Source organism: Pipistrellus hanaki (assembly GCF_964339955.1).
Source record: "Pipistrellus hanaki genome assembly, chromosome: 2".
Taxonomy (NCBI): Eukaryota; Metazoa; Chordata; class Mammalia; order Chiroptera; family Vespertilionidae; genus Pipistrellus; species Pipistrellus hanaki.
In genome coordinates, this window is record NC_140504.1 from 184,505,140 (window position 1) to 184,644,882 (window position 139,743).

A 139,743-nucleotide genomic window follows, 5' to 3' on the forward strand; every position below is an offset into this window, starting at 1 on the left:
TGTGGGGTGCTCGGGTGAAGGTAGAGGTGACTGTGGTGAGGGGCCCAGGGGATGGACAGGGTGACAGACAGGGTGACGGACAGGGTGGAGGGCTGGACCGGCCGTGAGCAGGCCATAAGTGCTCCAGGGCAGGTCTTCATGACGCTGAGGCTGGCTAAGAGGCTGGGCGACCTCACTTATGTCAGCTCAGCAGCACCTTCACCGCACAGGAAGGCTGAGTCTGGCAAGATTTCAAAACCTGAGTTATTTATTCAAGAATCTGGAAAGCCAGCAGCATGGTGTGTATGGGGGGAGTGAGGGGCGGGGGAGAACTTCCCCGAAGCAGCTGGAGAGAGGGAGCCAGGAAGAACTTGGAAGCAGAAAACCTGGCAGCTCAGTCCCAGGACAGGCCCCTCTCCACCGCCCATCTCGGCATCCTGGCAGGGGGCATGGAGAAGCAGCCCCGTCCTCCCCATGGCTGTCTGTCCCTCGTCCCAGATTTCTCCAGAGGGGACGGATATGGCCGGTCCTGGGGGAGAGGAGCGGCCTGCACCTCTTCTAGCTTTGATCCAGGCCCCACTGAATCGGGGAGGAGGGAGGAATCCGGTTAGGGCTTTGGGTCCCAGAGACACCCAGATCCCAGGCCCCCCTGACTTCTCCCAAAACACAGCACCACTGCAGTTGCCAGTTCGCGTGGGGAAGGAGGGAGGAGGTGGGGGGCCAGGGAGAGGGCTGGGCCAGGAAAGAACGCACTCAGATGGATACCGTGAGTTTAGGGTGCTTAGCAGACAGAGGTGGTCAGGAGGGTAGGCTGGACTCGAGCCCCAGAGCCTCCATTTCCCAGCTGAGTGACCTGGGATGACTGGTTATACTCTTTGTGTCTGTCTTCTCGTCAGTAGATAGGGATGCTGTTCGTATCTACTCATAGGATTGCTGGGAACAGCCTGGCACGTTGTCAGCGCTGGCTGTGTGTGTGGGTACCAACAGCATATCTGGCAGGACATCCAGGAGGCACAGGTATGCAGATAGTGACTGAGGTCCAGGGGTAGATGACACCACCTAGGGGAGGAAGCAGAGAATGAGGAGCCTCGGGGAACCCCACCATGAAGGGCACAGACTGTGGGTGAACATATTCCTGTTTCTGGGCCTTTGCACTGGCTGTCCCGTCTGCCTGGAACCCTTCACTTCATTAAGGTCTCTGCATCCAAGGCACTTCTTCCGAAGCAGACTCCGCTGACCGGCATCCTAGATTAGTACTCTCCTCCAGTGTCTGGCAAGTAGTAGATGGTCAACAACTATTTTGTTGACTGGATAATTAAACTAAAAAGCAACATCTAGAAAAAGAGAAGGAAAACAGAGAGCAGTAATACCCACGGTGCCAGGGAAGGTGGGGGTGTCAAAGAGAAAAATCTAGGGGCATCAGCACCCCAGGACTCAGGTTCCCACTTCCTCCCCGATCCGAGCTGGGTCCCAACAGCTGTCCAGCTGGTCTCGGAGAACGGTGAAAGCTGCTGGGAGGCTGGCCAGAAAGGTGTGTGTTGGAGACTGTCTTCTGCTATTCCGAGTGGCAGAGACTTGTTTATTCATAAGTTATTAATTATCTCATGAAAAATCTGCACAATGACCACAGATTAAGTCATTGCAGAGTCTTTACTCCTTTTTACGCCAATATCGGCCTTTCCTGTAGCCCGGCCTCCTTCACTCTGTTCTTGCATTTCCACTCGCTGTTTTCTTGGGGTATTTTGCTTCTGTAGGTCATGTCTTGCAAGCTTGTGCTTGGGTCCATTTTTCTTTACATTCAAAGAATCACAAATAATGTCAAAGCCAGTTGTTTTACCACCACCAAAGTGGCTTCTGACTCCAACCGTAAGCTGGAATCTGGGCCGAAGCCGGTTTGGCTCAGTGGATAGAGCATCGGCCTGGGGACTGAAGGGTCCCGGGTTCAATTCCGGTCAAGGGCATGTACCTTGGTTGCGGGCACATCCCCAGTGGGGGATGTGAAGGAGGCAGATGATTGATGTTTCTAACTATCTCTCTCCCTTCCTCTCTGTAAAAAATCAATAAAATATATTTAAAAAAAAAAAAAAGATGGTATCTGGCTAGTTTGTCCCAACTTTCTGTCTTAGCTACCACTGCCTTCCCACGGGGGAGGACATCAATGGCTAGGCGGTTGATGAGCCAGTACTTCCTGGTCCGGGGAGTTCCTGGGTCATTCATGGTGGAGGCGGGCCCTCAGACAGGCAGGGCAGGAAAGAGTGCAGTGACATTTCTAACCCTGAGATCCCAGAGACCCCAGTGAGCCTATGGATTTTCACAGGCACACTTCCACCGCCAACGCTGCCACCATGCTGACAGGCTAATGGAGGCCATCAATGCCAGCCAGGCCTCTCTTCTCCAAAGATCTGCCCTCCAGAGCAGTGTTTCCCAAAGTGTGGTACGCGCACCCCCAGGGGTACGGGAAGAGTTCGGTGGGGGTACGCGTTGCACCGGAGTTGGGTGGGGATATGCACTGCACCGTGCTTAGCTGCGCCTAATTCCACGTTCTCATGAGCACGAGGGGTACTCAGCGTTACGAAAGGGTACACATATGTCAAAAGTTTGGGAAACACTGCTCTAGAGGAAGAGGCAGCCCTTCCTTCTCTCTTCTCCTCTGCTCCAGCTCCTCGCTTCTCCCCACCATCAATGCCTTCTCCAATCCTTTCCACCTACCAGTGCTTACCACAACTCTGCATCCCAACTTCATAGATGAAGCCTGTAGGAGCAGAAAGTCTTGCCCCTAATCACACAGCAAATGACAGAGCTGGATCTGAAGCCAGGGCTGTCTGTAACCAAGTCCGGTGTGCCTTCCCATGCTAGCCTACGCCACCAGCTCCCCAGAAGTGACATTTGGCCTGGAATGACAACACCTGAAGTTCCCCAGGTGACCAGCAGGTGGCTGTGAGCATTCAGTTCCAGCTAAGACTTCCCTGTGGGTGGAGGCTCTCGAAGGAGGTTTGTGTGAGTGAGACAGACCCAGGTAAGGTCCACATAAAGGCCTTGGCCAAACAGAGAATCTGGGCTTCACCAGTGCAAGCATTCTTAGCACAGACCCATTCATTCCCTGGGCTTGGGCTGGAGTGGGTGCGAGGTGGAGAGATCATTTGGTCACATCCTGCACTTTCCACGTTCTGTATTTATTGAGCATCTGCCATTTGCCAGGCATTGTTCTAGGCACAGAGGACACAGCAATCAACAAAAATCCCCCAAATTCCTGCCTTCTTCTTGGAGCTTCCAGCCTAATGGGGGGAGACGGACAATCGCAAACAGGTGCTCAATATGGTATTGAGTAGGGACCCCTTGAGGGTCTCCCAGAGCAGTGGGACAGACAAACATGCACACAAACAGACACAATATGGTACAGTGTGGTTATTGCATAAACAACTACTTAGCCCTATGTGTGCTGGGAATTAATACGGAAGAACATAGACTCTTTTTTTTTTAATCCTCACCCAAGGATTTTTTTCCCCATTGATTTTTAAGGTGAGAGGGAGAGTGGAAGAGAGAGGGAAAGTCAGAGAGAAACACCAGTGTGAGAGAAACACATCGCCTCCTGCACATGCCTCCTGCAAAAGCCCCAACCAGGGCCAGGGCTGGGGAGGAGCCTGCATCCAAGGTAGGTGCCTTCGATCAGAACCGAGCCCGAGACCCCTTGGTCCGCAGGCCAGCGCTCTGCCCACTGAGCCGAACTGGCTAGGGCAGAAGACAGACAGTTTTCCTGCCTTCCTGGGACTCACAGCCTAGGAAACAAATGAGTTTTTTAGGTTCTGAAGGGAAAGAAGGTGTCATCATGTGGCATAACTCGGAAGGGAGACCACGGAGGGAGTCCTTTGAAGAGAGAGCAGAAGAGTTTCGAGGAGTGAGCACAGCAAGTGCAAAGTCTCTGAGGAGGAAACGCGTTGAGGGAGGGAGAGGAGGCGAAGGAGCTGAGGGTAGGAATTGAGCGCAGGGAGGTGGGTGGGATAAGGGGTTGAGGGTAGGGAGGGGAAGAAGATCATGTTAAATCATGGAAGCCATTGGTGGGCTGATGCAGAGAGTGATGTGATTTGACTTCCATTTTCAAAGGATTGCTCTGACTGCTAGATGGGGAACAGACCTGAGTGGGGGGCAGAAGGAGGAGCCCCGCTAGGAGGCCTGCAGTCACCCAGGCAGGAGATGGTGAGGAGGGGAGTGTAGGGTGCAGGAAGCAGATGATTCGGATCTACCAGCGAGCCCAGTGCTGCAACAGCTCCAACCAGCTCTGAGGCAGCGGCAGAGGGCTTCCTGCAGGAGGTGACCCGTTAGTGATGTCATGAAAGATGAGCTTGCCGAGCAGATGGAGTCGGGAGAGAAAGAGGGCTCTCCGGGACAGAACAGCTAGAGGATAAAGGCAGGAGGTGTAAGGTGCAAGGTGTGTTGGGGGAGGGGCTGTTCTATTTTCTTGGGGGACAGGAAGGTGTTGGGGTCAGCCCCAGACATGCTGGGGAGACTTACAGAGCCAGGAACTAAAGGGCTGTGGAGGCCAAGCCATGGTTCACTGGGAGAGACATGGCCGCATTCATGGTTTCAGTAGAGCCCTGCACGGTGAGGGCCAACTTGGGGAAGGACCAGAGGCTGAGACAGTGAGGCCAGCAAAGAGAAGATGAGGGGCTAGGATCAGGGAGATATGAGGAGGCAGGGGGTGAGGATGAGACCATGGTTCTCAATCGGGTGACAGGGGGCAAAGGGACCCTCCTGGGTGGGGAAGAGGGACCAGATGGTTTCAGGGGCCTGAGGCACTCAGGTGCCCAGGAAACAGATGGACCCAGAGGGGAGAGCAGCCTCTGGCCATTGGATCCTGGGCTACATCCTCACACACATACACACACACACACACACACACACACACACTGTAACCATGTGCCCCTGGGCAGGTGATGTCACTTCTGAGACCTGCAATTGGGTGATAACAAAACCCATACCAAGAGGGTAGTGGGAATGAGATGAGAAGCTGCAAGGAAAAGCTCTTGTTAGGATGTACATTCAGCTGGGGAGGGCGCAGCAGGCTGAAGATGGAGAGATACTTGTTTGCTTTCAAATGGGAATTGATGGCAGAGGAATGGCTGAGCTGACCCTAGGAGAGGCAGAATGGGGTTCAGGACTGAACTGGGCCACTAGTGATGAAGGAGGAAAAGAAGCGGGGGGGGGGGAGGGAAGAAAAGGAGGGGAGAGGACAGGAGGGGGGACAGGAAGAGGAGGCCCTAGCTGGGGTGGCTCAGTTGGTTGGCATTGTCCTGTGCACTGAAAGGTTGTCAGTTAGACTCCTGTCAAGAGCACATGCCCGGGTTTCAGGCTTGATCTCCAGTAGGAAACGTGCAGGAGGCAGCAAATTGATGTTTCCTTCTGAAAATTAATAATAAGGTTTTTTTTAATATATATCTTATTGATTTTTTACAGAGAGGAAGGGAGAGAGATAGAGAGCTAGAAACGTCGATGAGAGAGAAACATTGACCCCCTACTGGGGATATGCCCGCAACCAATGTACATGCCCCTGACTGGAATCGAACCTGGGACCTTTCAGTCCGCAGACCGATGCTCTACCACTGAACCAAACTGGCTTCAGCTAATAATAAGTTTTTTAAAAAGAGGCAGAGGAGGCATTCTCTAAGGAACCTGAGAAGTGGCAGTAGTGGGAGAGGGACCAGAAGAGGTGGGTGCCAGGGCAGGAGTCAAGGCAGAAGGGAAAGTGTGAAGAGGCTCACTTGCCCGGAACCATGAGACCGGTGACTTGGTCAGAGGATGCGGTGGGCTGGAGGCAGACATGGTGCGCTGAGGGGCAAAGAAAGGAGGCTGCAAAGGTCAAAGCCAGGCTGAAACCGGTTTGGCTCAGTGGATAGAGCATAGGCCTGCAAACTGAAAGGTCCCAGGTTGGATTCGTACCTTGGTTGCCGGCACATTCTCAGTGGGGGGTGTGCAAGAGGCAGCTGATGGATGATTCTCTCTCGTCCATGTTTTTAACTCTCTATCCCTCTCTCTTCCTCTCTGTAAAAAATCAATATGATATATATATTAAAAAAAAAAAAAAAAAAGTCGAAGCTAGGTGGCAGCCAGAGCCTGGGCCAGCGGAAGCGGGTCCGCAGAGGGGCCTGGTTGGAGGGTGCACTTCACAGGGTCCCGCCGGCAACCAGCCGGGGCGGCAGGAAAGTGGCCTTGTCTCAAACACAGATTTTACCACTAACCCTAACTACACACTCACCTTTTCTGCGCCTCCGCCTCCTCACCTGTGAAGCGGGCACACCTCCTACTCCGCAGTTTCCGCGAAGCTGCCCTGGCCGCATCCAGGACCCGGTGGCCAGGAGTCCTGGACCCGCCCTCTTTTGTCTGAGCCCCGCCCCCTGACCGCGCCCCACTGCCCACACCCTATATGGCCCCGCCCCGGCCCACGCCCCGCCCCTGGCTGCGCCGCTGGCCCCGCCCACCGCCACCGCCCCCGCCGCCCGGTCTGGTCCGCACACCCCGGCGGAGCCAGCCCAGAGGGGACGCGCCGCACCAGCTCTCCGCTGACCCCAGCCCCGCCCCGCGCCCATGGCCGTGCCGGGACCCCGAGCTTTACGGGCTGCGCTCTGCGGCGGCTGCTGCTGCCTCCTCCTGTGTGCCCAGCTCGCAGTGGCTGGTAACGCGGGCCAGGGTCTGGTTAGGAGCGGGCGGGTGGTGCGCCCTTCATCCAGCCGCCCATCCAGGGGCATCAGGGCTGGGAGGGGTGGAGAGGGGTGCAGGGCCCCAGGGTGGGTAAAGGCCCTCTAGCTGTGTGTGGTGCCCGGTGTAAGTACATAGTAGGGAGCTTCAGGTGCGTCTGAGGGAGGCAACTTCCAGTGTATCTGGAGCCGCAGGTACAGGCAAAGGAAGGGGACGCCGGGTGGATGTCAGGAGGTTCTAGGTGTGTGCTGTGTGTTTGTGGAAGCTCCAGGTGTGCCGTGGGGATTCAGGGAGCCAGGTGAGTGTGTGTGTGCAGACAGGGAGCGGCACGGTGGTGAGGAAGGGGGGCTGCAGCTGGGATCCAAGGAGTGGCTTCCACCCCGCTCCCAGGCAAAGGAGCTCGAGGCTTTGGGCGGGGAGCCCTGCTCCGAATGAACATCTGGCCAGCGGTGCGGGGGACCTGCAAGCAGCTGAAGCTCTGTGAGCACTGCGTGGAGGAGGACAGGGCGCACAACCTCTCGGGCTGCGTGTGGGAGCAATGTCAGCCCGAGGAGCCAGGTATGGCGTCCGGCCCTCCCCGAGGTGAGCGCCCCAGTTCTGAACCCCAGGGCCTCGGCCCCCCTCCCCACGCCTCCCCCCTCACTTCCTCCCACAGGACACTGTGTGGACCAAGCCGAGGTGGCCCAGGAAGGCTGCTCCGTCTACAACCACTCTGAGTCGTGTCCAGGTAGAGGGGCTCCCCCTGGCCTAAGCACAACTGGGGGGCGGGGGGAGCAGAGATGTCCCCAGACAGAGCCTGCCCTCCAGGAGAAGCTCCTCTCTCGGGGAGCGGACCGTGCCTGTGGGCGCCTGAGTCTGGCTTCAGTCCTGCCTTCAGCTCACAGACAGCCCCTTCCCTCTCGGCCTGTTTCCTCGTCTGTAAACGGGCTCAACGGAGGATACAGGACAGGTGTGCGGAGCCCGCGGCGGGGCAGTTAGCTCTTCTCAGTTAAAGCACAGTGAGGACTTCGGGAGCAAACAGGGAGGGCTCTCTGGGGGAGGCAGCAGGAGATGGAGAGAGGGCACATTGGTGGAAGGAGCTGCATGAACTCAGGCCTGAGAGGGTGCTGGGTGGATCTGGGCCTGGGACAGAGGACCGAGGGCCTGATCTGGTTCAGAAGCCCAGCTGTTGGCTAGGCCTGGGGTCTTGACGGGAGGTGGGGGTTGGGAGGGCTGGGTTTTTATGGATTCCCCATCTCTTTAGCTGCCCACCACCACCCCACCCATGAGCCGAAGACAATCACAACAGGTAGGTACCGCCTAGGGGAACTGGGCAGGGGCAGGACCAGAGGTGCAGGGAGAGGCAGGGCTGGGCTCAGGCACTGGCAGGCTTTGTGACCTCAGACCTGTGACTTCTCCCTCCAGCCTGTTTCCATGTCTGAAATATTGTCTGGGCACCACCTTCCACTGCTGCTGTGGGGGCTTATGACAGGGTGTGTAGCCCCCACTTCCCTGTCTGATGGCAGGAAGGCGATAAGCAATGGTGGTTCCCATCCCTTCTCCCCAACACGGCTTCTGAGAGTCAGGGTGACCTCTGAGCGTATGGCTCAGTTTGCCAATGAGATGCCCACTGTGACCACCCACTGGTCCAGAGAGGGTCACAAAGCAGGTCCCCAGCAGCAAAGAGGCAAGAGCCCCACCCTGGGGCCCCCCCTGCCCCTTGGGACCCGGAGTCCAGCAGGCTTGGCGGCGATGGCCGAAGAGGTTCTTGGTTAATTAAAGCCAGAAACGTGATCTCGGAGGCTGAATTATTGATGGTCATCTCCCTCCAGCTCAGGCCCCAGATCAGTCTGGTATGGCTCATGTCTGCCCTCCTCTCTCCTCCCCCCCAGAGAGGGCTCCCTCAGCTGCCGCGGGGACCCCCTTTGCCCTTCGCATTCTCAGACCTCCTAACACAAGCTACACCCTCTGGGGAGTGGGCCGGCTCCCAGCGGGGCCCTGTCCACTCCCCCAGGCTGATCTCCTACCACCAGCTCTGCCCTGCCCTGCCCTGCCCTGGCACCGGGCCCAGGCCTGAAATCAAATCCCTATTGAGAGTCGATGGCTAAGGCTCAGGCTGACAACCACGGTCCCTGCGGTGGGGCTGGGAGGGGTTAGGGGACACCGTGTACGTCTGGACCACGTCCTAACTGTGAGGAGACTCTGGACAGGGCTGGCCCTCAGGACCTGGCTTCTCCCTCCGACGTGCATCGTCTGGCCTCCATCTGTCCACTCCGCATGGTAGACAGGGTGTGGGTTCTAAGGCAGGGTTCTGCCCGGGGGTAGCTCCAGGGTCTCAGAAGTCCCGGGAGGAGACCATGTCATCTGTACCTGGACTTTGAGCCTCGAGATCCAAGGTCAAAAGGGACCTGGATGTCTGAGTCCTGGGTCCATCCTCAGCCTCTGGGGCCAGGGTGGCGGGGAGTCTGGAAGGGAGCTCGGTTGCCATCTGGTCCGTGTGGCCGGGAGGCAGAGAGGGTGTGAAGCGCATCCAGACACAGAGCAATTCCGGAGCAGAGCCAGGGCTGCAGTCTGCCCCCCCTCTCACCCCCAAACTGCCCACAGGACCCTGCTAAGGCCCGCTGCTCCGGCCCCCTGAGTGAGAACTGGGGCCCCCCGAGTGAGGACCGGGGCCCCCCGAGTGAGGACCAGGGCCCCCCGAGTGAGGACCGGGGCCCCCCGAGTGAGGACTGGGGCCCCAGGTGTGGGTGACTGGGTAGGCCTGGGGTCCCGGTCCTCAGTGGCCCGCTATGACTCCCACCCTGCAGGGGGTCCTCCTGTCCCCGAGGCCCACAGCCCCGGCTTTGACGGGGCCAGCTTCATCGGAGGCATGGTGCTGGTGCTGAGCCTGCAGGCCGTGGCCTTCTTTGTTGTGCGCTTCTTCAAGGCCAAGGACAGCACCTACCAGACGCTGTGAGTGCCCGACCCGCCAGCCAGCCAGCCAGCCAGCGAGGCCGGCTCACCCCCGCCCGCTCCTGCCCCTGGGGTCCCTCTGAGTGACAGCGTGCTGTCTTCCCTAAGGGCAGTGACTCCCTCCCAGTGTCCCCCGTGAGTCACACCCCTCCCCCCTCCAGTTGTGGGGTTCTCTCTGCCAGGAACTGGCTCAGCCCGGGCCTGGCTCTGAGCGCCCTGCTGAGCCCGCTTGTCTCTGTTCCCTCACGCTGCCGGCAGGGAGGAGAACCAGTAGGTGACAGCCCGGGCGCGACTCTGGCCTTGGCAGGACCCGGGCTGTGTGTGCTGTTTGGTTTTCCTCTGCGCAGGGGAGCTGCTCGGGCCCGTGTGCCGTGTGTGCTGTGGGGCGGGGGGTGCAGCCTCCGGCAGATGTTTGCTCTCCCGCTGCTGCCTGCTCTCTGGGGTGGGCCTCGGCCGGCGGAGGCAGGGCCCCCTCCGAGCGCCCTCCATGTCTGGCCTCTGCAGAATCTGACCCCCTTCAGGCCTGGATCCCACCCTGAGGGAAAGGAGGACGAAGCAGTGGCTCTCTCCGCCTCCTCGGGGGCCCCGGGAATGGGAAAAACTTTGGCCGCCAATGTCTGGCCCCTGAAGGCCCCGAGCGGTCTCGGTGTCAGCACCTGGGCCTGGTACCTGCAGCTGAGAGCATCGTCAGCCGCCTCCTGTCTCATCCGTCATCCCCGTGGGCCCCCTCCGGTACCTGCTTGGCACTGGGGCTGTGCCCGCCTCTTCCCGCCGGCCTGGCCCGGCACTGCCCCCGAATAAAGGAACTCTCCCGGCTGTGCTGTGTGTCCGGGTCTGGGCTGCGCGAGCATCGGATGGGGGGGCCGCTGCCCCTTCCGCGGGGAGAATTCAGCCCGGGCGGCTGCTGTCACCTGTGAAAACATGTCCATCTCCCCCGCCCCCTTACAGATAAGAGCCCAGGGACTCAGGAAGATAAGCATGCTTGCTCCAGATCACACGTGGGACGGGGCAGGGCTGGGCTGGAATCCAGGTTTTTCTAGCTCCAGGTGAGCCGCACTTCAGAACTCCCAGGCATCCTCCTGGCTCTGTCCTCCGAGATGGAGGCACCCCATAACTCCAGCAGCCACTTCCTCACTCAGGCCTCCTGGGAGGCCCCTCCATGCTCTCCCTCCCCTCATTCCCCCACATCCCTCCATCCCCTGGGGCCAGAAGTCTTCCTGACTAATAGCATCTCCCTCTGGAGGGCGCATGCCGGAAGCCAGGCGTGTGGCCAGGAGTCTGATCCATGATCCCAGGAAGCGGAGAGCTCAGCCTGTGGAACCTATCAATAGCTGCTCTGTGCGGACAGGAGCAAGTTATTGAATAGCTCTGGCCTCAGTTTCCTCATCTGTCAAGAGGGGGAACAGCAGGATCCATCTCAGTGGGACTGGGGAAGGTTCAGAGCAGGTGCACATGCCCCATCAGCTTCATGCCAGGTACCCACCCACCCTGCCCGCTGCGCAGCCTGCAGCCAAGCCTCTGTACCTCTTCTCCAGGTCTCCGCTGCCGCTGGGCCTCCACGGGAGTTCTGGCTGCTCCTGGCCTCACAGGGCTCACCCGCCTGCACATCACTCCATCACCCACACAAAGCAGACCATGCACACTTCCCCCAGGCCCCCCCCCCCTCAGACAGCCCCCCGTGGACCTCCAGCCACTTGGACCCGCCTCCCGTTACATGCCTGTCTTTCTGCTCCAAGCCTTTGCACACGCAGTTTGTCCCTGCCTGGATCCCCTCCCCGGTTCCTCCCTTCTCCAACCAGCACTTAGGAGCTGGCAGGGCCCTGACCAGTTTGGCTTGGTGCATAGAGCCTGCTGACTCAAGGGTCCCAGGTTCGATTCCAGTCAAGGGCATGTACCTTGGTTGTGGGCACATCACCAGTAGGGAGTGTGCAGGAGGCAGCTGATGGATGTTTCTCTCTCTTCAATGATTCTAAATCTCTATCCCTCTCCCTTCCTCTCTTTAAAAGATCAATAAAATATATTAAAAAAAAAAAAAAAGAGAGAGAGAGAGCTGGCAGGGATAATGCCCGTTCTCTCTGGGACCAAGGGAGGAAATGGCCCGGCTCCTGCTGGCTCTCCGAGCAGTTAAGAACATTTACTCACTGAGTGTTTTCTTTCCCTAACGTAGTGAATGCCAGCAAGGAACAAAGGCCTATTCAGAAGTTTAAATAAAGAGTGAGCATTGCCCTGGCCAGTGTTGCTTAGTGGTTAGAGTATCGGCCCATGCAACAAAGGGGCGTGGGTTTGATTCCCAGTCAAGGGCAGGTACCGGGGTTCCAGGCTGGATCATTGGCCGGTCTCCCTCAGATTGATGTCTCCCCCACTTCTTGCCCCCTCTCTTTCCCCAGTCTCTCTAAAATCAATGGAAGCCCTGGCTGGTTAGCTCAGTGGTAAGAGCATAGGCCGTGCACCAAAGTGTCTCAGTTTCGATTCCCTGTCAAGGGCAAGTACCTGTGATGCAGAGTTGAGCCCTGAACCTCCTCCCAAAAGAGGCATGTGTGGGAGGCAACCAATGATGTATCTCTCTCAGATCGATGTTTCTCTCCCTTTTTCCTCCTCCCTTCCTTCTACTCTTTCTAAAAAATCAATGGAAAAAAATATCATCAGGTGAGGCTTAACAACAACAACAAAAAGAGTGAGCCTGCCCTGACCAGTTTGGCTCAGTGGATAGAGCGTTGGCCTGCGGACTCAAGGGTCCCAGGTTTGATTCTGGTGGGGGGCATGTGCCTTGGTTGCAGGCACATCCCCAGTAGGGGTGTCCAGGAGGCAGCTGACTGATGTTTCTTGCTCATTGATGTTTCTAACTCTCTATCTCTCTCCTTTCCTCTCTGTAAAAGATCAACAAAATATGTTTTTTAAAAAAAGAAAAAGAGTGAGCCTTAGCCGATTTGGCTTAGAGAATAGAGCATTGGCCTGCAGACTGAAGGGTCCCGGGTTCGATTCTGGTCAAGGGCATGTACCCTGGTTACAGGGTCCTCTCTCACCTGGGCCCTGGTCGGGGCTCATGCAGGAGGCAGCCAATCGCTATGTTTCTCTCACATCGATGTTTCTCTCTGTCTTTCCCTCTCTCTCCCACACTTTCTAAAAAATCAGTGGAAAAACATTCTTGGATGAGGATTAAAAAAGAAAGGAAGACTGAAAGTCCTGTCCCCCTGGTCTCACTCCCTAGATGTGACCATGGTTCTTGTGTACTTCAGCCTTTTCCTGTGAATTCTCAGCAGTTAGCTTCTGTAAATACACAGAGGGGCTGTGCTGTACATATTGTTCTGCAAAATTGCCCCTTCCATCACCCCTCAGATTTGCCCCGTGACTTGTCCACATGGTGATGACATATTGGCCTGCATCCTGTCCATGTCCAGTCGGGTCATTTCCACATTGGATAGCACTGGTATAAACAGCATCTGACAAACAGGCTCGCCCGCAGATCTTGGCACACCCACGGGAGAGTCTGGGGAGGACAGCTTTCCAGAAGTGGAACGTAGGGTCCTCCGAGCACCCACGTCACTGGTCCATCCTGCCTGGGAATCTGGCCTCCCCTTTCCTGAAGCCCCAGTGTCCTTCAGCCCTGCCCACCTCCACAAGCTCTGTGACTAGCATAGAGGAAGCCCTCAGGAGGGTTTGATGAATGAATGAATGAATGAACAAATGAAATTCCCCTCACATCCCCTACCACTTGTGGTCCCTCTCCAGCTCAGACCTCACTGCTCACCTCTGGATCATGGCTGTTGCCTCTTTCCTGCCTGGGATGTGAGGGTGGGCATGACATCACTTTGCAAAGGGTCCCTCTCTCTGGGGGAAGGCATGGGGCTTGTGCAAAATCGCACATGAGTGCCAGAGTGAGCGCCAGTCATGTCCTGTCTCTGGGCCTCGGTGTCTCCTTGCTTATTCCTTCATTTAACCAGTATTTGTTGAACACCTGCTTTGTACCAGGCCTAAAACCCAGGGCCATAAGAATGACCATGAGCAGGGCCGTGTGAGGATCGGAGGCGACATACAAACTGCGGGGGGGAGGGTGTGTGTGCATGTGGATGCAGCAGCTCCAGTAAGTGGAAGCAGTGTCTCGGGCACGGCTGACAGGGTCGGGGAGGGATTCCTAGTGAAGGTGACCTTGGGGCTGGAACTTCATGCACATGTGGCTTCACAGTGAGGCGAAGAGAAGGGCGTTCCAGAGGGAGGGCTCAGAACGAGCTGAGGCCCAAAGGCGGAGAGTCCCCTGTGAACGCAAAGGTCTGGCGAGAAGACCGGGAGGCCTGGCGATCGGGCCGGAAGTTGGACTCCATCCCAGGTGAACAGGGCAGGGACGGGCTCATTCTCTTCGGGGCCGAGGGAGGAAGTGCCCCACCACCTGGGGGCTCCAACCTGGGCGGGTGTGTCTGGGGAAGGACAATGGACGGAAGTCCTTCTCCACGTTCCCCCACCAGCCTGGCCCCTTATAAACTGGCATCCTCTCTCCAGGGCACGCCAGTGGAAGAGCGAGATGGGCCTCCTTCGGACTCCACTGTCCCTGTTGCTCCTCTTGCTCAGGGAGCCTGCCTGCCTGAGGACGGCGGACCCCCCCGGCTGTCCAGGTAGGTCCCGGGCTTCAGGGCCGCGGGGAGCAGGTGGGGGTTCGACAGCCTGGGCTCTGCAAACAGGTGCAGAGAGTGCAGAGCTCTGAAAGCTCTTGGAGGCAAGTGTCCCGACAGCTGGAATCTGGGAGACGGAAAGGGGCCCGCAGAGAGGTCTGGGAGAGAGACATGCCCACGCCCCCCCCCCCCACGACCACTCTGTGCCCACCCGGCCCCGCATCTCCCTGCAGGACCCAGGGAACTGGAAGCCAGCAAAATTGTCCTCCTGCCCAGCTGCCCTGGAGCCCCAGGGAGTCCTGGGGAGAAGGGGGCTCCGGGCCCTCGAGGTGAGTGCTGCCAGGGAGCGGCGGGGACCTGGGGGGTCTGGGGGGCCTGGGGGACCTGGGAGGCTGGCGGCAGTGCAGCAATCACTGTGCGAAGAGGCCAGGACCGAAGGGCCAGGAACCTACCGGACGCTGGCCTCCAGGTGGGGCACCCGGTGTCCAAAGGTCAACTCTGTGAGGTGAGTGGAGAGTCTCCCCCATTTACTGAGGGCAAAGTGAGACCCCAGGAGCAGAAGGCCTCTGTCCACCGTTACAGCCAGTGAAGGGTGCGGCTGGGACTGGACTTCTGGCTGCAAATCCCTGTGGTTTCGGCCCCGGGTTTGGGCGGGACTCTGCATCTCTGTCTCTGGATTTCAGGGGAGCCGGGACCACCAGGCAAGATGGGCCCCAAGGGTGAGCCAGGTGAGTGTGTGGGACCAGGGCCTCTTGTTCCTCTGCTCTGTCGCTCAGCTGCGGGGAGAGTGCACGGCGGGGCTGCTGCTCAGCCATTGGCTGTGACCGCCCGCCCGCAGGGGGTGGAAGGCTGAGAGGAGTGGCAAGATTAGAAGGGCCTGGGCACCCTCCCCCCTCCCTCCCATGGCTTGCGGGCATCCCCTTGGGGGTACTCAGACCTTAGAGCCAACACTCGGTCTTTCCGTGGCAGGAGATCCGGCGAACCTGCTCCGGTGCCAGGAGGGTGAGGCAGCCTTCCGGGACCCGGGACTTGGAACCAGGTGGTGCTGGGCTGTGGGTCGGCCGCCTGGCATGGGCCAGCCCAGAGCCCCTGTCAGCGGGCTCCTGAGGTCCCACAGAGCCTCTTCCGTTGCCCACGGGGTAGAGGAGGGCCATAACTGGGGGGGGCGGGCCCTCAGTCCATCTCCCCTTCCCCAGGTCCCAGGAGCTGCCAGGAGCTGCTGAGCCGGGGTGCCACCTTGAGCGGCTGGTACCACCTGTGCCTACCTGGAGGCAGAGCCCTTCCCGTTTTCTGTGACATGGACACCCTGGGAGGTGGTTGGCTGGTGAGTGTCACAGAAGAGACTCCCATGCCAGGCCCAGCGGGCAATTCTGCCCCTTGTCCCCTAGGGGGAGTCAGAGCCCACTGGAGCCAAGGCATTTCTTTGACAAAAGGTGACTGCTCCCAGGGGATCTGCAGTCAGAGAAGGCTCCACAGACACGGTGACATTTGGCAGGGCCTTGAAAGCAATTCTCAGAACAGAGGAGCTGCAGAAGGGTGTGCCAGGTAGAAGGACAGTTTAGTGCAGGAGGGTTTGGGGACCGGTGTGTGAGCTGAGAGCAGGTCTGAGTGCTTGGCTGAGGTCTTCTGGTGCGGGTCAAAGGCCAGTTCGCGGAGGGCCCTGACGGACTGACAGGACCACGGGGGTAACTGAGGCCACGGGAGACTTTTCAGCAGGGAGTCGCCAGGCCAGGCTATGCTTTAGGAAGATGGCGGCGTGGAAGATGCCCTGCAGTGGAGGACAAGAGTGGACACCGGGACACAGGTTAAGAGGACGTCAGAGGCCCGGGCAGGAGAAGACAGGGGGTGGTGGCAACAACGGAAGTAGAGGCACCTGGACTGAAAGATGGAGGAGGGAAACGCTTCAGAGCCTGGGGACTGCTTGGCTGGAAGGGGAGTCTCTGGGTGAGGTCAGGAGTCCAGCTTGGGCCTCTGGGGGTGACCTCTCTGGTAGAATATCTTGGCTCTTATCATAGTAAATGAAAGCACATTATTTTAAATCTGGCTCCCAGCAGGACTGGCCATCTCAGGAAACCAGGAGTGATGATTCTATCCAGTTCAGTCTCCCCCAGGGCTGGCCCGGCTTTGGGGTGAGGCTGAGTGTCACTAACCATATTACTAGCACCAACAGTTAAGAGTTCGTCGATCTACGCACAGGCCAGGCTCACTTGGACTCACACTGTAGCCACAAGCCCCCAGTCCAGAGAGTCCGGGCGTGTTTGCCTGCTCCTCCTCCTCCTCCGTCCAGCCCGGAGTGATGGCTGGCCTGCTCTGCCTCCAGGTGTTCCAGCGGCGACAGGACGGCTCTGTGGACTTCTTCCGCTCCTGGGCCTCCTACAAAGCGGGCTTTGGGAGCCAGGAGTCCGAATTCTGGCTGGGCAATGAGAACCTGCACCAGCTGACTCTCCAGGGTACGTTCCCAGCAGGGCCAGGGAGCCTGAGGGGCATTCCTCTGGCATCGGGGTCTGAGGATTCCCCCCGTGCCCACCCCTAGGTACCTGGCAGCTGCGCGTGGAGCTGGAGGACTTTGACGGCAACCGCACCTTCGCCCACTACGAGTCCTTCCGCCTCCTCGGAGAGGCGGATCACTACCAGCTGGTGCTGGGCAAGTTCTCAGGGGGCACGGCAGGTGAGCGGCCCTCAGGCGGGGCCCTGGGGGAGGGGCACGGGGGAGGGAGGCTGGGTACTTGCCCAGCACGGCCTCTGCCTCCATGGTGACCCAGGATAATTCCTTCTCCTCCGTGGGCCTCAGTGTCCTCCTCTGAGGAAGGGCAATCAGGAGGCAGGTGGTACCGGAGTAAAGCATTTGGGCTCTGGGGCAAACAGACCTGAGCTGCAATCCGCCGCTGTGATTTACTAACTTTGTGAGCCTGGGCGGTCCCTTCCAGGCCAGAGCCTCGATAGCTGCACGTAAGGTGGACCAGGAGGCGGGGGGAGTGGACCAGGAGGCGAGGGGCGGGGGGGGGGGGGGGAGTGGACCAGGAGGCGGGGGGGGGGGGGGGGGGGGGGAGTGGACCAGGAGGCGAGGGGCGGGGGGGGGGGGAGTGGACCAGGAGGCGGGGGGGGGGGGGAGTGGACCAGGAGGCGGGGGGGGGGGGGGGGGAGTGGACCAGGAGGCGGGGGGGGGGGGGGGGGGTGGACCAGGAGGCGGGGGAGACTGAGGGACGCTAAGGCCCTGTCGCTGTTAGCGTTATCTGCTTTGGAAGAGGAACCAGGGAAGGCTTTTTTTTTTTTTTTTTTTTTTTTTCCTTTCTTCAGAGCAACTGTTGAGGAGAGACTTGAAAGAGGGAAGTGATTTTGAGGTGCTGCCTCAGGGGAGCCCCCTTTCCTGCGGGGCATCTGAGAAGTCCCTCCCAGCTCTCCCTGCCCGAGCTGCGGGGAGCTGGGAAGAGACAGGAGCCGGGGGAGGCTGGGGATTTGGAGGGGGCAGGGCAGCGGGAGGAGCTGAGCTCAGGCCCAGTGCCCCTGCGGCCACCACCGGCTCCTGGGTGCTGCTTCCCCGCGGGGCCTGCAGACACCCACTCTCCTGTGAGGTCACCCTCCCAGGGGGCCAGGCAGGGTGCCGCCTCCCACGAGCCTCCCTTCCCTCCCTGCCAGGGGACTCCCTGAGCTTCCACAACGGGAAGCCCTTTACCACCTACGACGCTGACCACGACACAGCCGGGGGCAACTGTGCAGTGACCGTCCACGGCGCCTGGTGGTACGAAGCCTGCTATCACTCCAATCTCAACGGCCCCTACGCGGCCTCCCCTGCCGCGGCCCACCGGTACGGCATCGACTGGTCCTCGGGCCTGGGCGTGGGCCGCCCGTACCGCAGGGTGCGGATCCTGCTTCGTTAGGGCCCCCTGGCAACCAGCCGCTTATCTCTCCCCAGCAGCTTCCGGAGGCTCCGCCACTTCTCCCCACCGCTAACTGCCTCTGCTCTCCTGTCCACATTGTAAAAATAAAGCCGTTTAACCCCTTCCGGGCTTCCCGTTACTGGGGAGACACTCAGGAGGGCAGAGGAGGGACGTGGGGCTCAGCTGCATTCAGGGAAGGCGTTTCTCTCCGCCAGGAAGAGGGGAGGGCCAGCTCATGCAGGAGGAAGGCTTTCGTCTCCTGAGGTGTGCAAGCCAGGGCCAGGGAGACCCCGAGGGAAGGATCAAGCACGCACGGACAGCGCCCTGGGCCCTGTGGGTCTCACAGATGGGCGGTTTTGTGGCAGAAACTGCACAGCTTTCTCACTCTCTCTGTTGCCCGTGCCTGTCCTTTCTGGGTTGTCTGTTTCCCCCCAGCCCCGGCAGTAAACCCAGTTCTCATCCTTGGCTTCTTCTCAGGGGGGTCCACAGGGGCAGGCTTAAACTCGGGGTCATACCAAGGGCCACAGGTAATGAAAACGCCGTTGCTGAGCTAGCGTTCATCAAGCAGTTAATTCACCAGAGCCACGTTCTAGAAAGTGGCAGAGCAGCCGGAACCGGTTTGGCTCATTGGATAGAGCATGGGCCTGCAGACTGAAAGGTCCCAGGTTCGATTCCGGTCCAGGGCATGTACATTGGTTGCGGGCACATCCCCGGTGGGGGGTGTGCAAGAGGCAACTGGTCAATGTTTCTCTCTCATCGACGTTTCTAGCTCTCTCTCTCTCTCCCTTCCTCTCTGTAAAAAATCAATAATATATATATATATAATTGATTTTTTTACAGAGAAGAAGAGAGAGGGATAGAGAGCCAGAAACATCGATGAGAGAGAATCATCAACCAGCTGCCTCCTGCACACCCTCCACCGGGGATGTGCCCGCAACCAAGGTACATGCCCTGGACCGGAATCGAACCTGGGACCTTTCAGTCAGCAGGCCGACGCTCTACCATGAGCCAAACCGGTTTCGGCAATAAAATATTTTTTTAAAAAAAGAAAGAAAGAAAGAAAAAGTGGCAGAGCAATAAGTGGTTAAGCGTCTGATATCTGCAGTCTGATAGGGAGTCCCGGGATTGCATCCTGCTGGGTCACGTGACCGAGCGATCTTGGACAAATTACTCAACCTCTCCAAGTGCCCAGTTCCTGATTTCAGAGTCCACTGAGGTTTGGACCAGGTCGCTGCCTCGCCAATCCGCACGGAAAGGGCAGGGCTTCTTGGGAATTTGGAGATGGGGAGCTGCCATTCCCCACGGGCTGGCGTTCTGGGGTTCTTCTCCAGGCGGGTAGAGAAATGCTGTGTGGGGCCTCTTCTCAGGCCCCGAGGTCACATGAAGTGGAGGTAAAACCCAGCAGGTTGGTTTTTGGGGGAAGCAGCCTCCTGGCCAGAGGGCTAAGGGGAGGGCTCAGGTGCCAAGTCCAGCACTAGGGCTGATGGCCTCCTGGCAGGTGGGTGCTTGCCTGGAGCACACCCTGAAGTCTCCATTCATTGCACAGACCCCTGCCGGGCGGGCCTGCAGTCCACACCTCGCCCTGCCCTGGCCGGCGCGCACACAGTGTCTGAGCTCCTGCGGCGAGCCGTCCCGGAGGTTGGCATAGACAGTGGCACAGGCTGTTCCGGAAGTGGCGGGACTCAGAAGTTCTGGCTGCAGAGGAGGGAGGGGAGGGCGAGTCCGGGCTGCAGGGAGCGGAGCTGCCCCAGGCCGAGGGTGGAGCTTTCCCGGCCGCGGGAAGGGCCGGGCCGGCCTACCAGCGAGGGCAGGCGAGAGCGACGGCGGGCGCTTCCCGCGGAGTCAGCGGCGGACGGGGTCCGACGGGACCGCCCACGTGACTCGGAGCGGCGGGCCGCCGGATGCCCCAGATTCCCAGACCCAGTTCCCGACTTCGGATCCTCAGGACCTTCCAAGTCGGAGCCTGGATTTCGCCCTGGACTCCAGAGTCCGAGGAACGGGACCTCCGGCGGGACTTCAGATCTCCAGATCCCGTAGGAGAGTCAGGATCTCCGGATCCCTGGGCCCGTCACCCCCGGCTCCTGCCCTGAGCCGGGTGCCCAGGACGCGCCCGCCGCCCGAGCGCCCCCGCATGGCGGGACCGTGCCCGCCGCCCGGGGCGCAGGAGTGCGCGGGCAGCTGCTGGCAGGACCCTCTGGCCGAGGCGCTGAGCCGGGGCCCGCCCGTCGCGCCGCCCTCCGGCCGGGGCTGCGCCCGGAGCCGGCCGCTCAGCGTGCTCTACGTGCTGACCCGGGAGCCGCGGCCCGCGGAGGAGCGCGACGGGGCAGCCGAGGCCGAGCCGCCGCCCCTCCGCTGCCTGCGCGAGGCCTGCGCGCAGCTCGCGGGACCGCGGCCCCGGCCGCAGCTGCGCACCCTGCCCTTCGGGACGCTGGCGCTGGGAGACACCGGGGCGCTGGACTCCTTCTACAACGCGGGTGAGCGCTGGTCGAAGGGGGCGGGGCTCGGGCCGAGGGGAGGAGCTAAGGCCGAAGGGGGCGGGGATAAGGTAGAAGGAGGCGGAGCTCAGGCCGGAGGGGGCGGGGTTCATGTCGAAGAGGGAGGGGCTCTGGCCGAAGGGGCGCGGGGCTCGGCGGGGCGGGGCGGGGCCGCGATGGAGGCGAGGTCGGGGGCTGCACAGTGAGCTAAAGCTGAAGGACTCGGGCGGGACCTGAGAAAAGGGAAATGTGGGGAGTCAGGAGCCGGCCAGGCTCGGGCTAGGACTTAGCGGATCAGGCCCGGCCCCGGGCTCGGGGTTGGGACGTAGGCAGTCTGGATCGGCACCGCCGGGGCAGCGGGGCGAGGGTCGGGCGGGGCTGGGAGCCCGCATGGTGCGGTGTTTTAGGAACTGGGGTGGAGACTCCTCCTCGGGACGGTCCTGCGCGGAGTCTGTGAGGGCGGGTCCTGGGAGGTGGGGCTTGGACTAGCTTCGGGCTCCACGAGGCGGTGCAGTTCGGGGGTCCTAGCACGCTGCTTCGGGGGACCGGGCTAAGAAGCAGAAAGGAAAGCGAGGGACCCAACTGACTGGGTTCTGGGCAAGGGAGGTTAGGTCAAGAGGACCCAAAACCCCGAGGCTGGAGGCGGGGCAGACCGCTCGTGGGCGGGGCCAGAGGCGGCCTGGCCCCTCCACCGCCCCTCACGCCCCGCCTCTGGATACTTATTTGTTTATCCAAGAGCCCCGCGCCTGCGCTTACCCTGTGCCCCTAAAATCGCAGCCTAAAAAATGAAGGCCCACCGCCCTCGAGGGCACAAAGACCCGCACAGAGTCATAGACAGACTTACAAGTCACATAGGTGTCAATACACGTCCTCACAGACCCGGTCACACACAGATCCAGGCACAGTTAGCCTCACTCACACTCACACACACACACACACACACACACACACACACAAACATGCACACCCGGTCACACACCAGATCCAGGCACAGTTAGCCTCACACACACACACACACACGCACACCCGGTCACACACACAGATCCAGGCACAGTTAGCCACACCCTCACACACACACACACACACACACACACGCACGATACACATACAGCACAGTGTTATCTACACACAATGCTGGTACCTTTCGAGACCGGATTGTGGGCCCAGGGAAGTGGACGTACGTGTTAGCCCCTCTTGCTTCTCAGATGGCCCAGAACAGGCTCTGGGCTGGTGCGCAGCCTGCTCTCCTCTGTGTAAGAACCAAAAGGGCCCTAAAAGGGGGAAGCAGAGGCTGGAATCACACGGGAAGGCGGGCTGAGCCAGGATGGAGCCCCAGCCCCCTCCTCCCCGCTGGGCTCGGCTCAGGGCCTCCACTGTGTGCTCGCAGACGTGGTGGTGCTGGAGGTGAGCAGCTCCCTGGCTCAGCCTTCCCTGTTCTACCACCTCGGGGTGCGTGAGAGCTTCAGCATGACCAACAACGTGCTCCTCTGCTCCCAGGAAGACATCCCGGACCTGCAGGCCCTGCGGGTAGGTGGCCGGTGGCTGAGGGGGGCGGGCACAGGGCGGGGGTAGGGCCGACCCAGAACACCAGTATTTGTCTGTTCCCTGCAGGAGGACATTTTTCAGAAGAACTCAGTGAGCAGAATCCACCCCCCACCCCAATGTGCCCTTTGACTCCCATTATGACCTCTGACCCCCCACTACCTTCCCTGGCCTCCTCAGTCAGCTAATCTCCCTAACACCCCTCCATATCTGTGTGACTCTCTGCTCCCTATTGCCTTCCTTCCTGCAGCGTGTCCCTTTCCTGCTATTCCAGTTCCCACTGGTGCTGACCTCTGTCCCCCTCACTGCCCCTCTCTAACCTGGTGCTGACCTCTGCTCTCCACTGATTCCTGCCTCCCTCCCACTAGGATTGTGTTGGCAGCTACACGCTGATCCCCTATGTGGTGACAGCCACTGGCCGAGTGCTGTGTGGTGATGTAGGCCTCCTGAGGGGCCTGGCGGACGGGCTGGTCCAGCCCGGGGTGGGCACGGAGGCCCTGCTCACACCGCTGGTGGGCCGGTTTGCCCGCCTGCTGGAGGCCATGCCCACGGACTCTTGGTAAGGGGGACCCAGAGAAGGTGCAGCAGGAGGAGGCTGGAGAGGGTGCAGTGACCCGGACAGGCCCCACCATTCCCTCTCCCTCCCTCCCTCTCTCCCTCCCTCCCTCTCTCCCTCCCTCCCTCACCTGCTTTGGCACCAGCGGCTATTTCCGGGAGACCATTCGGCAGGACATCCGGCAGGCCCGGGAGCGGTTCAGCGGGCAGCAGCTGCGGGAGGAGCTGGCCCGCCTGCAGCGGAGGCTGGACAGCGTGGAGCTGCTGAGCCCTGACATCATCATGAACCTGCTGCTCTCCTACCGAGACGTGCAGGTGGGCAGAGAGGCCGGCGGGGCCGAGCTCATCCTGGCTGGGCCGCTCATGTGACCTGATGTCTCTGAGCCTCAGTTTGTAACGCAGACGGCCCTGCCACTGTCTCCCGGTGGTAGTTGTGAGGTTGGGGCACACGGTGGGTTCTCCATGTAGGGGGTACTGTCTGCACTACCTGCCAGGCCTGAGGGAGCTGTGCAGGGGCTGGTGGGTGGGAAGGTGGGGTGTCAGGGGTGGGAGGAGACCCCCAGCTTAAGGTTTTCCTCAGGGTCTGAGGCCGAAGGGACCCACCAGAGGCCATTTAGTCCGTGTGTGCTGCTCCCTCCTCAGGACTACTCCGCCATCATTGAGCTGGTGGAGACGCTGCAGGCCCTGCCCACCTGTGACGTGGCTGAGCAGCACAACGTCTGCTTCCACTATACGTTTGCCCTCAACCGGTGAGTGGCCAGAGCCACATGGGAACAGGGGTCCCTGCTCTCTGAGGCCATTGCTGTCTTAGGTCAGCGCTGTCCGAGGAACATGCTGACCGGGGTCACGCGGGTGTCAGATGGTCCTGTTGTCCCATTGCTGCTGCCCAGGGGGCGGGGAGGTGACCCTTGCAGAGGTCACAGCTGTCCAAGGCCACCCCTCTTCAGAGTCACTGCAGCTAGAAACCACTTCCATGTGGGCTCACCTCTTCTAGAAAAGTCAGTGCTGACCACAGTCACTGCCATTCTGTATTCATTGCTGTCAGCTCCCTGGAAGGGTCCCTGCTGGTCAGCCTCTGGGGGCCCCCAGATGGAGTGGGATGTGGCCATCCGGCAGGTCGCCAGCCCATCTGCCTCCCCCTTCCCCCCCAGGAGGAACAGGCCCGGGGACCGCGAGAAGGCACTGGCTGTGCTGCTGCCCCTGGTGCAGAGGGAGGGCCCGGTGCCGCCCGACCTGTACTGCATGTGTGGCCGCGTCTACAAGGACATGTTCTTCAGCTCCGGCTTCCAGGATGCCGGGCACCGGGAGCAGGCCTACCACTGGTAAGGGGGCACAAGCCAGTGGACAGTGGGCTGCGGGCGGAGCTGTGGGCATCCGTCCAGCCTCGCATCCCGCTGCCCACCTCCCAGGTATCGGAAGGCTTTTGACGTGGAGCCCAGCCTTCACTCGGGCATCAATGCTGCTGTGCTCCTCATCGCTGCTGGGCAGCGCTTCGAGGACTCCGAGGAGCTCCGGCTCATTGGTGAGCCCCCATTCTGCACCCCTGTCCTCCCCACAGGGGCTCAGGGCAGGGAGAGAGAACGCTGGGCTGGAGCCAGGACTGAGTTCATCCCCGTTTGGATCTCGTCCGCCTGAATCTACACCTGGGTCCCCACACCTGTCCGGGGCCCTCAGGAGCCCTTAAGCCCGTGACTCTTGGCTCCTAAGCTCACATCTGTGTTCCTTCCACATGCACGTGTTCCCAAACCCTCACCCGTGTCTGAGCCCCTACTCCCACCTGAGGTCATGCCAACCTACATGTTCCCTCATACCTGTGCTCCTGCCCACGGGAAGGTGGTGGCCCACACTTGGGCTCCGCCCACTACGGCCACCACCCTCACTAGAGCCCCTGCTCTCACTCCCAGGCATGAAGCTGGGCTGCCTGCTGGCCCGGAAAGGCTGTGTAGAGAAGATGCAGTATTACTGGGATGTAGGCTTCTACTTGGGAGCCCAGATCCTTGCCAATGACCCCATCCAGGTGGCACTGGCTGCAGAGCAGCTGTACAAGCTCAATGCCCCCATATGGTGAGTGGCCTCCTCTTCTGTCTTGTGTTCTCGGCTCCTGCATCTGTGTCCACTGGCCTGAGCCCCGAGCCAATGGCCTGGTCCCTTCCAAACCAGTGCCCAAGACACCTCATGCCCCCACTCAGCCCGCTCTCCCTGGCCGTGCTAGCCGGTGCCGGGTGGAGCTGAAGACACCGCTGTGCCGCAGGTACCTGGTGTCCATGATGGAGACCTTCCTGCTGTACCAGCACTTCAGGCCCACGCCGGAGCCCCTGGGGGGACCCCCACGCCGAGCCCACTTCTGGCTCCACTTCCTGCTACAGTCCTGCCAGCTGCTCAGAGCAGACAGCCCCCCAGGGGACCAGTGCTTGGTGAGGCCTGCGGCGGCGGGGTTAGGGGACCTGCGGGAGGGGTCGGGCCCTTCTGACCTACGCCCCCACCCACACACCCCCTTGCCACCTGCAGGTTCTTGTCCTGGAGATGAACCAAGTGCTGCTGCCTGCGAAGCTGGAGGTTCAGGGCGTGAACCCCGTGAGCGCGGTGACCCTGAGCCTGCTGGAGCCTGAGACCCAGGTGAAGCCACCCCTGAGGCCCCCTGCTCAGCACTCAACATGTCTCCTGAGCCTTTCTTCCATCCCTGGCGCCCTTCTCTGACTCCCCTTCTTCTCCCAGGACGGCCCCTCCTGCTGGACCTTCTCCAGCTCCTCCATCAGCGGGGTCAGGTGAGGGCAAGGCCCGGGGCAGGCGGGTGGGGGCGCTGCTCGCTGGCCTGGCGCTCACTGGTGTTCTCCATCCCTTCCCAGCGCCTCCAAGCGGGACGAGCGCTGCTGCTTCCTCTACGCGCTGCCCCCGGCCCAGGACGTGCAGCTGTGCTTCCCCAGCGCCGGCCTCTGCCAGTGGTGGGTGCGCGGCCCCGGGGGAAGGGGGGTGGCGGGCGCTGTGAGGGCTGATGTCCGGGGGCGGGAGGGAAGGAAGGGATGTGTCCATAGGCGCGCTCGGCACAGGAGGGGACACTTGGCGCCCAAGGAACCCCTCCGGCCAGTCTGACCCCCGCCCTCAGGTTCTGCGGCCTGATCCAGGCCTTGGTGACGCACCCGGACCCCAGGGCGCCCGAGGAGGAAGCAGAGGGCGTGTGGGAGGTGCTGGAGGTGAGGAAGGGGGCCTGGGAGCTGGGGAGGGAGAGGGGCGGAGAGCCCCGCTGAGCCCCGACTCCCCGCCTCGCAGTTTGACTACGAGTACACGGAGGCCGGGGAGCGGCTGGTGCTCGGCAAGGGCACCTACGGGGTCGTGTACGCGGGCCGCGACCGGCACACGCGGGTGCGCATCGCCATCAAGGAGATCCCGGAGCGGGACAGCAGGTGCGCGCGGGGCGTGAGCCCGGGCGGGACCCGGAACTGGGGGGGTCGTGTGGGCGGGGCAGGAAGGGGGCGCTGGGGCCCTATTGGGCGGGCCCAAGTGGGCGGGCCCTTGGACCAAAGAGTTGGAGCCCCAGGGGCCCAGGCCCGCAGTCCGAAAGGCGGGGACCGGCCGAAACCGGTTTGGCTCGGTGGATAGAGCGTCGGCCTGCAGACTGAAAGGTCCCAGGTTCCATTCCGGTCAAGGGCATGTACATTGGTTGCGGGCACATCCCCAGTGTGGGGTGTGCAGGAGGCGGCTGATCAATGATTCTCTCTCATGGACGTTTCTGACTCTCTATCCCTCTCCCTTCCTCTCTGTAAAAAAAATCAATAAAATATATATATTTTTTAAATTTCCTCAAAAAAAAGAAAAAAAGAAAAGAAAAGAAAGGCAGGGATCAGGAGGGTGTGATCTGGCTGGAGGGGCCTGCAGGCTGGGGGGTGAGGTGGGGAAAGTCAGGGAGGGGGTTGTGGACGGAGCAGATCCTGGGGGCGTGGCCTGGCTGGTGCTGGATGGAATTATTAGGCTTCTCCGCCCCAATCCGGCCAGTTCCTCTCTCCGCCTGCTCCAGGTTCTCGCAGCCCCTGCATGAAGAGATCGCGCTGCACAAGCGCCTGCGCCACAAGAACATCGTGCGCTACCTGGGCTCCGCCAGCCAGGGCGGCTACCTCAAGATCTTCATGGAGGAGGTGCCCGGAGGTACCTGTCCTGGGATGGGAATGGGACTGGAGGCGTGGGGCGTGGGGCTGGAGACAGACAGGGGTGGAGCGCCCTTAGGGGAAATGAACCATAGCGTGTGTGGGGGCGGTGACGCCCAGAATTAGCTGATGCTATGCAGTTGGGTGATGGAGTCTGGGCCCTGGTATGGGTGTGTCCGGGCAGAGAGCTGTGGGCTGGAGAGAGAGGGTGGCAATGATGACCTTGGCCTGCACCTGCCCAGGCAGCCTGTCCTCCTTGCTGCGCTCCGTGTGGGGACCCCTGCAGGACAACGAGAGCACCATTAGCTTCTACACCCGCCAGATCCTGCAGGGACTCAGCTACCTGCATGACAACCGCATTGTGCATCGGGACATCAAGGCAAGCCCTGGAGCCGGCCCACCCGCCGTGCTGGTGGAGAGGGGGAGGAAGGGATATGGCCCCGGACAGAGGCTGGTGGTTTAGGCTTAGCTGGCAGATCCTCTGCGGAGGGGGGGAATTCATCAAGAAGGTGCCCTAGAGAAGGAGACCAGATCTGAAGCCAAACCAGGTGCCAGCTCCCAGAGGGGCCGAGTGGGATGGGCCGGGGAGGAGGTTGAGAGAGGCAGGGTCAGACTGTCATTCCCGGGAGATGGGATCCTGGGGGAGGGTCCAGTTCTGGGTCAGCACCCTGGCTTAATGTCCACTGAGCAACGTGACCACTCTCCTCAGGGGGACAACGTGTTGATCAACACGTTCAGTGGGCTACTCAAGATTTCTGACTTCGGCACCTCCAAGCGGCTGGCAGGCATCACCCCCTGCACGGAGACCTTCACAGGTAGCGGGTGCGGGGTGGTGAGTGGGAACGCTGACCTGGGCCAGAACTCCTGGGGCCTCCCCAGCAAGGTGCTTCTCCTGGGCATGGAGTAGACTTAACGGGGGTAGCACCCAGGGCGGGCGCCTGAGCTGGGGGTGAGGTGATGGAATCCAGAACTGGAGCTTGGGGAGCTGGGGACACGGAGGTTAGCGCCTGAAATGGAGCCCGGAAGTGCTGATGCGGACCAGCGCTGGTGGTAAGTTCAGAGAGGATGGTGGAGCCCAGGTTACACGATGGAACCCACTGCCAGCGATGGGATCCATGGGTGGGCTGGACCCCGAGATGAGTGAGGAAACTCAGACAGACAGACGTTGGAAACAGGATAGGTGATGGGAGCTGTTTGGATGACAAGGCCTCGGTGAGCATCGTTGCTCCCGCTCCTGCCTAGGGACCCTGCAGTACATGGCCCCAGAGATCATTGACCAGGGCCCGCGGGGGTACGGCAAGGCGGCTGACATCTGGTCGCTGGGCTGCACCGTGATCGAGATGGCCACAGGCCGCCCGCCCTTCCACGAGCTGGGAAGCCCGCAGGCTGCCATGTTCCAGGTGAGGTCCCTCAGGCCCGGGCCCAGGAGGCGGGCTGGGGACAGACTGTGCCTCGCACGCCTCTAAACTGCGCTCCTGTTCACCCTCCCGGCCCTCCCAGGTGGGCATGTACAAGGTGCACCCGCCAATGCCCAGTTCTCTGTCCGCCGAGGCGCAAGCCTTCCTCCTACGCACGTTTGAGCCAGACCCCCGTCTGCGTGCCAGCGCTCAGGCCCTGCTGGGGGACCCCTTCCTGCAGCCCGGGAGGAGGAGCCGGAGCCCGGGCTCCCCTCAGCACGCCCCGAGGCCCCCAGGTACCGCGTGGGTGCACGCCGGGGTGCGGGCAGAGGGCTGGGGTGCTGAGGGCTGGCGAGGGGCCCAGGCTGACTGCCTTGTCCCTTCCTCAGATGCCCCTTCCGCCAGCCCTCTTCCCTCAGTGGACTCCGCCACCCTGTCCCAGACATTCCCACGCCCTCAGGCACCCTCTCAGCACCCGCCCAGCCCCCCGAAGCGCTGCCTCAGCTACGGGGACACCAGCCAGCTCCGGTGAGAGCCCAGGGACCTGGGGCGGGCTCACTCCATCTGGCTTTGTCCTTGTCCTCCCTCCACCATAAGCCCTCTCTCTAAGGACCTGGGCACCGTGACCACTCGCAAGGATGGTATTTGGTGCCTACCTCCCAATTGCTCTTCCTTGTGTTTAGTGAGGGTGCCTCCTGGGTGCCAGGTTCCTCTTGTATGCCCGTGAGATAGGCCTGGGAGTCAAAGCCAGAGCCAGGATCCGAACCCTGGGGCGGAGGCAGCTGGACGGTACTGCCTCCCGCCCTCCATTGGCCGCTCCCCGTTGCACCCAGGGTGCCCGAGGAGCCCGGAGGAGAAGCCGAGGATCCCGCGTCCCCCGAGGAGAGCTCTGGGCTGAGCCTGCTGCATCAGGAGAGCCAGCGGCGGGCCATGCTGGCCGAGGTGCTGAAGCAGGAGCTGCCCCAGCTGGCGGAGGATCTGTGGCTGGAGCAGGAGCAGGTGGGCGGCCCGCCCCAGCGCCCCCTGGTGGCGGAGCGCAGCAGGACGCCTGCTAATGGCCTTCCCCAACCCCAGCCCCTCACCAGCATCCCTCTTGGCTCCAGTGGGAATGCCTTCCTTCTCAGGACCCCCTGAGCCGGAATCTTGTGGAGCAGCTGCTGCACTGCCTCGGGGCGCACATCCACACGCCCAACCGCCGGCAGCTGGCCCAGGAGCTGCGGGCCCTGCAAGGGCAGCTGCGGGCCCAGGGCCTGGAGCCCGCCCTGCTGCACGGACCCCTCTTTGCCTTCCCCGATGCGGTAAGTGAGTTTTGTCAGTTAGGGCTGCCCAAGAACAGCTGATGAACGATGTTGGAAGACTCCATGTCTTCTCCGCGAAGATGGAGCCATTTGGGAAGGGACATTTGCGCAGTCCTAGCTCTCCAGCCCCTCCCTTGACATCAAGCCCGTCCACCCCACTTGCTCCAGGCAGACTTTCTGGGGTTCCCAGCTCCCGCCCACCTCTCTTGGAGGCTTAGCAGTCTCAGTGGTGCCATCCTCCCCCTCAGGTGAAGCAGATCCTCCACAGGCGCCAGATCCGCCCACACTGGATGTTCATGCTGGACTCGCTGCTCAGCCGCGCTGTGCGGGCAGCCCTGGCGGTGCTGAGCCCAGGTGGGCCAGGGGCAGAGGGCCTGCCTGGGGGGGAGGGTGTGGCCCTTGGAGGCCGGGAGTGTGATCACCTGGCCTGGCCCAGGCCTGAAGGAGTGGGTGGGGGAGGGACCAGACGGACACCTCCCAGACTGACACCACCTGGCAGTGCACAGAGCTCCCCACGCCCTCTGCACCCTCTGCGCCCTCTGCCCGTGTCTGAGGCCCCAAACGCCCGGCCTAAGCTCGCCTCCCTGTGGCCGGCAGGAGTGGAGAAGGATGCGGTCCCGCAGAGCTCAGAGGAGTCCAGTAAAGAGGAGCCCCCGCCCAAGCGGCAGGACACCCCAGTCCAGCCCAGCCTGCTCCCAGGGGACCCCGAGCAGAGCCCCCCTCCCCTGATGGTGCAGCTGGGACTCTTGCGGGCAGAGACGGATAGGTAAGCCCCCTGGGACCCACCCATAGCCTCTGCGTGAGCATCACCCCCCTCTGCCCTCCCTTCTACTGGCCCTCTGCCACCACCAGGCTCCGCGATGTCCTGGCTGAGAAGGAGAGGGAGTGCCAGGCTCTGATGCAACAAGCTCTGCAGCGGCTGAATGAGGCGGCCGGGACCTGCTCCCTGGACTCAGCGCCCCGAGGTGAGCGGAGGACACTGGTGGGGGAGAGAGGACACTGGTGGGGGAGAGAGGACACTGGTGGGGGAGAGAGGACACTGGTGGGGGAGAGAGGACACTGGTGGGGGAGAGAGGACACTGGTGGGGGAGAGAGGACACCGATGGTGGAGGGAGGGGACCAATGGCGGAGGGAGAGAGAGCACCGATGGTGGAGGGAGGGCACTGAGGGTGAAGGGAGGGCACCGATGGCGGAGGGAGAGAGGGCACCGATGGTGGGGGAGAGAGGGCACCGATGGTGGGGGAGAGAGGGCACCGATGGTGGGGGAGAGAGGGCACCGATGGTGGGGGAGAGAGGACACTGATGGCGGAGGGAGGGCACTGATGGCGGAGGGAGGGCACTGAGGGTGGAGGGAGGCAGCTTCTGGTGAGAGCACCCCTGATTCACCTGATTTCTCCTCCTCAGCTGCTCGAACAGTGGACCAGGGCCTGGTGCAGTGGCTACAGGACCTGAACGTGGATTCAGGCACCATCCAGACAGTGAGGGAGATGGTGCTGGCTACCCATGACCTCTACCAACCCAAACTCCACCTCTGCCCCTCTCTCAGCTCTTCTCACTTTCCCCTCTGACGCAGAGGATCTCAGCATGAGAGGAACCATTAGGAGTCCCTCCCATTGTGAAGATGAAAAAGCTGGGGCCCAGAAAGGGGTGGGACCTGCCCGAGCACGCTGACAGTAAAACGGAACGAGGCCCTTGCTTCTCTGGACACATCTCTCTCTGATTTTAATCTCTCCCTGTTTCTGTGCGGGCATCTCTGTCCACAACCAGCTGCTGAACCACAGCTTCACCCTCCACGCCCTGCTGACCTGTGCCACGAAAGACGACCTCACCTACACACGCATCAGGTACGTCCTGCGCCCCTGGGTGACCCGTGTATATGATCCCTCCCCCCCTCCCCGCAACAGGCCTGCCTGATTCCCTCTCTGGAAACCACGGGGACACCAGGCTCCCTTGGGGACCGAGGGGGCAGTAGGCAGACAGTGGGTGCCAGAGAGAGCCCAGGTCTTCCGGCTGAGCCACGCTGATTTGCTACCCCCAGGGGAGGGACGGTATGCCGCATCTGGAGAGCCATCCTGGCGCAGCGAGCAGGATCCGCGGCCGTGACCTCTGGCCCCCAGGAGGCGGAATGAGGGCATCGGGAGCAAGAGGCCTGACCCACGAAGGGTGAGTGGAGAAGACGCCAGCAAGTTCTGACACACCCACCCCAGGGCCCAGGGGCAAGTGGCAGGGGCCAGGTGCTGGCAGGGGCAGCCCAACCACAGAGATGCCCAAGCTCACTGACAGAGACTATTAAATGGAGCACTTTTGTACCTTGGGCTTCGGCCACTTCTGAGGTGTGCGGGTTCCCGGGTCAGCTGGCTCAGGTCTTTACGTCTGAATCCAAAGTGCCTTCCCCTGGCCCCTACGCTTCCCTCACTCGTCCCTGTCTCACCCCACCCCCTGACCCCGAGCAGACATCAGCCCACGTTGCCCTTGGAATAGACTTTATTGACTTTCCCCAAGGGCAGCCCTGAGAGGGTCCAGAGCGAGGTCTGCCCGGGTGTGTCCGGCCCCTACGTCCTGGGCACCAGGTTGGTCCGGAGGGGCAGGAGCCCATCCACCCACTCGCACGGCCGCTCCAGGAGCGTCTGCCACAGCTGCTTCTCCTCGGGCGTGGAGTCCATCCAGGGCACCTGGAGCCCATAGCTGCTGCCTGGGCGAGGGTGGAGGTCACGGTCATGTCAGACACCCAGGTCCAAGGAATGCCGCCTGGTCCCAGGTTACGCACGGACACCACCGTTCGCCAAAGGAAAAGCGCCCGAGGCCGCTCAGGAAGCCCTCTGCCTCCCCACACTGGTTGCCCCAGCATTGGTTGCCCACTCACCGGTGCCCAGGCTGAGGCGTGTGGCCCCCAGCTGGCGGCTGGCCAGGGCCCCGTGGTCCCAGAGGGAGAGCTCGGCGCAGGCCTGGCGCAGGTCGGCGGGCCCGAAGCCATCGTACACCATGGTGTGGTTGAACACCGGGCTGAGGCTCCGTCGCACCACGCGTGTCCGCTGGCGGCTGGCCCGGCTGTCATCGGGCAGCACCGAGCTGCGGGGGAGGCGGCTGGCATCAGGTGGCCACTCCCTTATGCTCCCAGAACCAACCTGTGCTCCCAGCAATGTCCCTGTCCCCCGGCTCCCGCCTGAGAACTGGCCTCCCGCCCTCCATGCCCTCGGACGTGCCCCAGCCTCCTCCCGGGTCTCCTCTGAGGAATGGCTCTGCTGCCCCCAGCTCAGACCTCAGGACTCCCTGCGGTCTCCCTGAGTAACTTCCAAACTTGGTAAAGCCCTGGGGCCCTTTCTGGGAGATAAAATACTGCTCAGGCCGAAACCGGTTCGGCTCAGTGGTAGAGTGTAGGTCTGCGGACTGAAAGGTCCCAGGTTCGATTCCGGTCGAGGGCATGTACATTGGTTGCGGGCACATCCCCGGTAAAAGGTGTGCAAGAAGCAGCTGGTTGATGTTTCTCTCTCATCGACGTTTCTAGCTCTCTATCTCTCTCCCTTCCTCTGTGTAAAAAAATCAATAAAAATATATTTAAAAAAACACAAGGATCAGGACATCTCTATGACAAATTTCTCTCAGATCTCAGGCTCAAGCAAAAAGTTTTTCACAGCTAAACTTCACATAGCTATATATATATATAAAAAAAATACTGCTCAGAAGTATGGAGCCTAAGAGGAAAACTGTGCCTGGTTGAGTCAGGGCTGGGATCTCAGAACCTGTTCGACCTACCTCCATTTCACTCTGAGGGTGGGGCAGAGCCTGGGGCCACCAGAGGTTCCCCGGAGCTTACTTTGAAAACCACAGCCTGGCCTGGCAGGATCTCCATGGAAGGGCCCCTGTGACCCCCTGCACCCCCAGGTCTCAGCCTCAGCTTTCCGAGTCCTATCGGTACCAGCCACTGAATGCAGTCCTTACATAAGGTGTCCTCAGCTCTCTGGACCCGAGCTGGCCCTTCACCCCTGCTCAGAGGTCAGAGCCCAGACTAGGAGATCAAGGCTGGGAGGTTAGAAGGGGTGGGGAGCTCCACTCAGGCAAAGGAAAGTGGGGAGCTCCCAGGGCCCTCACCATTGTATGTAAGAATCCAGGGATCCCGCACGCAGGGGCACCAGGTCCTGAGCTTCCTTCACCCAGAAGTGCAGCTCCCCGCTCAGGGGCAGCCCCGCGCCTGCGGGAGGGAAGGAGGCTCAGGCTTCGCTCCTCGGACAGAGCCCTCCCCCGCTTGGGGGACAGGAGTCCCCGCCTCCCAGGGGGCCCCCAGCTTGGTCTCTGTGGGCGCCACTCACCCTCGGAGCCCGCGGGGACGTATTTGAGGGACAGAGAGAGCCGCCCGCGGCTGGGAAGGTCGTCAGGAGAGGGCGAAGCCTGCGGGAGGGGCGGTCAGGAGGAGGGGACCCGAGGCGGAGGCCCAAGGGGTGGAGCCTCCGGGGGCGATGGGGTGAGCAGGGAGGGCGGGCAGGGAGGAACCGGGACGCGGAGTTTGGGGGGCGGGAGGGGGAAGAGCTCGGAGGGGAGACCCGTGCCCCGGTCCCCCGCTCGGGCGGCGGCCTCACCCGGGGCTGCAGCGGGAGCCACATGGCTTCGGAGTCCCAGTCCCACGTGTCCAGGGCCACGTCCACTTCGCCCAGGAAGACGTTGCGGCCCAGGCTCTCGCGGTGCCACACGGACAGGCTGAGCACGCGGCCCGCCAGCTCGGCCTGCGGGACCGAGTACTGGGGAGGCGGCGCCCTCAGTGCGTGCCCGCCGGGCCCGGGAGCCCGCCGCGTCCCCGCAGGACGGAAAGGGGACCCGAGGGCACTCACGGGGCTGCACCGACGCCGCGCCCCCAGCCCTGGCCCCTGCAGACCCGCCAGGACGCAGGCTGAGGACAGCAGGGGGGACACACGGCCGCCCTGGCCCCGAGCCCGACGGGGCGTCTGACTGTGAACGGGGGCGGGGTGGGGGGACAGCCCTACCCGGAGCGTCTCGTTGAAGACGGGGTTCAGGTTGCGCTTCCTCACGGCCGTCTTGCGCTTGCTCTGCTTGTCCGGGAGCAGGTAGCTCTTGACGTAGCTGGGGGGGGGGGGGGGGGGTGAGGACCAGGGATAACGGGGTCCCTCCCAGCGCCTCCTCCCCGACCTGGGGGCTCCCCCCCCACTCATACACACCCTTACACACACACACACTTGCACACTCACACACACACTCACACTTGCACACACACACACACACACACTCACACACACACACATGCACCCTCACATACATGCACACTCTCACATTCAGCTTTACAGGAGTCCTCTCACTCACACCCAGGTCTCGAAAGAAGGTGACCCCCACTGTGAAGACCAGGAGACAGGCCAGAGGGCGGGGGACCGGGCGGGGGGAGGGGGGAGGAGGAGGAGCACTCAGGGGCAGGGGGGAGGAGGAGCACTCAGGGGCGGGGGGCGGGGAGGAGGAGGAGGAGCACTCAGGGGCAGGGGGGAGGAGGAGCACTCAGGGGTGGGGGGGAGCACTCAGGGGCGGGGGGCGGGGAGGAGGAGGAGGAGCACTCAGGGGCGGGCACTCACGGGTCGGAGCGGCGGCGCCGCGCGGCGGCCAGGCCCTGGCAGCGCAGCACCTGCACGCGCAGCTCGGCGGCGTCCGGCTCGTAGCTGAGCGCGAAGTGCAGGGCGCCCCGCACCTGCACCGCGTCCTCCCCGGCCAGGCTCTGCTGGCTGCCGCCCAGCTGCGGGGGAGGGCGGTCAGGTCCCTCTCGTGGAGGCCGGGGAGCAGGGAGGTTCGGAGGGGAGGTTCGGAGGGGAGGTTCGGAGGGGAGGTTCGGAGGGGAGGTTCGGAGGGGAGGTATGGGGGGGGGAGGTTCGGAGGGGAGGTTCGGAGGGGAGGTTCGGAGGGGAGGTATGGGGGGGGGAGGTTCGGAGGGGAGGTTGGGATGGGAGGTTGGGATGGAAGGTTCGGAGGGGAGGTATGGGGGGGGTTCGGAGGAGAGGTTCGGAGGGGAGGTATGCGGGGGAGGGGAAGCAGGCGACCAGCAGGGTGCTGGGAGGCCTCGGGCCGCGGGCTGCAGCGTAGGGTGGGGAAGGGAGGATGGGAGGGGCTGGGTGTCGGGGTGCGGGGAGGGCTGGGTGCGGGGTGCGGGGAGGGCTGGGTGTCGGGGTGCGGGGAGGGCTGGGTGTCGGGGTGCGGGGAGGGCTGGGTGCGGGGTGCGGGGAGGGCCCTCACCGTGGAGGAGCTGAGGCTGGACACGGAGGAGCTGCTGCTGAGCGCGCGGTCCAGCGAGGGGACAGGCGCGGGGGCCTCCTCCCCGGGGACCTCCTCCCCGTTCTCCACGACCTGGGACACCTCCTGGGTCCGGGGAGGGAGAGTGTGGGGCGCCCCGTTACCCCAGCGCCGCCCCGACGGCTGGCTCCCGCTCTCACTCCGCCCCGGGTCTTGCGGGCGCCGCGGCCGCTCCGCCTACCTGTGCCGGGCGGGGCGGCCCCTCCTCCTCCCCGGCCGGCGGCTCCGGCTCCGGGCCCGCCTCCTCCTCCTCCTCCACCTCCTCGGAGACCTGTGCGCCCCCGGGGCGGGGGGCTGGGTGGGGCACGAGCTGCTGAACCAGCCCCTCCGAGCCCGTCCCGAGCGCTTTGGAGAGACTGGTTTGCAAGCCCAAGACCAGGGGATGGGCCCTCGTGCTGCCCTGGGCTGTCCGGAGGGACCACCTGCCACCCACCCACCCCCAAGCCGGCAGAGGAAGGTCAACCGGAGGGTTGGAGCCCCTTCGAGCTGCCTCTGACCCCCAGGACGGCTCTGTGCTCCCAGTACACGTCCTCCCATTTACCTGCCTGGGCCTGGGGCTCCTCCTCAGGATCTGATGCTTTTGGGGGGACATATGGTGAGGGGACATCAGGTCCCTGAAAGAAGCAAGGGGCAGAGGTCACAGTGGGAACTGGCAATGAAGGGTTAAAGGTTAGGATGGGGTCACAGGTCAGAGGCTCCAGCTGGCTGCCCTGCTTTAGCTTTAGCTCAGCCGCCAGGGCAGGGCTGGCACCAGCTGCAGGACCCGTTGGACCTGTACCTCACACCCCGTCACACCTCAGCGCCGGCCCTGCCTGACTCCCAGGGTCCCACTGGGGGGGACGGTGGTGTCTGAGCCCTGGACCTCGACCTGCTCAGTCCCCACGCCACAGGAACAGCCAGATTCAGAGATGTTCTGAGAGGTCCATGCTCCCATTTGACAGGAGAGGATGGCAGACGCAGACCCGATTCTCAGGCTGGGTCTCTTTCCCATCGCCACCTCTGCGGTCCGTTCCTTTATTAGTCCGTTCAGCCACTCGTTACTCACCTCCGCCTCACTGAGCCGCTCCTGGGGGGCCTCGTCTAGGAGGACGCTGGGAGTAGGGGGGAGGGGTTGTCAGGGAGGGGACCCCATGACTGGTAGGCATGCCCCTCTCTTCCCCCTCCCGCCACAACTACTCACCTGGGCTCCAGCTCCTCTTCAGTCTCTTCAGTCTCGGTCCCAGCAGCCTCGGTTCCCCTGTGGCCGCCCAGAGCTTGTTCTGCGTGCAGGTGAGAAGCGCTGTGACCCCCTCCCCAGAGGGGTGGTACTCGGGGGTGGTACCCCACCAAAAGCACACAGTACCAGGGGCAGCCGGCCTGGGACCCAGGGCCGTCTCCCTGTCCACACACTGGGTGCCCGGCTGCACGAGGCCGGCCCTGCCCTGAGGACTCACCCTTGGAGCTCCTCTTCCTGCGGATGGAGGCTCGGACAAGGTCAGAGCCGAGGTGGGCATGGTGGTGCCGCTGGGCGCGTGCTTCCTGGAACCAGTCCCCCGTCAGGACTTTCAGCTGCCCAGGGTCTGCCAGGGAAGCCCGGAGCTTGCTGGAGGATTGGGGGGGAGGGGGGGTATGGGGGATGGCTGTTACCATTCACCCAGCCAACATTCCTGCCGCCAACTCTGTGCCAGGCCCTCTACCTGGGGCCAGGGACACAAGGCTGGTGGAGACACTGAGTCCGGAATAGACAGTACGTTATAGTGCGGCAGGTGCCAAGATGGGTATAAGAAGGGCCAGTTTTGCCTGTGGGAATTCAGGAGGACTTCCCAGAGGAGGCAGCCTCTTAAAGGACTAATTGGATTTCTTCAGGTAGCGAAGGAGAATTTATTCATTAAAGTGACTACTGTGCAGAAAATCCCTCCTAATTTTATAAGGTGGGATTCCTTAGCCCCACTTTACAGATGAGAAGTCAGGTGAATTGCCAAGGTTGCATAGCCAGGAGGTGTCTGTCCCCAGCACTACTTCTAAGTCCTGTGCTCCTCTGCCCTGGGGCCCTTCCAGGAGGAGGGACCTGGAGGTGGGTGTGTCCGGGACGGAGGAGCCTGAATGGCTCTAGTGAACGCTGTGTGCCGGGGGAGGCGGCGGAGGAGATGGGGGAGGCGGGGGGGGGGGGGGGGGGGGGAGGCGGGGGAGGAGGTGGGGGAGGCGGGGGAGGAGATGGGGGAGGAGATGGGGGAGGAGGTGGGGGAGGAGATGGGGGAGGAGATGGGGGAGGAGGTGGGGGAGGAGGTGGGGGAGGAGATGGGGGAGGAGATGGGGGAGGAGGTGGGGGAGGAGATGGGGGAGGAGGTGGGGGAGGAGATGGGGGAGGAGGTGGGGGAGGAGGTGGGGGAGGAGGTGGGGGAGGAGATGGGGGAGGAGATGGGGGAGGAGGTGGGGGAGGAGATGGGGGAGGAGGTGGGGGAGGAGATGGGGGAGGAGGTGGGGGAGGAGATGGGGGAGGAGATGGGGGAGGAGATGGGGGAGGAGATGGGGGAGGAGGTGGGGGAGGAGATGGGGGAGGAGGTGGGGGAGGAGGTGGGGGAGGAGGTGGGGGAGGAGGTGGGGGAGGAGATGGGGGAGGAGATGGGGGAGGAGGTGGGGGAGGAGATGGGGGAGGAGGTGGGGGAGGAGATGGGGGAGGCGGGGGGGGGGAGGCGGGGGAGGAGGTGGGGGAGGAGATGGGGGAGGAGATGGGGGAGGAGATGGGGGAGGTGGGGGAGGAGGTGGGGGAGGAGGTGGGGGAGGAGATGGGGGAGGCGGGGGGGGGGGGAGGCGGGGGAGGAGGTGGGGGAGGAGATGGGGGAGGCGGGGGGGGGGGAGGCGGGGGAGGAGGTGGGGGAGGAGATGGGGGAGGCGGGGGGGGGGGGGAGGCGGGGGAGGAGATGGGGGAGGCGGGGGAGGAGATGGGGAGGCCAGAGGGACCAGTCAGGAAGGCCTGTGGACCGCGCTTAGAGCTTGCCCCTGTCACATGATGCTGAGGAGCCAGGGGAGGGTTCAGCCAGGCATAGTGAGGACAGCTCTGAGGGCCGCCCCCCCCCCCCCCGCCCCGCCCCGCCTCACCTGACGCGCCCCTCCTCCAGCCGCCGCAGGTGGGCATCGCGCTTCAGGACGTCGGCAATGGCCTCCTGCTCCTCCTCTGTCAGGAAGCTGAGGTCCAGCAGCCCGTCGGCCTCGGGCTCTGGCTCATGCGCCATGCGGAGGTGAGCTGGGGCCCCGAGCCCCTCTTGGGGTGGGTGGCCCCTCCGAGGCATCAGCTGGGGCAGGGCCCCCACGGGGCACACATGGCTCCCTGGGGACAGACTTGGGGTCAGGCCAAGCCCTGCCCAAATATAGGGCACATCCTGGAGTGGACTGCCTCTTTCTGCCCCAAATATATTCTAGGTGGTGGGCAGGGTACAGCCCAGGACGGCTGAGGTCCAGGCGGCAGGGGATACACCCATGGACACACTTGAAGATATATACAGGGACGCATGTATACACACTGACACATGTAAATACTGTCCACACTGAGATGTACACCAGCCACACATACACACCGGTGCCTGTATAAGGACAGGCACGCACGCACCTGTTACTCCATGAAGGGCCTGTGTAGTCATGCCCAAACCAAGAGAGGGATCTAGCATAGCTTTAAACCCGCACACGGGCCCACGCCCACGAAGGGAGGCAGGACGCACAGGGCGGCTCACCTGTGCAAGAACAAGTCCTGGGACAGACGTGTCCTTAGATATCCACAGACACACAGACTGTGTCCGCACACACAGCGCTCCCCCGGCTAGACTGTGAGCTCCTTGGAGGTAGGGACAGGCCTTCACCCCCAAAGCCAGTGCTTTGCACACAACAGATGGTTGGGAAGCGTTTGATTAATTGAGGGCAGAACTACACTTGCACACACCTGGGGAATGAACACACACAACACACACACAGGCACACGCTCTGCTCAGCCCCTCTCCTGGAACCTCCTAACGTGGGTCCCCTCCCGCCACCCTTCACCTCCACCCTCCACCCTGCCCCGGCCCATTTGGTCTTCCTGTCTGAGGCAACTCCTCCCCAGCCCGCACCCCCAACTTCCTCCCCCTTCTCCCTCCCCCCCCCGCCCCCGCACCGAGGTAATGCCACACCCACCCACTCCCACAGACCTGGAGGGCCCCAGCTGCCAGCCCTGCCCTCTTCCCCAGACCCCCTGAGCCCCTGGCTCTGGCCACGTGGGTCCCTACCCTCCCTGACCCAGGACTTGGCTGGGGTCCCAGTGGTGGTGGCCAAGTGCTGGCAAAGCAGCTCCAGCTGCTCGGGTGGAATGGTGACCCCGGAAGCTAAACATTTGCTCAGCCCCGAGGGGCGTGTGTGGGTGCGTGGACGTGGCAAGGGGCCCGTGGCTGGGCCATGAGAAGAGCATGGCCCTGGTCTGAGCCCACCGGGTGGTGTCTCCCATCCGCCTGTCCCTGCCATGCCAGGTCACTGGGCTGGGCTGCTCGGGAAGGCAGGTCCTGGCTTGTGCCTGCTGCCTGCGCCCTGTGCCCTCCCGGCTGAGTCAGTGTCCAAGCCCAAGCGAGCCCTCTCCTCTCTGCCCCACCCTCACGGGGAGCCTGGGGTCCCTGCGTGTCCCCATCAGGCATCTGTATGGCCCGTGTGGATGCCTGTATGCTCCACGTTAACACCAGCTCCTGCACATCTACTGGAGTGGGTGTTGCAAACGCATGGTTTGGGGCTCTCTGTGGCCGCTGGGTGAGCCCACGGTGACGTCTCTGCTGAGCCGTGCTGTTCTGACAGTCGGTCCAGAGGCATGTCTGGGTACTGAGGATCTAGAAGACTGTATATTGTGCTGGTGTGAATATCATATCAGGGCCTGTGTGTCATGTCACGGTGGGATGGTGACTGGTGACTGTTGTCTGTGTGGTGTGCTCAGTGACTCTCTGGGTGATAGTGTTGTGTGGCGTGTGCACTGTGTATTTCCTAGTGCTGTATGTGTAACTGAGGTGTGTGTTGTAGTGTGTACTCTGGTACCCCCAGGGCTACCAGGTGTGTGTGTGTGTACACGTGTGCGCATGCCTATGGAGGTGAGAGGACATTCTGTAAAACTGACCCTGCTCTTGTCCCGCAGGTCTGCCTGGGGCTGGGCAGTGTGCACCTGAGCCCAGAGTCCCAGCAGCACAGGCCCTCCTGCTGTCCCCTCTCCTTCCAGAGGCAGAAGCAAGAGTCTGGTCCTTCCTGCTCTGTTTCAACACTATGGGACAGATCCATCGGTCCGTGCAAGGGTGTCTCCATCTGTCTGGTTGCTCCAGTCTCCCACACACTCCTGCACCAGCGCACCCCCACCCCCACCCGCGAGGTCCCAGAGGGTGCTCAGGATACCAGGAGGCAGTGCCTGCCCTTTGGGACCCTGGCAGGGGACCCCGTCCTGAGCAGGTTACCTGTAGGGATCCAGTATGGAGGGGACACCTTCGTAAGTGGCCCCAGCGCCCCTGGCAGCCGAGTTTCAGGGACCAGGAGAAGAGCAGTGAGGGACTAAGGCTGACTCAACCGCAGCTCAGCTAGTAGCTGCCCCATCGGAGGAGGAAACACCTTCTCAGGAGGGCCTGACGCAAAACCGGGCCTGGATTCCGGTTCCCCAGGGGTGTGCCCCAGTCTCTGCTTTCAGAAAACCCAGAGCCGGTTTGCTGGGCAGGAGAAGGCTGGATCTTGGCCCCAGCTCCACTGCCAACCTACCTGTCACTCCTGCCGCCCTTGGGCCTTGGCTGCCCCACCTGTAGAATAAGGAGCAGCCCCCTCCTACCCGCTGAGGAGCTGCTAGGAACTTGCTTTGAAAGCAAAGTTAGAAGCCTTTCTAAGAACCAGGGCAACGGAAGGATTGCCCACTGCAGTCAGACAGCCCTGAGCAGCTTCTGCTCTGCCACTCTGTGACTCTGAGCAGGTCTCGCAGCCATACTGAGCTGCAAATTTCTTCAATGCAAGCTGGGCAGCAGAGTGCAAAGAGCCTATTATAAGGGAAATGAAAGGGCCTGGCACAAGCTGGCATAGAGGGGGTACCAGGTGCTCCCTTCTCACAGCCCCCGCCCCTCTGTGTCCACATAGCCTCCTGGGAAGTGCTGGCCACGGCAGGGAGGCTCCCACACCCTCCCTCCCTGGGGACGCCCTCTGGGCACCCGATTCTGCTCGGAGTCTGCCCCACCCTGAGAATGGCACTGGGCCCTAGATTATGTTTACTGTAAGACCATGGACCAAGGCCACACGAAAGCTTTGAGACCCCACAAGTCTGCTTCACCCCACTCTGCCTGTCCCCTTCTGGGTATGGACTAAAGGACCAGACCTCAAGAGAGGAGGTGGGGCAGGGAGAGGACTAAATGACACCCACTCCTTTCCTCCCTCATCAGTCATGTGATCACCACTCTGAGCACCTGAGGGCCACTCATCTGCCCCAGCCCAAGGTCCATCCTTCCCCACCTTCTTGCAAGTCAGTCTTATTTTCTGAGTCTCTTTTTACCTCTCTGTTAAATGGGGTAATCCCTTTATGGTTTTTACTACAATGCAATGAGATCCCTTCATAAATAAACATGCATGTTCCATTGTCCCCAGAGCTTTACTCCAACTACTCCGTCCCTTCAGCACCCTGGCCACCTGTGCTCCCTCACCCCCCACGCAGGACGCTGCCCCCTGCTGTCCCCTGCTGTGGGTACAGCTCAATGCCTACCGCTGGGGTCAGTTGGTTAGCGGCCCAATCCTTCGGAGAAACAGCCCCTCCCCACGTCCCTCCTTGGGCTCCAGGGTGGCTCCAGGGGGCGCTGCAGAGCCATGCTGCTGGGTTTGAACATGGTGCTACTTGTCCTACCTCAGTTTACCTCTCTGCTTACTTCTTCATTGGTAAAATGGGGACGATACCCTGACCTCAAGGGCTTTATGACAAAGCTTGGCCCATAGCCAGTACTCAGTAACTGTTGGGCGATTTTTAAAAATATATATTTTTATTAAATTATCTGTGTACATATTTTAACATTGCCCCCCCTCCCATACATGCCCTCCCTCCCCAGAGTTTTGTGTCCATTGGTTGTACTTATATGCATGTATACAAGTCCTTCGGTTGATCTATCTCCCCCAGATCTCCCTACCCTCCCGGCTGTAATTTGACAGTCTGCTTTTTGCTTTATTGTCTTTATATCTGACTTTTGGTTAATCAGTTTATAATGTTCTTTAATATCCATAAATGAAAGAGGTCATGTGGTATTTCTCTTTCATTGACTGGCTTATTTCACTCAGCATGATGTTCTCTAGTTCTATCCAGGTTGCTGCAAATGATAACTCCTTATTTTTTATGGCAGCATAGTATTCCATTGTGTAGATGTACCATAGTTTTTTGATCCAATCATCTGCTGACGGACACCTAGGCTGTTTCCAGATTCTAGCTATTGTAGATTGTGCTGCTATGAACATAGGGGTGCATATATCCTTTCTGATTGGTGTTTCTAGTTTCTTGGGATATATTCCTAGGAGTGGGATTACTGGGTCAAATGGGAGTTCCATTTTCAGTTTTTTGAGGAACGATTTTCTTTTTAAAAAAAATATATTTTATTTTATTTTACAGAGAGGAAGAGAGAGGGTTAGAAACATCGATGAGAGAGAATCATCGATCAGCTGCCTCTTGCACACCCCCTACTGGAGATGTCCCCTCAACCAAGGTACATGCCCTTGACCAGAATCGAACCTGGGACCTTTCAGTTCGTAGGCCAATGCTCTATCCACGAGCCAAACCGGTTTCGGCTGTTGGGCGATTTTCATTGCACTTGTTTTTATGTCCTTTCTCTGCGAGGCTCACGGGAAATTCTGCTGGCAGAAGCAGGCTTTGAAACATTTCCCTGTTTTGCTGTGGTTTTTCTCTGTACCAGAACTCACCCTCTCATCCCTCCCCCCACCAACCAACTCTCAGATGGACCCCAATATGCAAGGAAGATTTCTGAAAATGGCATTTTTCTGAAGTGGGGAAAACTTGGTCGAGAAACTTCAGGCTTGGAAGCCCCAGCACTGGGACCGGGGGGGAGCGGATGTAGCCGGTCCAGGGCTGAGGGCCAATCGCCAGAGCTGTCCCCGAAGCCACTCTCAGGATGAACTCAAAGGGCTCGAGCTCCAGAGACCAAACCCTTTACTAGTTCAACGAAGTGACACAGGGCAGAGGGCAAGGTCAGGAGACCCCTCCAAGGAAGGGAGTTCTAAGCAGGGCTCGGGAAGAAAAGCACAGGACTGCGTGGCGGAGGCTGGAGAGCAGGGCGTGTGGAGAGGAGAAAGCAGGGCCCTGAAGGCCAGAGTGCAGGCAGCGGAGCAGGACAGCACAAGGGACTGGCCATGGGACTGATGAGCATGGCAGGAGCCAGGCGCTGGGCTCTCTCGGCTTACCCCAAACAGGAGACCCCTGGGCTGTGGCCTGCTCATCCGGACTCCCAATCCCATTGCCAGGTTCCTCCCTACAGGGAGGACGGGAAGGATTTCAGTGCTCATGGCCTTGAAGAGAAAGCTTTGCGATGGTGGGAGAGGAACTCCCAGGGCCTGGGCCCAGGGCAGATACCGGGGGATGCTCCGTCCAGTAAGCCAGGCACTGGGTGAAGACTTACCCAGACCCCTTGCCAGGGGCAGAGGCACCCAAGGAGATACGAGCTGAAGAAGTGAAGGGACCGTCGAAGGGAAAAAACAAGGACACGGTACTTCCTGGAGTTTAAATTCTTTATTGTCCCGTCCAGGGATAGGGGGCAGAAAGGAGGGGGCAGCACAGGCCCTTCCCACAGGGCAGAGGGAGCCCTGGTGAGGAGGAACTGGCTCCCTCAGCCCCATGATGGCACTGGCTGCTGGCACATCCTGGACCCAAGGGCGGCCATTCCCAGAGTGAGGCCCACCCTCGGGCCGGGGCCAGGCCGTTTCCACTGCTCTGGTCTCAGGGTGTCCCTGGACACATCAGGTCCCGACTTGCTGAGGGGGTGGGCTCAGGTGGGAGATGGGCCCTGGGAGAGGGGAGAAGGGAGAGGGGGGAAGGGGCTGCATGGTCTGCAGGACCCCAGGAGATGGGGTACAAACTACTCCCAGTGCAGCTTCTGGCCACAGGGGGCCCACCCAGTCCTGCTGGACCATTCTAGAGGCCAGTGGAGAGGGCAGGGTGGCTTAGCTAGTGGAGACTTCCTAGTGTACAACGCCCACCCCGGATGGAGCCCTGGCAGGAGGACAGGCTCCAGATCCAGCTCTGGCCCCTCTGGAGGCTCCAAATGCCCTCCCCTCGCTTCCCCTCCCCCACCAGACACTGAGCTGAGGCAGCACAGGAGCAGCTACGGGGAGAAGTTTAAGTCTTTCCCACAGATGAACAGAGAGGGTGCCTCAAGCACAGGGAACTTCTGAGTGACCAGTGAGACACAATATGCAACTACCCCCCGCCCCCCGGCCCTGCTCACCCTCAGCCTATTCCATCCCACCTGGCCCAGACTCTTGGGTCAAAACCAGCAGCAGGCCCATCCCTGCCTTTTGGGGAGAGAAAAAAGAATCTGGAACCAAAGGAGTGGCAGGTCCAGGGCCACGAGGCAGCTATCACCGAAGGTTAAAGACCAGGCTGGCAGCTAAGATGACGCCCAGGAGGAGGACGAAGGGTAGCCAGGTCTTCACGAAGGCCCCGACGCTGAGAGAGGAGGGGAGTATTGGTGGGAAGGGCCGGGTGAGTGAGCCCCATCCCTCCAAACCCGGGAGGGACTGCTGTCCCTGAGGAAGCTCTCCCCCCTCTAATTTGGCCAACCGAGGGACTGGGCTGGGCCTGGCACCCGCGATGGGGGAGTGCCAACTGCAGTCCCTGGCAGGAGATGCTCCAGGCTCCTGGTGGAGACGGGACACCTCCCTGGGTGGGTGACAGATGTACCCACCTTTTCTAGAACTTATTGGTTCCATCCACAACCACCCCAGCCTCTGGGGAGAGGTCTCCAGTCAGAGGACTAGGCCCTTGTCTGGGCATGAAAGCCAGGAGCAGCGTCTGCACACAGCTTTCCTGATGGGGCTCCCCCGAGAGGGGAGGAGTCAGCAAGAGTGAACAGAGTTGAGGCTGGAGTCAGGGCTCTGGGTACACCCTGGCTCTGCCTCCGTGTGTGTGAGGCCACAGTTACAGACTTCTCAGGGGACCTCTAAAAGCCTCTGGGCTGTAGAAAGACTCCCAAGAGCCTCCTTCTCAGACGCTCTTAAGGATGAGGGCAGCGAGGAAGGCTGCAGAGGCAGCCTGGCTGCCGGGTGCGTGCTGGCCGTCCAACCTCTCCGAGCTGCCTTTCCCTGTGGATTGGGACTGGCACCTTTGACCTCACAGGTCGTGAAGCTGTGGCTTCCAAGGTCCTCCTGACCCACCAGTGGGCCACCTGCTCAGAACCCTGGCACAGATGCCGGGAGCCGGGAAGGGACCCTGTGGGGCGGTCACCCACTCTCCGGGAGGGTCTACCTGTTCACCTGACCTGAGCACAGGGCTCTGTGCGCCCCCAGTCTCTCCCAGGAGCCAGAATCACTCCCCCCGTTTTACCGAGAACAGCTGCGGCTGAGAGCCAAGGCGGCCACCTGAGATCTCACAGTGAGCAAGTGACAGAGCGGGGCTTGGGACCCTTCAGCACAGCCACCTCCTTCTCCACCGGGAACTCAGCTAGTTATTCTAGAACCTTCAACATCTCCAGCCAGCATCTGCTTTGTGGGCTGAAGGACCGCAGAAACGGCCCTGCTGGGATCCTTGGGAGAGCAGCCCGGGGGGGGGGGGGGTGGTGGTGGGGGCGCTCACCTGACATACTTCCCGTAGAGCAGGAGGAAGAAGCAGACGGTCACCATGTTCCAGCTGGTGCTGTTGTTGTAGCGCATCAGGTTCAGGGCCAGCGCCACGTGTGAGTGGCAGTTGTCACAGCAGAGATTGTGCTGGAGACGCAGAGAGGAGGTCAGCGGGCTGTGGGGGAGCTCCCACCTGGTTCCCACCCCGGGGCGGCTCACGGACCATGTGGTGCTTGTACTCCTCAGAGGCGTCGTGCACAGCCGTGTCCCACGCACTGGGCCCGCTGGCGTACACCCGGGCAGGGTCCAACTTCCAGTACCTGAGGGGAGAGGGGCTCTGGGCACTGGCTCAGCTCCGCCCATGTCCCCGGTGCCCGCTCTGTGCAGGGCCCTGCGCTGGGTACTGAAACTGCAGGGGTGAGCCAGGCCCAGGCCGGGTGACAGTGTGGTACGCCCAGTGCCATGTGGATCCTGGGGAGGAAGGAGCTGACTCAGCTGGGGTGACGCCGAGTCCAGCCCGAAGAGCAGCTGCCGGGCCCAGAACAGCGAGTGGGCACTCTAGGCAGAGGGAACAGCCTGAGCACAGGAAGAGGCACAAACTGCGCAGCACGTAGCAGAGATGGAGGAGGGACAGGGAGATGGGATGCTGGGAGGTGAGGCTGGAGACACAGGTAGAGCCATGTTGTGGAGGACTTGCTATCACCCTGGGGAGTTCATCCATCAGAAAGCACCCTCCCCCGTCTCCCCACAGGAGATCAGGGTGAGCGGGAGCAGCCAGGGAAGCTAGAGCTCATAAACCTCAAGCTGGGTGAGACCCCTGAGGGAGTGCCGGAGGTCAGAGCGCCCTCTGGCTGCTCTGAGTGGAATGGCTTGGTACAGAAGTCTAGAGCAGCAGATTTTCAAGGTGTGTGTGTTGGGGGCGGGGGGAGGGAGGTGCCCCCAAGAATTTTTAAAGCATGCAATGCCTCACTATTTAGTCAGGGCACTGGCTTCTTTTCCCTTAGACTGTCAAATTTAAAAAATGACAAGAGCTAACACAATAGTTGTCTGGTGTCAATGAATCACAATTATACTTTTTTTTTCCCTTTGTCAGATCAGCCAAAAAAATTTTTTGGGTGTGCCACAGAATTTTAATAATTAGTTTTTCTGTGCCAGGATATGAAAAAGGTTGAAAATTGCTGGCCCGGAGACAGGGGGGCCAGTGAGAAACCATCACTGCCTGGGTGGGGGCTGCTTAGGAGTTCTGCCCAGAAACGGGTGCCAGGAGCTTCCCATAGCAGCCTGGCAGCAGACACCAGCTGAGAGCCCTGGGCCCACAGGTTCACCTGCCCGAGGGAGCCGCAGGCCGCCTCTGCTGGGGAGACACCCCCGCTCCCTGGGCCTGGCCCTCCTGGGTGCAGGCTGTCTGAGCAGACAGATGACAGGGGCATCGTCACCAAAGCACAGGGGAGGGGGCCCCGAGAGAGGAATTACAGCCAGCCAGCAACAGCTGCAGAGGACTCCACCTGCTTCTATTCTCTCCATCCAGAACCTTCCAGGGGAGCTCCAAACAATGCCTCCTACACCTGAAAGGGGGTGTCCGCTCCTTGAGGGGCAGGAGAAAGAGTCTAGGTTTTGGAGTGAGACAGACCTGGGTGTGAGTCCCCACTCTGCCACTTCCTGTGTGATCTTGACCCAGCCTCTTCCCTTCCCTCGCCCTCCCAATGGAGCTGAGAACACGGCTGTGAAGAGCCGAGGCAGGGCTAGCTGCCTGCGGGAAGGACCCGGCCGGGAGCCTGGCCCAGGGCCGTCACACGGGCGCTCAGCACTTACTTGGCAGGCTTCCCGAAGGCCATGTTGTCTTCCTGTTGAGGGAAAGAGCTGAGGTCAGTGGGAACCCCCTCCAGCGGGAGGGCAGACCTGGGTTGGCGTGGAAGTGCAGTGACTTAGGAGGCACGGCGGTGGGCAGCTCTGGGCCGGTCGGTTTGTGAAGTGCCAGCAGCAGCATGTTGGTGGAAAGAAGGCGGCATGGCACAGAGCACTGCACACTGCGATCAAAGACTCGGCGTGCCAGCCACAGCTGCCCCTTGGTGTGGCTCCCAGTGAATTAATTCTCTCTCTCTGGGCCTCCTTTTCTTCAAGTTCTCTGGTCAATTTCCGATCGCCGATGACAGGGAGGCAGTTCCTTCCTCATGTGAATGAGGACACCCTGCCCTCGCGACCCAACAGCGGTGCCCAGAGAGCCCGTCTCTGCCTCTGCCAGTCCGACTGCGTTCAGAGCAAGGGAGAGGGGGGCGGCACTCGAGAGGCCTTCCGTGAGGGAGGCATTTAGCCAGGCCCTAGACCTGCCACATAAGATGTGTAGGGGCAGATTCTGGCTTCTGAATCTGCTGTCAGCTGGTCAAAGATGAATTATCATAAAGGTACATGAGAGTGAAAGCAATGGCTGTGAAAGACCTTTTGGTTAAGGTGATCATAACAACCATCAATACAAACAGGCTGATGCCACCATATACCCCTTTACTTCAGCTTCTGATGAAGCTACAACCTCGAAATAGGCAGGAACAAGCCCACTACACCCATTTTGGGCGCATGCCCCACAAAGACCTGAGAACACAGCTGACTCAGTGTAGAAGGCCCACCCTCTTCTCCGCGGCCACACCCAGGGAACCACGGCAGCCTCCCCTGGGTCCCCGCCTTGTGACTCCCACCTTCTGAAGGTCCAGAGATGTGGTTCCCGGATGGTCTGACTCCACTCTTGCCTCTAACCCCTACCCATGTCTCAGTACCCAGGGGTGGGCAAAGGGCTGGGTCAGTTACTTAAGAGTCCTTCTGGCCACACTGCCCTCCTGGCCTGTCCTGGAGGCAAGAGAAGGGGTACAGGCGTCAAACACCGGTGAGGGGCAGAGGGCCAGGCCCGGGCCGCGTGCTCTCTGCATTCTCTCGGGTCTCAGGGAGCTAGGGAGCTGCCCGCAGGCGAGACGGGCCAACCTTCCGCTTAAGCCTTGGAACTCTCCAGAGGGGGAAGAAAGGGGGCTCACCGAGACAAAGTAGGGGCCAGCAAAGTCCCGAATGATTCCTGTGGATGTGCAGATGCCCATGTGGCCAATGATGGGGAAAAACCACCTGCGAGAAGAAAGGACAGAGAAGGAGCTGAGCTTGGGGGATCTTGCAGCCGGTTAGACAGAGGCCAGGGACACCCCCTCCAGTGTGGGAGCATGTGATGAAACTTTGTGTGATCGGTGTGTGGCTGGGCTAAAAGACTTTAAAAGAAAGACTGGACATTTTATCATTCTTTACAGGATACATGTCTTCCAGGTCTGCAGTCTGAGCACCTGAGAGGATGGGGCCTGAGTGGTTTTTTTTGAGAACATAATTCAGATTCCATCATTCCTTTGCTTAGCACCCATTAATGGCTTCCCATGGAGGAGCTGGGGAAGCACAGAAGAGGGGCAAGTGCAGATGAACAGTAAATGGAGACCACCCACAGAAGGGCCAGAACTAAAAGGACGGTAACGTTGAGTGGGTGAGGATGAGGAGCAATCGAGCTCATGCACAATGGGGCCTGCTCTCCGGCCAGGCCTAGGGGCCCTGTGTGTGCACGAATTTCATGCCCCGGGCCTCTAGTATCTCAGTAAGTAAGTAAACTGGGGTGCAGACATATAATAAAATAGGAGGCAACAATGGAAAACAATAAATTTCTGCTACACACCACAGGTTCTCACAGATATAAGGCAGAGTGAAAAAAGCCTTACACAAAGGAACATACATGCTATTCTGTTTATATGAAGTTCAAGAAAAGGCAGAAGTAAACCGGAAGTGCTGAAAGGCAAAAGAGGGGTGATCTCTGATAAAACTGACCGGTGTAAGGAAGCCCTTTGGGTATTGCAAATGTTCTCTATCTTGATCTGGGTTACATAAGTATATGTATGTAGAAACTCATTGAGCCTTATATATACTTACAGATTTAAACATTTTATAGTATATGTTATAGCTCAATGAAAAGTTATTTTTTTAAGGATGGAGGAGGCATTTAAACCAATCTGTGTGTGTGTGTGTGTGTGTGGTTCAGGGAAGGCTTCTCTGAGGAAATGATGAAGAAACAGTATGGGCAAGAGTAATTAGGACAACAGCATGGTGAATTCCAAGAACTAGAAGTTCAAATTCTTAAAAGTCATGGGCATTTAAAAAACCCAAATCTTACATGGATGCCAATATGCAAAACATACAGAAATTCCAGATCAGTCTGTAGTCTGAAAAGCATGGCTGTAAGGGCTGGAGAGACTGGTCCATTTTAAGGGCTGGCAGGCCCACTGGCCAAGTCTGGTGTCAAGGCTGCACCCAGCTGGGGAGGAGGAACAAAACCGAGAGAGCTACAGCTCGAGGAAGTGATTATGTGGGGCTGGGCAGTCAGGAAAGACTTCACAGATGAGGCAACTTTTAACTCTACCTGTGAAAGAACAGGGTGTCAAAGGGCAGAAAGCAAAACTCTGAAGCTGCCAAGTGCTGCGTGTGTCTGGAGAGTAGGAGGGGGACAGCAGTGGAGGGAAGGGCAGTGGTGATTCAGAGGTTATTCTGAAATACTGGCAAAAGATGATGGGGACCCTGACCCCAGAATTGGTGGTGGTGAGAAGCCAATGGATTACAATATCTTTGTTTTTTAATTATTTAAAAAACACTTTTTTATTGATTTTTAGAGAGAAAGGGAGAGGGAGAGAGATAGAAACATCATCAATTGGCTGCTTCCTACACACCCCCTACTGGGGACTGAGCTCACAACCTGTGCAAAAGCCCTCAGTGAGGATTAAACCAGTGACCTCTTGGTTCCTGGGTTGACACTCAACCACTGAGCCACACTGGCTGGGCTGAAAGACTTTAAAAGAAAGACCGGACATTTTGTCATTCTCCACAGGATCCAGGTCTTCCAGGTCTGCAGTCTGAGCACCGGAGAGGATGGGGCCCAAGTGATTTTAAAAAAAATATATTTTATTGATTTTTTACAGAGAGAAAGGGAGAGAGTGAGCTAGAAACGTCGATGAGAGAGAAACATCGACCAGCTGCCTCCTGCACACCCCCTAAGGGGATGTGCCCGCAACCAATGTACATGCCCTTGACCGGAATTGAACCTGGGACCTTTCAGTCCGCAGACCGACGCTCCACCACTGAGCCAAACCAGCTTCGGCCCGAGTGTTTTTTTTGAGAACATAATTCAGATTCCATCATTCCTTTGCTTAGCACCCATTAATGGCTCCCCATCACACTTTAAACTCCTTTCAATAGTTTGGCCCTATTTATCCCCTGAAGTCACCTCATTCCTCTCTCTGGCTACACTGCCTGCCTCCAGCTCCAGGGCACCAAACCCTCCCGCTTCAGTGCTTATTTTGAATTTGTTTCTGCCCAGAACACTCTTCCTTGTAGCTTTGGAGTATTAAATGCTTATTGCAGCTTGTCTGTAACTTCGGAGGTTTTTCTTCCCTGACCCTGCCTTCTAGAAGAACCACACACAACCCCAGGTACCCTAGATCCCATTACCCGGTTTTAATTTTTTTATGGTGCCTACTGCTTTCTAAAATGATGGCTGCTTACATGCTTACTGTCTATCTCCTCCCACGAGTGTGTGAGCTGCAAGGGAGCAGGATTTTCTCTTGTCAGAGTAGCCCCCAAGGCAATGCCTAGCATGCAGCTGGAGCTAAGTATTCATTGACTAAATTATGAATGAATGAATGAATGAATGCCCCGCATTTAAGAGTAGAATCGGGCTCTGAAATCAGACCTAGGTTGAGTCCTGACTTCGGTTTTATGTTGATTGATTGATTGATTGATTTTAGAGGAAGGGAGAGGGATAGAAACATCAATGGGAGAAACAACAATCAACCAGCTGCCTCCCGCACATCTCCCACCGGGGATCCAGCCTGCAACCCTGAGCAGGAATCAAACCTGTGACCTTCTGGTTCCTAGGTTGATGCCCAACCATTGAGCCACACCAGCTGGATGGTTTTGTGCGAATTACTCATTCTCATCGGTGACAGGTGGATAGTAATAATAGTTACCTCAATGAGGGGCTACTGCCAGGATTTAATAGGACTTTGTAAAGTGCTTAGCACACTTCCTTGCACTTAGTAGTTGCTCAATGTTGTTATCATGACGTTTTCAATAAATACTTGCTATCTGATCAGCTAGACTGGCATAGAGTAAGCTGCTGAAGACCCATAGTGACCACAGGATGCAGACTCAGAATTGTGGGAAAGTAGTTTCGCTGGTTTCTGACCCTAGTCCTCCTGCCTGCCCTTCCCCTCAATTCCTTCCATCCAGTTGGGGAGGAGGTCTGGGAGCAGTACTCCACACACACAGCTGTGCTGACATCTGCTGATGGAAATGAAGAATAAAGGCCAGAGACACCACCAGAGCTCTGTGCCCAGGGAAGTCCCCAAACAGAAACTCTCAGAGTATTTGTCAGTCTGGAAGCTTCATGAAGGCAGGCTCCACAGCTGCTTCTATGCAGATCTGGTATATAATAGGTCCTCAATAACTACTGAATGAATGAGCGAATGTGGAGCTTCTATCTGGGAAGGTAGAATATCTCAATGAAAAAAGCCCCAACAGACCAACTAGCAGAGCTCAGTAGTTGAGAGTCAACCTATGAACCAGGAGATGGAGGCTCAATTCCTGGTCAGGGCACATGCCTGGGTGGCGGGCTCAGTCTCCAGTAGAGGGCATGCAGGAGGCAGCTAATCAGTGATCCTCTCTCACCATTGATGTTTCTCTCTCCCTCTCCCTTCCCCTCTGAAATCAATAAAAATATTTAAAAAGAAAAAAAAGAAAAAAGAAAAAGAAAAAAAGCCCCATGCTGGCTTCTAAGCCCTTATTTCCTTATCTAGGAAATGGGATGACAGTATCTATTTTCATTTGGTTGATGTAAGGACTGAATGAGATTGTGAATATAAAATGTTTGGCCCAGAACAGAGTAAGTACCCAACCTTAGCTGTTTTTATTAGTAGTAGCTATTATCTGTCTTTTCATGAAGAATTATCAACTTCTCTGAGATCTTTGGATTCAGCTGCTTCTCCTCTGATCCCCCATCCAGAGGGAGATGACAGTTCCTGTGCCACATCTATTCCTAGTTCTGTGCTCTAGGTCAGCAGACAGTGTATGAAGATGGTGGTCACCTGTCTCTCTCCCTACTGTTGGAGAGTGAGTCTTTTTATGTGCACATGAGCTCTTTGGCTCAGTGGATAGAGCGCTGGCCTGGGGACCGAAGGGTCCTGGGTTCAATTCTAGTCAAGGGCACAAACCTCAGTTGCAGGCTCCTCCCTGGCCGAGGAAACCAATCGATGTGTTTCTCTCACATCGATATTTCTCTGTCTTTCCCTCTCTCTCCCACTCTCTAAAAATCAATGGAAAAATATTCTCGGGTGAGAAATTAAAAATAAACAAATAAAAAGGACATTTAATGACACAAGAAGCTCAGCTTCACCATCTGAGAAGGTATTGTCCTACCTTAGGAACGTGGTTGTGAAATTCAGAGAAAAATGTCTGAGAGAGCGAGCTTGGGCAACTGCCCAGCACTGTGAGCAGCGGCTATTATCAGCTGTCAAAGGCTGATTGATGCAGGAGGGCAAACCCGTTCTCCCCAGCCAGAAGCCAAAAAAAGGCGGCAACCCTGCCTGCCGCCTGCTTTCTCTCTGATGAAAGCGAATGCCCCAGAAAGAGCCTCTGTCTGGGAGAAAAACACCCTGGGACCCAAACACGCTTTGCAACTGAGATGGTGCGTAATCTCCGGTGCCATCCTAAGACAAAGCGTGGACTCCAGATCTCGGGGGCCCTAACACTGCTGACATCCCAGGGGCGGGTATGGTCCTAACAAACTCCTCCGGGCTTGGCAGGATATCTTGTGCAGAGAAAAAAAGAAGAAGAAGAAGAAGAAATCGTGAATGTGAAGATGTGTCCTCAGGCCGAGTCAGGGCCCCTCCTGCGTACGAGCTTCCCAGCCACAGAGCCCTTCGCTGGTCTACAGTCGTCTCTCTCCCTCACTAGGAGGTGCAATGAGGGCGGGGAGCATGTCCCACCGTCAGCAGGAGCTGGCACCGCTCGGTTCGGTGGGCCGGGCCCGAGGGGGAGGCTTGCTGGGCAGCGGGCCGGCGGCTGGCCCCGGGCGGCCCGAGCACCCCGCGCGGACCCCGGCTCCTCTCCACGTCCCCAGGCGGACCCCGGGGAACACTCACGAGAGCACCGGGATGGGCGTCCACACCACGCAGTAGGGAAAGCGGCTCCGCTCCACGTCCATGGCGCCGCTGCCGCTGAACTGCTTCTGGTCCGTCTCGGCCGCCGTCGGCGCCTCCACTTCCGCCATCCCGGGCGGGGTTGGCTGCCGCGGCAACAGAAGCAGCGAAGTCCCTTCCGCTTCCGCCATGCTGTGCGTCCCCGCTCCGGCCCGCCCCTGCCGGTCGCTGACTTCCTATGGCGTCACTTCCGGGAGGTGGGTCCTCCCAGCTTGGCCTTCCCACCGGGAATCGGAGTCGCGTCCCTCAGGGCCTGGGCTGCCTGGGCCCCCACCCTCGGCGCCCTCCAGCCTTGCTCGGTTGCGCCTTCACCCCATGGCGGCGGGAGGGGATGCCCTCAGGCTGCGTGGAGGCCAACCCAGAACTCTACTTCAGTATGAAATATGGTAGCAACCATACTTTGGTAAAAACTGCTGTTTGAATTTTAACCCTGCTGTTCTGGCTCCTGCACCTGATTAAACACAGGATGGTTACCTCAGCTTCCAGGCGGAGACCTGGAGGCTAAGGCAATTTTCCCTAGCCTGGGACCAGGACCACAGGAGATTGATTCCCACTGACTCAGTAGCTTCAGGGGTAGAAACTGTAGATAACTTTTAGAGACTAACTGCTGAGTTCTGCTTCTGTACTATCTGCTTTCGAAAGATAGGGCCACATTCCAAGGTCCAGCAGGATGTGACTGGGAACCAACCCTGCGGGCTGTCCCCAGCCTTTAGAATTTAGAATTCAGAATTCAGAATTCAGAACAAAGGAAAATTCTTGTGGTTTAGACCTTTTTTTTATTTTAATTTTATTGATTTTTTACAGAGAGGAAGGGAGAGGGATAGTTAAGAAACGTTGATGAGAGAGAATCATCAACCAGCTGCCTCCTGCACACCCCACACCGGGGATGTGCCTGCAACCAATGTACATGCCCTTGACCGGAATCGAACCTGGGACCCTTCAGTCCTCAGACCGACGCTCTATCCACTGAGCCGAACCAGTTTCAGTGGTTTAGATCTTTGAAAGGACTGCCTGCACCTGCAACGGTGCGGTCGTGAGTGTGGCCACCTGCGTGTGGTGCTCTGGCGGCCGTCCTGGCCAATTTTTAAGTAAATCCTTGCCTGCTTTTTTTAAATCAATCATCAGCCTCCGGTGGTCTTATTCTGAACCCAGGGTTCGACCCCACAACAAGTACGCTGAGGGCTTGCCCCTAAAAGGTGTGATGCAGTCCCTATTAATTGAGCATGCCTTAGGTGGCAAGCACTTGACATATATTGCTTTTAATCTCCATGAATTGGTTAGACCTGCGAATTTAGGTATTTCTCCCAGGTTACCAGTGAGCAGTTGAGGCTCAAGGATAAGGAACACGACTCAAACCCAAGCCTGTCTCCCTTGTCCTTTTCATCCCATCATCTCTTACGAGGCCGTGTGGCATGAAGGAAGGATAGACTAAACTATTGTGTGTCGAAGTAGAGGAGACTTGCCTGAGATATTTGAGCCGGATCTTGGTGTTTGCCAGGTGGCACAGGGGTGAGAAGGGGGTGGAGGGATCCGTGCAACTGTGCAAAGAATGGCCTTGCAGAGCACAACGTGCGGGAGGGAGAATATCACGTTGGCTGGAGTAAATCCTGAGCTTTAGGTGCGATCCGATCCCTTCGTTGTACAGATGGGAAGACTGAGGCTTAGGGAAAATATATAATTGTCTGAGATATCACACAGCCATATAGAGAAACCATGCTCAGATCTTGGATTTGTTGAGCGTTTTAAAGGATGCCAAGATAGACCAAAGAATGCAGCGGTGGAAAAGGGAAACAGGGAAACAAGAAGGAAGACAGCACTAAAAAGCAGGCCAGAGGGAGATATGGACAAGTCTACCAAGGAAGGTGAGAGTTACGCCTTTTTGGGAAGGTCTTCTTCCCTTGAATTACCCTCCCTCAATGCTGATCTACAGAAAGGCTGCTGTCTTGTTTTTTTTTAATACCTAGTATTTTTAAAAAATATATTTTTATTCATATCAGAGGGGAAAGAAGAGGGAGTGAGAGATAGAAACATCAATGATGAGAATCATTGATCAGCTGCCTCATGCATGTCCCCCGCTGGGGATTGAGTCCATAACTGAGCATGTGCCCCGACCAGGAATCCTACTATCACCTCCAGTTTCATTGGTCAGTGCTCAACCATTGAGCCACACCAGCTGAACACCTAATATTTTAATGCATTCTGAGGGATATGTCTATCTGTTATGGAACTCTAAGGTCCTTGGTTTCAGTAGCTAGCATAGTTCCTTATGCAGAACAGATACTAAATATGTGTATTGATTTATTGAATGATTGGATGTTTTTAAAGACCCTCATAGATATCACAGGTGAAAATGACTTTTAACCCACTTAAAACTCTTTGAGTATGTTTGTGCTTCTCCTGTGACCCATGTGTGGTGTGTGATCCTTGAAGGACATCTAGCACAGGGTTTGGAATAGATCAGGCGTGCAGTATGTATTTGTTAAATGAATAAATCATATTACACCTTAATTCAATCACTATAGCTATCTAATCTTCTAAATCACAGGCTGAGGAAGGTCTATGCCTTAGACATTCCTCTACTATCATTGTCAACTCATAATTCTAGTCCTTTATTGTGTGGATAGATGAATAAACAACCTAAGAGTCTTTCTCAGGGTCTGCCACAAATTGGATAGTAGTAACACAAGCACTAATCTGACAACCTTGTCTTCCCATTGCACTTCAAATAAACAAAAATACCTTACCATGGTTACAAGGCCCTGCATTTGCACATGCCCTTTTCTTGTTTGTCCACTACACTATGGTCATCTTGGCCTTTGTTCATTCCTCTCATGTGCCATGCTCTCTCATGCCCAGGACCTTGGCACACACCGTTCTCTGAAATCCCCCCTGCCCCCAAACACTTAAACTGGCCAGCTTCCATTCATCTGAGATTAAATGTCTCTTTCTCAGAGAGACCTTCCATGTCCACCCAATCTAAATCAGACAACTCCTCACCGAAACCAGCTTGGCTCAGTGGGTAGAGCGTTGGCCCGCAAACTGAAAGGTCCCGGGTTCGATTCCGGTCAAGGGCATGATGATGCGGGCACATCCCTGGTAGGGGGTGTATAGGAGGCGGCTGATCGATGTTTCTAACTCTCTATCCCTCTCCCTTTCTGTGTCAAAAAAATCAATAAAATATATTTAAAAAAATAATAAATCAGACAGCCCCTGCACTCTCCCTTGAGACACCCTATTTTCTTCACAGCACCTTTGTAGCTGTGTACTATGGGACTCCCCCACTGAGCTGGAAACTCCTTGAGGTCAGAAACTCCCTGTTCACTTCTGTAAACCCAATGCCTAGTATTGTCTAGCACATAGCATTTGCTTAATACATACTTGCTAAATTGAGTGAGTGGCAAATATTTCATTGGTGTCTACAGACAGTCTAAGGACAGGAACCTAGCTTATCACCTGCTACCTCTCGGTGTCCCAGGCTTTTTAAGGGAGCCATGGAGGTTGATGGGTACAGTGCCCTGGAGTAGGATCTGACCAGAGAGCCCTAGCTCCCTTCCCTGTGACCTGCACCATCCTACCCTGGGCCTAGATAGCTGCATGTGTTAGGCAGGCACACAAGGAGGGCCAGGTACCTGGAGGTCTAGCTCCTCTGACTCCTCTGGGGTGCCTACCCCAGGCTTGTTCCCCACCAAAGCCCACCACAAGGGCCCCCGCCCCCCCTCACACATACACATTGCCTTGTTTCTCTCACCCACCGTAAAAACCTTCCTGGCTCGTGCCCATTTCTCCTCTGTGGCTGCCCCCCCTATCACCCACAGACAGATGGGAAATCTCCATCAAAGACTGACACTTCCTCCCAGGCCCAGGATCCCAGTGGGGTCCTGGAAGCAGCTCCTGTAGCAGAGCTCAGGAAAGGATTGATAGGGCTCACAGCTCCCCCTCCCCCAACACATACAACCTAAAATAGGAATGACCATCTGGATCCACTTATAGGGCAGGCTGGGGGAGGGAACGAGGGCAGAGCTGGAACTGCCAAGCCGGGAAAGCTTGGAGGGTAAGCTGTTGCTTGTCTGAAGGGTGAACTCAGGGCACGTTCTCTCTTGGCCCCACGTACAAGTCCCTGGGCTCACCTAACACCTCCCTCGGGCCATCTCTTCACTCTGATAGTCAAGGCCCCCCTGAACTGGCCCCTTCTTTTCCACCCTCATCTCTGTCTCCCTCGGGACTTGCTTGGCATCAGTGCACTGGGATGTCTGCCAGTCAGAGGCACTGCATACCTCTCGTCTTTGCTCACACCGTTCCTTCGGCACAATGCCCTTCCCCTCCTCTCCCACACCGCTTTCAAGGTTTCTAGCAAACGCTTCCTCTTTGCTCCCAGAGCACGGAGGCTGTTTCCACCTATTGAATATTCATGTGTACCTGCATTAGCTGTTTACATGCCGGTCTCCCCCAAGAGACTGCGAACTTCTTGAGGAGGGAACTGACTGGATCTATTGGTTCCTGTATTCAGCACAGCATCCGGCAGATAGGAAGTGCTCAGGGAGTGTCGCTGGAGCTGTTTGTTGGCCATAGATGGCCCCCTTTAAGGCTCTGGGGAAGAACCGCCTCCATCAATAGCCCAGGCAAGCAGGGCTAAATCGGGGCCCATCATGGAGGAGGCTGGAGGAGCTGCTGGGCGTTCTGCAGTGTGTGTGGTGTGTGGGAGCCCGGGTGTCCTCTCTCCTGCAGCCTTTCTGCTTCTGTTCCATTCATTACCTTCTCTGGTTCTCCCATGAAACCCTCGACTGTCTCCCAGGATCGCTCCAAACCCTTCCATGGTGAGGAGGGGGTCCTTTGAGAACAGACCTTCTGATGCGTTAGATATCAGAGTTTATGACTTCCTTTTCCATCCCATTTTATAGATGGACGAACATACGCACGATTGTAGAAAGCGCAGCTAGGATCAGAATCTCAGTCCCCTCTTCCCAGGTGGTAAGGCACTGTGGTTAAACATACAGACAGCAAGCCCAGTGTTTGAGCCTCTGTCAGTGGTTGTCATGCTCTAGGAAAGTAACAACCTGTCAGGGCATCTAAAATGGGAAATAAGTCACACCTTACAGGGTTCCTGTAAGGTTTGATAGGCTACACCTGAACAGTTCCTGGCCCCAAATAAACATCGGTGTTAGTTATTACAGCAGTTGAGCCCGGCGGATATGGCTTAGTGGATTGAGTGTTGTCCCATGCACCAAAGGTTTGATTCCGGCCAGCGCACATGCCTGGGGGTTCCAGGCTCAGTCCTTGATGGAGGGCATGCAGGAGGCAGCCGATCAATGTGATGCTTCTCTCTCATCGATGTTCCTATCGCTCCCTTTCCCTTCCTCTAAAAATCAATAAAAATACATATATTTTTTAAAATACCACATATTATCATTGTAGGACTCTGAACCACTTAAAAAGCACTTTGATGTGCATAACCTCAGTATGAGTTGGAGCTTCCTTACAATGCGGTAACTACAGCAGTATCATAACACCCATCTGACCGATGAAGATGAGTTGGGGGAGGCTCAGGAACTTTCCTGAGGTCTAAGTATGTATTAGGATTGGGCTCTGAGTCTCCAACCTGGGCTGCCTCTGCTGGTGACCTCTTTTAGGGCCATTAATTGGTGGATGAGACTAGCCTCAGATTCTGTAAATTACTATAACATAGGTGCAAACTATGGCCTCGTTAGGATCAGATCTATTTTCTTTTTTTTTTTAAATGTATTTTTATTGATTTTTTTTATAAAGAGGAAGACAGAGGGATAGAGAGTTAGAAACATCGATAAGAGAGAAACATGGTTCAGCTGCCTCTTGCACACCCCCTACTGGGGATATGCCTGCAACCAGGGTACATGCCCTTGACTGGAATCGAACCCGGGACCTTTCAGTCCGCAGGCCGACGCTCTATCCACGAGCCAAACCGGTTTCAGCTATTTTCTTTTTTTAATATATATTTTTTATTGATTTCAGAGAGGAAGAGAGAGGGATAGAAACATCAATGGAGAGAATCACCGATCAGCTGCCTCCTGCACACCCCCTGGGGATTGAGCCCGCAACCTGGGCATGTGCCCTGACCAGGAATGGAACTTTGACCTCCTGGGTCCTATAGGTCGATGCTCAACACCTGAGCCACACGAGTTGGGCCAGAACCTACTTTGGTCCAAACAATAGAGTGCCTCATGTCTGCCATCGCGTCCATCAGTATGCCTTCCTTCCCTGCCAGACAGAGCCTGGCACTCAGCAGGGCACTTGATGGCAGATGTGTGGGGAGGATTCAGTTCCCAGTGAAATCCATGCAGGGATTTTGCACAACCTCCGTATTTGCTATCCCACGTCTTCCAGACACTGTGACGGCTCTGGGAGGACAGGGGGAGTTTGTTGTGTGCATTTTCAGTAAGCCAGTGCCAGGCACATAAGAGGAGCTAAAAGGACATGACATTACCTAAGAAAGTGACTTCTAAAGCATTGGGCCAGGAATCAGAGATAGGGATCCAGTCCTGAATTTGCTTCTAACTCTCCGGGGTCCTTCGGCAGCCCATCCTTTCCCTGCCCCTCTGGAATTCATTGTCCCTGTGTGTACAATGTGGGGAAGGGTCAGGTCAGTGGTTCTTAGCTCTGTTGGTAAATTAGAACGAATCTCAGACTTAAAATAATGGGTGAGTGCCGGAGACCCACCTCCGACCAATTAAAATGGAATCCCTGGGTGGGGCATCGGTCGTTTTTAAAAGTATCTTGGGTGCCTCTAATGTATAGGCAGAACTAAGAACCTCTGAGCTAGATGATCTCTTTTAAGCTCTGCAATCACATTCCAGCATGCTCCTAAGCACAAAGACAGGCAGGGCCCTCTGGGGCTACACCTGCCCACCAGACACGGGTCCCGCTTCTGTCTGCTTTGCTATACCCTCGCTGTGGAGGCTTATCTTTGCCCCAGGCTATCAGCATCAGCAGGGTGAGTGAAAGCTTTGGATGTCACACATGCGGAAGCACATAAAAAATGGACCACCATGGTCTTTTTACTGTCTCTAGTTTTGCCTTTTCCAGAATGTCATATAGTTGGAATCATAGTGTGGCTTTCAGACTGGCCTTTTTCACTGAGCAACATGCATTTCAAGTTCCTCCATGTCTCTGGCTAGAGCTCATTTCCTTTTGTCACTGAATAATATTCCATTGTATGGCCGTACCACAGTTTATCCATTTCCATTTTGAAGGACTTATTGGTTGCTTCCAGAATTTGGCAATTATGACTGAAGCTGCTATAAACAATCATGGAGGTTTTTGCATGGACCCAAGTTTTCAATTCATTTAGGTGCATACTAAGGAGAGCAATTGCTGGATCCTAGGGCAAGGCTACATTCCTTTGTAACTGCCAAACTGTCTTTCAAAGTGGCTGTACCATTCTGCTTTCACGCCAGCAAGGAGTGAGAGTTCCTGTTGCTCCATATCCTTTGGTCTTGTCGCTTTTTTATTCTAGCCATCCTCAAGGTGTATAGTAGTATTTCATTGATTTAATTTATAATTCCCGAATGACCTAACGTTGAGCATCTTTTCATTTTTATTAAGTCAACTGTATGTCCTCTTTGGTAAGATTTTTATTCAGATCTTCTGCCCAGTTTTTTAAATTGGGTTGTTTTCATATTGTTAAGAGTCTTTTTTTGTTTTTGTTTTTGTATATTATGGATGTAAGTCCTTTATCTGATGCATTTTGCAAATTATTTTCTCCTAAGTACTTCCTTTTTATTGAAGGGCAGCTGATGAGGGCTGACAAGGTGGAGCACGGTGAATGATTCTGTATGCCAGTGTAATGGTGGATACACGATATCATGCATTTGTCAAGACTGACAGAACTGTACAATACAAAGGGTGAACTCTAAAGACTGTGGTTAATAATAATGTATCAATTTTGGTTCATTAATTGTAACAAATATGCCATACTAGGGCAAGATGTTAACAATAGGGGAAACTTAATCAGGGAGAAAGGAGGTATCTGGGACTCTACTATCTGCTCAATTTTCTGTAGGCCTAAAACTATATATATTTTTAAAAAGTAGTAACTCCAGAATCCGAGCTGCAGAGAGTTTAGGAACGCCGGTCAATGGACCTATATCTGTGCTACAAGAATACAACATATGTCGACATTACCAGACCAAGAAGTTTTCACACTATCCCCAAATCAAACGGTCAGAAAATTTATAAAAATCAACTGGAATATCTATAAATAAATAAATAAATAAATAAATAAATAAATAAAGTAGTAACTCCAAAAGAAAGGGAACTCCTAGTGACATATTCCATTGGCTCCTCCTTGCTCACAGGATGAAGCCCACAGTCTCTCACCAAGCCCGGGGAGCCTCCACAGTGTGACCGCTCCTTCATCCACGGGCCACCCGCCCTCTGCAGGGCAGCTGAACTGAGCTCCTCAGGCTCCGGCAGGGATTCTGGGACTTTGCACTTCACCCTCTTGGCCTGGAACATTGTCTTTCCCTTGCCTGGTCAGCAAATGCTTTGAAAAAGCTGCTGCAGACGTCATTGGGGAACACAGAGGAGTGACCCCAGCCCACAGCACTTGCTTCCAGCAGGGCAGCTTCTCTGCCAGTCTCCTGTTCGAAGCTGAGCATACCCCGCTGGCCCCAGCCTGGTTTTCAAATGAGCAAACAGGAAAAATAATAAAACTTCAGTAGTGAAACTATCGCTCCTACAGTACTGAGGCACAGTTCCCAAGCTGTGCATCAAGGCACCTCAGGGTGCCACATTGAATTCACAGGGGGCACAGGAGAAGGTTTAAAATTTGAGATAGTCAACATCTGTTGGCGATGGAGAGAACTACTACCCTGTTTCCCCGAAAATAAGACAGTGTCTTATATTAATTTTTTCTCCCAAAGTTGCGCTAGGTCTTATTTTCAGGGGATGTCTTATCTTTCCATGCGCTAGGTCTTATTTTCGGGGAAACACGGTAGTTCAAGGTAGTTCCGTTTCATCAGTAGGCTGTGCTACATTCTTTTAATGTCCTCTTTGAGAGCCTGCGTTTCCAGTGGCTGCTGTCATAAAAAGCAAATAAAAGTCAGTGTGCAACCGGAAAGGAGGGTGGTGTTTCCAATCTGACTGGAGTTGGACATGTTTCTCAGTGCCGAACAAGCACACGGATTCCACCGATTATCGTAGTTATTTAAGAAATAAATAAAAATGTTGTTTCATTTATATATAGTATTTTTAAAATGACAACTGGCTTGGTAAGACATAAATTCTTATTGATTCAACTACTTAATAAGTCAAATTGTAAGGTATTTATTTTGGGTTAGGGGCTCTATGAAAAAAATGACTGAGACTCTAATGGTGGGGGTAAGGGAAAGTGGAGAAGGTTTGGGAACCCCTGGTCTAAGGAATCCTCCGAACCCTGAAGGCTGTGAAATAAATTCAGTGGGTTATCACCAGTATTTTTTCTCATTAATAAAATAGAATGGTAAATATTGTAGAACACATTGCATGTAGCAAGGGTATTTTTGTATAAAACGTATGTTCATTGTATATATACACAAATAAGAATAGGTATCTTACGTTGCAATGTAAAACGTCTATTTCTTGTTTAGGTTCTAATTGAAAAGTCTGAAAAACCACTAAGATCCTAACCTCCTTATTTTACGGATGAGAAAACAGCCCGGAGAGTGAGAGCTGATTACTGCAAATCAGAGCCAGCCACCAGTGAGCGCCAGGCTCTGGACTGAGCCCTGCTAGGCTGGGCGGCCATCTCACAGGCACCCTCCCAGCAGGCCTCATCTGCCTGCTAGAGGTGTGGTTACTCAAGGTCACAGAGCTACAGAGGTGAGGGGGTAGGTACCCTCACTTTGGTCCCAATACCCGTTTGCACCACACAAATGCAACCAGCCATACCTAGAACAAAACGGTTTTAATCAATCGCGTCACCCTCACTCTCCTGGGAGCGGAGCAACAAAAAGGCTCGGCTCCTGCCCCCAGAGAACAGTAAGGCTTATGTGTCTCTCCACACTGCAGGGCCAGGGCCAGACAGGCAGGGCGCAGTGGGGAGGAGGGAGGGAAGGTGGGTGGAAAGCAGGGAGAGAGGAAATGGTGGGCAGCTGGAACACAGGAAAGCAAAGGGGCCCCTGCTGGTCTGTGGGCCCAGGGCCCAGCCCCAATACTCCCGGCTCTCCCCTCCTTGGCTGGAGAAAGGTCATGAAGAAGAGACAGGGGAGCAAGTCCCAGCAGCAGGAGGAGCAGCAGCTGTTTCCTTCGCCAATAAATAGACTTCATTACCAAGGAGAGGAGAGGGTGGAAAGAGGGCTGGGTGGGAGGGGGAGAGAAGCTGCCACCTGTGTTGCTGGGATTAAAGCAATGACGAGATAGTGCCAGACCCCCCACCACTATCCTCACCCCCCCTGTCTTCTCAAAACTGTGAGAAAGCTTTTAACATGGCCCTCCTGTCTCCAGGGCTGCTCTGAAGCCTGACTGAGAGGAGGCACCTGGCAGAGGCAGGGGGGAGGGAGGGAGAAAAGGAAGGGGGCTGCTTCTCCCCAGAGGCTGCAGCTGGAGGGCTGGAGCCAAGTAAGCACTGAGGGGAGGGAGGAGGGAGAGGGGAGGAAGGATGAACCAACTACTGGGAGCAGCTCCTGAGCTGAGAGCCAAGGAGGCAGGGGAGGGGGGCTTGGTGAGTGGTGGGGTGACCGCTGCATCCAGTGTAAAGCTTGGGCTGCTGAGGAGGGAGGGGACTGAGTTAAGGACTTTCCCATCTGAGTGGCTCAGGAGACTCCCCCTCCTCCCCCAGAGCAGCAGGGGACAGAGAAAAGCCATCACTTCTTTGGTCTTTGTGGCGGCTCTGCATGTGGGGTGAGAGGAAGGGGAGAGAGGGCAAGAAGGGCCCTTAGCAGGGAGCCCCGCCTCAGCAAGAGTAGGCCTGGCTGGGAGCTCTGGCAGAAAGGTCACAGTGAGGCCAGGAGCGCCTGAGAAAGGAGTGGGCGTAGTGTGGAAGGGCTGGCACGGGTGGGCAGGGTATAGTGTGGTGCCCCCTTTCCCCCACCCAGGTCCTCAGGAAAGGCGGAGTACCCAGAGGGGGCCAGTGAGAGCAGGCACAGTGGCCTGGCCTTGCCCACACCAGGTCCAGGGCTCCCATCCTTCCTTCTGCTTCCAGCCTGACACAGTGGCTCTGCAGGGAGGGTGGAGCCCGTCCTTGTTCAGAGCCTTCCCTGAAGACCACGGAGGAGGGAGCTAGCCTTGCCAGCCAGGGAGCAAGAGTGGCAACAGGTCAAGGCTAGCCCTTATGGACCGGACTCCAGTCCCCTTCCTGCTGCCACCAGAAGGCAGGGCAGCCCTGAAGACAGCTTCAGCCCGGCCTCCAGCCGGAGGCAGCCGGAGCCTCCAGGGACCTGGGAGGGGAGGTGGGGGCAAAGGGAGGGGCTTCCCCTCCTGCTCTTTTGCTCAGGGCTGGGGTCAGTCAAGGGCAATCTGCCCCAAAGTCTGAAAGCCAGCAAACTGCAGCAATCCCCACCCCCAATGCCAAACTAACAAACAAAACAGGGGAAACAAAAAAATGGGGTGGGGGGAAGACAAACCAAAACAGACCCCCTGCCCTCCTGCCCAGGGTGGAGGTCCAGCCGGTGGCAGGGGCTGCGGACCGGGCCGAGGGTCTAGCTGGGCCGGCACTGCACCTGGCCCTCAGAGCTGTCCTCGTCGTCAGAGGCCCCGGCTCCCCCGCTGCTCAGGCCGGTGATCCGGTAGCCCATGTTGAGCAGCATCACTTCCAACGGGTCTGCGTTCATGCGCCGCTGGTTGGCCTGGGACGCGCCCTCCATGTCCTCCACCACTCTGCCCGTGAGGTCTTCGCTCTGGGGAGGGACACCGGGATGTACAGGAGAGGCACACACACGTGCAGGGGGCATGCACGCAGACTGAGCTATACATATGGAAGAGGATGTGCACACCAGATGCCTGTGGGTTTATATCGGTTTGTCCATATGTGTACATGGAGAGAAGGAACATACACACTGGAATATGCATGGGACACCCACCACGACATATGTGAGGGATACCCACACGGGAAGGGACACAACACCCTGAGATATATGTAAGGGATCCACATGCTGGGATAGACACTGGGGGGAATACACACATCAGTGTACACATGGGCTGGCCTGCACCAGAACATGACTGGTACATACCACAGCAGGGCATGTACACAGGGGACCATGCATGGGCATATGTGAGGGAGGACACATACTGGGTACACCTAGGGAGGGGGTACAGACACAGCTCCCCATTCTTTGCTATTGCCACTCTCAACAGCCCTTCCTTTATCTTTCTTTTCCTTTCCCTGAAGGCTCTCTTTAAAATTCGAAGAGAACTGACTTTGGAATTAGACACCACCTGCTTCTGTTTTGCCAGCTGGGAAGAGGGAGGTGGTGGGACAGAGGCCCTGGAAGCCTCAGGCTGGCCCAGCTGGCGACCCGCCCTGGGAGTGGAAGGGGCCACACTGTCCTCTTACGCAGCCTTTGAGGTGGTGCTGTCACTCCCATTCCCGCGTGGCAATGACAAAAACCTGGGTCAGAGATGGTTAAGTCCCCTCGGCAGGAAGTGAAGGGACCAGGATTCACACCTAGGTGTGCCAGACTCCAAAGCCTGAACACTTCCATGTGACTGAGGGAGAGGCCTCCGCACAGCTTCTGGGAACACACCACAGCGTTACGAGGACGGGTACCTGGGAGTCCGGGTCCCCTTCTCATGACCGGTACGGAGCTGGCCTGGCTCCCTCCCTGCCCTCTTACTGTGCCCGGGAGACATCTTCTCAGCCTGCTCACACCATGGCCTCAAAGGCAGCTCTTGGCCCGGAACTGGGAGAACTCACTGGCCCCACCTTCATAACCTTGAGCCCTCGAGTGAGAACTCACTCACTTCCGTGGGACCCATTTCCTCCCAACCCTCCCAGGCTCAGCCCGAGGCCCTGCACAGGGCCATCCCTGCCCTCCACACTGCCTGGCTTCGCCCCCTCGCTGCCCCCTCACCTCTGGCCGGGGATTCCACAGCCGCACGACGGGGTCGATGCCGCTGGTGGCCAGGAGGCAGTAGCTGGGGTGCGGCTGCAGGCAGTTGACAATGGACTCGTCCCCCTGGAGCACGCGGACTAGGTTGGTGGTCTCCTTTTCCCAGATGAAGAAGGAGCCATCGTCAGAGCCACTGACGATGTACTGAGCGTTGCTGGCGGGGGGTGGCAAAGGGCAGGGAGGTCAGGTGGGGTACTGCCCTACAGCCTCAAGGAGAGGCTGTGTGGCTTAGGGCAAGGGAGCTCGGGAATTCTGTATCTGCTCAGCCCCCAAACTCCAGGGTCTTCACTTGACTCCGCACATGGTAGTCCTCCCAAACTGCAGGGCTCCGGTCTCTGTTTAAGTGTTCTCTTAACTCAGAGCCAGGGAATGCCTGGGTCCCTCCAAGTGACTCTCCCCAAACTATATCCTAAGCTCCCTGGATGCCAGGATCGGGTCGTGTGTCTCTGGGAACACCGTCTAAGCCAGGGGTCCTCAAACTTTTTAAAGTGGGGGCCAGATCACGGTCCCTCAGAGAGCTGGAGGGCCGGACTATATGAACTACTAATTCCTACTGTAACACCTTGGCTGCACTCACTGCCCAAAAAACCTGGTGGGCAGGATCAGACTCCCCTGGGGGCTGCATGTGGCCCACGGGCCGTAGTTTGAAGACCCCTGGTCTAAGCCTTCCTTCAGTGGCCCTGCCTTCCCGGACTGAGACCCCACCTTTTACACACTGTGGACAGTTAGGGGGATCTTGGTGGAGAGATTCTAGACCCACGTTCATGTGTTTTACCTACCAAAGTGTAACATCTACAAAGGAGGGTGGGGGTGATGGTGTGTGGGACACGAGCTGTCCTTCAGTACCGGAGGCACTGTTCTGACCATGATAGATGTGCCAAGTCTGCCAGCCTCTGAGGGCCCCTGCCTCATACCTCCAGCAGGAGGAGGCTCCCAGCACCCAGATAAGGAAACCAAGCTCCACACATGGAGGGAGGAGGGGTGGGAGATGGAGGAACAGAGCAGGCACTGCGCTGGATGCGCTTGTGAATTACCTCATTAGTGCTCCTCCCTGTGGCTCCATGGGTGGGGGTTGGGTTTTATTTTACATGTAAAGAAACTGAGGCCCACAGAGGTGGAGCCATTTGCCCCAGGGTACAGAGGCAGGACTGGGACTTGAGACTTTTCTAGAAAAAGTATGCCCTCACGCCCCCCAACCTCCTCCTGCCCAGTCGGGTGCCCTGCTGCCCTTCAAGGCCTCAGACCTGCCGAAGAAGTTGGCCTCCTTGATGTCCGTGGTGGTGTTGCAGTGGCCGCAGTAGCGGAACTGGTAGTCGTAGCTCCGTTCCCGCAGCACCATCTCATCCTCCGAGATGGAGTCCTTGCGGCTCGTGCTGCGGAGGCGGACGGGGCCCCCGCCCCCGCCAGCTCCCTTCTTCTCCTCTGGGGGGAGAGCAAGGAAGGGTGAGGGGCCAGGCCCTCTCCCCTCTCCCCCGTTTTCAGTCCGAGCACTGGCAGTGTAGGCTACCGCCCTCTACCCGCCCTAGAAAACTGGGAACGATCGGGAGAGAAGCTTCTTTGGACCCAGTCCTTGAGGGCATTAAAGACGAGACCTCTGATGCCAGGAGAGCCTTGGCTCAGGTCCCTGAATAATGTCGGGAAGCCCCAAGGATGCACAGGCACAAGGCCTGTTTCTGTGGAGGGGAGAGGCAGGGAGGGTGGGTGAAGCACTACCAAGAAAGTTCGAAGGGTTGATTTTTCTAAACAGAGCCGAGCCCTTCCTTTCTAGAAGACAAGTCATCATGGATCCCAACTGAGGCACTGATGGGTTAAGGGCCTTCGGTAAAATCACACCAGTTTTCTCAGTGCCTTGTTCCTGCCTGCTTCAGGGCCTTTGCAGGTGCCAGTCCCTCTGCCAGGAACTATTCACCTCCCATAACTGCACTTTGTATCTAGTTAACTCTTCCTTCTCACCTTGAGATCTCAGCTTAAATGTTTGTAGAACCCCAGGCTGCCGTCAAGCCCTCCCCCATCTACCTACACCACATCAGGTCCCCATGGCACTCATCCCACTCTTAGTTTCTCCTTCATCCCTTGGTTCCATCACTAGGCTGCAAACTCCGTGGATGCAGAAATCCCATCTGACTTGTTCACAGCTGTATTCCCCGGACAGCACAGGGCCTGGCACATGGTAAATGCTTGATAACTTGCAGTAAACGGATCACTGGCATGGTTAATACATTCAAAGGGGAGAGGCAGGAGTCCATTTCTGCCTCCAGTGAGCTCACCTTCGTTTATAGTCCACACTACAATCACCCAGCCTGCTCTCCACAGCCAATGGGGTGAGCTGAGCAGACCTTCCAATGCTCTCTGTGCACGAGAGGCAGCAGGCTCAGAGGCTGTGCTCTGCCCAAGGTCACATGGTCACCACATGTGGCAGAGCGGAGATGGAACCCGAGGCTCCACACCCTGCATCCAAGGCATTTCCACTGCCCTCTGCTGTCGTCTCTGCTGCAAGTGTGCCAACAGGAACAAGCACAACCCCGGCAGCTGCCCCTCACTCAGATGCCCAAGGCCCTGTCTGTGAGGGGTGAGAATGCCCTGCAACCCACACATCCTGACTGGGCTTGGCCTACTCTTATCCCGAGTCCCAGGCACTACGCCAGGTAGGCTATTGCTATTTCCTCACTTTCAGATGAGGAAACTGAGTCTCAGAGAAACCAAGTGAGTGTCTCAAGGTCACATGGCTTCTGAATCAGCATCTGAACCAGGCCTCTCTAACCCCAGAACCAGGTCCTCCCCAGAATGAGATGTAGCACCGCAAGCAGGAAGAGTGACGGCAGCGCCTCCTCAGTGCCCACTCACCACTGTCGTTTTTGGAGAAGAGGGCGGCCGTGATGTCACGGCCCAACGCATCACAAGCGCTGCTGTGGGCCTGCTCCGGGAACTTCCCTTTGAAGTCATCCAGGCACTCCAGGGCCTCAGCCACGTACTTGAGCTCAAAGAGGCAGCGGGCCAGGCGGAAGTGTGCCTTCAGGTGGCATGGGTTTAGGGAGATGGCCTTGAGGCAGTCTCTCAGGGCGTCGTAGTGGTCACCATCCCTGGATAAGAGAGTGTGGCTTGGAGGTGGGGCCACATGGCAAGCAAAGAATCATCCTCACCCAGTCCCCGCTTTCAGTCCATCTCTGACAGATCTCAGAGCACGGGTACTTGGGGATGAAGAGAGTCTTGGCTCAGCCCAGGAGACCAAGTATTTTTAAGGAGGCAAGCCAGGAACCCTGAGGTCTTGGGGGTGGGGTGGAGATGAGTGTATGGCAAAACCCAGTGTCAGGCTGCCCTCTGCTGGACACAACATGCTCCTGCGTGCCCGTTCGCCCCAGGCACCCGCAGCTCTGCAGCAGAAGGCCTGGCATCTTGCCCATCTCAGGCTCCCCAAGCCCTCCTCTCTCTTCCTCCACGCACTCCTCAAATCTCCTGTCTGGCCTTCAAAGCCATGTCCAAGGCAGGGAGCCCTCAAGGACACTTCTGTGGTCTGGGGAAGCCAGAAGTGCCAGGCGGGAGACTTAGGGTCTGACCAGCAGGCAGTAAGCTCTCGGCCAGACCCCCCTCTGTCCTGGCTGACTGATCCACAGCAGCTGTGGCCTCTACCTCCTAGGGCTGTAGGATGGGGCCTGACAGACTGGCAGAGTCAGCTTTCTGGAAGCTGGTGGTGGTGGTGGTGGTGGTGGTGGTGGCGACAAGCACACCAGGAGCTACAAATCGTCACTGAAGTATGGGTGAAGGGAAATGGAAATGTCTCTTTGTGGAGGAGGAAGAGGGGCGGGGTCAAAGAAGCCCCTCCTCCCACCCACCCTGTGCCAGAATGTAAGACACACACTCCCCTGCACCCTCAGACGGTTCCCACCTCTCATCTGGAGAGCCAGCCGATCACAGGAGCCACTTCTCCTGTGGGAGCTATATCATTCCCTTCTGGGCATAAGACCCAACTCTGCCAACCAGGGCTCCCAGACCAGAGCTGGTGGCTCCTCCACCGAGCACAGCTCACAAGCCCCGTGCACACGTCCTCCTGACCCTTCTCTCCTACAGCACTCAGGGGAGATCCGTCCCTGCAGCAGCCATGCTCAGACCAAGAACAAGCAGCTGAGCAGTGTGGGGCAGGAAGCAGGCGGGTGCTTCCATGGTTTGGCCAGTGTCAGAACCGGTGGCTGTGATGAGGGAGCCGGCGCTTTTAGAAGCCAATTACCACCTGCAAGGTGCCCCCCACCCCGAGCTCCTGAGGAGAGCCAGCCAGAGACCAGCCAGGAGCCAGGGGCGACAGCTCCCACTGCACCCAGGAGCAGATGGCAGCCCTGGGGAGCCGGGCTGGGACAGGACGTGACATTCTAGGGGTCACTGGCAGGCATGTGAGAGACAATGAGGAGAGCGCAGCCTGGCCCCAGGGCTCACCCATCCAGACGAGCTGCCAGATCAATCTCCCTGAAAGGACAGCCCTCAGCACGTCCCTCTTCTGCTCAAAACTCCTCAGTAGCTGCCCATCATCCACTGAATCGAGGCCAAAACACAGCCACGGCCCTGCATTCCAAGTCCTTCCTAGGCCAGCCCCAGGCTACCTCGCAGACTCATCTCCTGCCAGTCCCTTCCCAACCCTCTGCTCCAGCCAAATGGATTTGTTGTGCTGCAAATAAGCTCTCCAGACAGTCCCCCACCCCCCAGCCTTTGTTCATACCATTTCATCTCCCTGGGAATGTCCTTCCCCCACAGTCCCCTCCTCCTTTTCATCTCCTTGTCTCAGCCTGCCCACACTCAAAGCCCATTCAGCACCACATCTTCCTGATGCTTTCCTGATTGATGCCCAACTGAAGTGACCCAACCTTTTTTTTTGAATGGTCAAACCATTCCAAAGGACCTACTGCTTCCTGCCTCTTTTTTTTTTTTTTTTTTTTTTTTTTAAATATATTTTATTGATTTTGTACAGAGAGGAAGGGAGAGAGATAGAGAGTTAGAAACATCGATGAGAGAGAGTCATCGATCAGCTGCCTCTTGCACACCCCCTACCGGGGATGCGCCCGCAACCAAGGTACATGCCCCTGACCAGAATCGAACCCGGGTCCCTTCAGTCCCCAAGCCGACGCTCTATCCATTGAGCCAAACCGGTCCTGGCTGCTTCCTGCCTCTTTGATGACGGACCATGTCCCTGTCTTTGTCCCCTGTCCAGAGGCTGGGCGCTCCGGGGCACAATAACTTGAGTGGCAACTTTGTGTCCCTGGTACCCAGTGCATAGAAGGAGCTCAGAGAACATGTCGATGGCACCCACGGGTCGGGAATTTATCAGCCTCTCTTAGCAGGACCTACCCTACTGCTGGGACAGGGAGGTGAAACACCTCAGGCTGGCCCTCCAACAGCCATCTCCTGGATTTGGCTGCCATCTGAGCCCTGGCAAGCTCCTGATGCCTCGGCTAAGGCCTGTGGGGTAGCACCTTCCCAAACCCCCACCCACCATCCTGCTGACTTGGGTGGGTTTCTTAAGCTTCTCTCTCTGGCCTGCCTAGTTGCAGCCAGACGATGGCACACCAGCTGGCCTGTCTGTCTGGGCAGAGCCGACGGATGCCAGACGGAGCAGAAATGGCTGTGGGCCCAGCTCTATCCATCTCTAGTCCTGGCCCTGGCTGGGGGATGGGGTCTGCCTGTCTGCTTGCCTGCTGGTGCTGCAGGCAGAAAGGGCTGGGGGCCCTGAGGATTCCCAAAGATAAAGGTTCTTTAAGATATGGACCTACTTCTTTACCACTGGCCACTACAACCCAGCACGACCCACAGCCAGCTTCGGACACCTGGGATCCTGTTTGTGTTCTGTCCAAAGGGTTTAAGAGCCAGGAAAGCACTCCCCAAGGTCAAGGAGCGGCAGAATCATTTCAGACAAATATTAACTGAATTTACCAAACACCTCATTTCCATCTAGCAAGATTTAACTGCTCCTGCAAAGTCCAACTCTAGGCCCAATTCTCCAACAGTTGGGATTAACCATTCTCTCAATTCCTACTTCCCCAGTGACCACAGCACTTAGTAACAAAGCACCACATTGAAGCTGCTTGTGTGCATATCCTACTCAACTGTGAGCTTCCCTGGTGCTTGAGACATCCTGACTAACGGGCCGGTGTCTGCCCACCCCCAGCCTAGAGGAGGGGAGGAGAGGCCTGGGCCCAAGAAGCCTTAGGAGGCTGCAGGATGTTACTACCACCACCCAGGGCTCTATCAGGCCCATTGCCTTTATCCCTCGCCCTGGCCCAGGCCCACTCACCACTTGCGCTTCATGTAGGCAGCAGCTCGGTTCCCGTAGAGCATGGCGTTGTGAGGGGCCCTCTGCACAGCCTTGCTGTAAAGCTGAATGGCCTGGGTCCACTGCTGGCAGGCAAAAGCCTCGTTGGCTTGCTGTTTCACACGCTCCAGGTATGGGGGCAGCTCTACCTGGGGGCTGTGGGGGATGCAGAGCCACGTCAGGCCATCCAGAGAAGATCGGAGCAGACCCTCAGGAAGCCTGTCGCCGTATCTGAGGGTCACCAGGCTTTCTCGGCCTTTGGGATCTGCACTGTCATCTAGAAGGGGGGCCCACTCCTGTCCTTGGCCTGAGTTACTGTGACAGGTGATGGGTACAATTCCAGATACTCTGAGCCAGTAAACAAACAATTGAAGCATAAATGAAGCTGTTCTAGACAGGTTTAAGGCAATTTTTAACCAAACTCTTGGGCATGATAGTAGCTGACCCCACCTGCCTCTATACTGAGCCGAACCTTGTAACCACCCAAGTCCCTCCCATGGATCTCTAGAAAGAATTCTGTTTCTCTCAAGGGCTAGAGGACTTGAAAACCTCTGTATCCAAAGCCCAGCACAGGACCTGACAGAGAACAGAGGTCAGAAGACGCTCTGGGATGGAGGAAAATATAATAGGAGAGGCCCACCTGTGTGGGGCCCTTTGGGAAGGAGCTCATGAGAAGAGGCACTTAGCTTCTGGGTCCTGACTACAGCTTCTGGTTCAAGAGGCCGGAGCTTCAGTCTGAGCATGACTGGAGTTCAACCAGGTAGGAGTGGCACTGGGACCACTAATCACCCTCCAGAAAATTATGTGCCCCAGGCCTGGCTCTGGGTTGTGTACTGGGTAGGGGTCAGGAGGAAGGGTTGTAAGACATACTCCTCCCTCTAGTTTATAGATGTAATTGAAGATGTAATTGAGAGGATTGGACACGTGAGCTGGCCTCACCTCACATATCCCCTGCTCTCTGGCAGCCGGAAGCCATTGCTGTGAAGGTGCAGGCCGTTGGACACGCCGTTGGACACACCATTGGTGGACATCTTGCCATTCTGAACTTCTGGCAGGGGAGGGGGAGAAACGAATAGCAACAACTCAGGAAGAGGTCCTCATATCTCTTTGGCAGCCCTCTAGCTTCCATCACAGGGTCTGTTGGTTCCATTGTGACACCACCCTCCCAGAGTAAGATCTATTCCCAGAAAGCAAGTTTTTTTGCAGAGTGGCAGGCAAGGGCATAAAGAAAATCATGTGCGCCCTCTGCTGGCTGAAGAGGAACACAGCTTCAACTTGACATTGCCCTTAGCTGGAGTTGGGATTGGAATAGGAGTTGGGGGTGCAGACTTGTCTAAAACAACTTTAGGCTCCAGTAAGAAATCAATGAGGAGATTGATCTAGGACAATAAGGGAAGGGAAACTATATCAGGTCCTCAAGAGCCAACCATGGGAAGAACTTGTCTGTTCAGAGGGAAGTGAAAAGGGCTGTGGCACAAATCCCTTTGACAGATTTCTGCGACCTGTTATCTTCTTTTTTACTGTACAGGCAGTGTATGTCAGAAAATCTACTCCTTTTGGAGGATCACAGCCACAGCCCGAGGAATGGGGCAGGTTTCTTAGCTGAGGGGGCACACACTCAAGTTCCCAGTAGGTACTCTAAAGACACCCCAAGGGAGAACTTACCCCCTGAGGAGTGGCATTTTCTAGGCAAGAGGAACGTGTATGGCCGCTGCTTGTAAGTCAGGTCAAACAAATAGACCTAGAGGGGAGGGGACAAGAGAAACGGAGGCTGTGAGGTAGGCATGTGGCCAAGCAAGGCCTGGGTGCCCTCAGGAACACACTGAGTGTTGAGCAGGGAACCACTGAGCCAGGCCGGAAGGGGTTTCTATGGAGCAACCCTGAGTCAGGAAAGTCTTCCTAGTTCCTGCTGGAAATACTGTCATTAGTTAGAATCACGTTTAAGTTGAAAAGGTCACCAGAGGTCACAAAGTAAAATGACTCATTTTACAGATAGGAAAAATAAAGCCTGAAAAGAGAAGCAATTTACCAAAAATAACACTACTAATTACTTCCCTCAGTAAATATTGTCTATTATTACTTAACATTTATTTATTTATTTATTTATTTATTTTTATTTTATTTTATTGATTTTGTACAGAGAGGAAGGAAGAGAGATAGAGAGTTAGAAACATCGATGAGAGAGTCATCGATCAGCTGCCTCTTGCACACCCCCTACTGGGGATATGCCTGCAACCAAGGAACATGCCCTTGACCGGAATCGAACCCGGGACCTTTCAGTCCCCAAGCCGATGTTCTATCCATTGAGCCAAACCGGTCCCGGCTACTTAACATTTATTGACTTCCTACTTTGCTCCAGTAACTTTAGTTGTTTTATATGACATCTGATTTCCTCCTAGAAACCCTCCCAGGAAGAGGTACTATTATCATCATCCCCTTTATATATGAAGAAATGTACACTCAAGAGTTTACTTTATCCAGGGCCATAAAAGCAGCATGTGACACAGCCAGGACCCAAAACCAAGCTCTTAACCACTCTGCTAGACTGCCTCTTCACTCATCCTTATGCTACCTTTAGGCCAGATGATGGCTCAGCAATCTGAAGCCAGAGTTCTATTCTGAACTCAGGCACTCACCTATTCTCCATCCCGTCTCTTTTGTACCAAATCATACCTTACCTTGTAATGTCATCAATTGTTTCACTTGCTGTGTCTCCCCTGTTAGCCTGAGATGCGTTATATTTTGCATGTGTCTCCCTCATATTTTTGATAATGCTAGTCCCAGAGTATCTTTGTAAAATAAATGAATTTATGCAAGGCTTAATAAATATCCTGAGAACCTGCAAACAAAAGGTTTAGCAACCTGCCATTATCAGAGAACACTTCCCAGAGCTTATCCTAAACCAGAGCCTGGCTGTATGCCTAAACCCCAAGATCTCCTCCTAGGAAAACAGCAGATGAGGAAACCAAGGCTCAGAGGAAAAAAAAAAAAAAAGAGAGAGAGAGAGAGAGAGAGAGAGAGGGAGAGAGAGAGAGAGAGAGAGAGAGGGAGAGAGAGGGAGGGAGAGTTGTTCCAAGTCACTGTACACAGCGGGTAAACAGAAGGTCAGCGTTTGAAGATAGGTCTGTCAGATCTAAAACTTAGGGCACCTGTCAGGGAATTCCAATGATATTATATCATTCCCACATTTCACTAGAATGGCATTTACAATAAGGCTTCTTGTCTGCATCATGGACGTGAGGTACACAGCCCTGGCTGCTGGGTATGGTGTTGGGGGTGGGGGGCAGAGCCAAATTGGCCAGTCGTACATACCTGCTCCCCTCCCATGTTGACCAGCAGCTCTGTGCCACTGGGGCTAAAGGTCACATAGGTGGCAACCAGCACTCTCAGGCGGTTGTTGTAGTCAGGCAGCTTCACTGGCAGGTGACCTGCGGGGAACAGTCCAGTCATTCTGGTGTGAGGCTCCCAGAACCCCAAAAAAGGGGTCAGAGAGTTGTGTGAAATCAGCCATATGATGATAGCAATCATCTTCAGCATAAAAACAGCAACAAGTGTTTAGCCCTTACCATATGGGCTGGGCTACTTTATGTGCTTTATATCATTTGGTCATTATAAACCTATTTTAGAGAAAAGAAATTATGATCCATCAAGGGTCAATAATTTGCCAAAGGTCACATGATGGCTGGTTAATGGCAGTCAGAATTAAAGCCCAAGTATGCCGAACTCTCAAGCTCTTGCTCTGGACCACTGTGCCACACCACCTCCCTGCCCTGCCCCAGGGTAAGTCAGCACCCAGCCAAGAGTTTGGGGCCAGAACTGGGCTCAGACCTACCTGCTACGTAATACTGGGCTGCACCATCCGGAAGGGGCTTCTGCCGGTCACAGAAAGTGTGCACGCCTGCAGAAGGGCTCTGCTTCATGCTCTTTCTGGTGGGAAGGCAAACCATACAGGTTACAATGCCTAGCACTCCCCCTGGCTAGATCAGACCACATTCCCTAGAGGAAAACCCAAGTTTGTATCCTTGAGAGAAACAGAAATACCTTCTTCTTTATGTCCACCAAAATTATATTTTTCTTATTTCTAAAACAAGCATGAATTAAAGGTATTTTTAAAAAAATATATTTTATTGATTTTGTACAGAGAGGAAGGGAGAGAGATAGAGAGTTAGAAACATCGATGAGAGAGAGTCATTGATCAGCTGCCTCTTGCACACCCCCTACTGGGGATGTGCCTGCAACCAAGGTACATGCCCTTGACCAGAATCGAACCTGGGACCCTTCAGTCCCCAAGCCGACGTTCTATCCATTAAGCCAAACCGGTCTCAGCTAAAGGTATTTTTTAAAAAAATTACACAAATTAACCTGTATAATTCTGTTAGCCAGCTTCATCCCAATAAATTCAATAAAAAGAAAAAAAATTATTTTTTTAATCATAAAAATTAAAAAACCCACCTCCAAAAGAAGAGGGCGTGGCAATGAGGGAAAGAAGCAGCGGTTCCACAGGAGGCCAAGCCGTTCATACCTGTGGTTGTGGATCATGCGGATGTCGTAGAGCCTCACGAAGGGCCCGCTGGCCCCTACCGCCAGGCAGTTGTTGTCCTGGGGGTTGACAGTGAGGCACTTGGCCTCCACCAGCTGGCCACAGTACTCTGTCAGGTCAATCAGCACTTCCGAGTGTTTGCTGTTCTCGCGAAGGTCATACTGTCTGTGAGAGAGGACAGAGTTAGGGGCTGGGGTCTGGGTCCCTGTGTTGAAGGCAGAGAAGAAACCAAAGCCTTGCTATGCAAGGTGAGTGGGAGGGGCTCTGGGCCAGTTTGTAAATAATAAGAATGTCAAAACCACTCATTTCTTGAGTGCCCATTGTGTGCCAGGCCCTGTAGCAGTCTTCTCACACAGTGTTTTATTCTAACATAACTCAAGGTAAACACTACCGTACCTTAAAAAAAATATAACCAAAACCCCAAAACATGTCAGAATTATTGCTAAATACTATTACTACTGATTACTAACACTTAGTGAGAAATTGCTTTGTGTCCAGTATTGTCCCTCAGTGTTGCACATGCATTTCCTAATTAAATCCTCATGCCATCCCTTGGTACCATTAGAACGCTGAGGTTCAAAGCGGTTAAATAACCTGCCTGGGACAGCACTGCTAGTAAATGGAGAGCTGGGATAGCTTCCTACGACTGCTCTCTCTTTAATTCTAATTCTTGTTGTACTAAATCTCATAGGAAACAAAAGAAGTATGGAGGTGACAAAAAAGAGAATCTGGAGATTATCTAAGAGCTACCTAGAAATGCCAAGTGCCAACAGAAGCCCAAGAGTTTCATCCAGGTAGGTGGCAAAGGTCATGCCAAACATCTACCTGGCAGCAATACACACCCATCATTGCAACCTGGGGAGCTGTTTTGCTGCTACTACACAGGCACAGGCAGTGACCTCGTCACTGTTTGCCTTATCTTTCCAGCTCAAAACCGCAGTGATTCCTCAATATTTTCAGCATGAATGTACTTTTAGTTTACTTTTTCCAAACTTTTCAAGATCTGATTTCACATCCCTCCCCAACCTTGTTCCTCAGTGTTCTAAACGTGGGTCAATAACACTACAATACTCTCTATCCTGTACATGCCATGTTTACCCCTGCCTTCACAAACTGTGCTCAAGCTGGGAGCCACTCTGCTTTACCTTGCCCATCCAAATCCCTTCTATTCTGGAAGGCAGTTTATGTTTACTCTCTAGTAGGACACCTCCCCTGACTCTGCTGCGCCCAAGTGCTGAGGCTCTCCTACACAGGATCCTCGATGCTCAGCTTCTACCTGCTGTCCTGACACGCCCTGGTCAGTCACGGTCAGCAAGTGCAATGTAGAATTGTATTCACAAGTGCTTTCTGTCTTAAGTATAGCAGGTCCTCAAATATCATTTTTGTGTGTGTGTGTTTTTATTGTTGTCCTTCAATGTTGTTTCATTATAATGCTGAAAAGATTCTTAGCTCTTGTTTATATCAATGAGGCTATGGTAAAATTGGTTTCCTTATATGTCATTTCACTTAAAGTCACAGAACCTATAAATGACATTAAATGAAGACTTACTAAACTATGCTAAGGTTTTACTGGCACTATCTCAATTTCAATGCTCAGGCCAACAGGGAGATATTATGATGATTCCCATTTTATATATGAGGAAACTGAGGTTCAGTGGTGAAGTGACTTGCCCCAGTCAAACACTGAGTGACAGAGGCAGGACTTGACCCTAGGTCTGGGTGATTTCAGTGCCCTGCTTCTAATTTCTGTTACAGTTTATACACAGCTTAGCTACCCCTTCTCTGTAACAGGGGAGAAGGCACAAGGTCCTACCGAGTTTTAAGGGAGACAGTTAAGGCAGATTGGGGAGATAAGGAAAAGTTCTAAGGTCATATCTGAAGAGAGGAGTTAAAGGACAATGAGACCATTTTAGGATGAAGGGAAGTAGAGGCATAGGCGTGACAATACTGGCCTCTGGTAAAGGGGACAGTCCACTTCGTTATTTCTGGATGACTCTCCCCCTTACAGGCACATGCCCACTGACCAGCTGTTCAAGAGAAATGTATCAAATGTCTCTATGTGCCAGGCACTGTGCTGGGCTCTAGGACCACCACCAAGACAAGACAGACATGGAGCTGCTCTGAGAGAGTGTACCATTCAGTGAAGGATACAGACAAAAAAGGTAAACCAACAAGTAAATAAAATAACTATAGACGATGCCTAGAGTAACAGAGGCGACCATAGGGCACTGAGACAAAGAATAACGGGGGAGGGGTCTACTTTAGGGTGGTCAGAGAAGGTGCTTCTGAGAAGGTGACTCTTAAGCAGATCTCCTTAGGGTAAGAAAGGGACAGACGCGGGAAGAGCTGAGTACAGAGAAAACCAGCCAGAGGGAACGGCGGTGTGAAAGCCCCGAGGAGGCAGACACTGCATTGAGGTGGTGGGAGGCCTGCACGCCTGGGTGTGGTGCAGGAGAGGGAAGAGAGTGGGAAGGTGAGAGCAGGGGAAGCAAACGCTCCCAGCTGAGTTTGTCCACAGACAGCTCTGGGCGGACTAATGAGGCTGGACTCTGCTGGAGGGAAGGAGTCAGGCCTGTGGAAGGAAGTGGTGTGGACAGGTGGGAGGGAGGAGCCAACATGCAGAGAGAGAGCCACCGGCCCCATCAACGCCTCAGGCCCTTACCGGATCAGCCCGTCCTCGGCAGCACTCCAGAACGTGTTGGGCCACATGGGGGCCGTGGCGATGCGCTTCACCCGGTTGGTGTGGTCTCCAAACATGTGGATCGTCTCCTTCACTGTCAGGTCGTGGACATGCACCTTGGAGTCGGCTGCCCCCGTGATCAAAATGCGGTCCCCAGCGTGAGGCAGGAACTGCTCGGAGAGATTGAACGAGAGATTGCAGGTGGTGGGGGTCGGGCTGGCCATACGAGGAGACTGGCCTGCATGTTAGTGCCCTCTTTTTCTTTCCGTATCAGGTAAGAACATGAGCCCACCCGAGACAACCCACCAGGAAAACTTTGAACTCGAACATCAGTCCTCAGGCCTAAAGGTCAAAATCGGGGCTGCACCTTTATTTTGCCAGAGTCGTCCTCACCTGACTAGACTACCTAAGGAAAAATTTTCCTGATTCTCCCACAGGTAAGGGCTGAGTCCATGATAATCATAGCTGTTACCACCATGTGCTTGACAACAGGGCAAGTACTTTATCTTATTGATAGTTCAGATAAAATAACCCCATTAAAAACTGAGGTTTGGCAAACATTCAGCAGGACTGTCTGACTCCCATAAGCCATACAGCCTCATGACCCCTATTGAATAGCCTGGGGGTTAAGTAACAAATCAGTCTTAAAATGAAAAGGACTTTCAGTGTTTTAAGGGAGTGTGTGTTTAAAATTGGTTCTAGTATTTCTGGAGAACAATCTGGCAATAGGTAGCAAAGATAAAAACTATTTCTATTTTTTGTTCCAAAATTTCTAGTTCTGAGAAATGATTCCAAAAGGGAAAATGCAGAAATGCTCAGAACAGAACTCATTATAATGACAAATGCTGGAAACGGCTCAAATGCCAGGCCTTGGGAAAGGGCTGAGCACCAGGAGGATACATCTCAGTGTGAGCCCTGGCCAGTGTGGCTCCGGTTGATTGGTGGGTTCAATTCCTGGTCAGGGCACATACCCAGGTTATGGCTTTGATCCTCGATAGGGCGACAACTGATTGATATTTCTGAAATTGATGTTTCTCTCTCTCCCTTCTGCTCTCTTAAAAAAGAGAGAGAGAGAGAGAACCCTCACCATTCTGATGAACCCCCATCATTCTTATTATTTTGTCTAGTATTGAAAACAATACTAGACATAATAATAAGAACAAAACAGCTACATAATTTGTATAACAGTAATTCCTAAAACAATCCTCACCTGAGAATATACTTATTAATTTTGGAGAGGAGAGAAACATCAACATGAGAAATATGGGTAGGTTGCCTCCTATGTGTGCCTTGACAATGGATTAAACCCACAATTTAGCTATGTGCCCTGACCTGGAATCAAACCCTGAGAACTTTTGGTGTATGGGACGACACTCCAACCAATTGAGCCACACTGGCCAGGTCTGAATAATAATTTTTTAAAATATATTTTATTGATTTTTAACAGAAAGGAAGGGAGAGAGATAGAGAGCTAGAAACATCGATGAGAGAGAAACATTGGCCAGCTGTCTCTTGCATCCCCCTACCGGGGATGTGCCCACAACCAATGTACATGCCCTTGACCGGAATCGAACCTGGGACCTTTCAGTCCGCAGACCGACGCTCTACCACTGAGCCAAACCGGCTTCGGCTGAATAATAATTTTTTTAAAGTATGCTGTTCTAGCCCTGACTGGTTTGGCTCAGTGGATAGAGCGTTGGCCTGCGGACTGAAGGGTCCCAGATTCAATTCCGGTCAAGGGCATGTACTTTGGTTTCCGGCACATCCCCAGTAGAGGGTGTGCAGAAGGTAGCTGATTGATGTTTCTCTCTCATCGATGTTCCTGGCTCTCCCTCTCCCTTCCTCTCTGTAAAAAAATCAATAAAACATATTTAAAAATAAATAAATAAATAAATAAATAAATAAATAAATAAAGTATGCTGTCTATTACCAATGTTGAGGAAAAGAAATATTTGGATGTGGTGTTGAGTTCTCTTTTTTGAGTTCAAAAGATCGAATTATCTTTTTTTCTGAATTGAAGTTTCTCGAAACCCACAAGGCTGAATAGTGTGTGCGTGTGTGTGTGTATACACAACACTGCATTCAAACAACTAAACCCACTTGACTTAAATGTTCATGCAAAAGCAACAATTCTCTTTTCCACACATACTACTCTAATGACTCACTAGGGTAAGAGCAAGATGAAATAGATGGAATTTAATAATTTTAGGGACAACTAGTAGTTTTAATTGGTATTTTTATTGATCTCAGAGAAGATGGGAGAGAGAGATAGAAACATCAACGATGAGAGAGAAGCATTGATAGGCTGCCTCCGGCACATCCCCAACTGGGGATCAAGCCCAAAACCTAGGCATGTGCCCTTGACTGGAATCGAACCTGGAAACCTTCGGTCCACAAGCTGAAGCTCTGTCCCCTTAGCCAAACTAGCTAGGGCACAACTAGTAGTCTTTAATCCTGTCGAGACGGCACATACTCTATGCACAAAAGAAATAACAGAACCCTTGGGAAGAACCTGTGGCCGCTGCCACACTTGTCACTGCAGCAGCCACCAGGGGGAAGTCGTGTGTTAAACACAGGGGTGGGCAAAAGTAGGTTTACAGTTGTGAGTATACCAAGTTTATTCTTGTACTATTATTTATTAATTATTACACTGTTTCTATATGAACAACTATAAACTCACTTTTTCCCACTCCTGTAAGTATATCTAGTGTTTTATTAACAAAGAGGGAAAAATCCTCTTCCACACTATATATATTTTTTTTTAACAGAAGAGGAGGCTAACGGTCTGTGAATATAACTGCCTCGCTCAAAGTCTTACTACTAGCGAGTATCAAGGCCATTGTCAAATTCTGGTCTCTGAACTGAACCTTTTGTGCTCTAGGATGCAAAATTTAGGTCCTTTCCCCAGGTCTGACCTCACAGACTCAAAGTGGTCCAAAAACTTTTCAGAGGCAGAAAGCAGTCTCTATCTGCCATGAAAGAGGTGAATCAGAATTGTTCCGTCTCTAAAATAGCAGAAATTCATCTAGGATTTGTCCCTGGGCCAGAGAGGAGAATCACAGCTTGGAAAAGAGGCAGGGTTTAGGGAAATAAGTAGGGTTTGTGCTCTTGAATTTGCCTTCTTCAAGTATGTTATAATTCTTCTTGATATTAACTTGGAAAGGACAGCCTCACTCTCACATACACCCATAACAGAATTTCAGAGCTGCAAAGGTTCTTAAAGGTCTTTTTCTCCAACGTTAAACCTGGCAGATAAAGTTCCCAGCAAGCAGAACACCTCAGTGCTAATACATTAGCTACATCCTCAGAGGGCCCATTCTACATTTTTCAAATTGCTCTAAGCATTAGACATTTCTTTCCTTCATCAGGCATGCCTTTGCTTCTGTGGACTTACAGCTGTTGTGCTAGGTCTATTATCTGGGATCAAAAAGGACAAGGTTCATGCCACTTCCACATAATAGGTCTCCCGAGGTCTGAGGGCACTTGTAAGGCCCTTTCCCACCTCTCCTTTCCACCACAAAACCCGCAGACCCATTTCCTATAAAAGCCAGAAGAGTTAAAAGCACCTGTGCCAGGTAACATCAACCCTGTGAACTGCTACTTCCTTTTTAAAATTAAACTATTCACTCGTTTATTCATGAATCTGAGGGATTTTCCTTAGCTACTACCTTTTTACAGATAAGCAAACAGGCTCAGAGGTCAGATGATTTGCCTACTTCACATAGCTTCCAAAAGGCAGGTAAGGGAGTCACACAGGTCTTCCTGCTCTCTAAATTCATGCTCAGAACCGTACTTCCCATCACCACTCACATACATATACATTCACTTAGAGCTGGTCTCTTGGCTCTAAGAGAGGAAGCAGAATATGGAAAAGAGATGGGGTTTCAGGAATCACCATCAGATGCTCAGATCAAAGGTGTATGTGACCCCAAGGGGTACCTGGGAACCACATATGCAAACACAACCACATGCATAGCTCAGTCACCTTGTTCACATGCTCTGTGGCTTATCCCGCTCACCTTGACAGAGAAGATATTTGCAGTGTGTCCCGTGTGCATGGAGAGCAGCTTCTTGTGGTGCAGCGGGTCCCACACAATCGTGTGCTGGTCATCAGAACCAGAGGCCAGCAAGCTGCAAGCAGAGTGAGCGGTTCTGACCTCTCCTCAAGTTTGTGGGCAGTTTTCCCCTAACCCACATTCCCGGGTGATGAGGTGTTAGGCCACACAGAACTTAAATGACAGTGTATGTCACAGATTTTAAGGCTATCTTGTAAACATTGGTTGATTCTCATCTATTTGTCCTGAGAATGTGCCATTATTCCTTAAACTTTGCATTGGCTTATTGAAAAAAAAAAAAGTTTGGATGGCCACCCAACCTTCCATCTTATCTGGGCTTCATTGTTTACCTGTGTATCGATAGTGATGGACTAAACTAAACTAGTAGCAGAGAGCAGCAGTCTCTTTTCACATGGGCCCATTCTTTTCCTTAGAGTCTAAGGAAAGACTTAGACCTAGAAAGAGGGTTTCCCAGCTGCCCCACTCCCTTCCCTTAGCACCCTCTTCCCCTGTGCTCTAGCTCATACTTACTCTCCTTTCTCATTCCACTCCAGACAGTTGACACATCCTGAGTGACCCTGGGTAAGCAAATAGAAAGGGATAAGAAGAGAGCCAGTTAGAGGTTCTCCTGGGGAACTCAATACCAAAAAGTAGAACTGAACAGGTAAACTAATCTTTCCATCATCAATGCTTTCCAGGTGCGTGTGGGTGACCAGAACTGAATTAAACTGCCTGGCATCTTACAGTGTTTAAAGTACTTTCATTGTCATGATTTTCCTTGACACTGAACACTCCTGAGTCATAAAGGGCAGGTTTTATCGGTCCCCTTTTGCAGAAAATTAAACTGAAGTTCAGATAACAATAACAGAAGTGAGATCCAAATAAATTCCTGCTCCTACCACTAGGAATATGTCAACAGTCCCTTCGAGGGATAGCCCTCGACCACAGACAATTTGCCCAGAGAAGCATGTGACCCAAGGATGATCTTCCATTCATTTGGCATATATTTAACTTATTGAACACTCACTGCATACCAGGTACCGTTCAGATGCTGGGGTGTGTCAGTATACAATCACAGTCCCTGCTCTTCTGAGTTTACTTCCAGTAGGAGGAGCCTGGTATGGTAAGGTACATTGGACTAGTTTCTTGAGTTGGAGATTTGAATTAAGAAACACCGAGAGTGAGGCAGTTAATAGATGCTGAAGGTGAAAGCATGCACAGAGAGAAATCATGGCAAAGCTAGAATTACAGGGAAACAGAATCCATGAAAAGCAGAAGGTATGAGGTGGCAGAAACAAGTCTTATATGGGAGAAGGAGAAAACAAATCACTAGGCATTCCTAAATACTGTTCTTTCTGTTCCCTCATCCTCCTTCATTCCTAATAGTACCTAGATTTTCATCTAATCATCTTCCTGTCCAAGTTAGACCATGTGTTTCAGAAAGGGTAAATCCATTGTTCTTTTCAGTGATAGGTTCAGAAACTTATGCCTAAGCCAAATTGGAGATAGCATTCATTTGGAATTGGCTCAGAAATGACCCTGTGACCCCAATCAGATGCAAGGGGGACAGTTGCTGGGAGCTTCTGGGAAAGGAGTTTTCTCATTCTCAGGAGAGAGAGTCTATGAAAGAGATGCCTTCTTCCTCTAGGTGATGAGAGGACTGATGTGACACCTGGAATTGCCACCCAGAAAGTGAAACTGAAGAAGGAAAGCCCAGCCTAGGGAATCATAGAAAAATGGAGCCAGAGTGACCAGAATAACTAACCCAGATGCCTACTCTACTCCTCAACTTCCACTTAAGCCAGTCAATTCATAACTGTTTAAAGTCATTTGAGTTGGGTTGTTACTTGTGGCCCACAGCATCCTAATAAACTCCAACTCATTCTTCAGACTTCTCTTTATAGGTACTTCCTTCAAGATGCCTGTCCTGTCATGTGAATTTGGGAGGGAGGGATACTGTCACACTGTATTATGCTCTGTGTCGACATGGTTGTTTGCTTCACCAGACTGAGCCCTGAGAAGTGGGCTTTGTGTAGTGTTCATTGCATCTCCAAGGCCAGTTATATCCTTGACACAAATCTGTTGCATAAATGCACAAACGAGTCAGTGGGACTAACGGGAAGAATGAAGAGCTATGAACATATCTAATTCCCCGCCTTTAGTCAGAAAAGGCCTTCCTCTGCCTTCTCCTTTCCTTTCACCTTTTGCTCTATACAGATTCTCATCTGGGTTGAGCCTCACTTCTTTCCAAGTTCTGCACTTACCAACACCGCAGACACATTTACTCTGTCCACACTTGTCAGAGCACTTGCTGACCTGAGGCCTCTCACTTTCCTGTGGCACTTGGCTGCAACCCTACCCATAGCTTTGGTCACACTTTCTAGGTCAGAATCATTTCTGTCTTCAGCCCTCTCATTTTGTTCACCAGGCTGTAAATTACTTGTACTTGGGGGGCCACATCTTCCCAGCTGAGCCTTGAACAACTCACTGCTATCATTACCTTAGAGAACTGTTTGGTAGTTTCAGATAAAGTTAAGCTTGTATCTATCCTGACCCAGTAATTCCATTTGTAGGCATTTACTTGAGAAAAATGAAAACATTTATTGATACAAAAACTGGTTTAAGAATATCCATAGATGATTTATTTTTAAAAAGCTCCACACTGGAAATTGCTCAAATGGTCATCAACTGGAGAAAGGATAAAAATGTAGTACATCCATACAGTGTATCACTACTCTTCAATAAAAAGGAACAAACTATATATGTGCAACAGATATTTTTCCATTGATTTTAAGAGAGAGGGGGAGAGACACAGAGAGAGAAACATTGATATGAGAGATACACATAGATTGGTTGCCTCCTACACACCAGGGTTGGGGTCAAGCTTGCAACTGAGGCACGTAATCTTGACAAGAATCGAGTACGGGACCCTTCAGTCCATGGGCCTATGCTCTACCCACTGAGAAAAACTGGCTAGGGTCATGCTTTTCCTTCTGATCTTTGTTACTTGCTCCTTCTCAATATTCAAATTTCATTTCAAATATCACTTCATCAGAGTGGCTTTCTCTGATCACTATATCTAAAGTATATCCCATTACCATGGTTTAATATGACTTGTTTCTAGTGAATTTACACTCAAATTATATTAAAACAAAAGCAATCAAGCCAGATTGTGAAGGTGAGATATATGTTTGCAACTTAAAAAAAAAATATTAAGAAAACAAATAAGGCAAGAGAATAAATCCACCAAGCCAAGAACTATTTGTTAAGTCCTTTAAAAGAGTAGACACATGGTTGGAGTCAAAAGAATATGAACTATGGAGCCAGACAGGCCTGATATAAATATTCTTTTTCTATTCATGTGACCTTGGAAATGCTCAGTTTTATGCTCCTCATTTGTAAAGTGAGATTCCTTTCCTCATAGCAGAGTGGGAACAAAGCCTAGGATAGAGCAATAAAGAAGACCAACATAAGGGCCTGATGGACAAGGAGTACGCAAAGGGCATCAAGAAAGACACTAGAGGAGTAGGAAGGAAAACAGAGGGTGATGCCTCAGACCCAGATGATGAAAGTTTTGTTGAGGAAGTATCCAGTACTACCAAATACTGTCAAGCTAGATAAGGACTAAGAAGTGTCCATTGATTTAGGGCAAGAAAGCTACAGTGGTAACCCTGGCAAGAGCCACTTTTGTGGTGTGTGGTTAGATAAACAGAAGTAGGTTGACGAATTCGTCATGTGCCACATTCGATATTTTCAGTCAATGATGAGCCACATATACAATATACCGATAGCCTAGGTGTGTAGTAGGCTGTACTATCTAGTTTGTGCAAGCACACTCAAGATGTTGCACAATGACAAAGCCACCTAACTGCATTTCTCAGAATGTATCCCTGTCATTGAGCAGCACATGACAGTACTGGGAAGTGAGGAGGCAAAAACACTGAGTATAGACTACTCTTTCAGTCTGGCTAGGAAGGGGAAGAGAAACAGAAGGCTATAGCTACATGTGGCTGTGGCATCAAAGACTTTCTTATATTAGAGAAGCTTGAGCATATTTAATCCCAAGGGGAATCAATAGAGAAAGGGAAAGTTAAAGATGTAAGAAAGCTAAAAGATCATCTGTGGTTGGGGTTTTGTCAGATTAATGTTGCAAGAGAATGATTGTAGTGATGAGTCATTGATTCTTAGGAGAGAGGGAAGGAAGTAAAGACATGAAGTGGCTTGTAAGGAGAGAAGAGGAGTTGACTGGACTTGGAGGACTTGTTGAGGCTGCAGAATCATTGAGGCACGACAGATATACATATATGCTCTTTTTTCACTTACTAATATATCTTGGAAATCACTCATATCAATTAGAATTCTTTTTCATAATTGCATAGCACTTTATGATGTAAATGAAACAAGATTTATTCAAGTAATTTCCCATATATGTATTCTTTTTTAAAAAAAAATTTTATTGATATTTTACAGAGAGGAGGAAGGGAGAGAGATAGAGAGCTAGAAACGTCGTTGAGAGAGAAACATCAACCAGCTGCCTTCTGCACGCCCCCTACCGGGGATGTGCCCGCAACCAATGTACGTGCCCTTGACCGGAACTGAACCTGGGACCTTTCAGTCTGCAGACCGACGCTCTAACACTGAGCCAAACCTGTTTCATCTCATATATGTATTCTTAAGAGTTGTTTCTAATAGTTTGCATTTATAGCAATACCATAATGAATAACCTTGTGCACATGTATTTTATTACTGCTGGAGATGTGTACCTGCAGGGTAAAAGCCCAGAAGAGGGAGTGTTGGCCAAAGAGTAAATGTATATGTGGTCTTGTTAGATATTGCCAAGTTTCCGTCCATAGGGTTGCATCATTTTGCCTTTCCAGTAGCAATGCATGAGAGTGCCTGTTTCTCCACCACTCTCTACACACTGTGTGGTGAAGCTTTTGAATATTTCACCAACTCTGACAGATGAAAAATGGCATCTCAACAAAATTTAAAGTTACATTTCTCTTGTGAATTAAATTGAATATCTTTTCCATTTGTTTAAAGGCTATTTTAATATAATTTTTGTCAATTTTGGTGTAACAAAATTGAAAATAAGAATTTATATATGTGTATCTGCATATTTTTGCAAACACAAACACAAGCACAGAATGGATAAGTGAAAACTAATGAAGTTGGTTACCAATAGGGGGAGGAAGGTATATGAAGGGTAGAGAAAGGGTATGAGTAATCCTGCTCTGGACCTTTTTGTAGAGTTTTTACTTTTAGAACAAAGTTGAGCCCGGCCAGTGCTGCTCAGTGGTTGATCGTTAACCTATGAACCAGGAGGTCACGGCTCAATTCCTGGTCAAGGCACATGCCTGGGTTGCAGGCTTGATTACCAGTGGGAAGCATGCAGGGGATAGTCATTGATGCTTCTCTCTCATCATTGTTGTTTCTCTTTCTCCCTCTGCCTTCCTGAAGTTGATAAAAATATATTGGGGGAAAATGCCAAGCCCCCTACTTAAATTCTGAATCCCATACCCAACAGCCTTCCCCAGGACTTTGGTCCTTCAGTTATTCTGTCCTTCTCTTCTATCAGCAATCCCTTCCTCTCATCTACATACAAATATGCTCTAGCATTTCTTCCCATTTTCTTTAGGGAATCCCACTGACCCCTTCACCTACTGCCCCATTTCTCTGCTTCCCTTTGTAAACAAAGTTGTTCAACATTGTCTATATAACTCAATAAAGATGGGTGGAGGGAGGAGAAACAAAACAAAACAAAATGACTTCGAAGGGAAATAAAGATGTTTCTTCCTCCAGTCTCCTGTAATGACTCCCCACTGGTTAAAGCAAACCAAAAGACAGAGGACAAGAGAGAACATTAATGTTCTTGTGCAAGTCAGCTGTCGAGGCAGTGAGCTGAAGAATGGTAAAAAAGTAGATGTAGAGGGGCAAGAAAATGTAACTTTTATTTTTCATTCATTCATTCATTCATTCATTCATTTATTTATATTTTATTGATTTTGTACAGAGAGGAAGGGAGAGAGATAGAGAGCTAGAAACATCGATGAGAGAGTCATTGACTAGCTGCCTCTTGCACACCCCCTACTGGGGATGTGCCTGCAACTAAGGTACATGCCCTTGACCGGAATCGAACCCGGGACCTTTCAGTCCCCAAGCTGACACTGTATTCATTGAGCCAAACCGGTCTCGGCAAGAAAATGTAACTTTTAAAGATTACTCTTTTTACTGCTTGTATTCTACTAGAGGCCTAGTGCACGAAATTCGTGCACAGGGGAGAGGTGGACGGGTGATGGTGTCCCTCAGCCCAGCCTGCACCCTCTCCAATCTGGGACATCCTTCTCACAATCCAGGACTGCTGGCTCTCAACTGCTCACCTGCCTTCCTTCCTGATTGCCCCTAACTGCTTCTGCCTGCCAGCCTGATCACCCCCTAACCACTCCCATGCCAGCCTGATTAATGCCTAACTGCTCCCCTGCCATCCTGTTTTCCCCAACTTCCCTCCTCTGCTGGTCTGGTCACTGCTAACTGCCCACCTCTGCTGGTCATCTTGTAGGGGCCATCTTGTGTCAACATGGGGGCAGCTATGTGTGTTGGAATGATGGTCAATCTGCATATTACTCTTTCATTAGATAGGATAGAGGCCTGGTGCATGGGTGGGGACCAGCTGGTTTGCCCTGAAGGGTGTCCTAGATCATGTCCTGGTGCATGGGGTATGGGGCGGCCTGGGCGAGGGGACTGTGGTGATTTGCAGGCCAGCCACGCCCCAGGGCGACCCAAGCAGAGGCCCTGGTATCTGGGATTTATGTATCTTCTATAATTGAAACTTTGTAGCATGGAGCGGAGCCAAGCCTTCTGCTTGCTCCGTGGCCGCCATTTCTGTTTGGATTTATTTACTTTCTATAATTGAAACTTTGTAACCTCGAGTGGAGGCTTAGGCTGGCTAGGGCAGGCGGAAAGCTTGGCTTCTTCCATTGCCAGAGAAACCCAAGTCTCCCTGCTGCTCTCTGTGGAGGCAGACATCTTGGTTGGGGTTAATTTGCATACTCATTCTGATTGGCTGGTGGGCGTAGCTCTTTCTAGTTACCTTTTTTATCTCCTTAGCTTGTAATTAACTTCTGAAAGCTAGGTGCCTCAGAGCTAGGCCTCAGACCCTATTCTCTAATGCTCCATGGACAAATGAAGTGTCCAGATTTCTCCCTATAATCCAGAGCTATCTCCCAATTAGTACTGCCTATCTGATATCGCCACAAAGCTATCCAACTGGCTTCCAAACTTTCAACCCCTGATTTTCTCTCTAACTTATTTTTTCTCTCAAGTCTTCTTCTTTCCATCTTTTCTCAATTCTCTAAGTCTCATAAGAGGCAAAGCTGGGATTTAAACTGGGTCTTTTTAATATCTAAACCCGTGTACATTCCTTCATACTATGTGCTTCTACTACAAGTCCTGGCCTATAGACAAGTACAAATTGAAACGGTTCACCTTAACATAATTGTTTCTGAGTTGAAGATCTTGGAAAACAATAGATGGGATCCTGTTATGTAGTCACAGAAGTTTCCAAGTCTATTCTGGACAAAGTTATCAAACCAGGAAGAGATGGTAAAGATAATATGGGTTGGACAGAGGCACAGCTAAAAGGAGAAGCCGAGCCAGCTAGGGATCACTGTCAATTCAGCATCAATCATAGCAGGTTTCTCAACCTCGACATTATTGGCATTATAATTCTTTTTTTTTTTTAAATATGTTTTTATTTATTTCAGAGAAAGAGAGAGAGAGAGAGAGAGAGAGAGAGAGAGAGAGAGAGAGAGAGAGAAACATCAATGACGAGAATTATTGACCAGCTGCCTCCTGCAGGCCCCAAACTGGGGAGCAAGCCTGCAACCCCGGCATGTGCCCTGACCAGGAATCTAACCATGAGCTCCTGGTTCGTAAGTTGAAGCTCAACCACTAAACATGCTGGCTGGGCTGGGTGGGGCTGCATAATTCTTTGTGGCACTTTCTTTGTTGTCCTGTATATTGTAGGATGTTTAGCAGCATCCTGAGCTTCTACCTACTGTATGCCAGCAGTATCCTAGTTTTGATAACCAAAACTGTTTCTGGGCATTGCCAAATGTCCCATTGAAGGTAAAATCTTCCATGTCCCACTCCAATTGCACTACAGGGATGTACTCTGAGCTTTGTTCTAAAGGAAACATGGAAACTTTTTTTAAAAAAATTATAAATTCCTGTATAAATAATAAAATACATAAAAAATCATGTTTTCAAGTAATTTTTAGAGATATGGGAAAACAATAATGTAAAATTATAGAAGGGTTTATATCAAACTGTGTAAATGATACAAGACCGTTTGTAGGAAAAAAGTTACATAAAAGCATGGAAAGAAACAGGAAGATTTAAGAATCATAATTATTATTTTATTGAATTAGCTTGCCAAGATCCAGGCACTGTGTTAAGTGCTTCACACTAACCTACTAATTTAATCATCACAATAATTCTGTTTTACCAATCAGGAAACTAGGGGTAACTTGCACAAGGCTGTATAGCTGTGGAGAAGATAGGTCTTGAAAATAAATGGATGAAGCTCCAACGTCCATCTCTTAACAAGTATGCTACTTCATAACAAAGATTGTACACCAAACATTAACAAAGTTTGTCTCTACACAAAGGAATTAAAAGTGATTTTTTTTCTCTACATTTTTCTGTCTATTCCATATTTTCTACTATGATGTTTATTACTGTATAATCAGAAAAAAATATTAAGTAAAAGTTATGAAAACTACTTGGTAACATGGAGAAAAAGAATTATTATATGTTAACTTAAAAAGTTTAGTGCAGACCTAGCTGGTGTGGCTCAGTTGGCTGGGCATCGTCCCATGCACCAAAAGGTTGCTGGTTCGATTCCCAGGCAGGGCACATGCCTGGGCTCCATCTCTGATGGAGTGAGTGCAAGAGGCAGCTGACTGATACTGTATTATCATATTGATGTTTCTCTTTCTCTCCCCCTCTCCCCCTCTCCCTTCCTCTCTCTAAAAATCAATAAAAGTATTTTTTTAATTTAATGTAAAGTAGGATTACAATTATATAAAACTCTACAGGAGATAAAACAAAGTATATGAAATACTAATGGTAATTGTATTATGGAGTGAGGACTAAAAAGTAATTTTTACTTATATTTTCCATATTAATAGTTATATTTTGTAATGGATGAAAGTTTATTATTAAAAGAAAGCAATCGCAATAATTGGTAGCAGGAGTGGGGAATCTTTTTTCTGCCAAGGGCCATTTGAATATAACGTCATTCGAGGGCTGAGGGTCATTCAAAATTATGAACTTAAAAATTAGCTTGCTGCCCTAGCTGGTTTGGCTCAGTGAATAAAGCATTGGCCTGCAGACTGAAGGATCCCAGGTTCCATTCCAGTCAAGGGTGCATTCCCGGGTTGTGGGGGCTCCATCCCCAGTAGGAGGCGTGCAGGAGGCAGCCAATCAATAATTCACTTTGATCATTGATGTTTCTCTCTCTCTCTCTCCCTCTCCCTTCCTCTCTGGAATCAATAAAAATATATTTAAAAAAAATTAGCCTGCTATATTTGGTCAAACATTTAATTAACTCATCCCTACTGCCTTGGGAGGACCAGACCAATGATTTTGTGGGCCTTATATGGCCTGAGGGCCGGACGTTCCCCACCCCTGATCTATAAACTCACTACTTGAGACAACACTGTTAACATTCAATAAATTATTTATAGTCTTTTTCTAAGACCAACATGATCACTTATAAACACTAATCTGAAGGAACCAAAGAGAATTCTACTCAACCTGCAGATAACACTAAGTTGGTTAGGACAGTTAAAAGTTGGATTCAAAACATGATCTTAAGGAAGAAAAGGAATGCAACTAATATTATGGAATATCTGTCAGACAATGAAAAAGTGGAATTTCTGGACTGAAAACCTGGCTCTCCATGGCCTGAACAGGATAACAATAGACAAGGTGCTTGGTCTTTCTGAATCACTTTTTTTGAATATCTATTCCCTAACTACTTTCCCAGAGCATTTCTTTGAGAAAAAGTGTGTGTGTGTGTGTGTGTGTGTGTTTTTGTGTGTGTGTGTGTGAAAACACTTTGAGCCGGAAGTGGTTTGGCTCAGTGGATAGAGCGTCGGCCTACGGATTGAAGGGTCCCAGGTTTGATTCCGGTCAAGGGCATGTACCTTGGTTGTGGCACATCCTCAGTAGGGTGTGTGCAAGCAACAGCTGTTTCTCTCTCATCTATGTTTCTAACTCTCTATCCCTCTTCCTTCCTCTCTGTAAAAAATCAATAAAATATATTTTTAAAAAAGAAGAAAACACTTTGGAAACTCTAAATTCCTGTATAAAGGTAAGAATCATTATTGTTCTAAGTCAAAAAGAAAAACAGTGGCATGCAATTCAAAAATATTTTCAAGCACAAAGCAAAAAATATAACCCAAAAATAATTTCTGCATGACCATGTAAATAACTAATCTTGATTCAGATTTACCTTCCTAATATTGCTGATAAGCAAAGGTAACCTTAGGTATGACCTGCACAGAAAAACTTGTTTATGTCTTGAATAATGCTGAAAGGATTCTCTGCAGCCAAAGGAGAGCCAGCCATCAGCATCTAGGGAAGCAAACTGGATCTCTTACCTGCAGCTCTGCTTCCAGGCCCAGCCGTCTGATAAAGGGGTCAGTGACATGGTAGTGCCGCTCAAAGCTCAGGGCACCCCGCTCCTGGGGGAAAGAAACAAAACAAAGCCTCATTGATTTAATTCAACATGACTTACTATGTGCCTACTATATCCAACACTTGTGCTGGGAACTACAGGTATTAAAAAATATAACAAGAAATCAGCTTGTGGGAGCTTGCAGTACAGTTGGACAGGGATTAGAGAAAGAACAGAGTATATAAGTATTAAATTGCACTTTTTGGATTACCAAAAAAAAAAAGGAAAAAAATTGAAAACAACAAATAGGAAATGTTTCCGTATTAGATTAGAGTAGGTGGGCATTAACTTTAGAACACATACTGTGCAAGATATGTGAAGGAAAAATTTGCATGGTCCCTCCAACTCTATGTTTCTGTGCCCCTAGGAAATGGTCCTTGCTCTTGAGGGCCACCAGTCTAATGATATCATAAAAGCCCCCACAAATGGACAAAATTCCAAAAAGATTCAGGGATGCAGAGGAAAATACTATATGAAACACAGACTAACGTGTACAAAGCACAAGGCTCCCATAGAGGCATACACTTGATCCTTCTGGATGGTGACCACAGTTTATGCTACATGCTACTTATATTTAAAAGATTTTTAATTAAAAAGTGTTTTAGCATTGATAACATTTTCAAAGAACATTCTCATGTTCTTTTGGATTTCATTCTCAAGATCAGCCTGCAGGCAGACAGATGTTATTATCATTTAACAACAGAAAGTGAGGCATAGGGAAGTAAAATGACTAAAGTCTTCTAAGGTAGCTAATCAGTGCTGGTGAGATTTAGCTCCTCACCTCAGCTTAGGGTTCTTTTACACACACACACACACACACACACACACACACACACGGCCTGGTGCATGAAATTCGTGCTCGGGTAGGATCCCCAGGCCTGGCAGGCAATCAGGGCCTATTGGGCCCTTCCAGCTGCTGGCTGGGGCCTTGCTGCTGGCTGCCGGCCAGGGCCTTCCTTTGTTCTGCGCCCTACACATCATAGTGACCGATAAAAACTCCCGGTCTTCCTATTGAACTCCTAAGGGGACATTTTGCATATTGGCCTTTTATATATATAGAAGATATTTTTATTGATTTCAGAGAGGACGGGAGAGGAAGAAAGAGATAGAAACATTAATGAGAGAGAATCATTGATCAGCTGCCTTCTGTACTGCCCCCTATTAGGGATTGAGCCCTGCAATCTGGGCATGTGCCTTGACTGGGAATCAAACTGTAACTTCCAGGTTCATAGGTGAATGCTTAATCACTGAGCCATGCTGGCCAGGTCCAGCTTAGGGTTCATACTAGAGAAGCACATCATGTCTTGGTAAGCATTAAGCCCGTTTTCTTTTATTAAGGGTTTCCCTGACAAAGTCTGAGATACCTCTCTAAATGAACTTGACTCTCCAGTTATCCACTCATCTCACAGTACTGGAGTGTCTTCTATGTATATCCTACAAAGGACAGGTGCAGGCTTTGTTTGGTGCAGGAGATCCTCAAAGAGAAGAAAGAGTCTAAGCTGAACTGGGATTAAGACTCTCCCAGGTTCTTATATGTTCAATTTAGCAGCTGGAGCCCTGGCTGGTTTGGCTCAGTGGATAGAGCATCAGCCTGCGGACTGTAGGGCCCCATGTGCAATTCTGGTCAAGGGCACGTGCCTGGGTTGCTGGCTCAATCCCCAGTGGGGGGCGCACAGGAGGCAGCCAATCAATGATTCTCTATCTTCCTTTCTGAAATCAATAAAAATATATTTTAAAAAATTAGCAACTCGGAGCAGCACAAAGAAGCTACATTTACTCCTGCTGTAACCCCCACACATACATATGCATGTAGCCAACTATGCACAAACACACATACACACACATGAATGAGATGGTTCTCCTCTCTCATTTATCTTCATTAATCTCAAAGACCCAGGTACAAGCACATGGACAGGGGAGTCTCCCTGAATTTTATTGGTTCTAGTCCAGAGTCTGTCATTATTAGCTATGTGATTTTAGGCAAGTCACAAACTCCAACCCTCAGTTTCTTTGGCTAAAAACTGAACCTGCGGGGAAGAAAGGACCTCATGCTATGGTTTAGTGGCTTACCTTGATCTGCCTATTAATGAGGTCTCTAGTTATGTTGACTTTTGCCATCTTCTCTTAATGAATTCAACAGAAGGAAGCTAGATAAAGATCTTCAGAACCCTTGAGCATTCCAGCAAAGCCCAGGTCTGCAGGACACACATTTAATTACCTGTGGAGGAAAAAAATGATCAAACCTCGGGGGATGGAATAAGGTAGCTTCAGAGTCCTGATTTCACCCCTAAAACAGCCCCCCAGCCTACCCAGTGAACTGGCTATTGCCTGTGATTTATGACACAGTGCTGAGGATCCTCTGGAGCAGTGGTCACCAACCTTTTGGGCCTCATGGACCACCAGAAGTCCGCGGACCAACAGTTAGCAACCGCTGCTCTGGAGGACAAGTGGCATAGGGGAGGGGGAGACAATGTCTCACAGCCACAGAAAGTACTGGAACACACACCAATAAGTCATGTATACTTCACCAGGAAATGGGGGGTTGGATGAGTGTAAAGGAAGATAGAAGCATATCCTGAAAATAAGACCAAGGTACGTACACAGCAAGAAAGATGTCATTTCATTTGCTCAGAATGTATCTGTGGCAACCAGTCTGAGACTTTTATTTATTTATTTATTTATTTATTTATTTTTTTAAATAAGTTTTTATTTTTCATATTATTACAAATGTTCCTCCCCCCCCCCACCACCATTGCTCTCCTCCACCAGGTTCCCACCCCACCCTCTGCCCTTTCCCCTCTCCCCATTGTCCTCATCCATAGGTGCACAGTTTATGTTCAGTCTCTTCCCACGCCCCCCTCTCCCCTTTTCCCCAAGAATCGTCAGTTCACTCCCCTTCCATACCTCTGATTCTATTATATTCAACAGTTAATATTGTTCATCAGATTTTTTTAATTTCCTTGGTTTTTAGATTCACTTGTTGATAATTACGTATTTGTTGTTCATAATTTTTATCTTTGTTTACTTTCTCTTCTGAAAGAACCCCTTTCAGCAATTCATATAATTCTGGTTTGGTGGTGATGAACTCCTTTAGCTTTTTTTTATTAGTGAAGCTCTTTATCTGGCCTTCGATTCTGAGTGATAGCTTTGCTGGGTAGCTTATTTTTGGCTGTAGGTTCTTGCTATTCATCACCTTGAATATTTCTTGCCATTCCCTTCTGGCCTGCATGGTTTCTGTTGAGAAGTCAGCTGACAATCGTATAGGTGCTCCTTTATAAGTTACTACCTTCTTTGCTCTTGCTTCTTTTAATATTCTCTCTTTATCTTTTGCTCTTGGAATTTTAATAATGATGTGTCTCGGTGTGGTCCTCTTTGGATTCCTTTTGTTTGGAGTTCTGTGCGCTTCCTGGACTTGTAAGTCAAATTCTTTCACCAGGTGGGGGAAGTTTTCTGTCACTATTTCTTTCAGTATGTTTTCGATATCTTGCTCTCTCTCATCTTCTGGAACCCCCATAATTCTGATGTTGGTTCGCTTGAAGTTGTCCCAGAGGTTTCTTACATTATCTTCAATTTTCTGGATTCTCTTGCCTTCTAGCTTCTGTGGAGGAGTGTCTTCTGGCTCTTTATGTTCCAAATCTTTGACTTGATTCTTGCGATCTTCCCTTCTGTTTTTAGGACTCTGTAGAATATTTTTTATTTCAGACAATGTATTCTTTATTTCTTGTTGATCCCTTATCATTTCTTGTTGACTCCTTATTAATTCTAGTTGATCTCTTTTCATATTCTCATAGGCCTTATCCATCTTTTCTAGGAAATTCTTGAAAAACCTTATAAGCGTAGATTTGAACTCTATATCCAGACGCTTTTTGTCCTCCATTTCTTTCGTTTCTGATCTATTTTGTTGTCGCATTTCGCAGTTACAGATGGGACGGGGTTTCAGGGTGGAGCCTGCAGCTTTGGCTTCTGTCAGCCCCGCCCTATGCGGGTCCTTCAGTGCTCGCTGCCGGCGCCTCTGAGAGAAAGGTGCCCTCCATTTTCGCCTGCTGCCAAACAGTCTATGCTCTCCCACAATGAGCCCGGTATTGGGGTTCAGTTCAGTTGGAAGTGGAGTTGGAGGTGGCGTTCACAGCAGTCTGGAGCCCCAGTCTCCTTCCCGTCAGGGCAATCCCGCGGCACAGCCGACCGTCCCTTCTCTGGGGGCAGTGTGCGCGCCTCCGGGACCTCCTTTCTCCGCTACCCCGGGGTTCCGACTTACAGCCCAGCTCCCTATGGCTGAGCCTGAGTCCCCGGGGTCTGGCCCAGAACTGGAGTTCAGAGCAGTCAGGGGCCCAGCACAGTCGGAGTTTTATCTCCTTTCCGCTAGGGAACGCCAGCCAGGCACTCGGCCTCTCTCCTCTCCGGCTCCGTCCTCTTCTCGCGCGCGCCGCGTGTCTCCGTACCTTGGGCTTTTACAGCTCCTCCGTGCTTCCTTCTGGTTTTCTCCTTGCTTCTTGTTGTAGGATTTCCAGTCAGTCGACTTTCCTGTAGTTCTGGGTAATGTCCATTTTATATTTTAGTTGTATTTTATTAAAATTGTTGTGTGCGGCTGCGGCTAGGTGCCTACCCGAGCAGCCATCTTGGATTCTCCTGAGACTTTTTTTTAAGTGTTATCCTTTTCCATTTTTATTTATTTTATTTTATTTTATTTTATTTTATTTTATTTTATTTTAGAGAGAGGGAGAGGAATAGATAGAAGAAACATCAAAGTGAGAGAAACATCGATTGGCTCCCTCCTGCACTTCCCTTACTGAGGATCTGCCTGCAACCTGAGCATGTGCCCTGATCAGGAATCCAATCTTGTTTCATGAGTTGATGTTCAACCACCTAGCCACACTGGCTAGGATGAAACTTTTAATTAATTAATGCTTCAAATCCCTGACCCTCAGGTTGGTTCTCACCAAAATCAAATCAGTATCACAGAGAGGTCATGCAGCCCTCTAATAGATTCACAGAATCAAAGAGTGGACAGGAGATGTAATGGGACCAGGTCCAATATGCAATCTGATAGAGTAATCACTCTTCAATATCCTGATAGGTATGCTTTCAATCTTATAACCTCTTGAACCAACCTATTTCTGTTTTATAATTTTGATGATGGCTACAAAGATCTAGTAATCTCATTTCTGATAATGTACCATAAGAAAACACAAACTGTAATCTAATAGTTCCATAACCTTCCCCCAAGAAAGTTCTATACCCAAGCATATTCATCACAGATTTTATAAAATCAAACAAAAAAAATTTGCTTTTACAAGTTTCTAATGATAGAGGAGTTAAATAATGTACAACCATATTATATTATGCATCATTAGAAATGCTACCTGTGAAAGAAAAATGCTTACATCACATCAAATGTTTACATAACAACATGATGCTCTTTCAATAAATACTATTAGTTATCTTTTTTCCCCATTATCATCTCTCTCATAAACATTTTAAAAAATATATATATTTTATTGATTTTTTTAGAGAGGAAGAGAAAGGGATGGAGAGTCAGAAACATCGATGAGAGTCATTGATCAGCTGCCTCTTGCACATTCCCTACTGGGGATGGGCCCGCAACCAAGGTACATGCCCTTGACTGGAATCGAACCCAGGATCCTTCGGTCCGCAGGCTGATGCTCTATCCACTGAGCCAAACCAGTTTCGGCTCTCATAAACTTTTTATGAAAATTTTTAAGCATTAAATAAACTAGAATCATATATATAAAAGGTTAATATGCTGTGTCCATCCGGGCAATGACATCACGTAGCAATGCCCGCCTTCCTCTCCCTAGTGACTAGCCTCCTTGGAGTTTCTTTAGCCCAGGAACAGGACTTGCTTTATAGCCAGGTAGAAACATTTCACACTTTAACCAAATGTCTGTGAAGCGTTTTCCCACGCCTCATCTCATTTGGTCCTCACAGAAGTCCTGGAATAGGTAGAGAGGAGACTCAATTGAATCCTATTTTCTTTTCATTAGCTGGAAAACGGAGGTTTAGAAACTTGACCTGACTGAAAAGAAATGGTGGACCTTGAAAATGATTTTAGGTTTTCTCACTGCTCAGAATATAGTCAAATACTGCTGCAGTATAATATTTTACTCTTTGTTCTCCCTGTGTGATCTATAATAATAATCTGCTTTGTGTTGATATTTATTGCTCTGTTGCTGGTAATTACCTGAAAGAGAAGTTGGGGTGCTTCACAGGGCTGGAAAAAGTTTAGCTAAATCAGAAAGCAGGTCTAATTAAGCAAGTTTATTCTATATCTAGAAAAGGCTAAGTTGATTCGTGCATGCGTGACACATATAAAGCTCTCACTGGTGCCAATCACACACGTGTTTCCATCTGTCACTGTCAATCATGAATTTAGTTGACACTTCTAGTATAGCGAAAGGGCGAACAGTGATATTAAAATATTTCTTCTAATTTATTTCCTTTCAATGTGCAAAAATTTGTGCACCAGGCCACTAGTAACAAGTATAATGACTTACCAAATGCCCATCACCAGCTTTGGTAATTATGAACATCTAGCTCTGTGGTCGGCAAATGCGGCTCAAGAGCCACATGAGATTCTTTGGCCTCTTGAGTGTGACTCTTCCACAAAATACCACTGCCTGGGTAAGTCTATTTTGAAGCAGTGGCGTTAGAAGAAGTCTAAGTTTAAAAAAATTGGCTCTCAAAAGAAATTCAATCATTGTACTGCTGATATTTGGCTTTGTTGACTAATGAGTTTGCCGACCACTGTTCTAGATTAATGATCACTATGAGAATTCACCAAAAGAGCCAACTAAATTGTCAATACTCATTCACTAATTTTCTTAAAACATATACTGAGAATTTACCAAGTATCAAGCACTGTGTTAGACATAGGGCAGTACTGAGATAAAAGACATACTACCTGTATTAACACAGCAGAGAGTCAAAGACAAGGGGCTTTAGTTATTGGTGTGTAGCTTGGAAATACTAAAAGGAAAAAGCAGAGAAACCAGACAAGCAAAAAAAAATCACTATAATGTAGGTAAATAGTACAATGGAAATTGGAATTTTAAAACACTATCAAACTAGTATATAGAGGTTTCAAACACCAAACATCAAATTTAATAACTCAGGTCGAAATCGGTTTGGCTCAGTGGATAGAATGTCGGCCTATGGACTGGAGGGTCCTGGGTTCGATTCTGGTCAAGGGCATGTACCTTGTTTGTGCGCACATCCTTGGTGGAAGGTGTGCGAGGGGCAGCTGATCAATGTTTCTGACTATCTCTCTCCCTTACTCTCTGTGGAAAAATCAATAAAATATATATTTTTTAAAAAATTTAATAACTCAGTTGGTATTTCTATTCCCATCATGAGATGATAGCATACCAGCATATGGCTCATTCTGGGTCACAGCCCTCCCCTCTGAAGGAAACAGGAATTCAGTATCTTTCCACAAATGCTTGCAGGCAGATAGGCACAAGTGGAAATGCTTCTAAGCAGGGTTTACTTAGAAAATTAATATTAGGAGAAAATACCCTCAAATCTACGAAGAAAGATAACTTGCGCCATACTTCAGTCCAAATAGCCCAGCCAGCGTGGTTCAGTGGTTGAGCATCAACCTATGAACCAGGAGGTCACGTTTCGATTCCAGACAGGGCAAATGCTGGGGTTGCAGGCCCAGTAGGTGGTCTGCAGGAGGCAACTGATCAATGATTCTCATCACTGATGTTTCTATCCCTTTCCCCCTACCTTCCTCTCTGAAATTAATCAGATCAATAAATGGTTATCTGAATATGAGAAGATTTAATCATGCTCAAATTTTAATAGCATTATTTTAAGGAGGGCTCTGAAAGAGAGTAAAGAACTAATTCATAGATATAGAATAATCTGAATGATTTGGAGATGAAGAAAGTTTTATATGTATACACACACAAAAGGCTAATGTGCTAAGTGTCCGACCATCTGATCGGTCACTATGACCACCAGAGAGTAGACGCTCAATGCAGGAGCTGCTGAGCTGCAGTGACTTAGCAGTGGCAGTTCTCGGGTGATGCACCCCAAAACCATGGGTTATGCTGTTGCTGGGGCACTGTCGGCTCTGAATCTGGTTTACTGCACATTCACATTTGCGTTCCACATCCTGCACAACAGCAACTTTGCAGAATTGTACTCTGGGAACCCTTGTGCTCTGGGACCCCTCGGGGGATGTTGGAGAGCTGGTTTGGGTTCCACAGGCCAGGCAAAGGGACCCCTCTCACTCTGCAGACACCGGGGAGGGACCACAGGAGGTTGACTCCAGGGCATGTCCCACCCATCTTGCCCAGTCCTGCCCCACTAGTCACCTTCTAATTAATTTCTTTTCAATGTGCATGAATCCATGCACTGGGTCATTAGTACATATATAAAAGGCTAAGTGACTGACTGTACATCTGTCTGACTGACCAACAGGTACATATGAGGCACCCTGGCAATTTAAAAATAAATGTTGACTAGTGCATGCGCAATACGTATAAAGCTCTGGCTGGCACCAATCCAATCGCACGTGTGTGTTTCAATCTGTCATTGTTGATTGTGAATTTGGTTGACACTTCTATTATAAAGAAAGGGCAAATAGTGGTATTAAAATATTTCTTTTAATTAATTTCCTTTCAACGTAGACAAATCCGTGCACCGGGCCACTAGTGTGTGTGTGTATACATACATTTATATAAATATGATTAAACACTAAAAAGGACTACAAGGGATTTCAATCTCTAGCCTAGCAAAGTACGTAATAATTATGCTGCTAAAAGGCAAAAAGACTGAAATAAATGACATTAAAAATTAAAATTGTTAATGCCCACTATACCAAGTACTGTGCTAGACTTTGAAAATACGGCAAAAAAAAAACAACCAAGTCAAACACAGACCCTTGTCTTCAAGAGCACACAATACGGTTGTTATTAATTGAATATTAATGGTACCAAGGCTATTGTAATCAGAGCTCCACAGAGGGACTGGAAAAGACTAATTTAACTGAATAACCAAAATTAATAACTAGAAAGTAAATTCAAAAGGAACAACATGGAATGACATTAAATCTTGCTTATGCTTTTTACTCATACATCTTGGAAGTACAAGAATGACCAGGGGGAAAGAAACTAAATATCTGACAGTAGAGCAAGAAAAAATTTGGAAATTACTAATGAATAAATGAGAACTTTAACAGATCATAAAGAACTTTTTTTTTCCATTCTATACATAAACAACTTTTAATATGTAGTCTTCATTCTAAGGAAGGCACATTAACTGAATATACTCTTATTTAAACACTTATAGCTCGAATAAGATTGAGGGCTAATTTGTTTGCAGAACATGAAAGCTCAATAAAAACTTTCTCTAGCCCTAGCCAGTTTGGCTTGGTGGATAAAGAATTGGCCTGTGGACTGATGGGTCCCGGATTCTATTCCAGGTTGCGGGCTTTTAACTTAAGCCTAAGTTAAAAGTGTGTGGAAGGAATAGGGTTAACTGGTGATATGCAAGACATTTTAGAGCTCCAGGAATAGAATACTTTTTGGGAGGTATAACATCTGCATCACAGCTCATATTTTCTTTATAATGTTATGTCATATGTTTTCCTCTGTGCCTTAATGTATTTTTATATTTTTCATATTCCCCGCTCCTAGCAACTGGCTTCCTTCTTTTTCCTTTTCATTGAGTATCAACTAGAGCTGGCCTGCAACAAACTAAATTATAACAGATGTCATTCTTAAACCTTTGTACTCTAGCTAGAAGAAGAGGAAGAGTTTTTAACTTTTTTTTTTTTTGAGTTTTTAACTTATTTAACTTACTGCGAAACTGTCTTTCATGGACATATCTCTGCTATTATAAAGGGAGCTAATAAGAAAATATAATTTATGCTGCCCTGTTTTGCTCAGTGGTTAGAGCATTGGGCACACAATGAAAGATCTCGGGTTTAGTTCCCAGTCAAGGGTGTGTGTGTGGGTTGTAGGTTCATTCCCTGGCTCCAGTTGGGGGAGGCAACCAATCAATGTTTCTCTCTCTCTTTCTTTTCCTCCGTGCCCATCCCTTTCAGTTTTTCTAAAAATCAATGGACCCTGGCTGAGGTGGTTCAGTGGCTGAGCATCAACCTATAAACCAGGAGGTCACAGTTCAATTCCCGGTCAGGGCACATGCCTGGGTGGTGGGCTCTATCCCCAGTGGGGGGTGTGCAGAAGGCAGCCAATCAATGATTCTCTCTCATCGTTGATGTTTCTCTCTCTCTCTCTCTCTCTCTCTCTCTCTCTCTCTCTCTCTCTCCTCTCTTCTTTGAAATCAATAAAAATATTAAAAAATAAATAAATGATGCCGGGACCGGTTTGGCTCAGTGCATAGAGCGTCGGCCTGCGGACTGAAAGGTCCCGGGTTCAATTCCGGTCAAGGGCATGTACCTTGGTTGCGGGCACATCCCCAGTGGGGGGTGTGCAAGAGGCAGCTGGTCAATGATTCTCATCGATGTTTCTAACTCTCTGTCCCTCTCAATTCCTCTCTGTGTAAAATCAATAAAATATATTTAAAAATAAATAAATAAATAAATGAAAATCAGTGGGAAAAATATCCTTAGGTAAGGATTAACAACAAAAATAAATAAAATTCAATTAACAATTGAATTTGGAGGAATTAATCTATTTCATAATGCAAAGGGTACCAGTAAAATAGCCTAAGGTCAACCAGCCTTAGGACAAAGTATGCCTGGAGAAAGCACTCCTCTGGAGCCAGGGATTGAATGCTACAATAATATCCCAAACACACATCAGGAGCCACCTACTTCACATGTGCCATGCCCTTGTTTGGGCTCAGGATAACGTGGTAGAAAGAGAAATAGACTTAAAATACTTACTGAATTCCAGCCTTCTCTTTGTGACAATCAGTACATTCTGAGGCAAAATACTTAACCCTTGAGTTTCAATTTTCTAACTTTTTAAAAAAAATCCTCACCTGAGGATATTTTTCCATTGATCTTTAGAGAGAGTGGAAGAGAAAGGGAAAGGCAGAAATATCAACGTGAGAGAAACACATCAATTGGTTGCCTCCTGCATACACCCTGACCAGGATATGCACCAAAATGTTAGCTCTCTGGTAGGACATGTGTCTTTTTCTCTCTGTTGCTCTGTATTTTCCAAGTATTGTAAACATTTGTTGCTTTTATAATCATATAAAAATAGCTGTTGGGACCAGCTTTGGACTGAAAGAAACTTGAGTTTGAATCTGGCTCTACCTCACACTAGGTTTTGTGATCTTGAGCAAAACTATTTTTAGCTCCTGGGTTGTTTTTTCCCCCTTGTTTTCTTAACCTGCCATGTAGGTATATGTGCTAATATCTATCTCATAGGATTATTGGAAACGTTAATGAAATGATACATTGTAAAACAGTATAATACCTGACACGTGGCAAGTGTTCCAGAAACACTAGCTATTTCTTCACTTGTTACATGAAGATAATAGTAACTATGTTAGTGCTGTTGTGAGGATTACATGATACAACTAAATAATTTACTAAATGTGAGTGACAGTATTATTTCCGTGCAGTAAAAAATTGTTTGAGAAAGCTTCCTTTAAGAGAAACATCAATGTGAAAGGGACATATCAATTGGTTACCTCCTGCACACGTCCCGACCAGGGCCAGGGATCAAACCTGCAACTGAGCAATCCCTCATGCCTGTGGACCCAACACAATGGACTGCAACTAGCCTAATGCCAAACCAGTCCCAGCTCCATCATGGAACGGAGACTCTTTCTTTTCTTTTCTTTTTTTTTTTAAATATATTCTATTGATTTTTTTACAGAGTGGAAGGGAGATAGAGAGATAGAAACGTCGACGAGAGAAACATCGACCAGCCGCCTCCTGCACACCCCCCACCGGGGACGTGCCCGCAACCAATGCACATGCCCCTGACCGGAATCGAACCTGGGACCCCTCAGTCCGCAGACCGATGCCCCACCACTGAGCCAAACCGGCCCCAGCTGAGACTTTTTCTTTTAATGCATATAAAAGACATACTCTGGTCAGGCTGGCATGAGATTTTGGATGCTGGCTTTGCTTCTAGCTCTACTAAATTCCCAGCTGCACATCTTCCAGGACTGAATTAAGTGAAATGGGACTTTAGCAACACAGAGATGTAATTCCACGCCAAAAAAGAAAGAGAGAGAGAGAGGAGAAAAGGAGGGAAGGAGAGAGAGGGAGGGAGGGAGGGAGGGAGGAAGGCAGGGAGGAAACCTCCTCTTAACTTAATTGTTTGAAAACTAAAAACATCCTGAGGGCCAGCTCTTCATCTGATTTGTCTATTGATCCTTTTAGATCTCTAATAAGTGATATGGGCTTAATGGGGACCAATTACTACTTACTGAATAAGCAGGACTACCTTACATGCATATAGTGTTTTATACCTACCAGAGTATTTTGGTCATGCTTTTAAATTTGAACTCTACAACAATCCTGTGAAGAAGCTATCACCATCGCCATTTCACCAGGGAGAACTGAAGCACAATGCCATGTGGTTCTGAGGAAGACGTCCTGACATCTGTCTGTGCTCCAGGCCAGGCCCTGCCTCTCACTGGCAGTATGACCCTCAGTGAGGCATTTCACTTTGCTAGCCCGTCTCCCATCTGTAAAATGGGAGCTAGACTAGGAGATGAGCTACAAAACCCCTTTCAATGCTACTATCCTGACTCTAAGGACACACTGCTAGGTGGTAGTAGAGTAGAGCTTGAACTCCCATCTTTCCTCTGGGCATGCTGCCTCCCACTGCAGGCAATTGCTCTAAGCAGGAGTGACAACTGAGCCCTTTTCAACATTCTGAATTATGCAAAAGATGTATGCACGTTTCCTTCCACTCTATTAGTGGTGGTTTTCCTAGTGGAGCATTCCTATGGTAAAGAAAGATAAATGCACTTCCAATGCCTAAAGCTCACTGGAACTAGCAAAATTAAATAAAATGAGTTGGGCTGCGGAGACTGACACCCCTAAGGTTCCGATCCTAGTTCTGCTACCTACTTTCTGTGTGACAGCATTTCTAAATTTGGGTTTCCTAATCTGTAAAACAGAGATAGTAATGCCTACCTTTGCAGAGTGATAAGAAATGGAAGAGCCATACATGTAAAATACCTGCCACTGAGCCTGGTAAATATTTATTGAGCAGTCTAAGCATCTTACAAGTGTTATCTGACTACCACTCATAACAACCCTATGTGACAGGTACTATTGATATTATTATCCTCATTTTACAGGTGAAAGATCTGAGGCATAGAGAAGGTCATCTGCCCAAAGTTAGAGTCATTAAATGGAGAGTCAAACTAGGTAAGTAAATTGCAGGACCCATACTGTTGGCCATTAAAAAATAGTTACTATTACCAGCGGTAATCAGGCCATGTCCAAGTAGTCTTGCATAAAAGAAATGTTTCCTCCTACCATTTGTGAGGGTTAAGCTGAGGAATCACAGTCACCTTGACTCTGCTGGTCAAATAAACCAATCGGAAAGGATATATGCATCCCTATGTTCATAGCAGCACAATTTTCAATAGCTAAGATTTGGAAGCAGCCTAAGTGCCCGTCAGTGGATGAGTGGATTAAAAAATGGTGGTACATCTGAACAATGGAATACTATGCTTCTGTAAAAAAGGAACTCTTACCATTTGCAACAGCATGGATGGATCTGGAGAGCATTATGCTAAGTGAAATAAGCCAGTCGGAGAAAGATAAATAACACATGCTCTCACCCATTCGTGGAATATAATGAACATAAACTGATGAACAAAAACAGATCCAGACATAGATGCATCAAATAGACCATCCAACCTTGGAGGGAAGGCAGGGGAGAGGGGAGTAAGAGATAAACCAAAGGACTTGTATGCATACAAATAAGCATAATCAATGGACACAAACAGTAGTGGGGTGAGAGTGCTGGGGAGTGGGAGCGGCCAGTGAGAGGTCAATGGGAGGAAAAGGAGACATATGTAATACTTTAAACAATAAAGAATTTAAATGAAAAAATAAAAGAGAGTTTATTTCAGGGTCACAGACTAAGTTGGCACAAGGACAGCATCTAAAAAAGGTGTGCTTGGTAGGACTGGCCTATCTGCTAAGCATCTTTGGAAAAGTTCTTTGCCATCTTTGAGGCTCCAGGCTCAAATAAAGTGTTCACATGGGGCTGACAGAAGCTTTTTATGAGAAAGTCCATCCTAAGAAATCTTCCATTTTGTGGGAGACCCTGGATGAAAACTAACCTTGATGAGATCTTCTCTGCCCGAACAGGTTCTGTTTTGCCATGTGAGCCTTGTGCAATTAATTTCCTTGATGTTTTCAGAAGTTTGCTTTTCAGTGATCACAGCTAATTTACCTGCCTTCTAGGGCCACAATTATCTTATGATGGTGGGAGAGAACAGAAAGAGAAAATGGAGCATATTTTGATAACAATGTCCTCTCTGACTGTTTTTACGAGCATCCGCAGTCTTGGGTTTTGCCTTCGGCTTGCATCTTTATCCTGCCATAACTCACAGTATCTCATAAGGAAGGCTTTGAAGCTTCACCCGCTAACTTCACTCCCAGCAGAAAGGTCAAGGGACATTAAGCCAGTCAATGTGGAAATGCTTCCTTCTGTTTCAGTTATAGCTGTGTTACATACAGATGTCTCACTCAAGAAGTACAGGTAAGTCATCACACCAAAACAAGCCTCAACTTATGAAGTTACCTGACCAGAAACTCCTAATTCCCAGTCTGAGAAAGGCTCTCTAGAAGGTTCTGGGATAGCTCTAGCTGGTTTGGCTCAGGGGACAGAGCATCAGCCGGCAGACTGAAGGGTCCCAGATTTGATTCCAGTCAATGGTACATGCCCAAGTTGCTAGATCCTCAGTAGAGAGCATGCAGGAGGCAGCCTATCAGTGATTCTCTCTCATCATTGATGTTTCTCTCTCTCTTCCCCTCTCCCTTTTTGTCTGAAATCAATAAAACATTTTTTTAAAATAAAAGGTTCTGGGATAAACAGTTTTATGCTATCTGAAAATAGAATTTTGAGGTTATAAACAAGGACATAATTCTACCAAGATCTTGATCCTAACACTGCCTCCAAAGAGCCTCTATATAGGTCTGATCCTGTTCGGTGCCCCGAACTCCAAGAAATGGGTTTAATGCCTTCCCAGATGCTCCAGTGATATTAAAGGTTATTATTCTTGGCATCTAGCTCTATCACAGCTCTAACAACTGTGACCTTGTCCATCCTAAAGTAAGACTTTAAATATAAAAAGGCAAACAGTGATCCCTAATTCTGACTCTAGAATAGGGTGAGAATTTTCTTTCTACAAGGCATTTGGCACTAACTCCTATATTCCAACCTGCTGACTGAATTCTCCTCTTTTTTAAAATATATTTTTTTATTGATTTCAGAGAGGAAGGGAGAAGGAGAGGGAGAGATAGATAGAAACATCAATGATGAGACTCACTGATTGGCTGCTCCTGCAGGAACCCTACTGGGGACCAAGCATGCAACCCAGGCATGTGCCCTTGACCAGAATCGAACCCAGGACCCTTCAGTCCGCAGGCCGATACTCTGTCCACTGAGCCAAACAGGCTAGGGCTGAATCCTCTTATTTAGGCCTCAAGTTTTTAAGGTATTAGTCACAATGCCACAAAGCCCTTGGAGTTGGCAGCTATTGCTAATAACACAAAGAACGAATCCCAGAGTTCGCAGGGTTTCAGTCAGCTCTGAATTCACCCTGAAGAAACCAAAGTATCCCTTTACTTCCAAGACTAGACTCTTGAGGGCAACCAGTGAGGTCTAGTGAAAAGCGCATATTACATCATTTTGTCTTCATAAATCCATTGCAAAGTGGGTGCTGTCACAAGTCTCATTTCACAAAGAAGTCTAGCTCAGAGAGGACATATGATTTACCCTAGTCACATATCTAAGAAAGTGCAGACAGCCCCGTTTAAAACAAACAAACCCCCAAAACCAGCCTACTACTACTTGTTATATAATCTCCAGTGTGTATATATATATATATTTTATTTTATTTTATTTTTTAACTTTCTGGAATCTCAGTTTCCTCATTTGTAAAGTGGGGATAACAATAATACCTATCTCCTAGGCGATTTCTGAGATTAAATGAGATATTATAGGAAAAGTGTCTAGCAAGTGACTGGCACAAAGTATTCGTTTTTTACAGATCAAAAGGATGGGACTTTGACATGATTTTCACATAATAGAATTGAAAGTACGAAAAGATCACTTAATCCAATTACCTACATAAATATAAACTTCTCTACTATATCCGTGATAAGAAGTGGCAAAGCCAATCCTTAAATAACTCTAATAGTGGGTAACTCCCTCCCTCATAAGGCAGCCCATTTTGTTTTTGGAAAGCCAAATTCTCTCCTACCGTGTTTCCCCGAAAATAAGACATCCTCCGAAAATAAGACCTAGCGCATGGAAAGATAAGACATCCCCTGAAAATAAGACCTAGCACAACTTTGGGAGAAAAAATTAATGTAAGACACTGTCTTATTTTGGGGGAAACAGGGTATCAAGCTATCTACCCTTCTTGGAATTCCCATCCTTTGATCCTAGTTCTGCCTTCCAGAATCACACAGAGAAAGTCCAGTTCCCTTCCCACGTGACAGATCTTTAAGTATCTGAAGGCAGGTGTCATGTTTCCCAGACTCCTAGCTTTGGTCCTTCCAGCTCTTCCTCGTGTGTCACAGTCCTAGAAGTGACAGATCTGGGTTTGAATTCGGAGCCTTTCCTTTACTAGCTGTGTGTCCTTAAGCAAGTTATTTAACATCTCTGAAGCTGTATCTTTTTTTGTTTTGTTTTTTGTTAGTATTCACCCGAAGATCTTTTTCCATTGATTTTTAGAGAGAGTGGAAGAGAAATAGCAATGCCTCCCGCACGAGCCCTGACCAGGCCCCGGGCCAGGGAGGAACTGGCAACCAAGGTACGAACCCGGGTCCCTTTAGTCCACAAGCCGGTGCTCTAGCCACTGAGCAAAACTGGCTAGGGGTGAACCTATATCTTCATATTTATAATACACAAAATGAATTTCACCTCACAGGGCAGTCAGGAGGGTTAAATTAACTAAAGTAAGAACACTACTTAGGACAGACCCAAACAAATAGCAGTCACTTTTTAGGATGCATGTCAATTAGTATCTCTCTCTCTAAGTAATTTAGTCAGAATTAAACGTAACACCAAGGCACTGGTTTTTGAAGAGCTGTCTGAGAAGAAGCACAGCCTCGGAGTTACGTGGGCCATCTGCAATGGCAGCCCAAAGATGCAATGAAGATTCTGGAAAGGTGAGGATGAAAAAAGATCAAAAGGGGATGTGTCATTAAACCAAAAGAAAAGGTAATATCATCATATTACATGCTATTTCTTCCACCTGTGGGCCACATTTCCTAATTCAGAAAGGAGCAAAGGAAATAAAAATAATTAAAGTCACAGTTCTGCATCTTCCCAGTAGTTGGCCCCTCCAGATCCACAGGTGTTTAGTGGGGAGCTTCAGTTACATCCTTTAAGATCCTGACATTCAGGGGTGTGAAAATACCCTACACAGGATGTCCTAGGAGTCAATACCGACTTTCTTCCCGCTAGATTCTAGCGGCTAGAAAAATTGTCAGCTGTGTGACAACTCTAAAACTCCAAACTGGCAAATCGTAAATGTTAATACCATCACCATAATCTACACACGTTTTCTTTCTGTCAGTAATCCCAAGGGAAGGAGTCCCAGACAGAAATAGGAATTGTTGTTCAATTATTCTGCAGTGTTGACCCAAAGCGCTGCTACTATAAATGGAGATGTGACATGAACATACGTGCCCCCAAATAGGTCAAAAGAAGGAAGGATAGCTGAAATCAGTTTGGCTCAGTGGATAGAGCAACGGCCTGCAGACTGAAGGGTCCCAGGTTCGATTCCTGCCAAGGGCATGTACCTTGGTTGCGGGCATATCCCCGGTAGGGGGTGTGCAAGAGGCAGCTGATCCATGTTTCTGTCATCGATTTTTCTAACTCTCTATGCCTCTCTCTTCCTCTCTGTAAAAAGCAATAAAATATATTTAAAAAAAAAAAATAAAAAAAAAATAAAAAAAAAAGAAGGAAGGATAGTAGGACCCCAGAATTATTAAAGCAGCATGATCACAAACTATGGCAGAAAAGGTAATTCCCACCTGTGAACGAAATACCATAATCTCTAATGAAAAAATCCATTGTTAGTCTCAAGCTCAGCCAAAGGAACCCTAACAGTTACCCCTTAGTCTGTCATAGAGGACCTAACAACAGCCAAAATTCAATTCCGTCCCTTCAAAAATATAGAAATTACAGCCCCGGCTGGTGTGGCTCAGTTAGTTAGAGCCGTGATGGGCAAACTGCGGCTCGTGAGCCACATGCGGCTCTTTGGCCCCTTGAGTGTGACTCTTTCACAAAATACCATGACCTAGGCGAGTCTATTATGAAGAAGTGGTGATAGAAGTTTAAAAAATTTGGCTCTCAAAAGAAATTTCAATCTTTGTCCTGTTGACATTTGGCTCTGTTGACTGAGTTTGCCGACCACTGGGTTAGAGTTTAGATCTGTGCACTGGAGAATCGCAGGTTTGATTCCTGGTTGCAGGTTCCATCCTGGGTCAGAGTGAGGACGGACAGGAGGCAATTCATCAATGTTTCTCTCCTCTCTCTCCCTCCCTCCCTCTCTCTCTAGAATCAAGAAAAAACCATATCCTTAGGTGAGTAAAATAAATACATAAAAATTACAAAGAAGAATAAGCCAGAACGCAAACCAGAAATAGTCTTAAGTAGTTCCTTCACCTAATGACAGAGACTGACCGCACAGGACTAGAAGGTACAGAAACGCTTAGTGCAGGCCACGGGGAATGCCTGCGCCCTACGTGGGGATTTCATAATGTCTCTAAGCCAAGACATGCCCTCGGAATGGTTTCCTTCTCAAATCTGTTTCAGGCTTTGCTAGAAGGAAACTCTTCACTGTCACTTCACCCTGATCACCTACCCCATCACCTACTCCATCCCTGGGGAGAATGAGGAAGCTACAGCCAACCTGCCAGGCTTCCACACTCACTGGAAAACTTTCAAGTGGCTCCACCACTCCTTCAGGAAGCCAAAGAGAGTCGCAGAAGAAAAGGACTTGGGGTGAAACAGTCCAATGAGGCTGCCAGACATGAACCCTAAGTCCCCACACCTCGTTTGTAGAGACCCTCGGTACCCCCGCAGGGGAGAGGAGGGCGCTAAGCAAGTGCAGCCTGGCCGGCCAAGGGGCGTCCCACGGGAGCTGGACCCTGCGGATTCACAGCCTCTCTTCCACCCCACGCTTCCTACTCACGCTCTTAAGTGACCACGGAACAGCCCGCCCGGCCCCAAGGAAAGGCCCTTTGTACCGGCCAGAGAGTCGCCCTGTGGGAAAACCTTGGCAGAGTTCAGTTTGGTGCCAGGATGGGCATCTGAAGGCATCTGCGGCTGCCAGAAGCCTGGACACGAACACACGACGAAAGAGAGAGAGAAGGGGGGGTGGGGGAGGAGAAAAGAGGAGAGAGAGAGAGAGAGTACAGAAAGAAAAGAAAGGAGAGGAAAGAAACTAAGAGGACAGATCAGGCAGGTAAACGTTGCCCTCTCGGCACTTCCACCTGCCCCGTCCTCCCTGAGAATCGGCGCCAGATCAGTTGTCAAACAAAAACTCCGCACAAAGTCCCGTGACGGGACGCCTTCCACCGCTCCCGCGGCGGAGCCTCTCCGGACTCCCAGAGGAGCCCCGACGTCCCGGCCAGCCCTCCGTGCCCACCCCGCCCCGGCCCACCTTGCCCTCCGCCCTGGCGAGGCCTGATCCCTTCCCGGGACCCCGCGGAGCCCCGGGGCGGGGAGCTCAGGCCCCCGGGCCGGCAGCGCCGGGGCCGGCCCAGAGCGGGCGGCCCGTGTGCGGGCTGCGGGGCCGGTCCTCGCCGCTGCGCCCGCCCGCGGAGGGCAGGGAGCCGCAGCTCCCCGTACCTGTCAGGCCTCTTCCCAGGTCCGGCGGCGGCGGAGCAACTTCAGGAGCCCATGTCGGTCGGGGGGCCCGGCCCCTCTCCCGGGAGGGGGGGCGCGGATCCCGGGGAGAGGGCTGGGCGGCCCAGGCAGCTCTAGCCCCTTCCCATGCTCTCCGCCCGGCGCCTGGCCGGGGCCGGACAGCGCCTCCGCCCGCCCCTGCGCACCGTCTCACACCCGCGCTCACACACACTCACACTCCCTCGCGCGCTCGCACACGCACTCCCCTCCCTCCGCCTGCTCTGTTTATCTCCTCCAGCTGTCTGGGGACCCGGGAGAAGCCCCGCACCGCGCCTGCGCCACGCAGTCTCCGCCCCCGCCCGGCGCCTCGCAGCCGGCCGCTACGCTACGGAGGGAGCGCCAGGCCGTTCCCAGAATGGCGAGCCCGGCTCCCCCCCCCCCCCCTCCCCACTCGCGCCCGGTCAACGTCTGCTGCCGGCGGCGCACACTAACCTGCTAGTCGGGGAGCCCCGCACGGCCGCGACCAATCCGCTTCGCCGCTCGCCGGACCGGCAGCCAGTGGGCGGGCGGGAAAGCCGGACCGAGCCCCGGGGTATCCTGGGAGTTGTAGTTTTCCCTCCGTCGTAGAGCTGTTGCTGGGTGGGCCGGCCCACCCCACCCAGTTGCCATTAGTTACGCAGACGCACCTCCCACCCTACATCCACGTAAAACGCTCCCTCCCGTCGCTTCGGGGAGAAGCCTCGCACTAACCCTTTGCTCCCCAGAGCCCGACACAGTCTAAGAGCCTCCTCCTGACTTCCTCAGAGCCCAGAATTGCGGGACCCCTAGGCTAGGGCCTCAGGGTTCCCCAGAGCCAGGCTCTGCATATTCCTTCCAGCTCTGGGAGGTTGACATTCCTCACTCTGTCTCCAGGGTCTGAAGGAAGAGAATAAAAGCGATTCCGTTCTAGGAGTGGCCTGGAGGGGAGCCAGCCACACGTTTGGGGAACCCTCGGGCTGATGCGAGAAATAAGATACATTTGAAACAGGTGAAGGCACTACTGTTCCCACCTTTGGTGAAGAGACGCAGTTTGAGCCTTTTTCTCTCCTAAGGAAGTTCCCAAGGTGACAAGGACGGCATTCTGCTTAACTTCTGAAGGCAGAGACCAGGCCCCACCCATGAGGAGCCTCAAATCAGAAAAGGCAGTGTCATCTGAGAATGGAAGCTTGTCACTCACTCACCAAGGGGTGCCATTTTGTGGGATAATAACAACACTTTGCTTTTATTGAGCATTTACTATGTCAGCACTGTGTTGAGTACATTCCTTTAAATAGTTGCTAGTACTATCCGTGTTTGTGGGTTTTTTTGTTTGTTTGTTTGTTTTTTCTACCCGTGTTTTGCAGACAATGAAGCTGAGGCATAAAGAGGTTAAAAGCAACTTGCTTAGGGTCACATAGCTGATAAAGAACCAAGCAGAGATTCAAACCCAGATCTGCCTGACTCCAGAGTGCAAGTTTTTGAGCACTACCTGTCCCTCAGTGAGAACCAAGCAGCACCCACCCTCAGGAAGGACTGAACATACAGTCATGCAATATTTAATGACAGGACTATGTATTGAGAAATGTGTCGATAACTGATTTTGCCGTTGTTCAAACATCACAAACCTAGTTGATATAGCCTACACACCTAGGCTGACTGGTATAGCTTATTGCTCCCAGGCTAAAAGCCTGTAGAGCATATTACTATACAAAACAACACAAGATTAAATCGAGCATAAGAGAAAATAATTCAATCAAGAGACATGGTACCTAGTAAGCATGTCTGGCTAGCATAGCTCAGTGGTTGAGCAGTGACCTTGAACCAGGATGTCACAGTTTGATCCCAGCTCTCCCTCCCCCCATGTAGGGCATGCAGGCGGCAGCCGATCCATGATTCTCTCTCATCATTGATGTTTCTCTCTCTCCCTCTCCCTTCTTTGAAATCAAGAGAGAGAGAGAGAGAGAGAGAGAGAGAGAGAGAGAGAGAGAGAGAGAGAGAGAAAGAAAGAGAGAGAGAGAGAGAATATGAGCATAACCAATAGAAACAGACAGTAGTGGGGTGAGGGCATGTACTGGAAGGTGGAAGCAGCCGGGGAGAGGTCAATAGAGGAAAAAGGAGACTTATGTAATATTTTAAACAATAAAGAATTTAAATTAAAAAAATATATATTTTATTGATTTTTTTTTTTTACAGAGAGGAAGAGAGAGGGATAGAGAGTTAGAAACATCGATGTGAGAGAAACATCTATCAGCTGCCTCTTGCACACCCCCTACTGGGGATGTGCCCGCAACCAAGGTACATGCCCTTGACCGGAATCAAACCTGGACCTTTCAGTCCGCAGGCCGATGCTCTATCCACTGAGCCAAACCGGTTTCGGCAAGAATTTAAATTTAAAAAAAAGACATGGTAAACATGAGATGTATGAGGCTGCTACTACCAGAGCAACATGACATACTGTTTTAAAGCATACATTTTTTTATAAATAGAAAGAGTACACTCTTAAATAATAAAAGGTATAACAAATACATAAACCTGTGACAGTTGTTTATTATCATTCTCAAGTATTACGTACTATACATACATAGCTATACGTGCTATAATTTTATATTACGGCAGTGCAGTCAGTTTGTTTAGCCAGCATCACCACAAACTCATGAGTAATGCATTGTGCTACCAATTCACTGCCGGCTACGCTCTCATTAGGCATTAGGAATTTTTCAGCTCCATTATAATCTTATGGGACCACCGTCATGTATGGGGTCCCTTGTTGACCAAAATGTTGGTATGTGGCCCATGACTGTCCGTATTTTGTATTAATAGTGTTTGTCTCATGTTTATCATTGCCTGTGGTTGCTGTTTTTCATCTACTTACGTTCAGTATGAATCAGTCTCCGTTCAGCTGAGTGCTCACTCCCAGTTCATTTCGAACGGCGCAGCAGGGAGCCTGGCCTTCGGGAGTCCTGAGGCTCGGGCAGCAGCAGGTCTGTGGCCCCCGCAGCCTCTGAGGCTATCTATGAATTCTCTTTGTGACCGACAACCAATGGGTCCGGCTGCCTGTCTCTACTTGAGCCAATGAAGCAGAGTCAGGGTTGAGCCATACCAGGTAAATTATGAGCATTTATCCCAATACTGCCGGCAGTAAAGGAGAGCAGCAGGTCATCCACAAAAATCTGCTCTACAGCCCACCCCAAGCCAGCTGCTTAAATTGGGTAGGACAAAGGTTGCCTGGGGAAGTAGGGATTACAGGCATGGGCAGGTGGGCTGAGGGAGCTGGGGTGGGACTCCATTGTTTGGGCAACAAGATTGTTAATCTTTTTATAATAGGCATAAAAAGATTATGAATAGGGACCGACCACATTCCAAGGTTGATTCCTAGGGGCAAGGTTGTTGACTCACAGGTCTTGGGGGTATACCACTCTCAGCCTGGTTAGAAAGTCCTTTCTTTAATCAGAACAAAACAATCATGGTTAGCAGAGCGTGATTAATATTTCTTTTTCTTTTCTTTCTTTCTTTTTTTTTTTTTTAAAGCAGTGTTTTTGTTTTTGTTTTAATATATTTTATTGATTTTTCACAGAGAGGAAGAGAGAGGGATAGAGAGTTAGAAACATCGATGAGAGAGAATCATCGATCAGCTGCCTCTTGCACACCCCGTACTGGGGATGTGCCCGCAACCAAGGTACATGCCCTTGACTGGAATCGAACCCCGAACCTTTCAGTCTGCAGGCCGATGCTCTATCCACTGAGTCAAACCGGTTTCGGCAATATTTCTTATTTTATTTCTTATAACTAAAAGTTAGCCTCCAGTATTCTACTCTGTCCCTAACATCTTCAGGGCAAATGATGTGAAGGTTGGGCCTAGCCAGTTTGGCTCAGTGATTGAGGGTCGACCCATGAATCAAGTGGTGGCTGGGTCGATTCCTGGTCAAGGCACATGCCCAGGTTGCAGGCTCAATCCCCAAATAGAGGGCGTGCAGGAGGCCACATAGAGCTGGTCCATATTTCTCTCATCAATGTTTCTTTCTTTCTTTCTTTTTAAAATATATTTTATTGATTTTTTACAGAGAAAAAGGGAGAGGGATAGAGAGCCAAAAACATCGATGAGGGAGGATCATCGACCAGCTGCCTCCTGCACACCCCCCACTGGGGATGTGCCCACAACCAAGGTATATGACCTTGACCAGAATGGAACCTGGGACCCTTCAGTCCGCAGGCTGACGCTCTATCCACTGAGTCAAACCGGTCTTGGCTCTCATCGACGTTTCTATCTCTCTATGCTTCTCCCTTACTCTCTCTCTAAAATAATAAAACCATATTTTTATTTATTTATTTATTTATTTTTATTTTTATTTTTTTAATCAATCTTTATTGTTCATATTATTACAAAGGTTCCTCATTTCTTCCCCCCTCCACCAGGTTCCCACCCCACCCTCTGCCCCCTCCCCATCCCCCATTGTCCTCATCCATAGGTGCACAGTTTATGTTCAGTCTCTTCCTCCCTCCCTTTCCCCGATAGTAAATCCCTTTTCAGATAGTAAATCTGTTACTTAGCATTTTCTCATATCAATAATACCTCCACATGCCCAATGATACACTTCACACAAAAGACATTTTCAAATAGGTCAACCAGCCTCATCCAGGCCCCACCCAAGGCACTCACAGATCAACACCCCAGCGCTATACTAACTCAACACATCCAGATCTAAGCCTTCATCACTTGATTCAGCAGACCCTCAAGTTCCCGAAAAAGTTTCCAGCCATGTCTGAGAGGCAGCCGTGGGCAGGTACAGGCGAGGAGCGAGCTGTTTCGGGCCTGGCTGCTCCAGGCCTGGCCTCTGTTGTTCTGGTTCGTTCCACAACCAGCTGCTCCGGGTCTGGTCATTGCCGCTCCCGACCTAGTTGCTCTGGACTTGGCTGTTGCTGCTACAGGCCTGGCCGCACCCGACCCGGCTGCTCTGGGCCCGGTTGCTCCGGTCCCGGCCGCTCCGGGCCTGGCCGCTCCCAGCCTGTCAGCCGCTGCTCCGGGCCTGGCCGCACCAGACCCGGCTGCTCCGGGCCTGGCCGCTCCCAGCCTGGCAGCTGCTGCTCCGGGCCTGGCCGCTCCCAGCCTGGCAGCCACTGCTCCGGGCCTGGCCGCACCAGACCCGGCTGCTCCGGGCCTGGCCGCTCCCAGCCTGGCAGCTGCTGCTCCGGGCCTGGCCGCTCCCAGCCTGGCAGCCGCTGCTCCTGGCCTGGCCGCACCAGACCCGGCTGCTCCGGGCCTGGCCGCTCCAAGCCTGGCAGCCGCTGCTCCGGGCCTGGCCGCTCCCAGCCTGGCAGCCGCTAAAACCATATTTTTAAAATAAAAAGACGTGAGGGTGGGTACATTAGTGGAGGAAGACAAATATGGGGGCGAGGGAACCACTATGAAGACAACCTGAAGTTTTCTGGCCATCACAGATGGCTTATGTAGATACTACTGAAATGAATGGCAAAAACAGTGTAGGATGTGGATGGAAGCATGGTGCCCCCTGAATGGTATTGTGCCTCCTATATGATTGATGAGCTTCTAACAACAAAACCACCGACTACCTGTAAATCCTTTTGGACACACCATAAATTCAATGTGACTAGCATTCCAGAACAATATTTACTTTATTCCACCACTAGATTCAGCCTGGCCAACATGGCTCAAAGGTTGAACGTTGACCTATGAACCAGGAGGTCATGGTTTAATTCCCAGTCAGGGCACATGCCCAGGTTTTGGGCTCGATCCCCAGTGATTTTCTCTCATCATTGATGTTTCTATCTCTCTCTCCCTCTCCCTCCCTCTCTGAAACAATAAATAAAAAGATAAATAAATAAATAAATAAATAAATAAAAATAAGCTTCAAAAGTGGGTCCCTCTTCAACACCTTACAAGTAAAGACAATGAAAAACAATTTAAACATGTAAAACTTGAGGCTTTTCATGTAATTGCAGTTTTACTTCTTACTGTTAACTTGATTAAAATTAATTGATTAAAAGAAAGATTATGGCTGGCTGGGTAGTTCAGTTAGTTAGAGCCTTGTCCCCATATGCCAAGGTTTCAGGTTCACTCCCCAGTTAGGGCACATACAAGAATCAATCAATGGATGCATAAATAAGTGGAACAAAAAATCTCTCTCTCTCATAAAAATTTATTTTTTAAAAATTTTTAAGAAAGATTATAAGCCCAACTGGTGTGATTGAGCATCCACCCAGAAACCAAGTGATTCCGAGTCAGGGCACATGCTCAGGTTGCTGGTTCGATCCCCAGTAGGGGGCGTGCAAAAGGCAGCTAATTGATGTTTCCTCCCTCCTCCTCTCTCTCTAAAGTCAATAAAAACATATTTTTACAAAAGTAAATAAAAAAGATTATGGCCCTAACTGGGTTTGTTCAGTGGATAGAGTATCGGCCTGCAGACTGAAGGGTCCTGGGTTCGATTCCGGTCAAGGAAGGGCATGTACCTTGGTTGCAGGCACATACCCAGTAGGGAGTGTGCAGGAGGCAGCTGATTAATGTTTCTCTCTCATCGATGTTTCTAACTCTCTATCCCTCTCCCTTCCTCTCTGTAAAAAATTAATAAAATATGTATTTTAAAGAAGATTATGAATTAGTTTATACCTCCTAAAGGGTGATTTCTCCCTGTTTGGAGCAGTTAGCACCTACCCTTGTGAAATTAGCTTTGCGAAATGCCTTTCTCCTAAAAATGTTGGAAGTCATTCCTCATACTCCCCCCCTCCCCCCATATATCCCACTGAATATAACAAATCATAAACTCTAGGATGAGAAGGAACTTTGAGATCATCTATCCATAGGTCTCCATGTTGAGGCTGAAATCCTGGTTACGGTCACTGGGTCAATTAAACTGAGCACTGGCTAACATTTATTGAATACTAGAGGCCAGGTGCATGGATTCATGCACAATTGAGAGGAAATTAATTAGAAGGTGGCTGGTGGGGCAGGACTGGGCAAGATGGGCCAGACACACTCTGGAGCCAACCTCCCATGGTCCCTCCCTGGCTACCCAGGCTTGAAGGGTGTCTGTGGAGTGAGCAGGTGGGGTCCCTCTGCCTGGCCTGTGGAGATTGGTTGAAACCGGCAGTCTGACATCCCCTGAGGGGTCCCAGAGTACAAGAGGGCACTCTGCAATGTTGTCGTCTCTTGGCAACTCCTGCATTAAGCGTCTGCCCCCTGGTGGTCATTGCACATCATAGCTACTGGTTGGGCGGGTGAATGGTCAGAATCGCTTAGGCTTTTATATGTAGATTAGCATTGGAGATAGGTGCTTAGCACTGAATTAAGTAATACTCTCGCAAATCACATAAGTAGGAAGTAGGATAGTTGGGATAAAAACAAGACCCCCTTTTTTTTCTTTTGCTAGTCCTCACTCAATAATATTTTTTCCCATTGTTTTTTAGAAGGAATGGAAGAGACACAGAGAGAAACATAAATGTGAGAGAGAAGTTGATTGGATGCCTCCTGCACATGCTGGATGGGAATTGAACCTGTAACCCAGGTATGTGCCCCTGACAGGGAATTGAACCCAAGACCCTTCAGTCTGATGCTCTAACCACTGGGCACACCGAACGGGGCCGCGATCCCCATTTTAAACCCTTGTTCTATGCTGTCATTGTCACAGGATTTTAGAAATGCCAACAGAGAGTGTGGGTGAAATTTTTGTGACTCCCAGCAGACTTTGGCACAGAGCAGATACTCAGTAAGTATTTGTTGTCAGAACGAACTTTAGTTGTAAGGGAGTGGATGACAACAAGAAGAAGAATATTAATAAAAGCTGTATCTACTATTTATGAATATTTTCTCTTTAAGCATATTTTTTATTGTTGATAGTTTTATAGATATCTCTCATTTCGCGCCCCCCCCCCCCTTTACCTTCCTCCTTCCAGACCCTACCTACCCTATTTATGACTTTTTCTACCAGGAACTTACTTATTTTCTCATGAACTCTCTTTCTCTTTTCTCTATATATGAATATATTATGTATATATGACATATGCGTGTATATATGTGTACATACATGTATACCTGCACATGCATATACTTTCATACACACTAACTAATTTGATCCTCATAACCACCTTATGAATTAAGTTTTATTCTCACAGAGATTCACAGGAGGATTATGTTCAGAATTAGACACCCCTCCCAATCATAGGTATTTTCAGATCAATTTAAGAGAGAACTTTCTAACCAATAGAGCTGGGTTACTTTGGTATGTTGTAAGCTCTCTGTCTTTGTTAATATTCACAATATAAGCCATGCAGTCATCTGTCCTAGAAGAAATTATTGTATTTGTAGATATTTAATGAAGTGACCAATTTCAATATTGTCTGATTTGGCTTTTGGAAGCAAAGATTATTCAAATAAGGCACATGTGTGTGTGGGAGGGTAAGGGGGTAGGGGCGGCAATGAACACAGCTCCTTTTTTCTCCTAAGAGCATCAGATAATACCCCAACTGATCAGCTCTGCAGGAGTAGTCATCACCCTTTTTATCTCCAGATTGGACTATGGGCAAAAGGGGGCATGTTCAACCTAAAACCGAAGATGCTCATATTTTACAACCCGAACATTCTATTCTACTTCTAACATCTTAGAGGAATTGTTGCATATGGCGAGGATACTACTTCCAACCATGTTCAAAGAGGAAAATAAGGTAAAAAAAAAACACTAGCTGTCCCATAGGAAAATGGACGGATGAATTGTGGTTTGTTCAGTGAAATACTGCACAACCAATTAAATGACTTGCATACTATAAAGATAAATACATTTAAAAAATTGATGTAAGAGAAGAAAGGAGGAGAGAGATAGAAATATCAATGAGGAGAGAGAACATCATTTATCGGCTGCCTCCTGCACACCCCATACTGGGAATTTAGCCTGAAACTTGGGCATGTACCCTGACTGGGAATCAAACTGTGACCTCCAGGTTCATAGGTCAATGCTCAATCCCTAAACCATGCCAGCAGGCAAGATATGTCTTAAAACATAATAATGAGTGAAAAAAGGAAGTTGAAAGATGATTCATTCGGTACGATGATGTTCCAACCAACTGAGCTACACTGGCCAGGGCTAACATTTTCTTTCTTTTTTTTTAAAGATATATTTCATTGATTTTTTACAGAGGAAGGGAGAGAGATAGAGAGCTAGAAATGTCGATGAGAGAGAAACATCGACCAGTTGCCTCTTACATCGACCTGTTGCCTCTTGCACACCCCCTACCGGGGATGTGCCAGCAACCAAGGTACACGCCCTTGACCGGAATCGAACTCAGGACCTTTCAGTCCGCAGACCGACACTCTACCACTGAGCCAAACCAGTTTCAGCTCATTTTCTTTCTTAAAAAAGAGTTTAGGTGGGGGAAGGGGTGGCAGGGGAGAGGTCAGTGGGGGAAAAGAGACTCATGTAATACTTTAAACAATAAAGAATTTTAAAAAAAGAGGTTAGAGGTAACTATAGCAAAATATTAAACATCACTATTATTATCTGTACTTTCTTGAGTGTTTGACATATTTTGCAATTAAAACTTTTAAGGTTAAATGAAGGGACAAAAGTTGTTCTTGACACAGGCCTGTCTGCAAGTTAAAGGCCCAACCTTGGCCAGGTAGCTCAGTTGGTTAGACTGCAGTGTTTCCCAACCTTCTCTCATGGTGAGAATCACCTGGTGGAGTTGTTAAAACACAGATTCCTGAATCCCAACTAAGAAGTGCTAAACTAGAATTTTTGGGAACATATAGGTAAAATTGTATACTTAACTAGTGCTCTAAGACAGATTTTATATACAGAGCACTAAGTTAGGTATGCAATTTTACCTATATGTTCTCAAAAATTCTAGTTTAGCACTTCTTAGTTGGGATTCAGGAATCTGTGTTTTAACAACTCCACCAGGTGATTCTCATCATGAGAGAAGGTTGGGAAACACTGGGTTAGAGTATCATTCTGATATGCCAACCTTTTGTGTTCAATCCCAGGGCAGGGCACATACAAGAAGCAACTAGTGTGTGTGTGGGGGGGGAAATTGGTAAGATATGTACACATATAATATCTTAATAAAAAAATGAAAAAAAAGAATCAATTAATGAATGCATAAATAAGTGGAACAACAAATTGATGTTTCACTCTCTCTCCCTTACCCTGTCTCTAAAATAAATAGATTAAAGAAAAATTTTAAATAAAAGAAATTGTTAAATAAATAGATAAAGCCCAGGCTGGTGTTTCTCAGTGGTTAGACTCTAACCGTTAGAGTGTTGGTCTATGCACTGAAGGGTCACAGGTTTAATTCCCAGTCAAGGGCACACACCCGGGTTGCAGATTAGATCCTCAGCCCCGGTCAAGGCGCCTGCAGGAGTCAACCAATCAATGTGTCTCTTTCACATCAATGTTTCTCTCTCTCTCTCTCTCTCTCTCTCTCTCTCTCTCTCTCTCTCCCCTCCTTTCCTTCCACTCTCTCTAAAAATCAATGGGGAAAAAATATCCTCAAGTGAGGATTAACAACAACAAAATAATAAATAAATAAAGGTTAGCGGTTCATACCTGTACAGGGGTAATTATTATCATACAAGAATTTTTGTTAAAACAAACAAAACAAAACAAAAACAGGTACTATTTCCTCTTATTTCTTTTAGAACTTGTGGTTGGAAAGCCTTTGGGACTATGGCCCAGTTCACTGTGAGAAAAGGTTGAGACCCACTGGATTCAATTAGGCCCTTCATTTTACCAAGGAGAAAACTATGGCCTAGAATAGTTTGGTGACTTGTCTAAAGTCACAAATCAGCCAAAACCAGTTTGGCTCAGTGGATAGAGCATCGGCCTGCGGACTGAAAGGTCCAGGATTCGATTCCGGTCAAGGGCATGTAACTTGGTTGTGGGCACATCCCCAGTGGGGGGTGTGCAGGAGGCAGCAGATCGATGTGTTTCTCATCGATGTTTCTAGCTCTCTACCTCTCTCCCTTCCTCTCTGTAAAAAAAAATCAATAAAATATATTTTTATTTTATTTTATTTATTTATTTTTAAATATATATTTTATTGATTTTTTACAGAGAGGAAGAGAGAGGGATAGAGAGTTAGAAACATCGATGAGAGAGAGTCATCGATCAGCTGCCTCTTGCACACCCCCTACTGGGGATGTGCCCGCAACCAAAGTACATGCCCTCTTGACCGGAATCGAACTTGGGACCCTTCAGTCCCCAAGCCGACGCTCTATCCATTGAGCCAAACTGGTCTCGGCAATAAAATATATTTTTAAAGACACAAATCGCCAGGGGCCCACACTGTCCAGTTCAACAGGTCCATCAAGAGTACCCAAATCAGCCCTGACTGGTTTGGCTCAGTGGATAGGGTTTGGCTCAGTGGATAGGGCATCAGCCTGTGGACTGAAGGGTCCTAGGTTAGATTCCAGTCAAGGGCATGTACCTTGGTTGCAGGCAATCCCCAGTAGGGGGCGTGCAGGATGTTTCTCTCATTGATGTTTCTAATTCTCCGTCCCTCTCCCTTCCTCTCTGTAAAAAATCAATAAAATATATTTTTAAAAAAGAGAGTACCCAAATAATCTTAAACACACAGCATCTGTGTTCAAGCTGTTCCCTCCACTTGGAAACACTCTCTTGCTTTCATTTATCTTACTGATCTTTTGTTCCTTCTCTAATCCCTGACTTCATTAGACTAAGAGAGAATTAGCCAATTTCATTTCCCAAACTTTAGTCTGAAACTTAGAATCAAGTGGGTCCTAATCTGTGCCCTGCTCAGGATCCTCAGTTCTCTGCTCAGCCCTTCCCAGGAAAACAAGTTCTCTGTCTCACAGGGCAACGCGTGTTCATGTTTGTACTGCTCTGATCATCAGCCAGGTCTTAATAATAAAGATCTTACACTTATTTTGTCTCAACTCTTGTTTCTTGTGGCAAGTTAGATTCGTGTATTAAATGAGGCGATACTTGTGTAAACTATAAAGGTCTGAGCCAATCTGGTGAGAGGTAATCTATATGAATAAAAGCGCAATATGCTTTTATTCATATAGATTATGCTTTTATTCATATAGACCTTCCGGATGACCTTCTGGACGAAGCCCTGGGGGCCAAGGCAGAGGCGGCCGTAGTGGCAGCAGTGGCAGAGGCAGCCACCACTGTAACAGGGGTCGGGCTCCTTGCACAAATTTCTGGCATTGGGCTTCTAGTCCTATATAATAAAAACCTTAATATGAAAATCAAATGACCAGCGGAACAGCCCATCGCTATGATGCACACTGACCACCAGGGGGGAGATGCTCAATGCAGGAGCTGCCCCCTGGTGGTCAGCACGTTCCCATAGGGGGGAGCACAGCTCAGCCAGAAGCTGGGCTCACAGCTGGCGAGTGCAGAGGCGGTGGCGGAAGCCTCTCCTGATTCCTCTGCAGGTGGGCATGCAGGAGGCAGCCAATGATTCTCATTTTTATTATTGTCTTTGCTGCAAAAAGCTTTGTTTCCACTTGGTCCAATGCATGGGAGAGGGCTCCAGGATGGTTAAAAGGATGCCTAGTGGTTTCAGGGAGAAGTTCAGGCAAAAGCCAGACACCCATGGGAGCAGAGGGGCTCCTCGAAGGCCTCTGGGCTCCAAAGCTCCTGGTTGTGCTTGGAGGTGAGCCTTTTGAAGAGACACTGGACCAGCCCAGTCTGGGGGCCGGCCAGCCTGCGGAGGTCAGTCAGGTCTCGCCCATCTTTTTGATGAGTTTCACCTCCTCACCCAAGAAGTGGTTCTCCAGGAAGTTGCTGAGATGAGGGTTTCAGGGCTAGAACACTGGGCATGCAGCTCCACCTGGGAGGCTTCAGCACGTCTGGAAGAGAATGAAGTCCCCGCGTTGGTTTTGCATATTTAAGATGCTCAGCGCCCTCGAGCTTCTTCTCCACCAACTTGTGGAATGAGTGGCCCACACGGGCTGGCCAGGTGATTGACGGCAGCCTCCACCTCGGTGGAGGAATTCTGACGAATCTGGGAGCTCATGGTTGTTCGGCAAGAAGAAGTTGAGGTAAAAACAAAAGGGTTGGTTGGTCTCAGAGACGGAGGATGGCTGAGGAGGTTCTGAAGGTGGTGACTGGAAAAGACTTTGGAGAATGGTTGGAGGCTCGAAGAAGAGGCCTCCATGGGTCTGTTCCGTCCAAACACTGTTAAAGGAAGAGACAGATCTGGGACAGCTGAGGGCTCTGTGTCTCTATCAGATAGAGTCTATCTCATCATTGATGTTTCTTTCTTTCTTTTTTTTTCTTTTTTTAAATATATTTTATTGATTTTACACAGAGAGGGACAGAGAGTTAGAAACGTCGACGAGAGAGAAACACCGACCAGCTGCCTCTTGCACACACCCCACTGGGGATGTGCCCGCAACCAAGGTACATGCCCTTGACCGGAATCGAACCCGGGACCTTTCAGTCCGCAGGCCGACGCTCTATCCACTGAGCCAAACCGGTCCCGGCTCATCATTGATGTTTCTATCTCTCTTTTCTTCTCCTTTCCTCTCTCTGAAAAATCAATAAAAACATTAGAGAGAGAGAGAGAGACAGAGACAGAGAGAGAAAGAGAGAGACAGAGAGAGAGTGAGAGAGGAAACGAAAGACAATGTAGCATGAATAACCCCAGGTTAGGGGGAGTATGAGGAATGACAGTGGGCCCACAAGAGCCTTGCTAACGCAGTTTTGGGGATCATGAAGAAAGAACTACCCAGGAGTGAGATTTGAACTCAGGCCTCCCAGGAAGACCCACAATATAAACACATTATTTTAGTTGACACACACATACAAATTTTGTCTTTTCACAAAATTCTCCCAATCCTTGCTAATTAAATTGTGCGATGGGACCAGCAACAGTAGTATCAACAAAGAGCTACTTAGAAATGCCGGTTCAGAGGTTTCACCAGACCTACTGAGTCAGCAACCTTTTAAAACTAGATATGTATATGCATATCTGTATGCAAAACTGTAAGACACCGTGTTTTAAGGTACCTTGATTGCAGAAGCTGTGGATTTCGGATTTAGTACTTTTGACCCATTAGAATGTCAATTCTATGAAGGGAGGACTTTTCCCCATTTTATTTTCTTCTGCTTATATATGGTAAAAAACAAAAAAACAAAACTCAGGCCGAACCCTTATGCATTTAATCCTACACCCTCTGGTACTCTCACAGAAAATCCATGGAATACTAAAGTTTTCAGAAGGACCGGCCAACACTATTTATTTGAACTGCAGGAGATAATGGAAATGTTCTATATCTCTAATGTCCAATATGATAGCACTATTCATAACTGTCTGTTGAGCACTTGAAGCATGTCTGGTGTGACTGAGAACTGAATTTTAAATATTCATTTAAATATATATATATTCACATTGATTTCAGAGAGGAAGGAGAGGCAGATAAGATAGAAACATCAGTGATGAGAGCGAATCATTGATTGGCTGCCTCCTGCATGTCCTCTACTGGGGACCCTAACCTGTAACTTGAGCTTGTGCCCATGACCTGGTTCATAGGTTGATGCTCAACCACTGAGCCACACAGCCAGGCTTCATTAGTTTTAATGAAGTTTAAATAGCCCATTGTGGCTAGTGGCTACCACAGTGACATCGCAGACCTAGACTAATCCTCTAATCTATGGACGTAAAAACTTAAGCTCAGGAAAATGTCAGTTATTGAGTAAGATCACATCATAGGTGTGATTTGATGAGTATTTGTAGGGAGCGCTGTTAGGGTTAAGCCTGGGACTGACCTGTTGGCAAAGCCACAAACAAGTCCCAGCTTAGAGGGCAGCCCTCTTAGCATAATTAAACTTGAAGTAGGACCTCCCTAGATCTTATCTGGGTAGCTAATGGTCTGTGGAAGTTGCAGCAAGTGCTGCCAAAACAAGCAAAACTCACAAGAACATTGTAACTATGTTGACCACTAGCTTGTTTACCTCTGGCTATAAAATAAAGGCTCAGTTTGCCGTCTGATCTCTCTCTGTGGCCTCAGCCAGGCACAGGAGATCCACCTAGACCCAGCTTATTCCCTTTGTCTTTTCTACATCCTTCGCTCCCAACCCCACCCACCTCAGGCTCACCAAACCCTTGGTTGTGCCATCACTGCACAAGTATTAAAGGTAAAGTGCACTGAACAGACAGACCTGGGTCTCTGGTACTGATTCACCCATGAAACTGGGCAACTTGGATAACTTCTCTGGGCCTCACATCTCTTCTGTAAAAGGAGGCATTTATTATTTGCTTGATTTAAAATCCCTTCTAATTATTCATGTTGAATGGTTCTCATTGGGTAATTTGTGTGCCTTCCTTGTATAGTGCCACCTAGTGGCAAACTGTGGACCCTACATTTCCTCCTCCTGGATCAAATTCTTGACCAAGGAGAATGGAAGCTTGTGAGTTGACCACCCCCTTACTGTGAGTGATTTGGCCATCAGATCCCACTCCCATCTACTCTGCTCACATAGATGTGGGCAGCAGTTCAGCGCTGATACTTTAAGACATCCCAGGGCTTTACCTGGTTACCTCTCACTCTCTCCATTCATAGGACTGTGCTCTTGATGGAGCCGTATTTAATTTACATGTCACAAGTCTCCTGGCCCTAGCTGGTTTGGCTCAGTGGATAGAGCGTTGGCCTGTGGACTGAAGGGTCCCAGGTTCGATCCGGTCAAGGACACATGCCCGGGTTATGGGCTCGATCCCCAGTGTGGGTCCTGTGGGAGGCAACTGATCAGATATTCTCTTTCAATTGTTGATGTTTCTATCTCTTTCTCCCTCTCCCTTCCTCTCTGAAGTCAATAAAAAAATGTATTTTTTAAAAGTCTCCTGTATCTGCCTGTGTCTGGTCCATGGCATGGCAGCCACCTCCTATTCCAAGCACCCCATTTGATTATTTTTTTCTCCTTGTCATAGCTCTGCTGATGACCCAGAGAAGAGCCAGCAGGTGGAAAGCCATACACTCCTTATCATAATTGGGGGACAGTGCGAGATTCTCAAGGCCGCTGTCCCCAAGGTCATAATAGCTCTGTGACCTTGGACAAGTCATTTATTTTTTCTGAGCCTCAATTTTCATAGTAGATGTAAAATCATACCTGGGATAGTTTTGATAGTTAGAAATAATATGTAAAGTACTTAGTGACAAGGCAAAACAATAATTAAAAAAAAGTAAAAAAGAATAGATTACTTAGTGCATAATAGGTGATCAATAAATGGTTGGTTATCATCACAGGAATGACACATCTATACACCTTCCATTTGGTTGGCAGTGACTTCTGAACTCTAGGGGATGCAGAAGAGCTGTGGAAGTGATATGCGCTGGCCCCCTCGCTGACTGTAAACAGTAGGCTACCCTGGAAGCAAGAGCAGATACCTGGAGGCAGGGTATGATTAAGTCCAAAATGGTGGGCTGTGGCCTATGAGTGCTGCTGGGCACAGTGCCAGCAAAGATAATAGCCGTCCTCATGTCTACATAACACTTCAGTGTTTACACTGTCCTTTAACATCTATGATTTCACTTATAACAACCCGGAGGTGAATACTCATGTTATCACCTCCATTTCATAGGGGAACCGAGGCTCACAGAGGCAGAATGACAAGCCCAAGGTTGTACTAGGAAGTGGCAAAGGTGGGCCTTGAGTGAGAGGCATCCTGACTCGGAGGCATCTTTTTTTTCACTCCCCAGAAGGTTTTCTGGATGAGCCTGGACTGGAGATGGGCCTTGAAGGCGAGCGGAATTGGAGACGTAGTGGAGGCTTTTCAAGCAGTGGTCCCTCTCAGGGATGCGATGGGGAAGGATGGAAAGTTAGACCAGGTGACCGCTGGATCCCTAACCCGGCCTGCGGGGACAGATGTGATTGCAGGGCTTCCTAAAGAAAGTGACATCTGGTCTAAGACCGGAATGATGAGGAAGAGTTAGCCAGAACTCTCGGGCAGAAGAAATGCCAGGAGCACATTTGAAGCCATGAGAACAGTTCAATGAGGCCGGGGCAGAGTGTGGGGAAAAGTGAGAATGTGGCCAGAGGGGGAAGGGCCTTGTAAGCCACATTAAGATCTTGGGCTTTATTTTTAATTTATTTTATATGTTTGTTAATCCTCACCTGGATATTTTTCCACTGGTTTTTAGGGAGAGTGGAAGAGAGAGGGAAAGGCCAACAGAAACATCGTTGTGAGAGAAACACATAGATGGGCTGCCTCCTGCAGGGGCCCTGACCAGGGCCCAGGGGAGGAACCTGCAACCAGGGTACGTGCCCTTGACGGAATCAAACCTGTGAACCCAAAGGTGGTTGGCAGGACAACGCTCTATCCACTCTAAGCCTGGGGCTTTTTCTTTTCTTTTCTTTTTTCTTAAGATCTTGTACTTTTTAATCAGGCCACTGAAAACTCAATGGCGTGTTTACCCAGACAACGTGAGCTTTAAACCAATCACTCTGATTGCAATGTGGAGAGTGAATGGCAGGGGCTAAACTGAGGCAGAGACTGGTTACAAGGCTGATGCTGCAACCCAGGCAAGAAAGGAGGGCTGGCCCTAGACGGTTTGGCTCAGTGGATAGAGCATCGGCCTTCGGACTCAAGGGTCCCAGGTTCAATTCTGGTCAGGGCATGTACCTTGGTTTCTAGCACGTGCCCAGTGGGGGGTGTGCAGGAGGCAGCTGACAGATGTTTCGAGCTCTCTATCCCTTTCCCTTCCTCTCTGTAAAAAATCAATAATATATATATATTTTTTTTAAAAAAGAAAGGAGGGTTGCCTGGGGGAGGGAGTGCGGCAGGGATGGGGAAACAGCAGATGTGGGAGACAATTTAAGAGGCAGAGGTGATATCTGGTCTAAGACCGGAATTATGAGAAAGAGTTAGCCAGAGCTCTCTGAGCCGATTAATTGGAAGGGGGATGATGGGGCAGGCAGAAAGAAAGAAGGCGTTGGGGATGACTTCTGGCTTCTGGCTGGAGCTGCCCCCTGGGTGGCTGCGTCAATCTGGCGCTAGGGACGACGAGGAACCAAGTCTCTGAAGGCAGAGCAAAGGAGTGAGGCTTCTGAGGGTGAGAGGGCTTTAGCAGCTGATGGGGATTAGGAGGAGAGTAAATCTTAGTGGAAGAAAGCAGAATTTCCCCTTTTTATTCTTTGACCATGTTAGGGTCCTACTATATGTTAGACGCGAGGATTTCAGCAGTGAACCAACCAGACCAGGTCCCTGTCCTCCTGGAGTTTAAGGTCTAGTAGATGAAGACAGACAAAAAGCAGAATAATAAGTACGGTTTAAATCTGTGTATCAGTGGACCCATGGGGTCCAGACCCGTGTTGTTCAAGGGTCAACTGTATATGAATATGCCAAGATGTCGCAGGTGCTGTGAGGACAAATGAGACATAGTACGTGGATGTGGGTGATAGAGGCTGCTGTTTGAATATGGCGTCATCAGGGAAGGTTCTCTCTCTCTCTTTTTTAGCCACACGTGGCTAATTACTTTTGTTTATTTATTTTTTATTTATTATTATTTTTTGTTGCTTTAATATATTTTTTCCCTTCATTTTTTTAAAGGTATTATATGTGTACATATCTTACCAATTCCCCCTCCACTCCCTTACATGCCCTCCCTCCCCAGAGTTTTGCATCCATTAGTTATGCTTATATGCATGCATACAAGTCTTTCGATTGATCTCTTATCTCCCCCATATCTCCCTCTCCTCCCCGCAGTAATTTGACAGTCTGCTTGTTGCTTTACTGTCTCTGTATCTATTGAAGGCTTCTCTGATTTCTAGGCAGAGACCCAAATGAAGTGAGGAAGTAATATGGGGGTGGGGGGCACGCTTCTGGGTGAAACGAAGGGCAAGGCTTTGAGGTGAGGGGGACTCTGCAGGCTGTGGCCACTCTAACCATGGCAGAGAGTGAGGTCAGAAACAGGAGCTGGATGCCCAGTACAAAAATGGAATTTTAACCATAAACCCATGTCCTCTTCCTCTAAGAGGTGAAATCCCCCAAGATCCTTTTTTGAGCCCATACTTCTAAAGATTGGAACTGGCATTGCTTGTTCTCTCCCAGCTCTGCCACTTCCCAGCTGCATCACCTTTGTCATGCCATTGACTTTCTCTGAGCCTTGACGTTCTCATCTATAAAATGGGTGTATCAACACAGAGTTGCTGTTGAAGAAATTGCTCAATAGTGGCAGCCTGTCCTTTCTCCCATGGAAGGATAAAAGATACAGGATGGAGAAAACTGGTTTAATTGAGGTGTGAGAATCGGATACATTCTAGTATTGAACTCCCATTGCTACAACTGTTGGCAAGAAAATTCTACACCATAGATCCTTCACCTCCTTTTTCCCTCCCCTCTTTTCCTTCCCCCAACTTCTGACCTGGACATATCTGTATTTCAAGCAGGCCTGCAGAAGAGAGCAATGGACAAATTTCCTGGAAGGAATCAGTAGAGGGGGTGTGGTGGAAGAAATGACTCACCCAGAGAGTATGTTGACTTTTGCGTAAGCTCCACCCTTTCACTTCCTGCCCTGAGGTATCTGTGTTGGGTTGGTGGCTCCAGCCCTTACCTGTGTGGCACGCTGAGACTCTAAATGTTGAGCCTGTGAAGATCTCGGAAGCAGGGTGGGATGTGGGTGGCAGGGTGGGCAGTGGAGGTGGTCATCTCTGTGCTGGTGACTTAGATACATGCCAGAGCTGGCCTCTGCAGGTAAAGAAGGAGGAGCACGTGGAAGGCAGGTCCATTGGGGTAGGGAGTCTCTGGTGACTGAACAGTATGACCTTGACTGAATCACTGTGTAATCAGCCACACCCTTGCTCAATAGCCTTCAAAGGATAAAGTCCCACAGGCCTAACCTGGCCCCAATCTGCCATTTCGGTGGGGACTGCTACTCTGCCACGCCCCTGCCCCAAGCTTCCTGCAATGCAGCCTCAGCAGAGGCCTCTTGGCATAGTAAGATCTTTCTTTTAAAAAAAAATACATTTTATTGATTTTTTACAGAGAGGAAGAGAGAGAAAGAGAGCTAGAAACACCGATGAGAGAGAATCATCGATCAGCTGCCTCTTGCACACACCCTCTTGTACATGCCCTTGACTGGAATCGAACCCGGGACCCTTCAGTCCGCAGGCCAATGCTCTATCCCCTGAGCCAAACGGGTTTGGGATATTTTATTGATTTTTTAACAGAGAGGATGGAAGGGGGATAGAGAGTTAGAAACATCAATGAGAGAGAAACATTAGTCAGCTGCCTCCTGAACACCTCCTACTGGGATTGTGCATACAACCAAGGTACATGTCCTTGACTGGAATCAAACCTGGGACCTTTCAGTCTGCAGGCAGATGCTCTATCCACTGAGCCAAACCAGTTAGGGCGGCATATAACTTTTTAAACAATATAATACTTATTGATTTCAGAGAGGATGAGAGAGGGATAGAAACACAAATGATGAGAGAGAATCATTGATTTGCTGCCTACTGCACGCCCCCTACCTGCAACCCCAGCATGTGCCCTGACCAGGAATTGAACCGTGACCTCCTGGTTCATAAGTCAATGCTCAACCACTAAGCCAAACCGGTTGGCCTGGAAAGCTTTGTTTTAAAATCAAGAAATACAACATACTAGAGGCCTGGTACACAAAATTCGTGCATGGGGGGGTCTCTCAGCCAGGCCCTTGTACCCTCTCCAATCCAGGACTGCTGGTTCCTAACCACTCACCTGCCTGCCTGACCACCCCTAACCACTCTGCCTGCCTGCTGATTGCCCCTAACCACCTCTGCCTACCTGCCTGATGCCCCTAACTGCTCCCCTGCCAGCCTAATCACCCCTAAATGCTCTCCCTGCCAGCCTGATCACCCCTAGCCCCCACCATTGTGGCTTTGTCTGGAAGGATGTCCGGAAGATGTCTGGTCTATTCAGTTTAATTAGCATATTACCTTTTTATTAGTATAGATATACAGAAGAGTATATCAAACATATAAATATGGTCTAAAGCACATGTGTCAAACACAAGGCCCGCGGGCCAAATCCAGCCCGCCAGGCCTTGCAATGTGGCCCGCACCGCGCTGTCATCACTGCACTCCGCTGTCAGTTTATGACATTGTCAGTTTATGACTGTTCAGTAAACCATTCGGCCCGCGATTTAGGCTGGATTTTAGATTTTGGCCCCTTCTCTGATTGAGTTCGACACCCCTAGTCTAAAGAATAACTATAAAATGAACATAACCAAGTTTGTTTTTAGCATTATATTCATTCCTTTATATCTTTCTCCCGAAACTTTCCCCTGACCTGCAAGGCTACCCCTAATCTAGGATCAGGACACATACTAGGAGCAACCAATGAATGCATAAATAAGTGGAACAACAAATCAACGTTTCTCTCTCTTAAATCAATTAAGCAATGCAATTTAAAAAAGAGAATGTAAAATTCTCCTAACAGTTTTTATATTGATTACACGTCAAAGGGATAATACTTTGAATGTGTTGAATTGAATAAAACATTAATTTCATCTGTTTCTTTTTACTATTTCTTTTTTGTAGTTACCAGAAAATTTTAAATGATACATATGGCTCACATTATATTTCTATCGGCAGAGGTATTCTATAAAGAATGACCTTCCCACAAATAGATGCATTTAAACATGGAGTGCATTTTGGTGGAGTGGTGAGGGTAGCAATGGAAGTTGGATTAACTCATCTGTAAGGTAGATTTTAACTTTGTGAGTTTATGATTCTACTAGAGGCCCAATGCACTAAAATTCATGCAAGGGAAGGCCTTCCTTTCCCTGGCTGTGGCACCAGCTTCCCTCTGGCACCCGGGACCAGGGCTTCACTCCAGCCCCAGCTCTGTCTGGAATGACTTCTGGAAGGTGGTCCGGTCTAATTAGCATATTACCCTTTTATTATTATAGATGTTTCCAGCCTTTTCTCCCTCTCTTTGCCTATACCTCCACTCTGCTTCTGCCAAAGTGTTATTCCTCAAATACACACTCTGGTTTTTTTTGTCTCTGACCCTCTGTTCACCCAGTTCATTTACTGGAATGACCTCTTTACTATATCTTTTGTCAAAATCCTACAGAACCGGAAAAGCAACTCACATGCCACTTCCTCCCTGAAGCCTTTCCTGGCTCCCCACCGGTGGAAAGTAACTCTGCATGCCTCCAGCACTACTCACCAACCAACCCCTCCATAGTTCTGTGGTTTGGCGATTTGCTAACTTCTTTCTCAAGCACCTTGAAGTCAGGGGTCCTTGGCACAGATACTTCCATGAACGGATGTCCAGACCTTCAGACTTTCCATGTGCTCTTTCCTAAGATCCATCCTTCGAGAATATATGCTGAAGTCTAGGTCCATCTTCTCTTCCACCTCCCCTGCTCACACTTTACAAAATCTCCAACTCAGGTTTTTACCCACAGCGTCACCCAGGGGGAAAGACCTCACTCAGGGCGCCAACCAAAGATGAAGGAGTCTCATGACTGGACAACAAAGCATTTAGCAAGCTGGCAGTTGCTAGTTCTTTGCTTTCAATAAAGTTGAAAAAGGCTCTAATTTTGTTGTCATTAAAAATAACTTTTAATAATAGTGCACTAAAAAAAAAATAATAGTTCACTATGTGAATGTATGGCTTGTAACTCAAAAGGAATTCAAATAATTAACATTATTAAAACAAAACTTCCTCCATTCTCATTTACTGATTTATGTGAGCATGCTTTCTCGGTGATCCTATTTCTAAAAATACAAAATAGATAAAACGGATGCTGAATCCAGTTGCATTCCAGCAATAAGCAATATTTATCCATACATATATAAACTAATTGCAAAATACCTATTTCAGTAAGAGATGCTTTTCCAATTTTATTTTACTCTTTGTTTAATCATTATTTGTCAAAATATATGTTATGTTGCTCTGATCAATTGTGTACTAATAATAATACTGGTTATACTTCAATCCAGAAGAAATTTTACTAATAATACAACAATAATACTGGTTATACTTCAATCCAGAAGAAATTTTAAAGACATAGAGCTTTAGAGTCAATCAAACTTTTAAAGTTTTTAAATTTTAAAAACTTTTACATAAAAAAAATTAATTTTCAATTAGATACATAAATTTCTGTTTAAGTATGAATTGGGTAGTCAATACCAGACTTTCAAGAGTAAAATAGTCCTGGTCCTGGTAGCTCAGTTGGTTAGAGTGTCATCTTGATACGCCAAGGTTTTGAGTTCAATCTCCATTCGGGGCACATACAAGAATCAACCATACATGCATAAATGAGTGGAACTAGAAATCTATGTTTCTCTCTCATGCTCCTCTCTCTCTCCCTTCCTCTCTTTCTCTAAAATCGATAAATAAAAAATAAAAAGAATAAAATGTATCACCTTAGGATGACATTCTGTGAGAGGAAGCATTAAAGAAGAAAATAATTTCTGTCAGTTAAAGTAGAGCTTGTCCCAGTATCTCTTGAAAGAGTATTAAATCACAATGATACTTACATTCTATTGATGAGGGAACAGTTTTATTTAAAATAGTAATATTTACAGTATGCTAGGAAGCATATCCTTTGTGACGGCATGCATTATAGTCATTCATTTAAAAATATGC

At 51.3% G+C, this 139,743-nt stretch overlaps 6 protein-coding genes across 8 annotated transcripts; 3 read left to right on the forward strand and 3 right to left on the reverse strand.

Moving 5' to 3' along the window:
• Positions 1-6,482: 6,482 nt before the first annotated feature.
• Positions 6,483-10,416, forward strand: CD164L2 (CD164 molecule like 2; the record flags this gene model as incomplete). Of its 2 annotated transcripts, XM_084874762.1 has the most annotated exons (6): positions 6,483-6,646; positions 7,060-7,227; positions 7,325-7,396; positions 7,913-7,957; positions 9,456-9,600; positions 10,105-10,416. In XM_084874762.1, exons 1-6 carry the CDS (start codon positions 6,559-6,561, stop codon positions 10,109-10,111), a joined length of 525 nt encoding a protein of 174 aa, XP_084730888.1. In that variant the 5' UTR covers positions 6,483-6,558. The 2 variants fall into 2 exon arrangements, with proteins under 2 accessions (XP_084730888.1, XP_084730889.1); XM_084874763.1 differs by lacking the exon at positions 10,105-10,416 and having other exon boundaries at positions 6,503-6,646; positions 9,456-9,604.
• Positions 10,417-14,101: 3,685 nt separating this feature from the next.
• Positions 14,102-18,251, forward strand: FCN3 (ficolin 3). Its single transcript, XM_084871426.1, has 8 exons — positions 14,102-14,207; positions 14,438-14,533; positions 14,888-14,932; positions 15,174-15,206; positions 15,401-15,528; positions 16,525-16,654; positions 16,738-16,872; positions 17,841-18,251. Exons 1-8 carry the CDS (start codon positions 14,117-14,119, stop codon positions 18,080-18,082), a joined length of 900 nt encoding a protein of 299 aa, XP_084727552.1. The 5' UTR covers positions 14,102-14,116; the 3' UTR covers positions 18,083-18,251.
• A 912-nt stretch (positions 18,252-19,163) lies between these two features.
• Positions 19,164-33,037, forward strand: MAP3K6 (mitogen-activated protein kinase kinase kinase 6). The gene is made up of 30 exons (XM_084873323.1): positions 19,164-19,473; positions 20,028-20,556; positions 21,944-22,083; positions 22,168-22,191; positions 22,467-22,657; positions 22,800-22,968; positions 23,296-23,402; positions 23,805-23,975; positions 24,063-24,175; positions 24,558-24,717; positions 24,905-25,067; positions 25,162-25,269; positions 25,369-25,418; positions 25,500-25,595; positions 25,757-25,844; positions 25,921-26,054; positions 26,666-26,793; positions 27,035-27,171; positions 27,502-27,607; positions 28,035-28,192; positions 28,293-28,485; positions 28,579-28,717; positions 29,023-29,188; positions 29,314-29,487; positions 29,736-29,841; positions 30,085-30,253; positions 30,340-30,452; positions 30,892-30,965; positions 31,255-31,331; positions 31,526-33,037. The coding sequence occupies exons 1-30, from the start codon at positions 19,426-19,428 to the stop codon at positions 31,614-31,616; spliced, it is 4,122 nt and encodes a 1,373-aa protein (XP_084729449.1). The 5' UTR covers positions 19,164-19,425; the 3' UTR covers positions 31,617-33,037.
• Positions 32,040-41,346, reverse strand: SYTL1 (synaptotagmin like 1; the record flags this gene model as incomplete). Of its 2 annotated transcripts, XM_084873325.1 has the most annotated exons (15): positions 41,196-41,346; positions 38,845-39,073; positions 37,200-37,348; positions 36,947-37,025; positions 36,812-36,857; positions 36,308-36,380; positions 35,948-36,060; positions 35,710-35,832; positions 35,058-35,215; positions 34,464-34,560; positions 34,062-34,220; positions 33,795-33,873; positions 33,577-33,676; positions 32,351-32,556; positions 32,040-32,179 (listed from the first exon to the last, which is right to left on the reverse strand). In XM_084873325.1, exons 2-15 carry the CDS (start codon positions 39,033-39,035, stop codon positions 32,040-32,042), a joined length of 1,713 nt encoding a protein of 570 aa, XP_084729451.1. In that variant the 5' UTR covers positions 39,036-39,073; positions 41,196-41,346. The 2 variants fall into 2 exon arrangements, with proteins under 2 accessions (XP_084729451.1, XP_084729452.1); XM_084873326.1 differs by lacking the exon at positions 41,196-41,346 and having other exon boundaries at positions 37,200-37,325; positions 38,845-39,023.
• Positions 41,347-44,474: 3,128 nt separating this feature from the next.
• On the reverse strand, positions 44,475-54,959 carry TMEM222 (transmembrane protein 222). Its single transcript, XM_084872996.1, has 6 exons — positions 54,738-54,959; positions 49,557-49,641; positions 48,349-48,380; positions 46,760-46,856; positions 46,553-46,683; positions 44,475-45,427 (listed from the first exon to the last, which is right to left on the reverse strand). The coding sequence occupies exons 1-6, from the start codon at positions 54,923-54,925 to the stop codon at positions 45,340-45,342; spliced, it is 621 nt and encodes a 206-aa protein (XP_084729122.1). The 5' UTR covers positions 54,926-54,959; the 3' UTR covers positions 44,475-45,339.
• Positions 54,960-64,695: 9,736 nt separating this feature from the next.
• Positions 64,696-116,601, reverse strand: WDTC1 (WD and tetratricopeptide repeats 1). The gene is made up of 16 exons (XM_084874946.1): positions 116,176-116,601; positions 98,234-98,381; positions 96,087-96,170; positions 85,951-85,997; positions 85,384-85,495; positions 81,347-81,534; positions 78,667-78,849; positions 77,977-78,071; positions 77,457-77,572; positions 75,810-75,885; positions 75,084-75,192; positions 74,127-74,300; positions 70,697-70,932; positions 69,097-69,274; positions 67,814-68,006; positions 64,696-66,640 (listed from the first exon to the last, which is right to left on the reverse strand). Exons 2-16 carry the CDS (start codon positions 98,279-98,281, stop codon positions 66,443-66,445), a joined length of 2,037 nt encoding a protein of 678 aa, XP_084731072.1. The 5' UTR covers positions 98,282-98,381; positions 116,176-116,601; the 3' UTR covers positions 64,696-66,442.
• Positions 116,602-139,743: the final 23,142 nt, after the last annotated feature.

What these genes read in the sequence shown, in the direction of transcription:
- FCN3 (XM_084871426.1), top strand. Translation starts at nt 14,117, where the DNA reads ATGGGCCTCCTTCGGACTCCACTGTCCCTGTTGCTCCTCTTGCTCAGG. An exon ending in CCTGCTCCGGTGCCAGGAGG is followed by an intron (nt 15,207 to 15,400) that starts GTGAGGCAGCCT and finishes CCCCTTCCCCAG; the next exon opens with GTCCCAGGAGCTGCCAGGAG. An exon ending in GTTCTCAGGGGGCACGGCAG is followed by an intron (nt 16,873 to 17,840) that starts GTGAGCGGCCCT and finishes CCTCCCTGCCAG; the next exon opens with GGGACTCCCTGAGCTTCCAC.
- WDTC1 (XM_084874946.1), bottom strand. Translation starts at nt 98,281, where the DNA reads ATGGCAAAAGTCAACATAACTAGAGACCTCATTAATAGGCAGATCAAG. An exon ending in AGCCCAGTATTACGTAGCAG is followed by an intron (nt 77,573 to 77,976) that starts GTAGGTCTGAGC and finishes TGTTCCCCGCAG; the next exon opens with GTCACCTGCCAGTGAAGCTG. An exon ending in AAAATGCCACTCCTCAGGGG is followed by an intron (nt 75,193 to 75,809) that starts GTAAGTTCTCCC and finishes CTCCCCTGCCAG; the next exon opens with AAGTTCAGAATGGCAAGATG.
- MAP3K6 (XM_084873323.1), top strand. Translation starts at nt 19,426, where the DNA reads ATGCTGTGTGGGGCCTCTTCTCAGGCCCCGAGGTCACATGAAGTGGAG. An exon ending in CATGGAGGAGGTGCCCGGAG is followed by an intron (nt 26,794 to 27,034) that starts GTACCTGTCCTG and finishes GCACCTGCCCAG; the next exon opens with GCAGCCTGTCCTCCTTGCTG. An exon ending in CCTGGACTCAGCGCCCCGAG is followed by an intron (nt 30,453 to 30,891) that starts GTGAGCGGAGGA and finishes TCTCCTCCTCAG; the next exon opens with CTGCTCGAACAGTGGACCAG.
- TMEM222 (XM_084872996.1), bottom strand. Translation starts at nt 54,925, where the DNA reads ATGGCGGAAGCGGAAGGGACTTCGCTGCTTCTGTTGCCGCGGCAGCCA. An exon ending in CTGGCCCCTACTTTGTCTCG is followed by an intron (nt 48,381 to 49,556) that starts GTGAGCCCCCTT and finishes TTCCCTCAACAG; the next exon opens with GAAGACAACATGGCCTTCGG. An exon ending in AGGAGTACAAGCACCACATG is followed by an intron (nt 46,684 to 46,759) that starts GTCCGTGAGCCG and finishes CTGCGTCTCCAG; the next exon opens with CACAATCTCTGCTGTGACAA.